Source organism: Tyto alba, unplaced genomic scaffold, assembly GCF_018691265.1.
Source record: "Tyto alba isolate M040663 unplaced genomic scaffold, T.alba_DEE_v4.0 Super-Scaffold_22, whole genome shotgun sequence".
In the NCBI taxonomy this organism is placed as follows: domain Eukaryota; kingdom Metazoa; phylum Chordata; class Aves; order Strigiformes; family Tytonidae; genus Tyto; species Tyto alba.
This window is the reverse complement of record NW_024881296.1, coordinates 33,245,241-33,389,419: the sequence shown is the minus strand read 5'-3', so window position 1 is coordinate 33,389,419 and position 144,179 is coordinate 33,245,241. Positions and strand designations below refer to the sequence as shown.

The following is a 144,179-nucleotide window of genomic DNA, read 5'->3' as shown; positions in this document are numbered from 1 at the left end:
GCTATAACAGGAATATAATTTGTCAGTTTGGACACCACTTCCACCAAAATGGGGACACTGATGACTTCCAGAGAGGAAAGACTTCCAACCGTTCTCAAGGCCTGAGACATTCTCTGCCTGTGCCTGTAGGAATTATATCTAGTCAAAACCTTACCTTCAAGGCTATCATACAGGTTTTAAAATCACATTGTCATTCCCTTTCCTTTTCCTCTATATTACAAAACCGCTATCAGAATAATTGTCACCAACAGAGGAAATCCTCACAGAAATCCCCACATTTACAAGGAAAAACATTTCCACACGAGCTTTACATATTGAACATGTAAAAGCTGAATTACAGCTTTAGATGATTGTGAATTGTCTCACATTGGGAAAAACTAATCTTTTTCCTTCATAAATTATTACTTGCCCAGAGTTTGTTGGGAGCGTGAAAGGTCTGTGAATTGCAAAACCAGATCAGGTTATTTCAAGGGAAGACATCCTATAGTAAGAGCAGAAAGGAGAGATGGAATATGGAGAACGGGAAGAAAGACACATCATTTTTAGAAAGAAGAGGACATTTTAGAAGGTGAATTCAGATGTGGGAAAGCAGTAAGAGATTGTGTGGGGGAAAGGATCTAAAAGATTTTAGGTATGAGTTTTCCTGTTACACAAGTTTCCAAATTTCTCAATTTCCCTTTTTTCCTCTGGACCTGCCAAATCCAAAACAAGACAACCATAACCCTGTCCTTTCCTGACATTTTGACACTGCGGTGGAGGCAGTCTTAGCTACAGGTTGTGAACAGGGAAATCTGGGCTTTTGATGACCTGGGAGGAAAACTAACCTGAATACCCAAACTGAAATATGGGGACAGAAGAAATCTGTTCTGTGACTGCTTAGTCATTCTGGCTCAGGGTAACAGCACTCTCACGCTCTTCATTTGGGTTCCTGGGTTAGTGGTCTCTGCACAGAACCGAAAACCTCCAAATTTTACTCCCAACTATAACTTTTTTTTTTTTTTTTAATTTCGTTCCATTAATTTTACCTCTATTTCTCCATACATGAAACTTTACTTAGATTAATTCCCTACCTCCCAATTATGTTTCACTGACATTTTTCTCATCAACATCTCCTGTCAGAAATATTTTTCTTTAACTATATGAGAGGGTTTGGGGTTTTTTTAAATAACTGACCTCACACTAATTTTCTATTCATTATTTCTTTAACACATGACAACGTATAGTACCCAAAATTAAGGTGTGCACTATTTTAAGTGGTTACCAAAATATATTTTGTTACTGAGTTTTCAATAATAAATGAAAATTTCTAATGGAACATTTTACCAAACAAAAAAACACCCTCCAACATTTCTAGCACATTTTGAAATGTTTCTTCTCCAAACACTGTTAACAAGGGTGCAGACTGATTAAACATCTCTAAACACTTTAAAGGTAAAAAAGAATTTTTAGAAGTTGAAACATAGCAGCTACCCATGACGTTTATGATAAATGTATACCTTTACTTCATGTATAATCATATAAAATAACTTGCAATTGTGTTAACGTGCTGGCATTCCCTTCTTTTCGCAGGACAAATTAGTATGCATTTATTTAACCTGTCATTACATCATACTGTACATCAGTCACTATGCAATTACAAAGGTAATGGTTACCATGTAATACTGACAAAGCCACTGTTTGGCTCTTGTAATTGGTAGTCAGTAAAATGCATTTTCCACATGATGAATGAAGTAGCCAGCAAAGCAGTCAATGCTGTATGAGATTTTCCAGAACAAAGATTGGTTTTAGAGTCCTGTATGAGCTTGAACATACAATAGCGTGTCTGTTTCTTATTTTTTCAGCTCTGTTACAAAACTCTATGGAGTGAGTTCAGCAGGAGAGAGCAGTGAAGGCAAAAGGAGCCTATTTTGGGGCGGGGAGGGGAGAAAAGAAACTCAAAGGATTAAATTTGCCATGTGTAAAGGTCAGTCCAAGACCCATGTCAGTCTTAAACCATGTTATTTTAATTTAACCTCCTTCTCCTTCTGTGGCAGCTCTGCTATTGGCTGTGGTTCCTTGACAGAGCCAGAGATGCTAGGACCAAAGTGAGCCGTTTAGTAGCTGGAGCTAATGCAACATGCAGTCAGGATATCTTCCTGCAGGTACATTTATCTCTCTCCCAGACAGATGAGGGCAGTTAAACTTGGCTGTTTTCCTCCCGTTGCCTCTTATGAATTTGCTCCTGCAAACAGATAAACCCTCTTGGAATCAGTTCCTTTAAGCACTTGCGAGGGCCATATTAATACCTTTCGCACATGCAAGTTGTTTCATTGGGGAAATACTGTCATGCTGTAAAATCTATTGGGAGAACCAGGTGCAGGGAGGGATTTGGTCGTTTGTCTCGAATTACGTTAACGAATAAAAGCTATTGACACTGCAGTGACTTCCATGTTTCAAACAGTAATCCTTGTCAAATTTTAAAAGTATATAGAAACCTGATTCCTAAAACAAAGTATACATTGCAAACCTACATAGCTGGATAAGTCTGTTTTTCTGATTTTAACTTAAAATCCATGGGAGTGGGGCACTTTGTGAAATACCTCTTGCTGCGCTGTGACCCATTGAGCCCAGCACCTGTGTCACCTGGTGTGCCGTTCCCAGAAAGGCTCGTGGAGACCTTCCGTGGGGTTCCCCTCAAATGCCCAACACAGCAGCTTCACCAAGGGATCAGGATGTTGAAGGCTATAAAATAGGTGCATGCTGGAGGCGTGGAAGCTGGCAAGCTAACAAGAGAGCTTTCTGCTCCTGTGCTGCAGTGCTGTAAAAGGCTTCACGCTCATCCCAAAGAGAAAAAAGCTGGGAAATGTATTACACCATTGTCTGATAGCATCGGTCACTTCTCACAGAGCCACACCATAAGCCATGGAGGCTACTTTTCTAATCCTCAGACTTTCTATAGTATAAAACAGATGACTAGTTCTAGTCCTAAAAAGACCAAACAGACAGAACTCAACTTTCCCCTTGCAGCAGGTTAAGCCTCCAGGGGCTCTGTCAAACTGTAACCTGAGCTCTGCCTTTTGGGGCCCCGGCCACCCATAGCATTAGCCCAATTAGGACAGAAATAAGCAGCTAGGAAAAGAGAAACACCTCCCATATATCCCCCCCTTCACAGGTCCTGTGGAAGTGCATTTCTTCCAGACAACTTGTGGGTCCCCCTGGAATCTCAAGAGCCAGCTGAGATTAATGCACAATAACCACAAATTTTCTCGTGAGGGCCTGACTTTGGTGTAGCTAGGATTTTATCTGGTACATTATTCTTAGATATATAACCGAGACTTGATATTTGAGCTAAGAGCTATTCTGTCACGTATTTCTCTCAGAATCCTCTTATGTGGCTTTTCTATGTGTTCCCGAAATCTATCCATGTACAACCGATTTAATTACTGCATAAATCCCAACAACACTTCTAGTCACTTCTAGCCAACTATTGCATCTGTGACAGACATCAGAGCTCACTGGTGAAAGACAATTTATAAGAAACAACTGCTTACAGAAAAAAATATTTTCTCTCAGCTTTTCTGATAAGCAATGACTTGGGGAATTGCAGGTGTTTGCAGTCACCTCTTGATTTACATCTGAGGCTTAAAGTACAGAGTTCTGGATTTCTAGGAAAAATACATCTTGGGGAAATGACTTGTCTATGCATCTTCTATAAGTTGTGCATTTAGCTTTTCAAAATATCTGAAGGCAACCGTGGTACAAAGAAGCATAAAGAAAGAGCAAAAAAGAGATTTTCTGATAAATTGTGTGACAGCTTCCCAACTTAAAAGACATATACTTAGATTCATGGGACATCTTAGAACAAGAGCAGTAAAATCACTGAAAATGTTCTATAGGGTAATGTACTAGAAAGGGGATGGCCTGCATATGCTATTTTGGTTCTTCTGACTCTTATTTATCTGACTCTATGAATTCTTTGTAACTGGCCTTTGCTTTCATTTCTCACACTTTGTAGAAAAGCAAAGGATATGAACTGCTTTGGGGAAAGAGGGAGCTTGGAAGATTAAAATTCAGTGTTTGGATTTTGTCTAAGATTAGTCCATAAGTATACATTTTTGAATACATATTCAGTGTCATTCCAGTATTATGCATTAAGAATCCATACCTAAATATGCACACTGTTTTCTATGTCTTTTAACAATACCAAACTTAAACTGTAAGCTGTTGGCAGTACCTCTTCTGAGCTATTTGCCTGAATTATTTCTGCAGTAAATCTCTAGAAATGTCCACTTAAGCAGTAAGGGTCATAAATATCTCATGGAAGCCATAAAATACAACAGAATTTTGGAAGTCATAATTTTAATGGATAAAACTGTGCTATAAAAGAAGGGCCTCTGGGACTGAGGCTAAAGTAAATTTTATCTAAGTGAGCTGTGATGCTAATCCATCTGCAAGCGATAAATTATCTTATGTCCCAGGTGTGACATATTATCCAAAAGGTGCCCAGTGATTAAGGACACAAAGGTATAGATGTGGCTGAGGTCCAAGAAAGCCCCAAGCATTAGTGGTGACTGGAAATTGTCAACAATTACTCTGAATGTTTGATAGTTTCCTCTGCACTCAGGTTTGCCAAGGCACACACTCCTGAGTGTCTGTGGTTGGTTTCCAAAGTGTGCACGGGGCACAGTGTCAGGGCTCAGCTGGGGACCCATGCAGGTCCAGGCAGGATGCTTACAGTCTTTTCAACAAGGTACTAACACACCCCTCCCCAGATCCTGCTGAAGTCAGGGGGTCAGGCCAACAATTAGGAAAAAAAAAAAAAAAAAAAAACAAAACAAACAAACTGAGAATGCTTTTTTTAAAGTACATAAATAGAAATATTTCTGTTTGGCCAGGAAAAAAAAAAAAAACAAAATAAAAAAAAGTCCTTTCTATTGTAGAGGAAACAAAAGTAATTCTTGGAAATGCTGAATTGCATTGTGGTATCATTATAAACTACTGCAATTCTGAAAAGTCTTTCAAAGGGGCCAGCACAGTCCCCATAAATTAATGACAATAAAATGTTTAGCCAGCAGGCAGGGTGTGTTGGACTGGGTACCCAAATTAGTCCATATCATTATACAAACTGATTATGTTTCAAACAGTAAAAATGGAGAGCTGTTAACGGCAGCAAGCGTGTTTACATAACTTGGTGTCACTGGAGAAATGAGAGGCAAACTCCTCGTATTCCCTTATATGCAGGGAAGATGAACGGGGTCCAGATGAACGGCTCCCCCAGCGAAACCCTGAGCCCCTGCGCTGGAGGAGCCATGCTGCTCCCCAGACAGGCTGCTGCTCTGCCAGACAGCCCGGGTGAAAGCCTCATCTGACTGATAAAACACTTGTTTCTGGAAGAGGCTGACCGGGTTATCAGCATTATTCGGGGGCTGGAGTGGGAGAGAGAGAGCAGCGACATTTGGGTTCGCACTTGCCAGCCAGGAGCATCTGGTATAAAGAAGGACGACATTCACTCAGTGGATTAGATGAAGCTTTTGGGTTTGAAACCTGTGCTCCATTTCACACCCAAACCCACCCTGCCGCACACAGCCGGGTCACACAACAGCCCTTTAAAACCCTCCTCGTGCACCAAGCCCAAGGCGAGCCCGCCCCGTGGCACATGGGGCTGGCGTGGTGCCTGGTGTGAGCGTCACCCCGGCGCTCCCCGCTGCTTTCCCTGGCTGCTGTCACCCGGTTCCCCCACTAACCTGCAGCACACGGGCACGGCAGCTGCAGCATTGCGTGTGGGCGTTGGCCCTTGCCAGGAGTATTGCAGAGGGCACTGTCTTAAACTGGTACTCACCACTTATATTTCCAAATCTCCAGCTAACCGGGATCTGTAAGATCTACCATCTGCTTCTGGAACCCATGAGAAGGGAAAGCTTCAAGAGCAGCTCACAGGCAAGACATAACATATGATATTATGAACATACAAAGAGATAACACAGCTTTACTCTACGAGTAGGTTGGGCTAGATGGAGAGCTGGGTTCCAAACACAGCTGAAGTGCCAGTTTCAGCCCCGTGACAAGGCATTTTCCACCCTTGCTGGAGGAATCAGGATACCCAGCAGACCCAGGATAACATAGTCACACTGCAAGTCACATTTGACATTTGGGAGTTTCCCTCAAACTGCCCATGAGCCTGTCGTAGCCTACAGTCTGACAGCCCAGTCAATATCTTAACTGCCAACAGTCTGACTGCTGCTATTCATCAGATGCTTCTCTACCTTTTCACATTTTACATTAAATAAGTTGGTCCCTATTTACACAACGGTATGCTGTATGTCCAATTAGAAAGGTTTGGGGTTGTTTTTCTGCCTTACTGCAGCTTCCCAAACCCCTGCTAACACCACAGCTCTCATTTCCATACAGTCACATACAAGACCTGTGCTCCTTCCCCAAGGAAAATGCTACCTATTGTATTGTTCTGCTCTTACACAAACAAAATCACCGTCCATCTAAAGACCTTCTCCTTTTTCTCACAAAATGAACGTAGCTGACTGTGCTCTGTCCTCCTGGGCTTTGACATACTTGTTGATACTGATTTCCAGTAACTTAATGTGGATTAGTTCACCTCTAGAAAAATTACCAGCATTTGAAAAGATGCCCTCATTAAATACTAATCAATATGAGGCTGTTTCTGCAGACATTTTCCATTGAACTCTCTTTTTCTCCCAATTAGTCTTGTTCCCTCTTTGCCACAAGCTCAGGGTTTTGATTAAAGGCTTCATTATCTTCTGACCTGTCATGGAGACAAAACCAGAAGCTTCTTCCCTATCCGGTGAGAGTAATCTAGCAGAGGTCGAGCTCCCTCCTGGGTGCCAAGGAGCCTGCTGTATGCCCCGAGGGGCTTAGTCAGCCAGAGAATGTCAGATATCGTGCAGCAATACAGAGAGGCTGAGGATGAGATGCTCTGGGGGAGAGCAGGGTCCGTGGGTACAGCCCTTCTCTGCATTGCAGAACAATTCACTGAGTTTTAGTCAGACTTTGCTTTTACCACCATGCCAAGTATGGGTGCCTGCTCTCACCTTTAGGCATCAGGGTGAAGAGGAGTCTCTTGATGCGGATTTTAAATGATGTTTTTTATAAGCCACTAGAAAATCAGCTTCGGTGAAAATCAAAAGATCAAGACCTCGTAATTTCACCCTCCAGTCACCTTACTAGACCTATTTTTAGAAAAGTGAGACAGGCTGTGGTGGGGAGGAGAAGAACACAGGGAGAAGGCGGGGGCACTCTGTGTCCTGCCAGAGTGCACTGGATTGCCACTTACATCCTGCTACGGTTCAGTTTATGCAACGCAAAGGGATCCTTCAGAGGGCTCCATCTGAGCCCAGCTTATCAGTATCCTTCCCATGTCGCGTTGTGACCCAAGGAAAACGGGTGGGGGTCAGGTTACTGCAAAGGGCTAAGCAATCCTCTGGTGCCACTAGTGACCTGCTCACCACGCAGCAGCCTCCACCGAGCAGGGGAGAGGCGAGGCAAGAAGATGAAGCCCCCACCTGAGCTACACACAGCCATCGATGCTCATCAGTGCCTTTGACCAGCGTGAGAGACCCTTCCCACCTCGCCCACATTTACCGCAGCTGTGGATGTCGTTTGTGCTCTGATATGGGACAACAGGGTTGCTAAAAGAAAAATAACCAGGCTGGATATCAGATCCTCGTTGACAGAAGCAAGGAAGATGGGCTGTAAGATTGTTTGTTAGGGAGGCTTCTTTGGGGTGCCTGCATAACAAATGAGCTGTACTGGATATTTCGACTTGCATACACCACATAGTTTAAAAAGTTAAACATAATGTTTCGTTTCGTTGATTTAACTCCAGAAACTGGAAGGCTATGTGTAGACCTGAGTGAATGCATTTGGGGCAAATATATATTAAAAAAAAAAAAAATATTTACTTTGTAATGCAGCTATGAACTGAAATGCTTCAGTCAAAAAGATGAGGGGAAGACGCAGGCATTTCTAAAGTCGAAATGTTTTGTTTCATTGGCCTTCACGCAGACTCTAATTTGTCACTTTAGAATACCAATTTTATTTTCATGTTGGGCTACAATTTTAAGTAAAAGAGATAAGAGTTCAATTGCTTGAAATAAAAGTGTTTTATTTTGGGCTCCCGCAAAAAAATTTCATTGAGTTATTTAGTGACTGATTGGCTTTGGCCAGTGACAGTAGACCCTTGCTGTGACTCAGGATCTGGGGAACTGGACTTGTCTTCCACAGATCCTGGCTCTCCCAGTGACCCGCACAGGGACTTTTCTTGTGTCTCTCTTCCATTTTCTGCTCGCCTGGCTGGGCTGACTGCTCCCTGGGGACAGGCACTGGTGCCAGACACCTACCCATGCAGCTCCTGGCATGCTGGGGTTTCTGTTTACATAGGTGCTGCTGCAGTGGGAGCACTTTAATGAATGTCTCGCCTCTCATATAAATGTTATTATAACTGCTGAGCAATGCAGAAAGTCCCACACCTGTCCTCTCCCAAGACTTTGAGAAAGAGAAGGGAACACAAACCAGCTGCAACTGGGAACCACAAAAAGTCTGATCAGAGTTCATATCTGAGGTAGCAATACCAATCATGCTATTATAACCAACATTTGAACCTGCATTTGTAAGCAAAGCTGACATTTGTTCCCAGGAGGAGCTGCTGATATGGCATGCACACATGAAGCACATGGGTGTTTCTTCTGATTCTCACATGCTGGTAACAAAAGGCAAGTAGCAAATCCAGACTGATACCACCTCCCTGCTTCTGTCATGTAGATGTAGCAGGTGGCTGGAGCGGTTGGGTACGTAATGTTTGGATGTCTTCAGTCCTCCAGAATTAGCCATGAGGCTTCACTAAAAGACTCCCTGAACCGTAATATAAAAATAAAATGTCAAACATATGCTATACAAAAAAGGAAACAAAAGAAAGGCTGCAGTTAAAAAGGTAATATGAGCTTACTGAGGTCCAGGCTGCCAGGGACATCACTGCTGTAGGTTTTAATGTGCTTTGAAATAGAAGCCATTAGAATCTCATGTATAACAATTCTAAATATACAATAATTTACAGTCTTACCCTAGAGTCCATTGTGTAAATCATTAATGTATTTTACTACTTTTTGGAGACAGTGGAAAAAGAAATGGGAAGCTCCTGCTCTCTGCCACATTACCCATTGCTACCACAACCCCCATGAACACCATGTGACAGAAGAGGACATAAATGGGGAAGAGGAATCCAATCTAAGCAGCTTTCATTCTTTTGGCATTTTTATTTTCACAGCCTGTGACCCTTCTGCTCCTCCCAGAGCACAAGCACTGACAATGGGATCACTAAGCAGGGTGCAAGCTGTTGAGGGGGCCTTTTCTCCTTGAGACCTCTGCAACTTCTTTTAGTATTTCAGCAAGCTGGAAAGCATGCAGTCACAGGGCTGTGTTTCAGTGCAGATGCAGGAGGTTTGATCACTGTGGTCCCCTCTGCTGATTTTGACAAAAGAGAGGAACAGAACAATCTGCCAACCAGATCCAAATATGTCCCAGGTCTGGTCCAAACCTGGAAACTCACAATTTAGGGTCAGACTTTAAATCTGGTCCAGAACTGCAGACTGTGAAAAATATGATGTGATGGTTGGGAGGAATGTCTGTGCAACCCCTGGTAGGACTCTCCTGAAACCACAAATCCCACTTAAATCCCACCTAGATGATAAGGTCTCCAGGTCATCAAGGCTATATTTTATTTTACTGCAAGAATCCAGGCAAAATCATGGAAAAAAAATAATCAGCTGTGGGCTCTGCCATACCTATTTATTGAAGCTTGAAATTGGAACCTCTGTCAGGGAAAGCCAGGCTAGTGTGTACCATTACATATCTTACATACTGAAAAACTGAAATGAGGAAACTTCAGTGGCTTAGCAAGGGACAGCTGTCAAAAGAAAGAGGTTCTTCCATATTTTTCCTGTGACAGACCTAAGAAACCTTCCTCTCATGGTGACACTACACAATGAGGTCCATCTGCAAAAGTTCATTGAGTTTTCAGATTCAGCTTTTTCCAGAAACTTTTCCTATTTACTACATGTAAGATCCTCATCCCTCAGTCCACCACTGCCATCACCCCTCCCCATGGCTCATCACCATGCTACCATCAGGCTATTCTCCACCAAATCTCCCTCCTTCTCCCCAGCACAATTACAGACCTCATTTCAGGGGCTCCTTTGTCACCTCCTCCAAACACAGCTGCCATTTCCTTTCTCTTCTGCCCTGTCACACCTATCCTGGTGCTTTGCCTCTCCTGCTCTTCTCTGAATTTGGATTCCTCCCTTCAGCTGCTATCTGCAATTCCTACATCCTCTCCAAAACGATTTCAGAGAACCAGGATGACTTTATGCTGCCCTCTCCCTAGATCATGTCCCTTGGTTACCTGCATCCCCCGCTTCTGTCTATCTGTATCCCTTTCCCCACTTCTCATCAGGGCAGCCACAGTGGGCATATCCACTCCTATGTGGGATGTGTCCCCATGTTTTATCCTCTGCACAGCACTGCCTTGGCCTCCTCCCCAGCTGCAGCATCCTCCCACCTGCCCTTCTTCCAGGTACCTACTTCCCTCCCACCTTCCGGCTTCTGGTTCTCTTTCATCCTCTCCAGCCATCCCATTAAAGATCCAAACTGGATCCTAGAGGGTAATTTCCTTCTTTATTTTCCCAAAAATAAAGTGCTCTAAAATTCAGTGCTGTTTGTTTTGGTATGTGGTAGCTAAAGACTATTTTATACTAGCCCATTACAACTGACTTTTATTTTGTTTTATGATGATGCAGTCAGTGTAGTCATGTGGCCACATAGAGAGAAACAGCATGGGACAAAGTGAATTTAACATTCACTCAGCTTAGTGGGCCAGACTGCTATGCATTGCATTAACTCTGCTTGTCTGACAACTCTGACTGAGGCATAAGTCAAAAATATACTCTGACTCTTCAAGGATAAATTATTTCTGTAATTTGTTAAACTGCAAATGCACTTAAGTTTGGAGAAGTAAGAATTTCTGAATTTAAAGACTTAAAGAGAAGACCTCAGGGCAAAAAAGTAAAGTTGTCATGTGTAATGAAGATAAAGTACCTTTGAAATAAATTTAATTATGCAATAAAGTGTCAGTATGGTGTGCAAGAAACTTTCTCGAGGTTCCAAAGATAGGCTTTCATTCTTTTTATCTTCCATTCTTGAGCACTAGCAGTCAGACTTCAGAGAGAATAGATTGAAGTACGTATGTTACCTCCTTCATTATTTGTCTTTTAATAGTGTATCAGAAACAATGTGTACAAGTTGTTTAATGCAAACTCTTCAGTTTAAGAATGAAGAAGCCAAGAAGTATTCATGTAAAGGTAATTATTTATTTGGTTTCTGCATAACATATACAAATACAACATCTCATTTTCTTTGAATAAATGTATCAGTGGTTTATGTCACTGTTTATGCACTTTTCCACAAGTACATTGCCCCACGTCTTGGGCACTCTGGTTCAGTAATGCAGATGTAGATCTCACAGTTTATCTGCATGATAAATATAATTGTAAACTCAGTGATAATTCTTCTGTTTCTTGTGTATTCAGTCATGTTATGAATACAGGACTTAGGGAGTGGCCGTGCAGCTTCTACAGAAACAAGTTCATAACTGAAATGGATGTGATTTTCCCTATCTGTGTAATTTTAACCACAAGACAACAATAGGCTTGTATACATTTTTGTGTACAGTGACCCACATTTTGTGCTGATATATCCTGGCAGAGCCTTACTGACTTCAGTAGAGCTCAAATTAATTTGAATACCCAGGACGTTCAGCCCTCTTTTCCTTAGTAACATTTGTAAATATTCCCCTGAAGAGGCAGAAGTAGTCTCAGCATTTTGCTTGAACACAGTCTCATGTGCTGCAGCCCCTTCTGTTGCCTGTCATGTTGGTCATTCCAGAAGGTAATCAGGTGGTCTATGGACATTCCACATTTTGTTCTGCGTTTGGTCTGTACATTGGTGGTGTTCTGCTGTACAATCTTGTGGCTTGCTATATACGGATTTGGGCTTGGCTTTTACTCACTGTGGTCTAAAGTCATGTAGGACGGATTGGAGCCAGAGTCTCAAGTAAGAAGATGGTTTAGACTCCTATGGAGGTTTTCTCATGGAAGGGGAAAAAACACACCCACATAATCACCTCTGAAGAAGGGATTACCTGCTTTCATTTACCACTGAAACAAGCCCAAGCATCTCTCAGATGTTTTTGTGGCTAATGCACAGCTGGTATTGTGAAAAATACGGTAGATTGCGGCTGAATACTCTTCTCAGTGATGCCTATGTAAGGCTGAAATTACCACTTTTTGCTGAAGGAGTAACCCAGTTTTACACCATCATACCTGAGGGCATAATTTACCCCAATGGTTAAATGTCTGTCCCAATGAAGAGACTAAACATAGTAAAATCATAGCAGCAAATGAGTTCTCCTCAGAGGCACATTGATTTATATCAGTTAAAACTCTCCTTCATATTAGTCCATCGGTCTGGAAAGCATTTGGGCATGTCCTTATCCTACACCAGCTGAAGGCAGTAAAGCAGGTAAAACACATGCTGAATTTCAAGCTGATGCTGCTGAGATTGGAATGCTGGTAGTGAAGACTTTTGATGAGCTTCTACCTGTTCTGCAAAGCAATAGAAATTAGGTAAATGTGTTGGGTCACTGCCTCCCCTCCACTCCTGCAAAGCAACCTCTGGACCGAGCAACAGGGGCCAAAGGGACTGCATGCCAGTGGAGCCAGCCAAGTCTGCTGACCTGGGTCTGAGTGAGGGGGTTTTTTGGTAGCAGGGGAGGGAGCTACAGCAGTGGGAGGATCAGTGGAAGACCTTGAAGGCTGTGAGCAGGGCAATGGCATAGACCAATTCTGCCTCACATCTGTAACTGGGAGTGAATTGGTTGGGTTCAAGGTATGTTCAGCATGGCATTGCTCTCCCCCCTAGAAAGTCTCTGTATGCATTGCATTCTCTCCAGGACCTCATTTTCTGGGCATCTGGAAAATTGGTTACTGCAAAAATATGGAGAAAGCCATGTCCTTTTTGTTTTTGTATAGGACATGGTATTTGGCTGTGCAATATGGAAAACTCTGTGTCACACAGGCTATTTGGCAGCTTTTGCACTGGTGTGTGGGAACTGGGAGCTGTATTTAACTGAATGGCCAGGCTCCCTGCACCCATGTTTTGATGCACACCCAGGACAGGGTTCTCCCAAGCCCATATAAAAAGGAGTTACTCCTCTACACTTTAGTTGCATGCAGTAAATATCTTTCCCTTGAGGTATCCTGCTGAGTGAGTTCAGAAAGGAGCTGCATCTAGAACTAGCACCAGAGTAGGATTTTGTCAATGTTATGTTCCTCCAGAGAATAACTCACAGCATGAGGATCATTCATGTTTTGGTATCCAGACTCTGAAACTCATTGACAAAGGTCTGTGAACCATGGATGTCTGTTTAGTTTGGAAGATGTGACTCTTCACGGAGTCATAGACTGAACCCTTGGATGGCTGTGTATCAATAACTGAAAAAGAGTTTGCAGTCAGTAATATCACAGTACCTGTCTTCCCCCATCGCTAGAAATCATTAGTGGAAGTTATAATCCAGGAGTTATAGCTTCCATAGTGGAAGATAATGAAGGTACTATGGAGGCTAAAGATTGGAGGGGGGGGCGGGTTATACAACTTTTAAGAGTCCTTAAAAATAACTGAAGACTTACCTATACTTTATATTTGAAAAAAAAAAAAAAACATATAATAAATGTCTCCACTCCTCCGTGTTAAGATCTTCCTGTTCCAGATCTCATATACCTCTCTCTCTTCAGCTGACAACATACAGAGATTTTTAGACAAATGTATTAGTCTTTTTGCATCCCTGCCTCTTTCCAAAAGGTGGACTTGACCCTTGTATACATGAGAAGCACAGCACTGTACTGCTTGCTGTGTCAGCAACGTATTTACTGGAGACCATGTACGCTTTGAGTTTCATGACAAGACTGCTAAGGTCAGAGATAAAGCTTGCACACCATGCTGTTTGCAAAACATCTCAGGGTGACTAGAAATGTGCGTAACATCCATGTTATACCCTATGGAGCCACAAAGTTTTGCTTCTAGGGATTTAGTCCTGCTTGGAACAAGAGCTTGCACCGACCATTGTGTAGTAAATTACACATTTTTTCCAGTGTCAACCTCATACTTTGGTTTTCCCTTGACACCTCTGATATTTTCACAGTCCGTGACCTGTTTGTGTATCTCATGCAGAGGACTAGTTTTATTACAGATGTTAAAATGGCATCATACTGACTAGGAAGTTTTGACACGTGCTCTGAAATCAACCTTTGTATAATATCACCATACCTTCTTTTTTCATCATCCATGTTGCAGCAGCATATGGCCATACGTACCAGGGACACTCCTGGGACAGCACAGCACAACACACAGCAACCAGCCCAAGACAGTCCCTGTTGGGGTACTGTGGCTGTGCTGAAATCCTACCACTTTGCTAGAGAATCATTTCAAAAACCTTCATGGCATGACCCAAAGTCTGCTGGGAATCTTCTCAGGATTTTGCATCCTGGTCTGGTTGTGACTTAAATGTAATTAGGTGAATGTGCAGTATGGGACCTTTGAGAAAAGTCAAGGTACCACAAAAGAACACCTGTATCTATTAGGCAGTAGGCAGGATTGGTGAACTAAGTGAACTTTAAGGAGTTGCAGTAAACCATGATTATTTTCACATGCACATTTCAAGGTAAAAAACTGGGCCTGTGTTTCCATGCTAGGTTAAAAGAGAAAAAAATATTATAGATGAATCCAAACATTTATAAATTGGAGACATCTTTTTTTCAAAATTGTCTGTCAGAAAATTAACAAAATTCTGCCTGTATGGATTTTTGTATATAACAATGTACAATAAGATTAAGTGCAGTCTTAAGAACAGAGATTGGTTCCATGAAATGTCTCTGCAGAAATATATGCATTTGCTTAGAAATCTATAGAATAGATCACTTTGGAGCTTTTGTGTGTTTCTTTTTGTCCTGCTTGGCTTTAGCACATACTCCCAGCTGCTCAGATAGTGTTACCATATTGCTTTTTCACTAGGTTACATCATGAAAAATGGGAAGGTAGTGTTGATGAATCCAGAACACGTTTTGTACAGAAAATTCCTCTCCTTCCCCTTCATGATGAGGAAGCATGTTGGATTTTAAGGGTATTTGAATGGCCTTAATGGAGCTGGTGTGAAGGCAGAAGTAGAGTTTATATATAGCAACTTAGAGCAGGGAGGGAAAGCGGCACATGTGCACTGGAAGGACAAGGACAGAGCTACCCAGAAACATCATAAATTAACATAGTGTGATGACATATGAAAAAAAAGAGACTTTGTTAAGGAACCAAATTGTTATTGCAATGAATGTTTATTTTTAGAGTTACAGGAGGTATGTTTTAGAGGCTATTAGTCAAAAAAAAAAAAAAAAAAAAAGAAAGGGGGAAGGATTTTGTTCGACATCTAACCACATGCTTCTGCCCTGCAATGCAGGGAAACAAGGACAGCATTGGATTTCAGAGATAGCACCACAGACAGCTATTAAGGCCTAATCCAGTGTCACATTTCTGCCTAGTGCTGGCTAACTACCAGCCCAATTTGCTTGCTTCTCTCTCCCTGTGTTTCTTCATTGTTTCAAGCCATGCAGAGACTTACTCTAATAATGGGTCAACCCTCAGCCAAATGTGTTCAATTGAAGGCCACCATGGGAGAATGGCAGGATATTGTCTTTCCAACAGCAAGTGAATTTCAGGCAGCTTAAGGCGGTATCCATTTCACTATAATGCTGGTTTATGTTACAGCCCTTTTCAAACTTCTAATTGCCCTGTACTGCTGACATTTATAGACATCCCCGACTTTAAATGAAAACACAACACTGAGGTCAGGAGGAGGTTCTGGGACAGCAGAGATCCCAGGTGAGGCCAAGGAAGGAAATTACTTCAAAACTTTCAAATGCCAAACATGTTGGGGTGGGGGGAGGAGAATAGAGAAAAAAATAAAATGCAGAGGTGAGAGAGAGTCTATTCACAGCCCCAAAGGTATGGATGCTTAATAGCGACTCTTAATTATCCACACATTCGAGATCTGGAGAACAACTAGTCCTCTCTTTCCTCAGTTTCTCTCCCCTAGGTATAAACATTTTAAAATATTTATTCATCTGGATGTGTGACTCTGTTCTGACACAGCTCTTCAGCTGTGTAACACTGGTGGAGCTCCAGCAAAGTCAATGACTTTATGCCAGCCAGGAACATCGTCTCAGTGGAGTGAGAAAGTGCTCTACCTATTACAGCGGAGAAAACTCCTGGATTTTCTTTTTTCTGTCCAGGCATTCTCATCTGAGGGAAACTGATTTAACAATGGCTGATGGTAGGAGATATCATTACATAGGCTGGCCCTTCCTTTCCAACACACTGCACCACCTGTCAGCCACAACATGAGGTGAAATCTGAATTAAATGACCAAAGTGAAGAAACAAGACATGTCTCTCATTCATCAAGACATGTCTCCCATTCATGCAGGGATCTGTTAGAGTGGTAGGCTTTGTCTGCTCGCTTCACATTATCCTTGTGATGTAAATGGCTCCATTATTCCAGGGGGAAAATATCTTGCAAGGACAAAAGTGAAGGGATGCTACCATGTTTTTGTGGAGTGCTATTTGTTCCCTTGTATCTACAACTATTACACATTTCCACAAGGTGCTGAAGCCTGGCCTGTGCTCCCTGGCTGCTCGGCATCCCTGGAGCTGAGCTGGGCAGGGCAGGGCAGGGTGGCAGAAAGCACGGGCTATACTGGGGAACACATTTTCTTCATTCAGCCAGTTCAAAAGATACCTGTACGTTCAAGGCGTCATCCCATACTATGTAAGGAAAACTTTCATCTCTGAGAAATGGTGGGGAAGAAACTGTGCAGAGCCATAGACTCAGTACCCAGTGAGAAAGGCTGCAGCTCCTCGGTGGGGCACAGAAGTGGTGCATGGTACCAGGAAAGCTCACAGATCTGTGGAGCACATGCAAGGGGAGAAGACACGGCTCTCTGTCATGAGTACCACAGTTCCTCAAGCAGTCTTAACAGGTCATCATTTTGTTCCTGCTGAAGAATCTCCTACTGCATCAACAAGGGATGATCTCTTACTGTTACTGAACGGAGAGAAATGCAAGGGGAAAAAGAAGAGGGAAGTCACCGCAGGGACGATGACTTTGCTAACGCCACTATGTGATGATACCCTGGGAATTTATTCTTTCTCTGCCTTTCATTTAACAAACACAGGCAGGCAAGTAATAAGACTGCAATCTACAGTTAGACTGGGAGGAAAGATTATTCCAAGCTGGATTTGAGCAGCCTGATCTAGTGGAAGGTGTCACTGCCCATAGCAGAGGGGTTGGAACTACATGATCTTTAAGATCTCTTCCAACACAAACCAGTCTGTGATTCTGTGATTTTATGGTTGGGATGTGAAAAAATCCTATGCTGTTTGATCTGCTGCTTGGTGCTGTGCTTTTTTTCCCTTGTGTCACTATCACCTTTTGAAAGACAGGATTATGAACTATGAAACTGTGATGGAAGATACATAATACTGGATTAGGACTTGGACAATAAACCCAGATTACTATTCTAGAACTGAACAAAATTAAGATAATTGTGCATCAGTTATGTGAAAAAGATGCTAAATGTCATTACAAACAGATGAAAAATGGAATAAATATGGCTTGTCTTTCAAAAATTGTTAAAAATATGTTTAAAACTTTCAAGTACATAATATTTTTTACTTGCAATACAGCCAAATTTATATAATTCTATATTTCTGTGATTACAGCTTGATATTACTAATGAATATTCATTGTGCTTTTATATACTAATAAAAAAAATCTTCTAAACACCGTTAACTGTCTGCTGATTTTAAAGTCCTGTGTTTCATCCTGCCCATAGATAGACTTCCACACCATTCCTTGCAAATTACCTAGTTAGACATGCACTGGCTATTATGCAAGATATTCAGTAGCTGCATGGTGACAGGTTAGAGTATTTCAGGCCAGTTATTTACGTTACTAATAATGATAATGATTCAAATGCACCTCCAGTGTCTTTAAGTGAAAGACAAGTGACAAAACATTTTTGAAAATCCTGTGACAAATGTCTTAATGGGTTTGATTCAGTTGCTCATACACAGATACTTAGTGTCACTCCAGAGAGCTTACAATATCTGACAGAGGGTGTTTGCCACACAGGACTGGCAGATATAAATAGGACCTCCAAGAGAATCATGCATTTCTGGACCAACAGCTTGAATATCTTTATGATAAGGAGAGGAATACTCTCTGATGTTTAGGAGAACTGAGTCCTTGGTGTCTGACAGTGTTTATAGATCTGACATCTCCTGATTGTAGCAAGTTTAAATCTGAAATTATCAAAGGTAACTTCTGATAAAGAAATGGGGCCTTTGTTGTGCATGAAGAGGTTCACTTCCTTTTCTTCCTCATGGAGAAGAAGCATGGGTGCACAGCCAGCCAGTAAAATTCAGAGGAGATCCACTCAGTTAATCTGCCACACTTAAGGAAAGGGTCTAGCAAGATTCCTCTTCCTGGGATTTTTGCAGATATATAGAATCATAGAATGGAAAATCACTCGACCTGTCATCAATGGGGAGACAATGAAAAGAAACTCAAATTTCTTTGACTTGGTGTTTGCCTCGATCTTGAAAATACAGTTTGTGTTAAATAACATCCTATTCATACAGTGAATTTTAAGACCTCATTGAAGTTTAGGACCCTGTAAAGCAAACCTGGACCTAAAGTAGCTGTTTCTCCCTATGTTTTGTATCTGTTCCTATCTCCAGGCATTAGCTGAAGATACTGAATTTCCTCTTTATAGAGAGGACAGTGAAGTCCCCTGGGACTGGTGTAGTACTTTCCAAGCTGGGACATAAGTGTGGAAGTGACTACTGAGCAGAATGCACAGGACAGTCCTCCTTCTCCTCCACTCCTGCAACTGCTCATCATGCTTCTGCTCCTCACTTACAGAACCAAGACTTAAAAACCTTGTCTTTCTTTTAACATCCCACTGTTGTGTCAAGTAACATTTGTGCTGTGTTAAGCTTTCAGTGGCTTTTCTTCTGATACCTTGGAAGGCTTGGGCCACTGCAGTCTTGTCTAGCTTCACTTTCTGCTTGATCCATCCTTGTCCCGCACTGTGCGGGAAACTCCAGAGCTGGAGAGAGGGAAAAGAGAGAGAGATCTCTTACAAGTGCATTCATGCAATATCCCATCTTTGATTTTTTTTCCAGAGTGCTGACAACCTGAGTCTGTGTTATTAATAGATCCAGTGACTGCAAACAAACTCACCCGTTATTTTATTTTATTTTTGTGAGAGCCAATATTTCCGTTAAAAATTCTCTAACTCAAATTTATTGCTGGAGTATAAATTACATTTTCTATTTCCTCTCTCTCCTCTTAATTTCTGCCAAGTGACAATACTGTCTCAGGAGGAAAAATGTCATTCTCCTAATGAGATGTGTCAGTTCCCTTAAGCCCTGGTAGGTTTTTATTTGATGCTTTTGTTCCTTTCTGAGTCTAGATGTTCATGAATAAAAGGTCTCTTCAAAACAATGCTTAACATAAAGATATTTATGAACGAGAAAACTATTTCTAATACAGCTCCTTGTTCTTACACTATCATTTCTGAGCAGAAACTCTGACCTATGTTTCCACTGTTTTCAGATTTCAGCTTGTTAAAGGGAGTATTCGGTATGCAGCACAATGTTCAGCCAACATTTCATTACATTTTGGGATCCAATTACTCATGCAGAGGGTTTTTTTGTAACTTAGTGTAAGTTTCCTTTTCCTGGGGAGGTTTTATTTTAATTCCCTTCAGTCTGCAATCTCCTACAAGTATTTAGTGATATTTTTTAAATTGTGGCAGAGCTACAAAATACATATTTTTTTCTTCCTTTTTTTTTTTTTTTTTTTTTTTTTTAACAAATCTGGAAAAGAACCAAATCCAGTTGAAATGCATCTCCAAGATTTTTGAGTGAAAGCAACATTAAAGGATATCTAATTAGACCTACAGTAATAACATCACCATCCTTGTTATGGGACATACATATATCTAAAGGTTTCTGATCTGCTGAGTTAGGAAGTTAGCAAGCTGGAGGGTCTACCACAATTTCTGAGCAGCCAATCAGCTACACCACATATTACACACACCATGGAAATTATAACCTACTCTATAGCTTTTGTGTAATCAATTCGGAATGACCAGATTTGCTCTCAAAACAAGACTTCCAGGATGCAAAAACCACAGATCTGAACAAAACCACAACTCCCTATATGCAAACTATCACATTTTTATATAGTACAGTGAATCTAAAGAATTTAAAACAAGATGCAGAAAATCTGAAATGCCAGCAAACTAGTTGTGCTGTTTGACTATGACCACAGAAAATGACTCTGGATGTCCTATACAGACTGTAACTTTTTAAAGAACATTAAATGAGTACATAGGAATTGCCATCTATGAATCCAGGCATATAGCCTCACCAAATCCTAATATAGAGTCTCTTCTGCTTGCTGTTGCCTGGCTCCTGAATTCAAACACAATTTTTAAATGATAAACTTCCTTACTCTCTGAAATGTTGATCTGTGCTTGTGAATTTTAAGTAACATCTGTTCTTAAGAATTTCAATTACTTTGCTCAGCATTGATGTAAATTGTTGGGTTTGGGGTTTTTTTTTAGTTTTCCCCTTCTACTGCATCTATTTTCCACTTTATGCAACACTGAGTTTTGATGCTTTTATTAATCTTGGCAAAAGACAGGAAATTGAATAGCATAAATAAGGATGTCTGGCCAACTTGGCTGCCATGCACTGAAGTGGGCACTATGGACCAGTTCTGCTCAAACAAAGGTACAAGACAACATCTTACCTGGTAAAAGCCCCGTGTGTTTTGCCACATTTCTGTTGCCTCATCCCATATGTTGTGAATGTGGTGAAGTTATTGAAGTGAAAAAGAACACTAGAGGATAAATTTATTCCAGGCATTGCAGAGTCTGCATTCAACCTATATTCTGGACTCAATCTTCTTCTGTTTAATACTCTTTCCTTGCTGAGGTTTTAATAGGGAATGTTACTTGTTTTCACATCCAACAAAGCATTTTTACTCATTATTTTCTCCATAAATCATCTTCTTTCTTTTCCTTTATTTTTCACTTGAGGGGTCTAGATTTGAAGTTACCAACTTTAAGCTCAGAAGACTGGACCTAGCTCCCAGAATCTTAAATAGACCACTTGTATAGCCTGGGGAAAATCCCTCTGTCTTTATGGACATGGGCAGAGACAAGGGGGCAACGAAGAGTGTTGCCCTTCTCTCTTGCATCCAACTGTCCTCCCCCTGGCATTACGTGAGCTGAACTCATCTGGCTTCTCTTTTTTAAAGATGCAGCCACTGCTGCTGCCTCAGAGGGTAGACAGACGTGGCTTTGCAGCACTTGTGAGTGTGGTTTGAAAACTGCAAATAAGGTCTGAGCAGGCTGTGAGACAAACTAAGAGAGCTCATATGGATGGTAATGTCATCCCAGCAAGGGATGTGGCAATCAGCTCTGGTGGGCTTGTGGTAACAAATTGACAGGGGAGAGAACTGATAAACTACTCTGGCTAGTTAAGTAAAAATACATCTGCCCACATCCTTGGTTCTTCAAGCATAAATAGGAGTTATGTCATTTTCCCCTTTAACACACATTAAGGATAGAAATATTAATGCCTGTGTTGGTCCTATACTACAGGGATAGGGACCATAGTCACTTCTAAAGAGGTACATTTCTTAATAGCAACTGGCTCCCACATATCTGAGGCCAAATCTTCAGTATTCTAAATTCAGTCAATTCATATCACACTAATAGTACCCTCACTTTCAGGCCAGTTTATGCTGTCATAAATATAAGAAATTCTTAAGGTTGTGAAACTCTAGTCATTTGACTGTAAATAGCTACACGGTAGGTATCAGTTCCTGAGCTGCTCATTCCTGCTTCCCTTTTCAACCATTTGAGAGAAAAAAAAAAAAAAAATGTTTAGAATGGATTTTTTTTTATGACACACTTTAAAATTTCCCAAATCCCTTCTGTAGGAACAGATAAGAGAGTGTACAGAAACTAGCTGGCAACTGTCTTTATTATTCAAATCTTACCTACAAAGACATCTGGGGTGAGGCTCTTGAAGGGGCAATGCTTTTGATACAGAGGTAGCTGAAGCCCTGATTTGAATTGAGGGGCTGCACAGCCATGTGGCCACGACTGCCTCATGTAATACAGGAACACATACTGCCCTGGCTGATGGCTCAGGGAACTAAAGCTCTCTCCTCTCACCTCTGTGATAAATCCATGTTTGCAAGTTACGGCTGCTTTAGATCAGAGACACAAAAGATAGGGAGCAATTGGTGTCTGGTTAGAGAAATAGTCAAGTAACCTGAATCAACTTGCAACACGGAGGTGTCTATTTTGACACATAATAGCACAGTATTTATAGGTCTTTTCTGGGCCCCAGGAAAATGTTCTGTTTTCTGTTGTGCTCAGTGAAATAGATCTGGATGCTCTGCAGCCCTTTTGTTATCACTGAAGTATTTAAACACCTAACCATCATGCTGTGGATCAAAATGACTGAATGTTCTGAAACTTCAAGCCATTAGTCTGGAGTTATTGCAAAATAATATCTGCAGATAGAGCCAACAAGGAAACAGATTTACCACTTTTTAGGAAAATATGATGGGAAAAAGAGGGGTACTATGTTTAGTCCATAGTGGGCCAAATAGTGGTTAAGCCTCAATCATCTCTTCCTCTATCCTGCAGCTATTTAGAGAAATTAACACTTTTCCTGAGCACTAACAAGAGGTTCTGATGGTTCACTGTTCTCAAACAAAACCAACTGCTCAAGGCTGGGGACCCAATGGTCCTGTCCTTGGGGCAGAGCTGTCAAGAATGAAGAGAATTTGCATAACACTTCTTTGTTTTGCTGAAAATGTCTCAAATTCACTACATTTCCAAGAAAACAAATGCACACATTACACAGAGAGGTTCTGCCACCAGGACAATGTTAACCGGATGCATTCATAGTAGAGAACAAAGGCATAAAGATAAACAAGATTCTGACAAAGAAAAGTATTTAAACATTTTGAAGTATGTGTTCAGAGTTAAACATCTCCATAATCACTTTGTTGAAGTCTATCCAAAATACAAAACTAACTTATTTTTCTAGAAGTAAAGTTGGACAATGTGGTCCCAGTTTTCTTGCATGTCCTGTTGTATCAACCACATAGCCCGAGAGAGTACAAAACCTCTGTCAGATGAGAACAGTTGCATTTATCATGCAATTTCAACCCAGAGAAATATATCAAGCCCAGCAACCAGTTTTTGCAAGCATATATGTACAAACTTATCTACACATATACAGTCTAAATGTGATTGCATTACTACCTGAGCTGTTGCAAGGCATAAGAAGACAACACAGTCAAGCAGCCTAGCATAGTACATCCCCCTATCAAACAGAATGTGACACAAGTAAAAACCACAGTGTAGCTTCACACATCTCAATCAAATGCATTATTTAGTGCTGTATTTCCTGGGAGATCTAGTGGAGCCCAAAGGAGGTCCTAAAGGTTCTCTTGCACCAGCACCCTGATTGGTGTTTCCCAGGGTAGAAGCCATGCCAAAGATCAATTTATTTTCCTCCAGCACTGTCATGTCTCTATGTCCAGACACTTCCTTTTACCGTGTTATAATGTATGAAGAACATTCTAGTATGATTTTCAGCCTACAAAAGCAAGTACTTTAAGGAGATGGTGCTCATGTAACCCATAAACTCTGAGGTTTTCCTACCACGGGTAGCAGCTACTCATTGTGGCAGGGTGGGGTGGAGGAGGCTGGATTGCAGCAGCCGCAGCTCAGTTACACCTTATGTAAACTACACTTCTACAGGAATATGCATGGAAAGATGTGAAGGTAATACGTGCCACCTTCCCTATGCTTGCAAACAATGGTGCTTTCACACATCCCACCTAACCTCAGATATGTGCCTCTGGCAGTGTTCCTCTCTCTCTCCACTGACAGAAAAAAAAATGTAGCAAATCTCTGCCCATAATTTAAAAAACACTGTCAAGGACCTGAAATTAGGTGGGTTGATTCCAGGTTTCTGTGATGAACTACCATGATCCATCTCCACTTAAATTCTGGGTGCAGCTTCAGTAATGAGATATTTTAATAGTTGAAATTGTCCTTGCCCTGGCCCGGATTACACACTGCTATATACCTATTTGTTCTCAACGATCAGCGCTGCAAATGAGCCTAGCAGGTAGTCTTGCATGGCACTTCATGATCATGTACCTTGGACATGCATCCTAAGACTTTTTCCTAGCTTTCACAATGACACAGTAGCTAATTATAAAAGCAAACTGTAAGCCTATCTGTTTGCCCTTGGCTGTTGCCAAGTAATGTTTGATTTGACGTGTGACAGTAGTAGCAAGATGCTTGAACCAAGGTTGATATATAATAAGAGAATGATGTTAAGAGGAAACAATTGCAATAAGTAACTCTCCTCATAAGGAAAAAAATCAGAAAACTATACACAATCTTAAGATTTTAAATTCTTTTTCACTTTGGCAATAGCTAGTATGTTAGAGGATAAATTTCACTTAGTGTATTAAAATTACAGCTATCGTTTCACCTTCTTTGATATTTATAACAAATAAAGAAATATGTAGCTCTCTTTATAGACTTACAAAAACCCAACAATGTCTTGAGGACTAGACATCCAGCCCTGAAAGATCAGGTGAAACTGGTTTTTTAATAAAAGAGAAGAAAAAGAAGAAGATAATATACTTATAAACTATCCAAGTAAAGTTTTGTATCTATGATTCCAGAGCTGTCTGGTTATTTCGTCTGTGACTTTGATCCAGCCGATGTCTATTGCTATGCATGATTTTATATATTCTGACTTTCATTCAGCCATTGACAAAGAAGACGCAGCTAATGCATAACGAATTGCAGATTCACATCCTATCCAGTATCACACTGCAGCAGAGATTGACCTTTTCACCTTCAAATATCTTTTAAAGTTGTGATAACCTGACTAAAATTAACATACTTTCTAAAGCATCAGAAAGCAAACAAAAATGAAATCTTGTTCAGAATATGTATTATTTTTTTGTGTTCAGGATTTCTGCAGAAAAGCTGAATCTACCAATTCAAAAATTTATGAAACCTTTTCCTAATTTACCTATTTATTTTTATATGTGTTATGTCCAGTTTTATATCCTACACCCACAAGTTTTAAAGTTGAGCCACTTAGAAACGTATGGGAGAGTTGAGCTTGCATTCCTATTAAAGCTACTTCAGTACTGACAAGTTCCTAACATGCAATCTTTTGCTTTTTCAAATTCTACTTGGTTGTCAATCCCAGGCATAGATTGGAATAGTCTGTCCATATGTAAACTTCCTAAATTCCCATTCAGTTAATAACATCATATTCTTTTGGAAATCCTAAGAATTGAGAATAGTTATTATTTTCCTTGCTCAGCAGTCAAAGGAAATCCCTGTGGCTTCTACTCAAGTCACTGAAACATATAGGAGAAAAAAAAGTGCCACTGTCCAATATTCATGTACCTTTAATGTTAGGGAATACAAGTGGATCTGGTTTCATGAAAGAGTGGTACCAACATCAAGGTGCTGACTGCCTATTAATTTCTAACATAGATGCACTGTGGCTACAAAAATAAAGAGCAGGAAAGCATATTTTTCCTTAATTCTCTCCAATTCATAACTGTTCCAGCTATTTATGGCTTGCTTTTTCCACCCAACCTTCTGGAGGCATTTTTGTTCCTCATGACCCTTCAGCACTCCCTCTGGATGCCTCTGCCTATAAAGAAAGGTAGAATTGACTTTTGATTTATCAGCTAAGTCCCTGATGAGAATGAAAATACTTTTGCTGTTGTTGGTGGAGAAGGAGTGCTTGCAATGGCTTGACCTGTCCTAACAGCTCTCTCTGCTTAGTAACTTGTCTGAAACATTTGTTTTCAGATGTCAGCCATTTATCTCTATCAGTGTTGAAATTTTTAATAGGAGACTACTGGAAAACAACTTTCTGTTAGAACTGTTCTACCTTTACATAACAAGCAACAAAAATACTTAACTCTCATATGGAAAAATCTGAAGCAGAATGGATGATATATTTTAATATTTTACTAACATTATTTGGCATTGTGTAATCACAGTTCTAATTTAAATGAAAGTCTAGCTCCTTGCTGCATCCAGAAGAAAAAAATATATTCACCTCCACCATTTTGTGTACAGAGACACAATAGCAGGTTCAAGAGACAGTACAGTCTATTTCTGGATGGCAGATGCTCAGTAGTGTAATCATTATTCATTGGCTGCAGCAATTTTCAGGCAGGCTGCCAAACAGCCCATGTGCCTCTGCTTATTTCTTAAAGGTAGGCTTTTTAATTGGAAAAGGGAGAGATCATGTGTGATTTGCTATGCAGTTCTTGGCAAGTAGTTTTTAAAATTAAATGTTATGCTATTTTTTCACATTCAGGAAACGTTGGAGAATGTGATCTGCTTCTTCAACAATCACACATGAAAGTATAAAGCTCCATAGAACACAACTGTTGATAAGAAGAGAGGAAAACTGGGAAATTATTTACACTGGGCTGCAGTTCAGGCCCTTAAATAAGTGCATACAGAATGTAATGCATATATCCACCATAAAAAGAAAGCTATATATTCAGTAATGTATTCCTTCTCCAATGCAAAGTGCTCTTACCAGGTACTCTTCAACTCTACCTAGACTTGTATCTTCAGCTATACTTTTAAAATATACCCCTCCCATATGGTAGTGGATAAAACACAGATCTACAGATGAGTCTAATTCCAGGATTTGATGGGCATGACAAACATGTGGTTTGTATCTTCTAGACCCTAAGTAAGATTTTACAGATGTCCAGATCACCAGATCCTTAGGTCTTGATCTGTAGATAGAGGATGTAGCCCTGTAGGGATAAAACTACAGGATTTTGTCTTAGAGGAACTAGAATATGGTGAAAAGATTAATACATTTCTTCACTGCAAACTTGAAAGGCCCAATTTTCACATTTGAATGTCTAGAACCCATAAATCCATTTCTATCTTTTAGCTTATTTCAGGTTTGTAAGACTTAATTTCAGCACCTCCAAATGAAAATGTCATCCAGATACATAGATGTCTTAATAGGTACCTAGCTGAGCTTCCTCCTACTTCATGTGTGTGTCAGCAGTGTAAATGTGTGCATCTGAGCTTGTTATCTAAACTCTTATTTCAGACAATTAGAAGAAGAGGCTCCTGTAAACCACTGCTCATCTCTTCCTGAAGTAGATTTCTAAAGTAGATCTCTTAACCACACTCTAAAAATGCCTTTTTTTTTTTTTTACACTGACAAAATAGAGAAGCCAGGGAACTAGGCCCCATGTAGACAACTGCATTGTAAATATTGCACACACCTTGCCTACTAACCTAAAGGGTTAATGAAACACAACCAAGTTTAAAAACTGGAAGTGAGAGATACAACCTATGAGGAAAGAGTAAAACTGCTAACACATTAATACAGCCTGGTTAAACAGTCACACAAGCCCTCCTTCATGTTTTTCAGCATCACAAATACCAAAAAAGAAAAATAAATTTTCCTGATGTGATGGAGTTGCCCAGCTTTATCTACATCAGCTGATTGGCAATAAGACTGGACCTGCCTCCTGACTGCTGGGACAACCCAGTCTCTGAATGTGGGAGGAAGGAGACCAGAGGGTACCAGCATCCCACCTGCATTGTAATGCAGCCATGGGGGCCTTCAGGAGCCACTTCCATCTCCTGTGCTTGCACCCACTCCTGGAAGCCCCCTTTCACCATCCCTCCTGCATCTATCTTGTGTTTCAGCACCTTATAAAGATTTTGTGATACATCACCAGGGGTCAAGAAGAGTGTGTTAAGACATATAGCTAGAAATAACAAAGTAGAAATAGGAACAAACAGAATAAGTACAAGGAAAAAGAAAGTTTCCTAAACCTTCCAAACAGTGAACTCGCAATAGACATAAAAGAGTAGCAGCTCATTACTTACAGATATTTTCTTCAGTGTCTTCAAGCCAGATCATCAAAAGCATTATGCAGCAGACAGACACACAGCACACTCACAGATTCCCAGACCTGGTTGTGATCAAAAGGTGTGAGATCCCCTGACACTTCTGAAAATATGCCTGGAGGTAATCTGCTGCTTTAGCTACTTTAATAACTTTAGGTATCTGGCACTTTGCTCCACCTTCTTTAAGTGTACTAGTGCACCTGCTCAACTCTCTTCACAAAATCTGCTGTGAAGCTCCATTAGATTACTGCCTTCCTCAAAGTTACCAAGATATGAATGAAGATGTCTTGACTCTCATGCTCTCACTCTCTCTGACTTCTCCTTTTAGGAAATGTTGCTTGACTGAAGATATAGGTTTAATTTATGTAGACCGAAACTGCTAAGCTTTCAAACAGTATTTTATGAGTAGGCACAATCTTCCTCCCATTTGGAGAACACCATCTTGGTTTTCCTCTTGCTTTTGCACCATGATTCTTAAGGTTAGGGTATGCCTTAACAGAGATTTTTTCAGACTATGTAAAAAATTAGGCGTGTAAAGCCTCCAAAGGATGGAGAAGCTCCATTGTAGGGTATGATGCTGAACTGGCACAGGACAGATTAAAGTCATAGCAGCCAAAGCTGGGGTCCTAGGGGCTACCGTGGGTTATTCAGTTGACACAGATTTTCACGCGTACCTTACAGCAGGAAGGCATCCTACAGGTGAAGCTCTTTCCCATCCTTCTGGGAGCATGAGAGGGTATTGGGACTGGCGATGTATGGAAGGGAGAAGGGGGGATGGACCCACTGGTCAGGAACATCAGGCTCCAAGCTGTTGGCCCTGATCCTCAGCGCCCCAGTTAAATAAGGGGTCTAAGATGTTTACAAAGGAAGGAAAGGAACATCTTAGAACAAAAGAGTCTGCAAAATGTTCTCAGATGTCAAAGAAATCTTTGAGAAAAAAAGTAAAAATTAAAAAAAAATAAAAGGTTTTGGGTCTGGTCTGAATGATTAAGCAGCTTTTTCCATCTCTAATTTCTATGACTTCATACTTGTGTGTTGAAATCCAGACTCCACTGAAACTGATGATGAAACTCCCACTGAATTCCAGGAGCCAGGCTTTTATCTGCAGTGTCTAAGGAGGACTTCTGCTAATTCTAAAAGTCCTAAGTGCTATTTGAGGAATTTCCAGCTGCCATAAAATCTATTGTTGTCTTCCTAGTACTGCAAGCACAATTCCATTTGAAAAGATAGCTGTACAAATATGAGTATTTGTGCAAGTATAAGGCTCCATTTCTGTTTCTTATTGTCTTTAACAAGAGATATTTCCACTGATCAGTCTGAGAGTTAAAAAACAGTTATATTACAGATGGGAAACTAAACCTTAATGAGATCAAAGATTGTCTCTCCAAGTCTATTTGGTCTGTATGCTGCCTATCAGCTTTTTTTATGCTGACAGTTCTTGCTACTCACCGCTGACAGCCTGAAGTGAAGCTCCCAGGCTTCAGCATTCTATAGCTACAGATGGAATAAGGGAGATCTACAGAGAATTTGGAGAAGCCAGATTGTTTCACACAGGCATGCCCGTTGAAACTACTATGAAATGTGGAAAGCAGAATACTTTAAATGCTCCTTCTCTCTTCATGCTAGACTCTCTCCTCAGCACCACTGTGGCACAGGTGTCTTTCCAGGTTTGATTTCTTTCCCTGAAAGAAGGTCACACCATATCTCCCATGTTCTTGCCATTCTTTCCTTTTGGGGAACAAATGAGGGGAATGCAACATATCATTTCCCTTTAGCTGCAGTGGTTTAACTTTTCATTTTAGGAATTAAATATTCATGAACATGGTACGAAGGGACCAGTGCGAGTGCATCTCTGCGGTTTAGTGCCTCTCCCTCAATGATGGAAAGGAGAGTGAGAACATTCTCAGGGGCAGGAGGGTATTCAATAATGATCTCACTTCTTGAATGTTGTCACGCACAGCATGTTCTCTGAAAAGGGTGAGAGAGACTGTTACCTCTTCCAGCTGTCTTTAGGGGGAATGGCTAATGACACTGCCTTGCACAGACCTGGTTTGTGTAGGTATTTTCTCACCTTTGGGTGAGGAAGACAAAGCAATGTCTAGCCTGTGGATTCTGGGATCACTCAGATCATCAGTCACTTGAGCTTTCTGGGCTTTCTGATTTTTTTAGGACACATATCCTTCTCATAGTGTTTCCCTTTTCACAATGGCAGCAGGCACTGGAGTATTTCCAGTCCATCCTCTGACACTGGAAATGATCAATCTTCCAGTTCTGGAAGGACCCAGCTGTTGTGTGGACCAACATCAGTCTCAAAAGGGAGGGTAGGCCTCTGTTTCCTCTTCTGTACCCGGGTTTCCACTTTCTCACCTGGGTAGCCTCGGACATATAGTCAGTCTCAGCTCCCAAAAAGCAGAAAATGCCTAACACAAGTCAAAAATGTTAGGTGTTCTGAGTCATCCTAGTCTGTAATTAAAGAGAACAAAAACCAGATGTGTAACAAGGGTGACAGGTTGCCACAGTACAGCCCGGCACCACACGGTTGTGTTTGCTGTTGGCTTTATCCATGAACCGTCATTTGGCTGGACTCCTTTCCTCATCATCTGTATGGCAATGTCACTTACTATCCTTTCTCACTGTGGAGGTTTGGGTAATATCTGCACAGACTCATTCCTACGAAACACTAGCGGCTCTTGACATTGATTCTTTGCAAGACACTTTTCCATGTTCTTTCATTTTTAATTCATTCTCTTTCTTGCCTGCCTTGAATGTTCCCATGTGGCTATAATTGCTTTCACTGAATCTATGCTCCTTAAAAGAAGCATACAAGTCAGTACGCTGGCACAGCCCACAACAGACAGATTGCAAAGTTGTGTTCAAGTTTGTTGAGGTTTCTTTCTTTACTGACAAAACTGGAAAAGGATATATGAAAAGAGCAAAGCTAACTTCAGAAAATCCTGGTGACAATTGTTCCATCCTGCAAATGCCAATTTAATGTGCCATTTTGTTCATCTGATGTGTGAAAAGGCAAAAAAAAATGGATTTGATCAGAACCATGTGCACAACAATATGAATAACAGATTATATGAATATCATTAATAATCCTTCTATCAAAGGGTTGGGAGCTTTTTTTCTTTAGTTTTCCATTTTATATAAATTACCATTGTTGCCTATTTTTTTCAGACATCAAGGCCTCCTAAAAAACCTTTAGATAAGTATTGAATTTAGCAACAATAAAGAAAAGCAGATACTTGTCGATGCTGAGGTAGAAGAAATACTGTTGTGCAGAAAAGAATCTTGTATGGCAACCAGCCTTCCATCTACATTTCCCCAGATAAATAACTATAAGATTACAGTTTTTGACACTGCTAAATTTATTTCTGGTTCCCTCTTGCTTAGGTATTTAACATGAGACATATGACTTAATCAAAATGACACATACACACCAACCTTCCACATATTATAAAGTAAATAAAATGCATTGGATTATCACCATATAAATTATTAATATGTCATTGTCTCAAATTAATTTATATCAATTTGGATGTGCTACAAGTCCGAACAAACAAGTAAAAATTCCCTGCTCTGGGGAAATTCCTTGGCATCAGCTCTATCCATATTCTAAGAATAAGCAATTAGTTGCTTGTGTTTAAAACATCAAAGAAAGAATTCATGGAAGCAAAAAGCTCTTCCCAACAAATGCTTACAGACTGAATATTCTGAGAGAGCATCTTTGAGATGCTAACAGTAAAATAGCATATGACAGAAGAAATATTTTTGACCATAAAAATCATCAAGAAAACAACAGACCGGTTTCTAGCAAGAAGCAAGAGCTGAAGAATTATAGTTTATGTAAATAAGTCAAGAAAATAGAGAATAATAAATTAAATTGCATTAACACAAAGTATAAATAAATCTCATGTTTATATTTGGATGCTGAAAAACATACTGACACTTAAATTAAAAAGTAAGAGTTTTATCATTGCTATCAATACTACTGTACCTTAGCAGATAGCCTAGAAAATCATCCAAACAAGACAGAAAAACCTGCCTATGCTTACTGGAATTGTATTTGTTGGAGAGAACTAGGGTCACACTACTAAACAGAATTAAAGCTACTGTGGCGGGTTTAGTAGCCAAACAACAGAGAATACATTGGAAACATCAGCTAGACTGTGGCTTTCTGAATACTTCCAAACTATAGACATGGAAAAAGCTTCCAGGAAATAAGATCTCACTACACTTCCCCAAAAAACCCCAGACAAAATATGGAAAGATATTTATGAAAGGCTTAGATTTCCTTCTTCTATATATTAGTGTTTGGACTCCATACCCATGAGAAGCCCCAAAGAATGTATAGCTTACAAGCTAATATGCCATCTTCATAAGCAATGAATTATGATATGGGTAAATTCTGCAAATCTCTGTACAGGAAAGTGTGCTGTGATGGAATCAAAGTTTTCTGGGAGAGCACTTGGCTTCCTTTTCCTGTGAGATTGTCCCTTCCTTGCAATACCCTGCCTTGTTCACTACAAACTTGCCATATACTGCAGCAAATGAGCTAGGGACCCCAGTGGATAAAAACTGTTCATACCATATGATCCTGTTTCAGTCTCAGCATTTATATGAGGGCCTGTTGAAGCTCTTGATCCGATTTAGCAAAAAGAGGAGGAAAGGAAAGAGGAAAAATGAAACAATGAAATAATGAAATTAAATTAAATGAAATATAAAATGAAATGAAATGAAATGAAATTGAAATAAAAGAGAAAGGCAAAAATTGGAACTTTAACTAGAATTCCCAGTGTCTTCTTTAACAAGTACCTTATGGAAGAAAACAGACTGTGAGAATTTTGGTTTTTTCTTTCCTGGTTAAGCTTTTTTTTTTTTTTTTTTTTTTTAAATTGGGATAATTTCACAGTAGCTTGGTTTATAGTGTGGACCCACAAACAGTTTTCCCTGGCCTCCCTGAAAGAGTCATGAGCTGCAGTGCAGGATGAGAAGGTGTAGTGAGGTAACAAGTGTGGGGAAAGGTAGTAAAGGGTATGTGCACACTGGTTTGCCATCAAAGTTGTCATTCATGTAACTGTCCTGAGGAAATATGATATTCTAACTATACGCCCCAGAGATCCTTAAAAATTTTTTGAGGAAGCTGTTGTTTGTGTTGTTATTTTCAGTTCCATTATCTTGGGGATTTCCAGAGCTACAAGTAAATCCACACAAAACCTTCTGGAAAACTTGGAATCACCTATTCTAAATTACTCCCATTCTTGCTCTAATGAATAAAGCCGAGAAAAAAAAATGTTATTTCTACTTCATAAGAAATGTAGAAGTTCTGTTATTAGCTTTAATCTAGAATTGTAACAAATATATTTTTCAATTTCCTATGAAATAAAATTTTAAACAAATGTGATACATAGTGTGCCAGCATGGCAAAATGTCATATCAAAAGTGCAAGAATTTCTGAAATCTTTATTAAAACTTGGGTTTAGGTAATACATTACAAACCTCAGTGGCATCTATAATTTCTGTAAGTCTAACAAATCAGTTGTGCCATACACAACAAATAAATACTTCATTAGCTTCAATGAGACTTCCTAGAAGAGTGGGAGCTACTTCACTGATTAAAAGAAAGATAAATACTGAGTTCTGTTCTCAGGTATATTAACACAAATCTGGAATTATTCCAGTTACAGTCAATCAAATTACTTGGTTTCCCAAAGAGGTTGCACTGTGATGCTATTGATATCATCGTTCAGTCCTCACTCATGCAGAACATAAGAATACTGTCCAAAATCTGCAAGTCTATTCTAAAAAATCTATTCATACAAATCTACACACAAGTGGAAAAGATTCTTGAGGCTTGCATTTAATCATTTTGTTCTCTGAATTGTAAAGTTTTCCTGCATTGTATCATGGTCATGCTTTGCATACCTGGAGCTACTAGTAATGGCTGTTAAAGTATCCTGTCCTTTGAAAAAAGCAAAATTAAAAAACCATCATGACATTTGACAGGATTACCATTTTCAGTAAGAGAATTACACAAACGCAAGAAGCTGAAAGGATGATTCCTTCTTTTTTTTCTTCGTATTAACTTAATTGGATATTAATCTTCCTACAGTGTTTCTAACACAGGGAATTATGTGGGGGACACTGTCAAAAGTGTTTTCTGTCTGCTCTTAATTGGCTTCTGTTTATGCCCACAAATTTAGATATACACTCTAATAGAAGGCTTTGTTAAGATGTTTGAAAATTGCTTCTGCAAGTTACTAGTGACTGGGAAAAAAAGTTTTCCTCAGGCTGAGCCCTTCTTTGGTTAAGTATTGTCTCAAAATAGATCCCACAGTGGGACAAATGTGTTTGTTGCTTAGATATGGTCTGCCAGATTTTCATGTGGAATATTTCAAGCCGAGGAAGGAGAATGACCTGTACCGTGCAAGTTCTTCATGGGCGTTTAACACCCACAGATTGAAACACTAGCTCTGTTTATTTTCTCAAATAAAAACCAAGCGAATGTTTCTGGGTCCTAGGTTTGGACCAGACCTCCCTGCCAGTGAGGCCTGGCAGGAATGACTGAATAAGCAACCGCTTTGGGTCATGCTAAAGTAACCCTGGGTTATTGGCTGGAGAGAGCAGCCAGAACTTGCAGTTGCTCCTGGGCTGGCTGACAACTGACGCCTGTTGTTGCTAGCCCTTCCCCTGACCTTCAGCTTGGCTTTTTGCTACTGACTTTGTTTTGGTCCCTGAATCCAGATCCTCATCCTAAACACTGACTTGGACCATGTGTGTCCTATTGCTTAAACAAAGGTCATGTGATATATTATTCAAGTGTGGAGAGTAAACCTTAAGAGTCTCGTGTCTTCACGGAGTGTTTTAGAATATGCCACCCCTGGTGAATTTAATTCAGGTGCTCCCTGGCATCTGGGCTAGCCGACTGTGGATGTGAACAGCTACAGCAGAAAGCCATCCTCTCGTTACTGCATCCAGATGTGCACACCTCTAATATGAGGTGCTAGGACTCATAAGGACATATCCTATGACTCACAACACTGTATGAAGTGGCACTACTCCGAATTGTTTTCATTATGTGTTAGGAGAGACCCTGTTTCTTTCCAGATGCCTATGCTGAAGTGCTCACAGCCCACCAACTCAGTAACATTTCCTTCCTATTTGTTATGCTCCATATTTCTGTCTAGGATTTTTGTTCTAACAGATGGAAAGACACAGACTCTACAGACCTATTCTAGCTGTTGACATTAATCCAGCTTTCATTTTGTAGCCCCAGAGCAGATTTCGTTACGTAAGGTGTACAGTAGAGCAACCTGGCATCTGAGGAAGGCAGCTTGGCTTTGTTAAGATCACACAGATTACAAGTGGATACAGCAGGTTTTAATAACTACAGCATTTCCTCGTGCTGATTGTCAATATTTGAACAGAGGGTCAGGACTGTACCACCATGCTTTCTGGGGTAGTCTTTAAGGGGGGACACATGCTCCAACCCAGATAAGGACGTGCAAATCAGAAAGAGCCTATCAAGCCAGAAAATGGTTGTTATTAAACATCTCCCTATAAACTGTCCTTTAAATGACCAAAAGTTTGTGGTTTACAACAGTTTAATGCTGCCAATTGCAGGGATTGTAATGAAAGGTGAGCTATTGCTGTGGTATTGGTACTGTTGAAGACTTCTACAATTCCTGAAATACTCAAACAAATCAAATATCAGGGCTTCTATCTAGTTTGTTGAGCTGGACATTGTGAGGGAAGATAAAAGAGACACTGAAGACTAATAATCTCTTATTAGCCTTTAGTGCTAACATATTTTGAGGCTAAAGAGGCACTGGAAGAGTTGAACTTAGCTAAGGAGTAGGGCTTTTGTAGGAGTATATCTGCCTCTCTTTGTGGACCTCTTTTAAGCTTTGGTGACACAGTACATTGAAAACTGAGGAAATTTGTGTGTTATGAGAAAACACTAGAAGTTCATTCTCCAACAAACTGCTTTGAAATTTCTGCTACAAAGGAAAATGTCCTGCACCACTGTGCAGGCAGGGATTGAAGTATGGACTAATAGGAACAGGATGCTAAGTGAGGTTGCAGGAGCCCTGTTCATTGCAAGCTGCTGTGGGATCTGTGCACTTTGCAAGTGCTTGAGGCTTAAAATTATCTCAGGTCAGCCAGTAGATGGAAGTTACACACTGGGTTCCAACCCAAATTTCCTCTGAAAACTCAAGTGAGGTAAAAAAAACTTCATATGAATCAATATACTTATGTTTGTGCATCCTGCAATTGCACTTGCAAGAGTTGCTGTATTTCTATCACTAATGTTTGCATTGTGTTCCATTTGATACTGTAAACCACTTTTTACATATTTGAAAATGTAATTTCTCTACTTAGAAACTGTACTGCATCATGTCTGCTAGGGACCAAGAGTGAAATAAAGAAAATTGAGGTCTTGCCCTTAACTAAAGCTTTATTTGAAAAATCTCACTTTACCTCGGAGTATATTTTACACTTAAATAAGTGATTTGTGAGAACTAGGCAAAAGCAGGACCAGGTAATGGACCCACATTAAGAGTAAAGACAGCGGTCTCTGAGTTGCTGTGTGGCTGGCTTTTCTCTGTTGCCCTCTCCAGTCTGGTCTTCCTTCTTACCCTTACAGACATCAAAGAATCCCAGTTTGGGGTTGTCTTACCTGAAAGCTGCTTACTTCCCTCTGAAGCTAAAGCTGCTCATGACCAGTCTAGATCTTCTTGTGTTTCTGCTCCTAGTTGAGTTTTAGTAGCTCCCATTTTTCAGAATGAAAACGGACTTTCTTCTTGGGGAAATGGTCAGCAATTGGTCCGGCTCATCACAGTATGGACAGGCTCTGAGTGAGCTACCAGATGAAAACACTGGTCAGGCTTATGGACACCAAGAATGTCAGGTGCAACAGATTTGCAGGCACATACTGGGGCAACTCCAAGTGCAAGACAGTGCAGACAGATTATTAGGAACAGTTCTGAGAAAGTTTTGGATGAAGTTCAAATCACTGAAATGACTAATGTGTTTCAGATTTGGCCAAGAAGCAGCAATAAGCCTTCATTTTCAACAGAAGGGCACCTACCATTAAACAATGTGTTCTCTCTGACACATCACTTTTTTTTTACCAACTTCACTGTTGCAGCAACTTAATCACTGGTTACTTTTACTACCAAGGCAAACTGTTATGTGAGTTTTGTGTGCAGATAGGATGATTCGTTTCGTATGTCCAAAATATGTTTGCTGCAGGCTGGGATTGCTGCTAAGTAGATAAACCACATCTGAAGCACTAATGCTCTCATAAACTGGCTTGTGCTTTCTGATCATTTCTTTTAAACACAGCTTCTACTCAGCATCAAAAAACATTAGCACTTTTCAGAGAAACCAGATCCTTCAGCTTTGACACATGATTTAGCACCCTGATCATTACACAACACATGGTTTCAAAGTGTCTGTTGCAATTTTAAACATGTGTGATGCTACTTGAACTACACTGTCTTTTTCACAAACTGCCCTAGGGAGTTTATTGAACATATTTTCAATCAGGTTTCCTGGCACTTTAAGTATAGTTTTCTGAAATAACAGGGAGCATTGAAGCACTACATGAAACAAAATAATGCAGCATGGTCTAAGCAGGTGCAACTTTCATAGCCTGTACTCAGAGGTGTTGTGAATTCGCAAGTGTTTTGAGTTATTCCAAGTTAGTTTTGATCTGTCTTATCCCATTTTGGCATTTGGAGAGAGACTAAAAACGAGTATAACACAAATGCCACAACTTCTGGAATGCAAGAAGAAGTTGCTTCCTGCCACTTTAATTTCCTCCTTTGGTATCCTGAGCCGTTTATGGGAGGCAAACTCCTAGCAGAGACAGACCCAGCTCTTCCAAGGTAGCACTTGCTTATATCAGCATGGAGTTTTTCTTGGTCAAAGGAGTGGGTGAGAGAGTTTAGTTTGCAGTGGGATGCCCTCTTTGATCCAGCTCACCACAGGCCCACATAAGTGGTAGTAACAGCACTAGGGAGGGCTGTGGGAGTGAAAGACTGAGCCCACAAGACAGGATGAGACCACTGCTTTCAGCAGCAGATTAGATTTATACCAGATTCAAATGATCCTGGAGGTACGGCATGAGTAATACCCATTGCTGACAGCCACTGAAAAACCAAATCAGCACAGGCTACGTTTATTGCTGAATCAACTGCTTTCTTAAACAAAACAGAAACAAATCTGTGCTGCCTGCCAGCGATAGGAAAGAGCAAAATGTGGATCACAACTCCAGCCCGCGAGAGGATGAAGGAACTGAAGCTCTCTGCTCTCCCTCGAGTATCACTGGCTGTGGCACACCAAGAAGAGGAGGCAGAATATGAGAGCTGATGGGAGCAGAGCCGCTTTGTTGATGGGCAGGTGCTGGCAAGGATTTCTCCTTGACAGCAGGTTTCTGTGCTGGCCAGCTTGACTGCTCATCCCTCCCAGTGACAGGTTTTGTGGATCCACAGCACTGTGCCACAACTCCCGTGCTGCAGGCAGCTGAGGCGACAGCCTCGCATCCCTGCTTCAGCCGGGGTGGCACTGCCTCGCAGCACACACCTACCCCAGAGCAGTGGCCTGGCTGGGGCTGTCTGAAAGCCAGCTGCTACCTCACAGATGTAAATTGAGCTTTTCCAGCAAAACCTGTGTTCTGCAAAGCCCCTCGATCGTGTCAGTCTTGCTAGCTTCAGCCAGACAAAGGAAATGATGGAGCTTCTGCAAAAAAAAAAAAAACTTTTTCCTGGAAGTTCATTCAGTTCCCACCAACTTCAGTAACAAAGTCTGTGGTAAATAAGCGTCCTACCTGTAGTCATTTGGGCAGGTACTATTTCCAGGGCTATTCCAAAGTAAGTGGAGTACCTGCCAAAATATCAACCCTTTTCACCCTGTGATTGCTCCCTGGTGTGCCCCTGTTTCAGGAGGAGTAGGTTAATAAGGAAAGAGCCCTCTTCGTTACTTTAACCAGCTGAAAGGGGGATATGGTGCCTTGGGGGATAGCTCCAGTCATCCAAGTTTTCCTGCAGACACTAATTGGCCATGAAAACGAAAGACATACCTATTCTGAAATATAGCTTAGAGAGACAAGCAAGCCACCACGGGCTGTTTCAAACCCACTGTCCCAGATCTATAGGCTGACAAAAAAACCCTCTCCCCCCTTAAGAACAAAAGCAAATCTCACCTCATGGGAGAAAGAATGTAACAATATCATTGGCAATGGTATTTTACTAGACTGAGAGCTCTGTGTTGTGAGGGCTCGGCTGGAAGACATACACTTGTCTTTTTGCAGACTAAAACGATCTGGTTTAAAGTCACACAAAAAAACAAAAGTTGCATGATTAGTGAAGGATAGAAGGAAGCTGCATGATTAATTAAATCAAAAATTCTCAAATACAGAAAAGAGAATTATTAGCTTGCATACACAGGTATAATATGAAGGTCTAATCTCAACTGATTTTACCTTTTCTTAAGGAAGACATGTAGACCAGGGATCTGCCACTGTGAAACTTTGACAAAAATTCTGGCTTGAGTCATGACAGTAAAGGCTACTGATCAAGATAAACTGGCACTTTTGAAACATGGTTGCCTGACCCTTGGAAACACTCCTAGTCACTCTAAAATTTGTTATCTCTATCACACTTTTTTATACCTCTTCTTCTATTTGTCAATAAGGCACATATCACTATCACCAGTATGCATACAAGTTGACCTGGCGCTTTGTTTCTCATGTGGGAGAGCTGTTTCATTGTAGGCGCTCATAGTGATATAAGCTGATATGGGGTTCATAAGATAGTAATCAAATCAATGAAATCATCATCTGGTTAAAGCAGAAAGCAAAACATATGTGAAATAAATTTTAAACCAGCAGAAAGAAAATCCAGTGCTGTCATCACCTCAGTATTCTATCACCTGTACAGAAACAGTGCATGTGTGCTGGGTGTTCTTGCCACCCACCTCCTAAAATCGTGTACATGATGACCAGCCCTATCGTGCTATTGTAAAGCAGAATTAGTGCATGCTGCAGCAACTGTGGCAAGAGTGCAAAACATCCTTGTCCAATATGCTTTCAGAGAATGTGCAGAGAAAACAATCAAAGGCTTTGGAAGTTTTTGTATTGGATTTCTGAGACAGCAAGAAGCCTCTGCTCATGAAGGAAGTGTTCTTTGAAGTAAATAGCTTTATATCTCTGGAGTCTTCTTCCCACTGTCATAACCACTTTCTCTGCTGTTGAGGACTGTTACTGTTCTATGGGGAATCCAACATCTGGGTAGTGGGTTTTAGTTATGGGAGAACTACTATGTAATACAGAAGTAGCTATTTTTATTATGCTTTGGTGTCAGGTTTTGGGTTTGGTTTGGTTTTGTTTTTGTTTTTTTTTTTTTTTTCGCAAGGGGTGTTGCAGGGTGATGGAGAATTTGGCATTTCCCCAGTTAATGTGAAACCCTGACTGAGTGAGGTGTGGGGCCAGCAGAGTAAGCAGCACTGAGACACTGACCACAGTATCTGCCTGGAACTGGAGCCAGCTCCTGCTCCTCCACTCCCTTCCAATCCCCTGCTGTGCCTGACCATGGTCCACAATGGTAACAACAGATCTGAACCCTTCCAGATGATCCTGATGTAAATGTTTGATCTGGATACAATGCGGACATGCAACCCTTATTCCAACACATGAACTAGAGCACATCATTTAAAATGTGTTAATTGTATGCTTCCAAGGTAGCAACCACAGGATGGACAATGACTGAGCCACATAAACCTAACTGATGGAAAGATAAGCCAGTGCAATTGACTCAACAAATTCCTACTAGCAAAATGAGTATATTCACTAGACAGGTTGATCAGTACTTTGCATCATGTTTTTGTGGTACCTATTGATCTGGTAGGAAGAGCCCTTAAGATGGAGTTGCTGTATTGGTGAACCCCAGCCTCAAGCAAAGTACTGCAGTGTCCAAGCAATAATAAATCCTCTGGACCCCCTTATGCCCAGAGTGCAGAGCAGAGGCTTTCATTTTGCCTCTGCATGGAATCAGCATAAGCTTGTCAGGCTTTATTAGCCTGGACAACATTGGAAAGTGACTGACTGGCCTTGGAAGTATCATAGCTGACTTACATATTGCAAAGCCTGACTTAATAAATCCTGCTAAATTGGAATTAGTGATACATGGGTCTGCTCTGGGGCTTTTGCACCCATGTCATGGTTAATTAACAGTCTCGATAAACCTTCCATAGATAAAGACTGACAAGGTCAGGAGTACCCAGTTCAAACATCTGCTATCTCTACCTTCCCATTCATTGGTTTCTTAATATTTCATCTCCCTTCTGCAGTCTCCTGCATTTCTAGTGCAGCCATGTGCAACAGGCAGTGCAGTGTCTTTGGCATACTAGAGAAAGAGGTTGAGTGGGAAAAAACAGACAGGCAGCACATGCTTCCTCTCCAGCCACACGTCTTCCCTGAGAAAAAGGAAAGGATTACTTTGGTACATGCTGTGTTGGCTCTGTCTACACGTTTCTGGGAGGTGAGCTCAAACCTACAGGCCAGATTCTGCCTGCAAGCCTCTAGCTGACCATCTCTGCTCTACATGTTAGAGTAGTGATGAAAAGAAAATCTTACTAATTAAAGATTTGGGGGTTGTCTAAAGAAAAAGAATACAAGAGAAAGGAAATAAATCGCTCTGCATCCTATGGCAAAGATTGTTTAAAGTCCCCCATTGATTTTGCACTGGCAGCACTGAAGGCTGTTTCCTTTCCAGTTCTGCCCTGGGAATGGCAACGTCCAGCCAGACCTTATGTCCTTACATTACCTCAGAGCACAGCCTCATTGCTACATGGCACCATGCAGCATCATGCAAACAGATGAGCAACCACACCAGAAACAAGATAACCAGAGCAGTGCAGCACTGCACTGAGCACCTTCCCCCAGTGCAGCTCATTTTCTTGGTTCCTGTGCCATACCCGTGTGGTGACACTGCTTCTGTTCCTGCAGCAGCCTCCCCCAGTGCCAGCCCAGGCACCGAGTCATCCACAGACTTGTGTTAACTGTGAAATTTATGAATAGTAATTACCAGTCCATATTTCTAATTCCCTTTACTACTTATATGTCCACTAAAAACAAGGGAGGGTTAACCATAGGCCCCCATGGAAAGGCTGAATCTGGACTCATGACTCTGAACCTGGATTTTGATGCACTCAGTGAAGGTTCTTGCCTGTTAATGCCTCATATTTCTTCTTCACTGCTTCTTCCTCCTCCCATCACATGCTGACCAGATCTCCTCTAGGCACAAAGCCACCTGCAAGAGGCATCAATGCCATTTGTGTATGGAGTTTGCAAGGCTGACTGTTTGGTCTGCTTCTAGACACAGCAGCACCAGCAACCAAAATGGTCCCTGAAAACTGTACCAGCGTGGTCCCTCTCAGCAGCTCCTGTTTCTTACCTCTGGGGTTTTAATAGCACACATTCATTTCACCAAGACAGAGTCTTTTCTCCGCAACATCCACTGAAAATCTGTCTGTGCCCAGCGGGATGCTCAGCACTGCTATGCCACAAAACACATCCCTAGGGGGCTTTGGCAGCAGTATAGGACTGAAAATTGAAGGAATATACTTACATCGCCTGTGTGAGCCTCGCTGGTTTACTGTCTCTCTGAGGAACACAGCAACCACACAACAAGCCCAGCTGAAGCAGCAGTCCTGAGGGGGACTGTCACCAAAGCTTGCCTTCCTCTGTTGATAGTGACTCATGTGTCCTTGAACCTGAGGGAAAGCAAGCTGTGAGAACCTCTGAGAAATTCGGAAGCGGTGTCAGTGTTTTGTGGCACTGAATTCCAGTGAAACAAACACATCTCTGTAAAACGTTCCAACTTAACAATATTTCATCTACACACTACTAGAAAGCATCTAATATTAAGCCATACATCACCAGGGGCAGGCTTCTCATTCCGTTGCTACAAAGGCAAAAGTAGGTAACTTGCATGTGATTTATAGGGAAAACTCTAACTAGATGAGTGCAACACATACCCTGTGCCAGCAGCAGTAAATCCAAGCCCTCTGTGCTCTCAAGGGAATGTTTCATGCAGTAGCTTGAAAAATATGTGCAATGGCTTTGAAAATCCTGAGGTTGAGGGTTGGTAGAAAATTTCTCACCACCATCCTATATGGCTACTTACCTCTGTTGAGAGATTATGACAACAGCAGCAACTGCAAAAATTTCCTGGTATCAGGCTTTATATCAGACTCTGCAAATCACTATTGATTGTAGACAGAAGGTTAAAAACTTTATCTATGTTTATAAAGTCTGTCTTACCAAGAAAAAAAAAAAAAAAAAAAAAAAAAAAAAGAAGTATGATTATATATCTAGCCTTGAAAAAGATGCTTTAATTGCATCACAGTGTTGAGCATCTGATGCAGGATGTACCTCCACCATCTCCAGCAGCCAGGCTGCAGTGGGGCAGGTCATCCTCAGGATGGATGACCCTCCTGAAAGGAAAGGTCTGGCCTTGTTGGGTTCAGAGACTGCTGCCTCCGTTTCTGCTGCAACAACGAGGGTTTATTTCTCCCTCTGCTCAGAACAGACTGTTCCAGGTACTGTCTTCCTGGGAAGATAAAATAGACATTAGTCCTTAAAGCAATGGCATTTGCCCCCACCCGGAGCAATATAACCACCACTGCAGAAAGGAAGGAAAAATTAAACCACTCTCAGAAATGTGGGAGATGGCAGGTGTTAGCCTCTTTAATAGAAGTAGTAAAAATAATGACTTCTGTTAATATTGGGTATCTGATTTCCAGTGTTGAACAAGAAAAGTGCAATACCTGCCATTTTAAATTACTCTGTCATGTTTTCATTCCTTTGTTTCCCCCTGGGATTTCAAAAATCTTGATGAAATGTGTGTGCACTCTTCAAATATTTCCTGAGGCCAGTGGGGTCCATATGTTCTTAGGAACAAGTTTTTCACTCTGCGGGTCATTTCTGATGACATTTAGATTTTCTGATTGGTATATATTGTCAGCACAGAGCTAGAAGATGATGCAGATTTCCCCTTGCAAATATAATGCAGTATTTTATATAGTTTAAGAGCAGTGCAAAAGTAATACAGCATTTTACAAAAATTAAGCAGAACACGTTAGTGTTTGCATTTTGATTACAGTCATGACTCCTAAATTAGAGTGTCATTGTCAAGATAAGAATGATATTTCATTTAAACTGCTGCTGAGCATATGGTGTTATTTATGCCTCAGACATCCACAGCAGAAAGAATTTTCTAAGTCTAATTTATGCTGTTAGCAAGTAGCCAGCAAAAAGATGAGACCTCGCTGTTTTTACTAGCTAAGAGAGTGCTGGTTTAGATTAAAATAGTTAAGGAATGTATTTTTCTGAAGGAAAAAAGAATTCTACATGGATTTGTACAGAAACCATGACTAATGTAAGTGTAGATCTGTATCCTTCCTCTGCTGTCAGATCTTGCCCATGACATCATCTCTGGTTCTCCTCAGCTACTCATTGCACATCATATCCTGTGACCTTCCTCTCCATCAGTAGTTTTTGCTGAAAGTATTATTTAAAAAGGTTGGAGCGGGTGATGGGATGTGTGATGGGATGGACATGTCTGTATTCATCCGTGCACATGCTGAGATTCATTCCTTCTTTTGTTTATAGGGAAGATGAAACTGAAGTGAAGTCAAATTTCAGGTCAGATTTACTCCTAAATAGTGGCAAATGGTGCAGGAGGTTTTGTGAGTCAGTACACTCAGGGGAATTTTTTTTTTTTTTTTTTTTTTTAGAAAGCAGGAAATGAGAGAGTACTTCAGAAAAAGGCTTATTTTTTTATAAACTATTTAAATATATTTCAGTTCTGAGTCCTCTTTCCCTTCCTCACCTTCTCAGTACCAAGGGAAGACTTGAGTCTCTATACTTCACCTTAATGCACTTCTTATCTCAGCTTTGCAGTTGGCCTTTAAAGCTACAAAAGCTCACTTCATTCAAAGCTTAATCCACCTAATCACTTCCACCAGAAAATAGATTTATTTTGTTTAAATGTTAGCACTTGCTCATATTAGAGAGCTAGATAGGGAGCTGTAATACAACAGACTATGCTAAAGACAAGCCTGATGCATCAATCATTCAAAGGGAGCTGCTAAGTATGTGAAAAGTTGGGAATGGACATAAGAATTTTACTTTTCTGCCGGAACTTCTAAGGTTTATCTAATTTACATTTTTTTGTACTGTCGTTATGTAGAAAAACTTATATATGCATATATTGAAAACAAAGCTTTCACCTAGGTTGTCCACCATGCCGCTCATTTGCATGATGCAGTGGCCACCCCCCGCAGCAGGTACAGGTGCGGTGCCGAGGGGTCTCCACAAAACACCAAGCCCGATGGGCTGGCGGGAGGGACGGGGTGGGGGGAGAGGCAGCGAGACAGAGCTCCCGGAGCTGGCCCTGCCGTGAAGGGAGTCCATGAACCCGCACCTCCCGTGGGGCACGTACCAGGTCAAGGGCTGGGTCTGGTGCTGCCCCATGCTCCCAGGCCCCCAGGTGCTGCGGCCGTGCCCCTGCCCAGGGGGGCAGGCAGCCTCAGGCTTGCCGCAGGGCACGGCCGCCTCCATCCCTGGCCAGCACCGAGCAGGGTCAGCGGGGACCAGCCACAATGACCAGCGGGACAGCCTAGCTCAAGGTTTCTAAAGCGTGTTTTGTCAAGAGAGCCTGCTCATCAAGAACAGGCATAGCGTTTCTGCCTGTTGTTTAAAAGAAAACGCATGTTATTGCCACTTATTTCTCCTAGTCTTTGTAAAGTGCTTAAGTTTCACATTCAAAGACATTAAGCACATGTTTATATCCAGTTCAGCACCGTTATTAAGAATTTTCAACAGGATACAAGCAAAGTCTGGAAATACAAGCAATCTGGAAAGCAGCCGTTTGACAAGTCCTACGACTTGCAGTAAGGACATCCAGTAATAACATAAAAAGGGACTGTGATGCTTTCAAAGGCAGCGTGCAGTAACACCAGACTGCGTCAGTAGGTAGTGTTATTACTCCAACACCCACGTGGGCCAGCACGCTGCCTCTTTCTCACAGTATCCAGAGATAAGGCCTTTATTTCTCAAATGACACTGTTGAATGAAGTGACTTTGGGCTAAATTCTCCACTGTTCCTTAGCAGGCTCCCAGCTCTATCAGAGGTGGTTTTGCTCAGCTATCAGAACCAAGAGGAGAGGGACCTGACATCCCATCAGTTCTGAGAATGAATCCAGACCCCACTCTCTGCTGCTTTTTTACATTCATTTTTTTTTCCTGTTTGTTCCCATATCCTCATAATTCTTATTTGAAGCCTTCTAAAAGGGTCTTTTTATTTCTTTAGAAATAATTTGTTCAGAATTCTAATGCACGGGATATGCTTTTAAAATAATTTATCCTCAAACTCTGTGTGTACAGAGCAAGTGTGAGACTCAGATATGTGCCTGTGCTCAAAGCAGATGTACGCCTGCAGACTCAGACAGGAGGAGGCTCCAAACTGGTATTTCACACACTGTGGTACATATGAAATGGCCAAATTTCATCAGAATCTGCAGTTTTATTTATGCCAAGGCCACACTCTTTTAAAATACTTGATTATTTTAAATTATAGCATGCGGTTATATTTTTGCATTTCATTCAGACTGATGTAAACCCCAAATAACTTCACCAAATGAGAAATTTATGTCAATCTAGGATAGGTCAGATCTGTCTCTGACAAACCTTCTTGGCTCTAGAGGTGAATAATGGTTTAATTCTGTCATAAAATGACAGTTCCTCTATTTGTTTCCCTTGCTTTGAAGAGTAAGGATGAATCTGAGGCTTTGTTCTGACAGCGAAGGCCTGATAGTGCTAAAGCCGTTTGCAAACAGCCCCTGACTTCCAGCCTACAAAACCTGAGCTATTCCCATCCTAAATTTCTCCCTGGCAGATTCTGCCAATCATGACAAACTGTGTGAAATTTGTGGTGAATTTGTGATGTGGAGGAAAGTCCACTAGGGGCTAATTTGACACCATCAGATGCAATTTTCCTTTATTACCCTAAGGCAAGATTTAAACTAGTTTCCAGGGGTGAGAGGTTACTCCATTAACCCAGGGCACTTGCCCCAGCAGGCTGCCACCTAGACAGTCTGGAGCATCATTAAGTGGCTGTATTTCTCCTGTTTCCTCTGTCTTTTCTGGGGTTTCCATTTTAGGGTGGCACTTTTATTCTTAGTCTTCAGATGGACACCTCTTTTCATAGTAAGACCAATCTCTACCAAAGCCTTTTCTGCAGCCTTTTTTTTTTTTTTTTTTTTTTTTTTTTTCAGGAGAAAATGAAGATTTAGACTCAGTCATTCCGACAGATCCAGTTAACCCTGTGTTGTCTGGAGTGGGGAGTGCAGGCTGAGGAGGGCAGGGACACCGGGGGAAGCTCAGATAATACAGGAAGGCAGAGATGAGCGGGGGGATGTGGAGCACAGAGCCAGCCCAGGTCCTGCCGGGCAGTGCCAGCCATCACGAACCGGAGCCGCCTCCGCACACACCTACCCCGTGACTATACGGGCACCTGGGAGGCGATGAGAGATTTTGCACTGGGCCAGGCTTCAGCTGAGCATCTGCCTTCGTGCGAGTTTTTGCCCGAGGCACCACATCCCCTGGTGCCCTGGGTCAACAGAGGGTCTCCAAGCAGGGTCCCCGCCGCACCCGCCCAGGCCCACCAGGGCCTCCCAGCTTGGGGCTCATCCTCAGCCAAAGCAGATAGTTTGCTTCTGGATCCCAGCAGGTGCTGGAAGCGGTACAGCCCTAGTCTTGTGAAATTATCCCCGAGTTCCACGTCTTCAGCACAGTGTTTGCCCGTGTCACTCTTCAACCGTGGCGCAGTTACCCTGCTGTCCACATAAGCTGCAAGCCACTAACAAATAACTGAGCGGATGTTAATGCTGACCGACGTCAGGTGAGATTGCAGATTCATGTCTGGTCTAATACCCATCTCGTACTCATTCAGGACCCAGTTCCAACATAAATTCAATGCCACAAGTAAGAATGGCATTTGTAAAACAGCTCAGATTGCATATGCTTTTTTTTTTTTTTTTTTGCCTTCTGTTTCTTTAGGGGTTTTTCCTTCTTCCTTCAACTTCAAGAAAGTTGAGTTGAGTTTAGTTCCATGTCCTTGTGCTTCTCCCTTTCACACAGGCACTGGCTGCCAGGGACATGTTCCGTATGTGAGATTTAACAAAGGACAGAAGGAGAGTGTTTTCACTCAGTGTTTTCAATGATGAGTCAGAACAGCAAGGACAAAAAATGAGAACTTTCCTCTTTAAGGCTGGGCATGAGACAGTCTCTTCTTAGGGTGCTGTGTATAAGTGGTTTAGCTGAACCAAGGACTTCTGGTATAGCAGAGGCATAGCCACCCTGAAAACGAAAATATTGCAGTGTTTGGCAATAATTTGGAAAAGGCACTGCAGAGGCAGGAACAAGAATCCCCAGCAGGGCAGATGCAACATAATCTGTCCCAGTGCAACATTCTCCATGGTTTTAATAGCTGGCATAAATCCTGAACAGTGACATAGTTCCGTCTCTTTTAGGATGTCTTTTTAGTTGTCAGGAAGAGCTGTTAAGTAAATTAAAATGAGCTAGTTATAAGAAATTAAATAAAAATATTTATATAAGGGCTTGGATGGGTTTTGCTTCACCTCTTTAACTAAAATAGGTGAAGCCAAATTGTTGGGAACTGATGATTATTACAAAATAATCTGGATGAAGACTGGTTATAAATTTTAAGCCAATTAGCTATCCTTAAATGGGTTTATATATACGTGGACATTCTTGTCCTAAGGCAGACAACTGGAAGGACTCTGCAGGCTGGATCACCTGAGAGTACAAATCTGGGCCACAGTACTGCTGCTAACAGCATTTCATTTCTATCATTAACTAGCATCTCATGGGGGCTAATGCTACTCACTGTCCTTTGAGAACTGCCGAACATCCACGATTTTTGTCGCACGCCCTCTGCCTTTTACCCCTCTGAGGCCCTGTGGGAGGCAGGCCCCATTGCCATGTAAAATTGTTTGCAACACACTCCTCCAGGAGGGAGAAGACAGGCTTGGAGGCATCTGCTTTCCAGATCAACAATTGCCTTGGGATAAAAAGCTAAAAAAAAAAAAAAAAAAAAAAAAAAAAAATAAAGAAAAAGAAAACCAAACAGGAAAAGCCATTTAAACTGAATTACTGGCACTGCTATTTTCACCTCTCCACAACCTAGCCATACTTACAGAGCATCCTGAGTTAAGAGTTCATAATTCCAGCTGAACTTAATGGGATTATTTACACAAGAATTATGTTGCAATAGCTAATAGGCTTGGTTGTGGGCAAGTCTGTTTTCCTGTGTCTGTACTGATTTTGGTCCAAAGATCGTTCCCACTGCTGCAGTTCCATCAATAGGTAGAAATAATTGTAACATTCTTATGACTGATCACTGTTAATTCAACAACCATATCGTCTAATCGTGGCCCAAGGCAGACTGCAGTGTTTGCAATCCATGCTGGTGGCTGCTGCTGTCTTGTCCACACCAGATCTCCCATCATCAGTACCACAACAGAAGTTCTGCTAGTGGGCAACTAGTAAAGAAAATATGATTTTTGTCAGGCTCTCTCTGTCTTCACTTTTTTCATGGACACAATAACAGTAATGATATTTCCCAAAGTTACTGTGAAGACTAATGAGTAAATGCTTATAAAGTGCTTTGAAGATGAAGCGTGTGAAATATTCTATTTAGTTATAAAAGCATAGACGGAGCAAAGGCAGCAGCTAAACATCTAATTTAAGTCAATTGTCCTATTATAATGTTCTAGTGATTCTGGGTTTTGAATGTGACAGAGGGCAATCTTTATACATAAACAATGACACCAAGAGATGCACTTCCTCTCCATGAACTTTGGAAAACCTGATCCATCTCATTTAATAATGAAAAGAAAAATAAGGAAAGGAGAGAAAGAAATAGAAAGACAGAAAAAGAAAATATGTTCTTTGAGCCAGTGTGAGGTGTAGGGCTATGTTTCATATTAACCCCGGCTTCCTCTTCATCCAGCTGATTTCTTTGAAAAACACAGCAATAGTTTATCCACTGGTCCTATAGCACATGTTGTTCCTCAGGGAGGCTCAATGCTGTGGTTAGAAAGAGCTAAAGGAAAAATATTGCTGAAGAATTAAACTAGATTTTTCAATCTAGCAGCTTTGTAAGAAATGGGAATGCATAGAAGCTAAAGTTTCTCATGGAAATCATGTGGGTTTTTATTGATACTATCAGGAAAGTTTGGAGAATTTCCAGCCAGGACCAGACAGAAACCATCTGATTACATTGGGTTGGGTTTGACTGGATTGTGTTGGGTAGGGTAAGGCACCTTCTGAGGATGTGGAGAGCTGGAAATCAAACACCTGTCCCGCCTGGCTCCAAACAGGAGGACCAAGGTGGTTGTCCCCTGCCATAACCAGTGATTTCTGGTCAATTGTACCTTTTTTCCCAAATCAGGTAGGACTTCTCCAGCATGGACACTGTCACAGAAGAAGGGAGATCTCCAGCCTGCAGTGACAGGGATGCTCAGCTACTGTGCGAAGACCCAGTCACCCATGCCTGGTGCTGGTCAGACAGGCAGTGAGAGCAACCTGAGCAACATGCTACTCTGGAGCTCAAAAACTGGGAAGAACATTGATGCCAAGCTGCAGATGATGGTCTGGAAAAGCCTGTGTCCACATGTTGAAAACTGTTAGGTAAGATGTCCCATTTAACTGTTTCCTGCAGAGTCCATAGCAAATGTAATGGCAAAGAGGGACACAAGCATGGTTTTCCCACAGAACAGACAAACACCCTCATCACCCGAGGAGGCACAGGCATAAAAGGGGAAGGGGGCAGTGCTTTCCAGGGGTTTCTTCAAAATGCCTCAGGCCTGTGTAAAAAAAAAAGTCAACAAGACTAATTTTGGAAATTAGAAATATCAGTGAGCTACACAACAGTGCAGAAAGGAAGTTACTTCACCTAGCTTCAGACATTTACATATTTTAGGACACAATTCAACTCGGCTCTCTTAGGCATCTATCACAAGTCTAATAAATCAGTTAAAAAATTCCTCTGTTTTCCACTGACTATAAAAGCAGCCTAGCTGATATGTTCATATGCAGATATATGGTCAGATCAATTCTAGCCCCATGACTATTCCCCCCACATCTTTCTCATCCCCCATGAAAAAATACATATGCGCTCACAGCACAAGGCTCAGCACAAGCAAGGCTCTGACTGCAGAGTCACATCAGGTTGTGTTCACTGATGAGTGAAACCAGGTTGAAATTCAACTGCTAGCTATGGCCTCCCACTCATTATCTCTGCTGGGTGTTTAGATCTCAGGGAATTTGTAGAGCTTCTGGGTTTCCAGATACCAGATAGTCTTTTCCATGAAGCAGTGGGTGTAATTCCTTCAATGATTGTGGAAGAATCTCTAGAAGGGAGCCTCATGAGCATTGCTCTAAGCATGAGGCTCATAAGCATTCCTCCAAGGGAAGAAACTGAATTCATGGTTTTCTGACAAATGCTTGTTTTCTGTTGTTGTCAGAAAGCCAGGAGACATTTAGCAGCTGTAACAGTGGAAGCTGAATAAAAGCAGAAAATTTCCAGTCCGCTGCTACACCAGATACATACGCCAAGTGAGGTTAAAGAGAGGTAGCTCTGCCCCGGGAGAGACTGTCACCCAGAATAATTCTTGAAGTGGCACAGCCCTCCCTCCCCTCCCACCCTGATATAGGTTTAATTCTTAATAACACAGTCCAGTGACCACTGCAAAGCAAGGATATTTGCATATTCAAACCACAAAATAATGTTAAAAGTGGACTCACTTTTTAAAATAGAATATGTCCACAACCTTTAGCCAAGATAGTAGCATGTAATTGATGGGATTTTATATCTGATTCATCCTTACATTTCTAACGTGAAGTTATCATGTAATAGTGTGTCACCAAACACTGAAGTCATACTAAGCACTGTAGAAAATGATCTTCAACAGAAGCAATACCTCCATTTCCTTGGGATGTGAAACTCTTTCGCTTTCTTTTCTGCTTTTGTTTCCCAGGGCTCTGTTTCCTTCAAAGCTAAAACTGGTATTTGCTAGTTTCAAGGGCTGTTTATTGCTGTGACAGTGACACATCACTCCAAGTAATGCCTCTTAAGTACTATTAGCACATATCTGATCTGAAAATGTACAAACACATTCAAACAAAAACGCTGCTTTAATAGACAGGCCTAAAATAAATAAACAGGAAACAAACAGAACTTTTCAAAAGAAGGAACTGCAGTTGAAATACTTTAAAGATAAATAAACTTTTAGATTTGACTCCCTCTAGAGTATTTTTAAGGAAAAGCTTGATATAGGAGATGCCTTTTTTGTTGCTGAGACTCTCTCAAGGCAGTCCCACCGAGATGTACTTCTCCCCAGATGTGACAGTCCCTCTGTGCCCAGCAGACTCTCCTCAGCAGAGCTTTGCCCGGTGCAGGTCACAGCCAGGCCCCTGCAGAGCTCGCACCAGAGTGCCTCAATGCCCCACTGGGAATGGAAAACAAAGGGAGATCTTCTTTCTTAACAAGAGGTGAAAGAGCCATAAAAGTGCATGCCTACATTTTCCAGAAAAGGGACCGAATTCTGCCTGTCTCCATCAACCAAAGGCAGTAGGAGGGCTTTCATTCGATCTGTAGTGACGAGTCAGAAGAGAGTGGACCCATGTCTGTAGGGTCCTGGTGTAGCACAGCACCTTCATTCACTTTTACCCTTGGGGATTCAAACTCAACACAGTGTTGCAATATCTGCAGATCCCAAATGTCTTACTTTTTCTAGAAGGAGGATCAGTTACCTATTTCAAAACAAGCAATGCCAATGTAGCTGCCGAGGTCTTCACAGCCCTTTCAGTTAAACTGACTCAGTCCCGGCTATGCACAACACAACGAGAACCAGCAATGTTCAGCCATGCTCTGTATCCACTAATGCTCCCACTATCGCTCACTCTGGGGGAGCCACAAAGAGCAGTGAGATATTGAGCAGAAAAAAAGGTAGCACAGAAAAAGCAACTAAATTTTAAAGAAAGAGCCCGGTGGAAACAAGGCACAGAGTCTTCCAAAGCATTTATATCTATGTTTCTAATGAGAAACAAACACAACATCAAATAAGTTCCATAAGTTTCATATGTAATAGCAAAGAGAGAATAAAGGACATGCAGAATTTTCCTTCTCTCTCTTTTTCAGACAGTAAGATGGAAGTACCTGGAGAAAAAAAAAAAAAAAAAAAAAGAGTGTAAATATGCTGTAGCTGCCAGGATCTGAAAATAGATAAATTGGATTTCTTACTACCTACCTTCATCACTTCCCAGCATGTGATGGATTCTCAGCCACTAGTTTTCTAAAGACACTAAAGACAGGGAAAAAAACTCAAAACCTAGCACCTTTTTAGCTGCAGAAATGTGTAAATAAATTCAATCTGACTACAACACATGTACTGCACTGCAGTCCCTACAGGAACAAATTTGGATCACTATGCCATAGACTCCAAAGGGTCAACATGACATGTTGCATCATATCCCTCAACACAAAAAAGAATTCACTAACAAACATCATTTCTAAAAGTGCTCCTTTATTCCCCTTTCACATTATAGTTTCTTATGAAATATCTTAGTGGATGACTTTGGTGCTTTGCCACATTTCTCTCAATCTATTTATAAATGTTTGGTTGGAAAGAAAGTAAACATTACAGGACAAATGCTTTATAAACCTTTGCTATTTTCATATAATACTTAAACTGGGATTGGTTTTGCTTAAAAAAAAAAATAATCCTGGAGTCCTGTGCAGAATAACACAAAATCTCCCATGCTTGATAAGATGAAAAAAGGAAAAAAACCAAAAAGCATAAACTAAAAGATTATTCTGAGAAGACAAATATCATGTCTTTAAAGAGGAAAAAAAAAAAAAAAAAAAAAGGCCTGCCAGGTAGACAGCATCTTGCATAGTGTGTAGCTGGTAACAGACTTCAGGGGAATCAGTGCTGTTTGGTTATAAACCGAATTGACTAATATGCCACCAGCAAAGCAGCAGCAATGATGAATGTGGGATTCTCCCCTCCCCAATAATGCCACAAGCAAAGGTTTCACTCCTTAAGGCTCTGGCTGCATTTGGGAAAGCACAATTGGTTTCTCACAGGCAGAAAAGTGCTGGCTAACCATGCTACTGCAGCTTCCCGCCCCACAAACCCAGTGACTTGCTGCTTGTTTATTTAAATGACACTGTTGTTTGAAATGATGGGGGCTTCTTATCCTCTTGAGTCATGCATTCTCTGTCTGGGATCCTCTGTTTAGGCACTTTTAGCACCTCATTAATTACTAACTGCAACAAAGTCATGCTGTTTTGCAACTCTATTGCCTTTGTTAAGAAATCTCAATCCTGTGTTAGAATGTGAAAGGGGACTGTTATCTACCATATGCCCTGCTTGACTCCATATTACAAAATTAGCTTTCTAGTTCCTGAAATACATTTACATGTGCTCTTTATATCCATACCCCATGGTTAAACAGCCCGGCTTCCGTTAAATTGCCTGCCAGCAACAATTTTAGAAGCTACCGTTGCAGATAAAAAACACTCTTAACTCCACATGTTATAAATCCATGTTTTATCCAGGAAAATACAATTTCTTAACAATGATCATTAAGTCCTGCTACAAAATGCTACTCTAGATGTCTTTCTATGAGTCTGTGTGTACTAAAACCCTCTCAGTTAACTATTAAAGATAAGTTACTGTCAGATTAAGCAGTTGGAGATTTTATTTCACTTTTAGATGGCAGGTTGGTGGGAACAAGATCATGTAAGGAACCGTGAAACTCTTCCCTGCAATGTCCCGAATATTATTACTGTATGTAGCTCTGCAGGCACCTTAAAGCAAGTTGGTACAAGGGATTTGATCCAAACAGGGTCTTTGATGACTGTGCAGAAAACCACCATCTAAGAATTATCTTCAGCAGCAGCTTAGCCTGGAAGCAGCTAGTTAAATTCACAGCCTTCTTCCTCGTTTGGGGTGAATGCTCCTCGGAGTTCAGCCCCTGCACAGACCCAGGGCCAGCCCAGACAGGAGTCCTGCATGAGCAGCTTGTGGGCCAAAGCTGAGAGTAACTGGGCTAAATTCACTGAGGAGCTAGACCCAGCCACCAGCAGGACCTGACCCCTCTCAGCAAGCACTGTGCAATAGCTTCTTTATAAAACAGGGACACAAAAAAAGAAAGGGTCATGATAATGCCTTTGCTTAGTGGTTAGGATATATGCAGCCAGAAGATACCAGTTTCTGCTCATAAATTTCTGTCTAATGTGAAATGTGCAAGCAATCTTTAAAAAAAAAAAAAAAAAAAAAAAAAAAAAGAGAGAGAGACAGAAATTAACACTTCCCTCCATGTGCCTTACAATTTTTAGCACCTTTTAGCACCTCACAAACCTGAGGTTTCTTCTTATGGCCTGGAACCAAGAATTTGGTCTCCTTTGCTATCTGGTGGCACAGACACAGCAAGCAGCCTGCGGAGTGATCCCAACTGAAGAATCCCATAACTGAGAGCTTAGGCTGCGGGGTACGATTGCATCCTGAATCCCACTCACGTGGAAGGTACACATGGAGCATGGGTCTACACGCTGGCCAAGTTTTATTGTCATTGGGCTGTTATACTAAAGGGGACTCTGAAAAATAAGAGAAAGCTGACTCTTTTTGTTGAAAGAAATATCCAAGTTTCTCCCCTGATGGAGGAGGCTGGCTGGATCGGGCATGGACAGACATCCAACCGGGCAGAAAACCCCAGCTGGGCTGGGAGTTTCCTTATTGCCAGCTCCTGCTGGCTCAGTTCAGGATGAGTGTTGGTTCTGATAGCAGTTTGGTGGGGTGCACCTACTCCTACACTTTATTTGGGGAGTTTAGATACCTGTTGAGTGTTGGATGTCACTTGCAAAGCCATATATGCCTACAAGGTAAGATTTGTTACTCCTAAATGGAAGATGTCTCCTTATTGCATTAAATCTTGGCTTTCAAGTTGTAGCTGTTTGATGCCTGGTTTGTAACTTGCTCAATGTAACAGATGTTGATATTAGCTTGTTAGAAGCTCCACATCACTAAATCATTGTCATTCCACTGCAAGCCATCATAAAAAAGAACTAAATCCAAAATTAAAATACATTGTTGTTCTTTCTAGTCATGAACAGTGATCAGAAATATGCTGGAAGGTACACAAAAATGGTACGGCTCTGACTGAGGAAAATGTGTCTCTTCGGACAAGTGTGAGGGCTTATTTCAGTTCCGATTATGTCAGTGCAACACATGCATCTGCTTTGAGCTCTTCAGGCAGAGGGACTAACATCAGCTTGTGCTCAAAAGTTCTTCTCAAGAGTACCATGTTGCTGGCGCACCAGAGTCAAGCAGAGCACATCCTTCTTCACGACGACCACTTTGTGGTTTTTTGGGACATTCAATTTACACCTTGAAATAAGCAACAAGAGCATTTGAGTACAGAACTGTTTCTTGATTGCTCAGCATTATCTGCCAAATACAGTCTCGTGTTACTGTAATGTCTCATAGAATAAATATCAGTGGTACATTTACCAACGTTTAGTGAAGGAGCATCTCTTGTAACATAGCATAATAGTTGTCTTATCTGATAAAATTCTAATTAAGTGCTGCAAAGTATGGCCAGTGGAACAACTTTTCCTCCTGTGCCAACTCTGACATGCTTGTTTAGGAGGGACAATGCTGCTGTTTCACTATATTTATTGACACGGGACCCAAGACCCATTTTGTGTGGCTCAGCCAGGTTCCTGTTGTCCTTCCTTGCTAGCACAGTTCGAGGTATCCCATGTTTGTGCATTCTGTGCCTCGTGTTGTGACAATGGCTGCCCAGTTCCTCATCAACAGCTACTACCAGCCCTGTAGTACTTCTTATGCCTTCAGGTCACCGGAGCCAAACTCCTTCAGGATTTCCTGGCAATGGAACGGGGTTGTTGAGGACAGCTGGAACTGCAGCACAGGAACTCCATCCACACTGTGCACCGTCGTCCTGCCGCATGCCCTCCTGCTCCTCTGTATGCACACTAGGCAACATGCCCATCACCCATGTTGGGGTGTGAGCATAAACATTGAGAAACAGGCTTCTTCTCTACTCCCTGCCTTTCCAAAGGACTCTACATCTGTAATTTCACCTTCAGTAGTGACATTGCTTCACTGACCCCTTTGAGACACTCCCTGACCTTACTGTTTTACATGTCAAGCTTTTCATTCACTTTTCCTCATAGTGAACTAGATCAGGGAACCAGATCTGCTGGAAAGAAACTTGGTGGTGGTTATTTTTTTTTTTTTTTCCTCAGGATTTCATTTTTTCAGCATGATATTTCTGTAATCAACTGCTAATGCTTGGACCAGCACAGCCCAGGAAGTGGGAATGAGCAAGTTGCTTGGGCAAGTGCAGGACCTACTTAGTCTGACATTACCACCAAAGAAATTCACAGGAAACACTGCCAAAGTGAGAAAACAGTTCCTAATTTAAGTGTTGTGAATCACCCTCTCAAATACTCAAATCATAGAGAAGTCAATGCCTAGACAAACGGATGTGTCAGAGTCCTGTGAAACCTTTGTTGTTAGTTACTCACATCATCCAGCTTTACCCAGTTATAGTTCCACCTCATGGGCTGTCACCACAGGAGAAGTATACTTAGGCAAACTGGTGCATGTATTTAAACCAGTGCAGTTATTCTGGTCCTGCCTTCTGGCTGGTCAAAGCTAGTCTAGACAAAAAGCTTTTCTCTTTTCAACTTAGTATACATTACAGAAACATTTATGTTAATCACTTCTGTTCTAGGTTGAGTACATACACCCAAAATACGCAGATACTTTCATGACAATGCTGGGTTTTTTTTCTTGTAGATACAGTTGCTCTAGACACAGATTCTGCAAACACAGAACAAAAAGTTGGTCTGCATCCCAAAGGTTTTACAATCTGATCACAAGTCCAAGAGATGACCAACTGACAGATGAATACGGAGAAACAATGACTTAGCATGGTTTGATCATCCTCTTATTAACTGCTAAAACCTTCTCTGTGCCAAGTAGTTCTCATTTTGAGGCCTTCCTGTTGGACTTTCTTAATTGAACTTCATCTGGAAGGTTTGTGCTGCAGAATTTGCCCATGTGTTTTTCCCACAAATATGCCTTTTTCTTTTTTTTCCTACGTACAATAAAACAATAATACAGCTCTCTTCCAGTGTGATCCAGAAGATCAGATCCAAACCTCTCTCAAACTGACGAAGGGTCAAGCTGACAGCAGCGGGCTTTGGACCTGGCCCAGGCTGAGGGATAGTCCAGACCGACATGCTAATTTAGGGCCTGATCCTGCAGACTTTGATTACACTGGGATTTTATTACAATGACAGAATTGCACAAGTCGGAGATGGGAAAAATCAGTTAGGTCATCTAGTCTATTTGTTGCCAGTGCAGGATTGTTCCCTATTGCACATTTTGTTAATGTTCTGCCATTATATCTTTTAAATATCTGAAGCATAAAGACATTATTAAAGATATTGGGACTGGATCTTTAGGAAACAGTTTTGTTTTGTTTTGTTTTGTTTTTTTAAGGTACACCTACACTCATAAATTCAACTTATTATGAGTAAAGCATTTCTCATCACTCACTTCTTTTGGTTTATTTAGACTATGCAATTATCATCTTCTGTTTGTGATATTAACAGCTTTTGAGAATGCTCATGATGTTATAGAAGATTAACCTCCTAAATTGAATATGGCTAAAGAGCACATGGGTTCTGTTAGGAAAATGTAAAAACTGTCAGACTGAGAAGTATGGAAAAGAATAGTAATACAGACAGACACATACTTATCTATATGTATGTGTGTGTGTATTTGGGGTAATTTCTTATATATTTGTGCCTCTCTGCATGCTTTGCCCACTCTGTGCTTGACTCATAGTTTGTACAGGAAAAGAAAAATCTGGGGCAAAGACTGTCATGAGTTGGGGTCCTGTGAAGTGCCAAAAATATTGTTGGTGTTTAACAAATAGTAGATGTGTCAGATTGTGCAACCTTTACTCAGGATGCCTGCTCCAGTCCTCTAACCCTTCTCCCTTCAGTGGACATTACTGACCCAGGGCTGTGGGGATGCTACTGTGGTTACATCCTTGGTGGTGAAGTCTGACCTGTGCCATCTACACCCTGAGCAGCACCTGAAAAGTAAGGCTGTTCTATTGGACACAGCATGCCTCATTTTCAAGTTGTGTATCAGAAGGAATCCAAGGCCGTTATTTCTTTACTGTGTTTCCCAAGTTGAAAAGGCAAATTAGTGACCCTTTTGTTCACTTACACAAACTATTTCCAGTCTAGAGAAGAATGACAAAGGGTTAGCATTCAGCTGTCCTGTTCACATGGTTAGTTTTTATGACTAGAATGCGATTTTAAGCAAGCACAGTATCAGCTATTAATTGAATATTATTATCTTATTTTGGATATCTGAGCATCTTGAGGCTACCTTCTTCTCCCCTCCAAATGATTGGCTATTTGGAAAACTGAAATTAACATTTTCTAGCTATGGAAAGTTGCACAGAGAAACCTCTGGGCAGGAATTGCAGTAGTGAAACCACCACACACTATTCCTCTTTGACTGAAGGATTTTTGTTGGTTTGGTTTTGTTGGGCTTTTGTTTTGTTTTGTTTTAAACAAACAAACAAACAAATAAACCAAAAAAAAAAAAAAATCCCCACAAACAATACCTAGCTGATTTTACAGTTTCCTGCTGCTGGTTTTAATGCAGTTCAGTAAACCAGAGGGCTCTGACATCTTTGACTTTCCAGCTACAACGCAGACTGTCAGCCATTCGCCCCCTCCCCACCCTCTTTAATAACCCCCAACATAGAGAGGCACACAAAACCGCCTCGGGAGCTGTTTCTGATTCATCCATTTCAGTTGCAAGGCACTACGGCATCCTCTGCTCCCCAGGTCCCCGGGCCTGGCTGAGAGGAGGCTGTTTTGGAAGCCGGATCCCCCCGGTGCCGGCAGCCCCCCGGCCGCAGGCCAGCCCGCAGCTGTGCGGCCCCGCGCAGCCCGGCCCGCTGGCTCGGCCTCCCCAGGGCTGATGTCAGCCTGAACTTTGCCACCGATATCTCATCGGGATGAGCGACATAAACAGAGAATTGCATGCCAGAGTTTTGCTCTGGAACAAGCTCCTTCCACACATTTCAGCAATATAAATCTTCTCCTTTTATCACAGAAGAGCAGTTACTGTTTATGGGTTCGGTTTGTTATTGTTGTTGGGTGTTTTCTTTCCCCCCTAATGGAGCTGGTTTTGGGGGGGGGGTGGGGGGGTGGCAATCTGGCTCCCCAGCGTCCTCTCGCCCTGCCTCTTTTCAGATCCCATCTCGAGTCAAGGCTCAGCTTTTGTTTTCTCCCCAGTCCGTGTCCCTGCCCCTCTTCCACAGCGCATAAGCGACCTCTCCCCCCCCCCTCCGCCGCTGGTCACTCATGCATGCTCTGCCCCTCTGCTTGGCCCTCCATCGGCACACACCCCACAAGTCGGTTTGGCTGACCCACGCGGTCCCCAGGACTGTCCCCACACACATCTGCCCCGCACGTCCCCGCTGTAGCAGGGACACATGGGAGGCAAGAGGCTGGAGAGGCAGCGAGCAGAGTTTCTCAGCCGTGCTTTGTCAGGGCAAGGAGAGGGAGCGCACTCCCCGTTTGTTTAATGTTTTCCTTATGTTTCTCGCGGAGCGTTTATTTTTTGACATGCTTTCTCTGCCCACTGGTGCTAATGCTGCTTGAGCAAGCTGGCTGGCTGGCTGCAGGTTGGCTCACACGCGTGTCCCATCCTTTCTCCTCAGCCTTGTTTATTTATGCCACTCACCCAGCTTGGTCAGAAATTTCCACACACACAACTAGCACACGAGAAGTCTCAGTCTCCAACAAAACAAAACACCAAGGCGAACGCGCTTTCTTCATGTCAGCATAGCCCCTCGGCTTGTCTGCTGAATGACTTTTATTTTATGCCTCTCTGGCAATCCCACCCCATCCGGCTCAAGTATCCTGGATTAGAAAGACTTTCCCCAGAGTCCTTTTCAAAGGGAGCCTCCCACAGACCTTTAAATCCCCCACATTTTATGGTACAGATATTTAACAGCTCTGAGAGGGGCAGCGGGGGGAGAGACTGAGGAAAACAGTTACAAATAGAGTGGCTGCTCCTCACACCACTGAGGTTCCTGATGCGATCAGCGCCGTTTTATCCAGCTTTCTCTCTCATCCCAGTGATAGCCACCGAGATAAGAAGCGAAGCAAGAAAGGGTTCAGTGAAGTCGCCGTTTCTCCTCTGAATCAGCCTCACCTCCCCCTTTCTAGCCCTCCCCTTCCCCCAAAAAAAGAAACCCTTGCCGGGGAAAGGAAATGCGATACCCTTCTGTCAAACAGGCGGCCGTGCCTCGCCTAGGTGCAGCTGAGCTGCGCCTTTGGGGCCGGGGCTCTGGTGGGGGTCCCGGCGGCGGCGGGGAGGCGGCTGCGAGCACCCCGGGGCGCTGCGGTTCGGCTAGGCTCGGCTTGGCTAAGCTCGGCTCGGCCGGGCTCGGCCCCAGCCCCGCGCTTCGCCTGCTGTCAGCCGGCCTGGGGACGGCCCCCGGCCCCGACGGGACACACGGCTTTGCTCTGCCCCGTCCCGCCGGAGAGGCCACCCCGGAAAATCCCTCTCCCGGGGTGGGGGGAAAGGCAACAACGGAGAAAATCCCGAGGAAAGGGAGAGGCTGGAGACCCTTCACCCCTCTCCCATCTCCATTCTGAGCAGGGATGGGGGGCGTTGGAGGGGGGGCAGATTCGGCCAAGAGGAGGGGTGCCGCGCTGTGTCCCCCCCCGCGGGGAAGGGGCCGAGCACACAGCATCGTCCCCCCGGCAAGTGGTGCCCACGGAGCTGCCGGGGCGCGGGGGGCAGCGGCAGCTCCGTGGGGGCCCCGGGCAGGTCGGCGGCGGAGGGGAGGCGAGCGGAGGACCTGCGGGCGGGGGCTGCTATGGGAGGCTGCGGAGCCCCGGCCCCGGCCCGCCCCGCCCCGCCGCGGGGGACAGCGCAGCCGCGGGGCCGGCGCGGAGAGGAGCGGAGCCCCCCGCCCTGCCCCGCTGCTGGAGGATGCTCGGGCGTCGATGCCCCGAGGGGGCTCGGCCGGGAGCGGGGAGCCTCCCCCCGCCGTGCCGGGGCGCTGGGGCTCGCCTCCTCCCGCCCCGCCCCGCCCCGGGGCCTCTCCCCCGGGGCCCCGCTCCGGAGCTGCTCCCGCATGAAGCCCGGGGGCTCCCGTTCGGCGGGCGGGAGAGCCGGGGGAGGCGGGGGAGGGAGGGAGGGGGGGGGGGGGGGGGGGGGGCCGGCCCACCTGCGCCCGGCGGCTGGCGGTGCCCGCGGCGCAGAGCGCGGCTGCTCCGGAGCGGCGGCGGCGGGGCTGGGTCCTCCTCCTGCCCCCCCGCCGCTCCCGCCCTCGCACACTCCTCTCCCACCGCCATCCATCCATCCTTCCGTCCTGTCGGCACCTCGCCCGCCCGGCTCTCGCAGGGGCGCGCACAGCCGCACGCACCCCGGCACCCCCCCAACATGCTGCCGGCCACCGGCCCGGCATGGACCCCGGCGGCGGCTGCTCGGCTCCTCTCCGCTGCTGACTCCCCTCTGAGGTTTGCGGCAGGTAGCGGGGCGGACGGTTGGAAAGCGCAATAGGAAAAGCGGAGGGGAAGGAGGAAGAAAAAAAAAAAAAAAAAAAAAAAAAAAAAAAAGCAAGGAAAAAAAAAAAAAAGGCACAAAAAAAAAAAAGGCAAAAGCCATCAAGCCGGCCAAGCCCAGCTTTGGATCTCAGTGCAGGTATTTCTGCTGCTGTGTTCATCCCTTGCCGCCTGCCACCCCGGTTTACTTTTTTTTTTTTTTTAAAGGAAAGACAAAAAGAACGAAAAGGAGAAGTCGAACTCTCAAAGGGTTACTATGCAATTGCGACTGATTTCTTGGTTTTTTATCACTTTGAACTTTATGGAATACATTGGCAGCCAGCACGCCTCCAGGGTACGGCGACAGGGAAGAAGTAAGTGCGAAGAGCTTTATACTTTGGTAACTTCTGCATCCTCTCGTTGTGCTGTTCACCTGTCCGGGGGGGGGTCCCGTGCCCCCGGTGCCTGTGCGAGCGCGCTGGGAAGAGCAAATCCCGCGTCCTCGGCGCGGCCGAGCGGATTTGCAGGCAGCAGTTTCATTGAGTTGGAGGGATGAAGGCAATTTTTGATCTCTTTCTGCTTTTCTCTCTCACCTCACCGGGATGAGCAGAGCCGGCTCCGGGAGAACCTGCGCCTGCTCCTTTATATTTTAATGTCTGGCAAAGGGGAACGTCCTTTCCTAGCTCTTTCCACTTCCTAAAGGGAAAGCGCGATGACACGACAGGTAACTTGTTGCCGTGATGCCCTAGGCGTCTTTCTCCACCCCGGTCACCGTTTAGCGACCTGGGGGGAGGACGGAGGGAGAAGCCTCCACCCCGAGAACCAGCAGTACAGGTTATCGTTGTAGGTTAAGTCTGGCGCCCGGCGATGCGGAGTGGGGGGCTTGGGGTGTCGCGGCGCTGCCCGGCCCGCTGGCTGCCAACCTCCACTCGCCACTAGTCACTTCGATGGCACCGTCTGGGAAGCCCCTGGGTCTTGCATCGGCACCGCCCCGGGGCTGTGGCCCCTGCTTTTTTCTGGGGTTTGGGTGTTGGTTGTTTTTTTGTTTTGTTTTTTTTTTTTTTTTTTAATCCCATGGGATGAGGGGAGTTCGTCCCTTCTGATTTAGCCAGCCCCAGCCCAAAGCCGCCTGGGTCCGAGGTGGTGGCAGGAGGGAGCCAGGAGGGCCGGGGGGCGAGGGGCAGTCCCCGGGGGGGGCTGGCAGCAGCTCCTTGGGCGCTGAGGTCTGGAGGAAGCGATGTGGGAGACCAGAGGCGAGGAGATCCCCTCCGGCATCGGGGCGGGAAGAAAAGAGAGGCAGCGCCGAGTCGCCCCCTCGGGAAGGCGCTGTCCAGGTCGCGGGGCGCTGCCACGGGCGTGGGGCTCCGCCGCCGGCGTGGGGCTCCGGCGGGGCCGGCAGCTCCGGCCACGCGGGTCCGCGGTGGCACACACCCCGCACCCCACGCACCCCGCACCCCCCCGCCGGGCAGCTGCCGGCGGCGGCGGGACGCGGCAGCGGGACGTGCCCCAGGTCCCGCCTTGCCACCCCGCCTTGCATCGGACCCGTCGCTGTTTCTGGGGCGGGGAGGCATTTTTTGGCGCACCTCCCGCGGAGGGGCTGCTCGTGCCTGTCCTCTTCCCCTGACAGCTGCCGATACCCAGGGGATGTCACAGAACAGGGCAGCCTGCACTTAATCGGCGAGAAGTAACTGAGTTACTTCCTCAGGGAGAGGACGGAGGGGTTACTATTTTTTTTTGTTGTTTGTTTTGTTGTGTTTTGTTTTGTTGTTTTTTGGTTTTTGTTTTTTTTTTTTTTTTTTTTTGCTCAGCCCTCGCTCCCTTCCCCTGCTTGGCACGGCTAGCCCTTGAAAGCCTCCTTTGTATGGTTTACCTCCTGCACACAAGGTTTGATTCACCTAAAGTGCCCCTAAAGCGTAGCCGAGGCCGAGAGAGAGCGGGGCTCCAGCCCGCCCATCCCCACGGCCACGCAGCGAGGGAGCACTGAGGGCTAAGTAAAACATGTCAGGGCATCCGATTTATTATCCTTGGCAAGGGAGGGCTCCGCAGCCTCCATCACTTCCCACCCACTCCTTTAACCCCTGGCAGCCGCGGGCCCACAAGCCGCGGCTGCCCCCTTCCCCCTTCCCAGCCTCCGCGGGGGCACTCCGACGGGCGCGGTGGAGGGGTTCAGGGGGCACAGGGGTGGGTGTTTGGGGGGGTGGGAGGGGGGCAGGACCCACCCTCCCTACACTGTGGGGCGAGGGTCGTGGAGAGGGCCCCCCCCCCCCCGCTTCCACCCGTCCTTGCTCCGACACCTGGTGCGCGCCGCGCCGGGCCAGAGCCGGGCCGGCGGCGACCTCTGCTGTCCTGTGCCGCGGCGGGCAGCGCCCGCCGGCAGGTGCTCCGCTCGGCTCCGCTCGGCTCCGCTCGGTCCGGCTCGGCTCCACTCGGCTTAGTTCGGCTCCAACTCGGCTCGGTTCGGTTCGGCTCGGCTCCAACTCGGCTCGGTTCGGTTCGGCTCGGCTCCACTCGGCTCGGTTCGGTTCGGCTCGGCTCCGCTCGGCCCCTGCTCCCCCCTTGGGGGCCGCCCTTTTTTTTTTTGGGGGGGGGGTGGTGGGGGGGGGAAGGTAGGTCGCCCTCCTGCCCCGCTGCCGGCCTGGGGGCTGGGCGCAGGGCTGCCGCGGTGTCCCGGTGCTCCTCATGCGAGCGCCGGCCCGCCTGGGTCCTTCCCGGGCACCAGCGCGGTTTTCGGGAGGTGAGAGGTGGAAGCGTGGGCTGCAAATAATTAGCTGATTGGTACAGCGCGGAGAAGGTACTGAGTACTTGCTCAGAGTTTGCTGCTTACAATGCAAGAGTTAGGTTAAATTCGCAGAAGAGCAAGTGGCTGAAAAATCACAGCTAGAAAGAGTCAGAATGGAAACCTGGCTCGTTATTTTGGCAGTGAAGACAAATAACCGTCAGGACACCTCACCTGGACACCATGTGCGTCGTCCACTGGCCGAGGTCTTCAAATCGGGCTGGTTGTAAAACATGCTTTGGTATAACTAGTGGTTGTTTGGTGTGAAGCAAAAATTAGAGCATGAGCGTTCATGAAAGTTATTATAAAAGAGGTTACGGTCACCAGTTGCACTGATCATTTTGTCTTTAAAAATCTATGAATCACTGTTAGTGAATACTGGAACCTGAGAACAATGATAGTGTGCAGATAAAGAAAACACCTGTCAAATTCATCTGCTACATGTAAGACTTCCTCTGGGTTTCTGTTTCTTTTGCCCAGATAGTCTCATTTAAGCCTAAATCCTAAACTCATCACTAGGGAGGCGTTTTCAAATTTCCATTTAACCTATATATTTTTAAATACAGTACAAACCACTTGCCATCAAGCAGTCAGCGAGCCCATGTTACATTATTTGTTTAATATCCAAGTCCCCCATTCTACGGACTATATTGTGGACTCCACATTTTATGATAAAGGAATAACAAAGCCTGAACTGACTAATTCAGAATATGCTGGGCCAGACTTTCAGCAGTGTAAAATGAAGTTTCTGTGTTAATTTACCCCACCAGAAGGACGTGGTCCTGAAGCATTACTTATTTTGTACATATTGCCAAAGTAATCTTTACTAGGAGAAAAGTCTGGTCTGCAGTCCTTTCACTAGCCAAACTCCTTACTGAAGTTTCTAGTTTGAGCACACTAAATTTCTGTCTCATGATCGGTAATAAATGCATGGTTGGCTGTGCAGAGGCAAAAATCCTCTGAAGTCCACTAAGGAATGCAGAGGATTGGGTCCATAATTAGACATAGCAAGCGAGATCAATAAAAGTTCAAAAGCAAACATATTAGCAGAGAGATTTGTTTTTATCCTGATAAGAGCAATTAATAAATTAAGTTGCGTTTTCAGGTCCTAAAAGAGAGATTAATAAGCAGCCGAGTATAGACTAGCACACCTATAAATAAGAAGTTCTATGTATCTGCCAGTGATTACAGTTTGCTTAGGAAAAAAGTAGGTTTAAGTCAATAGTTCCAAAATATTTTGGCTCTGCAGGCCACCACCAGCCCTCAAAACTTAGTACTGACAGTTGTGCACCTTTCTCATTGACCTTTTAACTGACGGAAATGAATTATTATTTGCTCTGGGTCTGTGGGTCTGTGAATGACCAGCAGACCATTTGCCATGACCCTGTGGACTACCAGTGATCCACAGACTAAATTTGGACATGACTAAAGTAAGCAAAGCGATAGAAAATTCTGCATTTGTACCGCAACTCCTACATCTGGGAGTAAAACTATCAGTATGACTTAGTGGAACGGCAATTTGGATGTAGCGGTACCATGATGTACATAATTGGTAGCCCATCAGTATCTGATGTTGGCAACTGCCTCCTGCCTTTTGCTGTGGCGGCACGTTCGCAGTACCCGGCGGTCAGTCGGTTGCTCCTTCTTTGACGTGGGACTGCAGGTCTTCCAGCATCTGCCTCTGGTCACGGTCAGGAGTGGAGGGCTCCACTCTGCAAACGTTCTGCCTCTCTGGCCTGGTTTGCATGCAACTACTTAGGAATTAAAAATCAAGCAGATGCGTAACAGCCTGTTTGGAAGCATAGCTATACAAAAGAAAATAAAACGGGAGAGAACTGACAAAACACAAACCGGTAAAGTTATGTCTTCAGGTTCTTTTATACCCTTGTGGAGGGTGTCATTCATATGGACGTAAAATGTCAACAAGGAGAGAGGAATTGCGTTATTAGTTAAAATAATACTGCATTTTGGAAGCAATCTTTTTAATAGTTCACCGTCAATATATGTATTACTGATATCAACATGTATGTTTAGGGTTGGCATGGCACAGATGGTAATGCTACACGTTCTATATATAACATAGGTGTTGTTACCAATTTTTTTAAAAAATAAACAGTTTAGTATCTGAGTGCAGTAATTTAAAGCAGAAGTTAGCCAAGCAAGCAGCCATCAAGTAAGCTGAATCTGACCTTGGGCGGGATTAAATTATTCAGTGTTAGTTCTCTTTCAGAGTACTTGTATGCCATTAATATTTTTTTTTTCTGTGATATTTTCATATTAGTATTGTCAGGGTCAATAATTGCTGGTGACAAGTGCATCTTTTTTGCAATGAAACTATATTTCTCATTTTTGGATGAGATCCTGTTTGTTTCGAAATAGACTGTAAAATTCCTATTGCACTCATTAAAACCAAAAGCAGACAGAGAACTATGTCATTGTATTTCATAAACTGCGAATGTATTTCATTGTAGCGATATCTGAAATAATTAAATATTAGAAAATCACTACCCATTGCTGAAAGCGTTAGAAGTACTATAGGGATAGCCTGCTTGAGTTGTTTTTTCACAACTCTATGTGCATGTAGATATGTGCTTGAAGTTTACCAGCTGCATGTGGAACGATATGTGTTATTATCCCAAGAGGCTAAAGGACGTTACAGGCCAGTTTCCATTTCATACCTGACATCTGAAGGTGTGATAATTTCAGATTTTGCTTCTTTCAGCTGCTGAAGACATTTCTTATGCTATATAAAATTCATGTTAACTGTAAATACATATATTACCACAACTTCCCAAAGACATTGATGTAGGATGGTATATCAAGGAAATATATAAAAAGTCCTATTTATCTTTGCAGGCAGAATAAAATATTGCTATTATTAATGAGCTGGTTTTAGAGCTTGAACCAGCCTCCTTTGCTTTCAGTGAAGAAAGTCCCATGGACTTGGATGGAGCTGGAGAGAGCTTTTTTTCTGTGGGACCTCAGGAAACATTTTGTGTTTGGAAGAATTCCTATGCTAGAGTACTTGCAAATTTGCGTGATCCAAATATGTACGACCCCTGTGTAGGAAAAACCAATGCTCTGTACCTTTCAAAACTATGATATGTAGCCTGCTTGGGAGGCGATCTCTTCCTTAAGCAGATGAAAAGAACAGCCTTTTTACTACTTTCACCTATTGAGACAACTGAAATCAATAAAGTTAACTCTGAGATTAATTTCTTCTTTTAAGCTTTGTTATTAGTGTATTAAGCCTTTACAAATTCCCGGTCTGCTGTTTCTTCATGCTGTAAATTTTTCACTGAAGATAATGGAAGTTACGCCTAATAAAATCTGAGCTAGGACTTAAAAATCAGACTTAATCATTATCTCTTGCTTAGCGTGCTCATTTTGCTTTCTGGTTAATAAAGCTAGTGTACTGACTTGACCACTGCTATTTATTGCTAGCATTTATAAGCTGTCTACCATTTCATATTCAATCATTTATAGACAGTGACTACTAGGAAAACTCATCTGTTAAAACTATGTAGGTTCTTAAGAAATTTTTTCCCCAACAGTAAATTGTTCCTTTTGCTCTTGAAATTAAATGAAAAGTTGCGAAAGGCTGGTGGAGGAGATATAAAAGCTAATAAAAAAAATAATATTTTAGTCTCATTTCTAATTTTGGAGTCTGAACTACTCAAAATCACTTTGCCAATTTTTTACCAAAGTAATGCAGAACAAAGCAATCTTATCAGATGACAAAAGGCAGCTGAAACCATGTACGTTTTTACACAAAAGTCTGTCTGTCTGCTATTACCACAAACAATGCCGCAGATAGATAAAAATACTCAGAAAATATTTATTCATGCAAAACATGTTATGGCTCTCAACAAAAAAAAAAAAAAAAGAAAGAAAAAAGAGAAGAACTACATTTTTTTATAAATAATTGAATAACTGAGCTTCTGGCGATGGCAGAACAATTACTTATCAGGCGCTTTGTCATAATAAAATAGAACCGAATTTATTAACAATTACTTTAACCCAATTTTTGTTGTTAGCAGTGAGCAGTGCGATGAGCAACAGAACTTAAAAAGAAGGAACAATTGTACTACAGTTATATGATAGCTGACTACTAAACATTTTTGTGTTTCAATTTCTAGATTATGACCTATAGACTATGCATTTTGAAATGTTAGTGTTATTTCCTCGTGTGTTCAAAAATAGCACCCAGTGAAGCAAGGGAGCCACAAAACTCATCTCCCTCCAGTACTGCTAGGCAAGAACTCAGCCGTGGGGACTGGAGCTGAACTGGGAGAGCCGTGAAGGGGCACCTCGCCTTTGGCTGCGGCCACAGCACCGAGCTCCCGCCTGCTCCGAGCAGCACCCTGGCCTTGCACCGATACGTTGGCTCCACAAAGCAGAGTAATTAGGAGGAAGAACATAAAGAACTGTATATAGTGGTACTTCTAAATGAAAGTAAAACCCTGAACCACAGGCCTACAACAAGTTCTGGTAGTGCGCTGCTATAAACTTTATCCTTTCAAGCTTCTTATTGTGTGTCAGTTTTATGTCCTGACATGTTTCATGTTTAAACTTGAAGGGTCCTAGATGGGATTTCAGACATTCTATATTTCCTGCAGGGTAAAGCAGATTTTGGGGCACTGTAAAATAAAACAGGAGCTCATTGATGGGTGTTGGAATGGCAACGATGTGCGATTCCTGCAGCTTCCTGGAAAGTGCGAGTGCAGACAGAGCACGGCTCAGATCCAAGAACAGGACTTAGGTGCCTAAGGTGTGTCTGGGGCAGGATTTAAACACCTGAGTCCCTTACCTTCATAAGCCCTGCTTAACTGCCACCTCACCCTTGACGCACAGGCATTTCTCAGACGTTCTGTTGTTTCTGACATGAGACTTCAGCTTACTGACATGAAACATCCACCTGGTATGGGAGGCTTCCGAGTTCGGGTCTCTTCTGCAGAGACTTTTGAGATTTTCTCGTAAAGAAACCCTGGGTTAAAAAGGCAATAAATCTATCATAATTAATAATAAAAATAACAATACAAAGTTCTTCCACAGGAGGCACAAGACTCTGCAGGCAATCGCTTACTGAAACTAGAATATAGTCACACACACGCCAGCTCCCGTACACAGGCCCCCTGAGCCCTTTCCCCTTCTGTGCTAACTAAAATGAGTACAACCAAATGACCTGAGATTAGATGTAAATTCAGGTGATAAAAAGCAAGTTTATTAGAGCAGATCAATACAAGCTAGAGTCATGCTAGATATAAGAACTAATTTAACTTAGATTTTCAACTCCTGGCTGAATATTTTGGCTGCTAAGGTTTTGGATACATTAAGGGCAGCAAGATTGCTGCTCACCACTTGGTGTGTTTCGGAAGAAAAGAGTGAGGTATCCTTTCTTTTGCTAAAGAATAGATTGGCTTGCAGGGCTGGGTAGCAGTGGCAGGGCACCTAAGTCCCCTGGACAACCAGGATTTGAGACAGTTTCTGACCCCAGCATTTCCCTGTGACTAGGATTAGAATCCTTGCTCAGTGTGCCGTTTTTTTTCAATCCCTTTTGGAAGCACCCAGCTCTTTCCACCTACTGAAAGGCAACTTAGATGCCTTGCTCAGGGCTGCCAGCTGTACTTTGATGGAGGCGTCGATGGAGGGCATTGCTACACAAAGTAGGGATGTTCAGAATAGCATAAATCCTTTATCAAGCACCAGCTCATCCACCCTACTTCTCTCCAAATAACTCACCAGGTGTGCAGCTTCTCTGGTGATGGTGTTTTAGTGGGAAGCTACAGCAGAGTTACAGCTTGAGCCCTTTTTCCTCATCTGCCTTACAAAGTGAGGTTCTGTTTCAAGGGGAAGGAAGAGAAGGGTCTCATGCGAACCAGAAATGTAGGAGCAACCAGCTGGTAGCAGAATATTTCCATTGCATTTCTTGACTAACATTTACAAACATCCACATGAACCAGAGCTACTAAAACCTGACACTTTAATATGTTTACAAAGTTTATGTATGTTATCAGCACATGTAATACTCCCAACAGGATTTATTACAGATTTCTTTAGCAACAACATTTTTTATTCATAACAGCTCAACTGGTCAAAGAGAGGAAAGGAGCCAGTTTCTTCAGAGCATGCCTCCCCCGCACACTTGCCCAATGTTATTGCATTGTTTATTCATGAAGATTACAAACACCAGCGTCGGCAAGTGTTTCATAACCTTGTTTCCTTTTCCTAGAATGTTCATAATTGATTTCACTTTCTTCTATGCCACTGAATAAGGACTGGTTGGTTTTATTTTACTTTATGTTACACTGCTGAGTGAAGAATTACCCCTCCAAAATAGAACCAAGTGGGATGAAAGGATATCTATTTACCAAGCGAGTCAGAAGATGTGAAATGCATGTATTCAGCAAATAGATGGAGATGGATGAAGATTCTATAAAGTTTTGGTATAACAGCTGAAAATAATCAACTGAGATGAGACCTCCTTGTGCTGGGCATGATGGCCACAGATATCAAAAAATCTAATAGATGAGATCTTGAAGGCAGGAAAGGTAAATAAATTACACCATTTGGTATTTTGCAAAGAAACAGTTTCTGTTTTGCAGTCCAAAATGAAGTCACACATTCGTCTTTTGTGTTTATGTTTTATGAAGAGTTGAGCAATTAAAGAGTTTCAGAGTTAAGGGTGTATTAAAAGCAAAAGTAGAGTTCTGTACAAGAGTGTAGAATTTATAACTCGTGCTATGTCCTGGACAAGCATTTTTAAGCCCAAGGCCCTGGCTTTAGAAATGAAACAACTTAAAAATGCTCTTCAAGCTACCCATTGAGGGGAAGCTTCAGTGGTGTAAGAATTTTTCAGTAGGATTCAGTTGTGAGAATGTCAGCAAGAGGACATCCACATGACTGCTTATGTCATATATTATTTCCTAAGAAAAGAGCAAAGTCATTTTGAGGAATAGGTGAATATAAAAACAAGTTCCTCTGGACAGACTGTAGACAAAAATATTTTCCCTTTCTCTGTTGGCATAATTTATTTCAGCTAACAGCCTACAAAATCGGTATGGTTTGAGAATGCTTATTCTTTTACATGGCTGGGTATCACGTACTTTCATCTGAGTAATTCACTGAGATCATGCTTTAAACCTCCAGCTTTTTTCAAATGTATGCCTTAGAACAAGTAAGCTGTTACATTACTAACTCTGAGTTCAGGATATTTCAGGAAATAATGTAACAAGTGGTGAAATATCTTATGGTTGTGTGGTCTCTCGGAGGTCAGAGTGGGCTTGATCAGTCCATGGATGTGAAAATTATGGAGGAGGTTACAAATAGGCTTTATTTTACAATTTATCTACGTACTGTGGCTGGGTACTCTAATGAACAGAAGTCTTCCCAAGCTTTGTGGAGGTTACGAGTGCTGGGTGGGGAGCAGCTGGAGTGGGGGGGTCTTATTCCTATTTGCCAGGATCTGGCTGGCCACAAAGGAGGCTGTACCCTTTTGAGCTGAGGACAGGCTGCTATTCACCTCTTCCTGAAATCACATAATTTCCCAGCTACCCAGTGAGTGGAGAAATTAATTTCTTCCTCAGTATAAATCACTCCTGAGTCCAGATGAAAACAGATAAATCAAAAGAGTAGTCTTCTTTTGCATTTCTATGCTTCATTGATTATGTAAAAAAGGAGGATTCTAACCATAGCTACCACTAAAAGACCACCAAGCATTATGAAAGTCAATCCATAATCCTTTCTGAAGCCTTGCATATTTTGTTGAAAAATAAGTTATTCGTCTATGGAACTTGCTGATCGAGCCTTCTACCCTGGTTCCATGACTGACTGTGGTTACCGTTGTGTGCACCAAAAAGAGCCTGTGTTTTTCACCTGGAAGTATGCAGAGACCTTGGACACATCTTGTCCAAAAGAGATCAGCCACAGAAATTGCAGTACTGCATATAAGAGAGCTTATTCAGAAGCTTCCTTCTCATGCTCCCTGACTCCTACTTCATCCCCTGGAGCCCCTTAAGCCTACAGCTGTAGTCCTAGAGTTGGAAAAACAGCTTTACACAGTCTGTGCCCATGATCTGTTAAAAATACCTTTTTGACCGTCAGCATATATAACACTTGACAAAGGTGTCAGAAAACCATAAACCTACAAAAAACTGCAGGGTGTTGTTTAAAACCAGTCACAAAATAGTGAAAAAAATAATCATTTTGATGTAAAATATAGTAATAATATTTTAGAAAAATATAAAAATATAAAATGAAACATATAAATAATAAATAAAAATAATATAAATGCTCATAGTTTTAGTTATGTCTCCCTTCTCCCCTACATATTCATATCTGTATATACACATTCACATACATACAAACAAATTCACATAGACACAAGCAAGAATGAAAGGTCTTGATGTGTTCTTAAAGTATTTTCACTTTATAATTGTCGTAAAATGTACCAGTGTCTTAAAAAAGTAACTGATGACCCTAGACAGAAGTTTTCTTTCAAACCATGCAAAGCTCTTTGGTTTGTCTCCATCTCTTCTCCCACTGTTCTTATGGTCTCTTTGGTCATGGAAAATAAGATCATTAGTTTTACATTGGTTAAACCAAACACTAAATTAAAAAAAAATGTACAGGAAGCTTGGTAGAGGAACCCTCTTCTCTTTCTGTTGAGCCTGGCATGCTTAAAACTATACCAGAAAGTTATATGGGCCCTTCCTTTTTTGGCTGTGTACAGGTGAAACCTTTCTTCCTTTTCATATGACATGTATCACTAGGCTGGAAATTTTACTCAGGCAAGGAGAAGGAAAATGTTGTTCCTTAGGCTGGTCTCTGGGCAGGGAAAATTGGTGCTGCTAGAGAAAAAGAGTCTTTCCTTGCCCCCATGACAACCCCACAGCGCTATTGGTGAGATTCCTGGGGGACGTCCCGTGTGTGGGTGCATGTGGGTACCTGCATCTGTGCATGTGCTGAGGGAACAGCAAGGAGAGATAATATTCCTCCTTTTTATCAGTGAACAGAAATGTCATGTTCATAAGGCACATGCCAGACTAACACGAGGTTTTCAATTAGGGCCTCTGCAATGTTTTTAATGCGAGTTGGTTTAGTCAGAATAAGCATCTCTTAAACGTTAAGGGATTGATTCTGCTTCTAGTTACAGCTCGTGTCAGGAAGCAAATAACTCACAGAGCTCTGCCAGCATAAAATCTGCATGTGCTCAGAATCCAGCCTAAATGTTTATACGGGCTATTAAAAGACTTGATGGTTGATGGGGGATTTTTGTTGTCACCCACCAAGAAAAGGAGCAGCAATGCAATCTGCGCTTCTCTTTGCAAGGTGCTGGTAAAGGGAGCGAGGGTATTCCACCATCTTTTGTCAGACAATAGCTGTAAATAGACACTTAAAAGTGTGGGAGGAATACTTTTACTGCTTTCCCCATGCTGTACTTATTCACCTTGCCCAGCACTGTGTACTCTGGAGCTTTGTCCTACTTTGCCACGTGCTCAGTTACTGCTGTCAAGCTTCCATCTCTTCCTACAGGTATTGAACTTCGGCACTATTTCTCTAAGTAGTGATGAAGTAATTCGCAGAGTGAGAACATACACCAAACCAGATTAGCTAAATAAGCACACAGGCTTAGACCAAAATGCTGTGGTTTCTGAAGTGACAAGCGGCAGAGGAACTCTAGGTCAGCTCCACTAGTCTTCCTGATTTAATACAGGTGTGGTCCCTGTCCTCACTACCCATAACATGCCTGGATCCAAACCAAGCCCACTGGAAACAAGAACTAGCAGGTGAATGTAGTGAACCAGAGCAGACACACCAGCATTCACATGTGACAGTGTTATGTATGGTATAGGATAATGTGCCCTTTGTCAGATGAATTTTTAAAATATTTTTTTCTCATCGGCCTACCAATTCCTATTCTTCCTTAGTGTCACCCCAGAGAAACACTCCCTTTGTATTCCCTCTCCCTCACTCCCTTATTCGTACCTATAAGAAAGTTTTCTCCTTGGCGTACTTTTCCCTTTTGATGCCAAGCTACAAGTTATTGCATCTTACAGGTTTGAGCTCAGGGTTTTGAGGAGAAATCATGGAAAGAGAATGGGTGCCCTTGAGCTGTGGTGTGATGACTTGATGATAGCAGTAGGTTTCTTGGTGAGAGAGAAGAAGCAGTGAGCAGCTCCTTTGATTTACAAAGTCAGATTGTAAAAACAAGCTATGAATCCTTGCATATACAAAAAGATGTGAATTCTTGGAGCCTTTGTCAGACGTGGCCTGGTAGAAGTAAGGAAGGAGCTGGAAAAGTTTGCGTACTGTAATAGAGTATGTATCCCTGAGGTCTATCAAATACAAGAATATGAAGGGTGAAGTTTGGAAAGTGGTGAATATATCAGCTGACATCAAGCATGGCTATGGCTGTTTGTCCAAGCACAAATAGCAAAATATTTACCCAGTTTGTCCACTGCTCTCCAAGCAGTAGGGCAGGACCCTTCAGGGACCAGTGGACAAACTTCACTGTTTGCAAAAATATTGGGGAGGGGAGGAAAGTCCCCTCCATAATGCTTTGCATTTCGCCACAACTTTGCCAGGGAGTGCCATGATGGATGGCGGGGCAACTGGCCTCAATTTAGTGCAACTTACAAAATCCTCCTCCTCAGCTGCAGAGCGATGCAGTGTCACAGAAGGGATGGGCAGTGGAATTCATCAGCCGAACTGCAATTCTCAGCACTGCTTGCTGCATTCTATTCCTAGCTTTCGTAATGCTTAATGGTCCTAACTTTCCCTATGCCAAGCCCTTTCTCTGACACATTTAATTCCTCAAAGCTCTGCACATCTCTATTCTCTCTTGTGACAGCAGTTGAATAATGTCTACAAATGGAAATATCTACTTCTCCTCTTGGCTTGCTGTGGAGCCATATCCCCCTCCCCCCAATATATTTAGTCTAAGTGGATTTACAGAGTTAGTCTGACAGTTTCTGAAATAGAAAACCTCTGGATAGCAGCAGACCCCAAGAACTGCTTTCCCTATAGGCAGGCCAGTGCTTGCTTCTCTTTAAGATGGACTCTTTCCGATGATGTGGGGACAGAGGAGATACCACACCCTGTCCAGCCGTCGGCCTCTTGCTGAGACAGCTATCATGACTGCCAGTTCTTCTTGAAGATTTTACAATGCATACAGTTTCAAACAAACATCAGATGAAAGCAATTTTGAGGATAAACCAAGCACGGCCGGGTTTGCAATGGTGATTTATTGGTGAAAGTCATCAGCTCCTATTACCTATTTCTTGAGCCATCCAGTTCTTTGGCTTCCAGCCATTTCTAGGGCCTGATTCTGTTCCTCTTGAAGTTAATGGAAGGTTTTGTCACTGATTTCAATAGGAGGACTTTAACTTTCCAACTTTCTGTCTATAGAGGCTTGAAGTGCTTCCAGGTTTCCATCATAGTCTGCGGTTCTCCTCTTTAAGTCAATTGGACATTAACGGATTGCCTGGGCCCACACCTTTGGATATAGGAAAGCTCTACATCTGATTCAGCTCTCACTCACACAACAGCTTTATATCTCAGTGGAGTTCCTCCTGATTTATACTGGCAGGAGAGCGAGGTCCAATGTTACTTATGCCTGGGTCATTGCCAGCAGAACGCGGAGAGAATTCAAGTCACTTGTTATCCCCTTCCCTGCACCTCTCAATCACAGCATATACATACGTATATATAGGCGGATATATTAGAATCATCTGGACTCTTTTAAGTTATTCACCATCGAAACTGACTTCAAATTCAAGTTTTAAAGTTGAAATAACAAAGAAGGAAAAGAGAGCCAGAAGGGAGCCAGCTGCAAGGGTACTCGCAATTTTCATCAGTCTACAGGACACTCCTAATAACATATTTTACTACTTTGTAGTGAACTTTCTTTGCTTCTGCCATAAATATATTCCCTATGCTGTAAATGAATAGCTTGCAAGCTCAGTAAAGTTAATATAGAAGAATAAATCTTAACTACCTAATGTCAGGTCAGAAATATAAATCTTATCGAATATGCCAGGTCAGAAGGAAAGAATACTTTTAGCTGAAAATAGCAAATACTTTCCAGTGCAGAGTAGGAACTTATTTTTCTCTTTAAAAAAATATGCTGCTTCTAATAAGATGAGTTGAACAGTCTCCTTTTAGAATCTCCAAAAGAAAAATAAACACATAGAGCAGAGTTAATTTATAAAATGCTCCAAAGTTTATCTTGGCAGAACAGTTTTAGGCAGTAAGATTTCTCTCCCTCTTGCACATGCATTCATACACATATACATTCACACACACGCGCGCGCACGCACACACGCACGTCTCAAAATTAGGATAGGCCCTTACAATAGCAAATACTACCGAAAACTTCTATATCTGGATAAATTCACAGATTCTTATTCAGGCAAAGCTCTCATTTTCAAATCTATGGAAATTTCTCAAAATCAAGACAAAAATGCTTGAAGTCTTCCTCTGTAAGTACAGACCTGCTGTGTCACAGTGGGAGACAGTGAGCCACACAAGTGCCTCCTGTCTCAGGTCCCCCTCCCATGTGCCGGCACTTCTGCCAGATGCAAAGCAGCGATGCGGCCGCTGCCCCCTCCTCCTGCCTGCCCGGGGCCCCACTTGGGCACAGCTAGACAGCCGGCTGGGTGATCTGCCAGCCAGCTGCTGCTGGCACACGGGTCCCTCCCAGGAGCTACAGGCTCCCACTGCTGCCCATCCTCTTGTTCCTCGTCCACACACATCTTGCACATCAGGGCCAAGGCAACTTCAGAGGCTGTGGAGATGAAGCCCACCAAAGGCTTTCTTTCAGCCTCATGGGCTTCACTTTTTTTTTTTTTTCTTAATATATATATAGTCCATATGTCTTCAATCAGCCTGTGCCAGAGAGCTACAACAACAGGGGGATACTGCAGGGTCCAGATCCAACAGCTGAGAGACTGACCAAGTGCAGGGTGCAGTGCAACCAATGACAAACTGCACCCTGCCCTATGCTGACACCCCCAAAGAGTTTGGAGCTCCTCCACCTCTTGCAGCAGTCACTGACCTTTCAGACAGTTTATTTACTTCACGGTCTGCAAAGCAAAAGGTCACTTCCCTCAAGATTAGCAAGAATAGAGACAGTTTTACGTGGCTGAAGCACAGCTCGAGGCTGGTGCGTGCACAATTCTCTGGACTGTCCTTGCTCAGTGCCACCAAGTTACAGAATGCAGGCTCTGGCTTACTAAAACCCCACAGAGGAATGCAATGAGTGGGATATTCCTCTTCTCTTCTCTTCTCTTCTCTTCTCTTCTCTTCTCTTCTCTTCTCTTCTCTTCTCTTCTCTTCTCTTCTCTTCTCTTCTCTTCTCTTCTCTTCTCTTCTCTTCTCTTCTCTTCTCTTCTCTTCTCTTCTCTTCTCTTCTCTTCTCTTCTCTTCTCTTCTCTTCTCTTCTCTTCTCTTCTCTTCTCTTCTCTTCTCTTCTCTTCTCTTCTCTTCTCTTCTCTTCTCTTCTCTTCTCTTCTCTTCTCTTCTCTTCTCTTCTCTTCTCTTCTCTTCTCTTCTCTTCTCTTCTCTTCTCTTCTCTTCTCTTCTCTTCTCTTCTCTTCTCTTCTCTTCTCTTCTCTTCTCTTCTCTTCTCTTCTCTTCTCTTCTCTTCTCTTCTCTTCTCTTCTCTTCTCTTCTCTTCTCTTCTCTTCTCTTCTCTTCTCTTCTCTTCTCTTCTCTTCTCTTCTCTTCTCTTCTCTTCTCTTCTCTTCTCTTCTCTTCTCTTCTCTTCTCTTCTCTTCTCTTCTCTTCTCTTCTCTTCTCTTCTCTTCTCTTCTCTTCTCTTCTCTTCTCTTCTCTTCTCTTCTCTTCTCTTCTCTTCTCTTCTCTTCTCTTCTCTCTTCTCTCCTCCTCTCTCTCCCTTTTGGCTGCTGGGAAGTTGCCAGTGATTTCCAGCATTTGGTCTGACAACTGTTCTACTGTAAATATTTAGAAGAATCCATTAGAGATTAAACAAAGTGTAAGTAACTGCTCCTAAGTGATAGCTCTTATTAATGTCTGCAGCAATATGCGCTTTACAAATGCATATGAAAGTCCTACCTCTAGGCTGCTTGTAGGAAAGAGCAAGATAGACAGCAGCAGCCAGAACACAGTGTAATTTGAGTGTCAGTGTGTTATCATTATAAATAATCAGTGCAGAGACAGAATTCTGTAATGTGTGCACCATGCTTGCAAATCTTGTAGACAGCAATGGGTAGAATGTGTTATTCTGACCAAAGTATTTTAAATGATCTCCATGGGGCTGCAAAAGTACTCAGAGCCCCAGTTTGGATGTCCTTACTTTTCTTTGGTCTGACCCAAAAATATAAAAAAAAAACACAACCAAAAACCCCAAGTCCTCTCCTACCCCAAAATGTATCAAGAATCATCATGTGTTACAGGGGAAAAGACAAGCACTGGTCTGGTGGAATTTGTAACTTTTATTGTTCTGACTATATAGTATCTTAAACATTCACTGTGCAGTGTGATGTCAGTAGCAGAAAAGGGATGAACACTAACAGTGTTCTGGGGCTGGCAATGAGATATTTAAGAAGTAATACTGACAGAAGCTACTTTCCAATGGATTCAATTCTGAGTATAAAAATGGCCACATTTACAACAGAGATGAATGAAGATGTATAAATGCATCTACATGCTAACCAATATCTTTGCTGAAAACATACACAATATACACAGTGAACAGCAGATACATGTCTACACATATACATACTATAGCAGAATTCTCTATCCCAACAAAGGTTGGAGATACTGATTCTTTTTTTTAATGACATTGTTTATTGTCAGTTTGCAGTGAGTAGAGTGTTCTGGTTCCAATACAGAAGGGGTAAAAAAAGGATCACCAGACTTGGCTCTACAGTCCACCTTGCACAGGTTAGGTTCTGCAAACAAAAAGACCTGGGGCTCATCCAGGCCACTCATGATGCTTTTCTAGGGTTGCAATGTCTGGTACTCAGAAATACTGCATGTAAGACAGACCTCTTAGTATCATGTCTAATTTTTGAAGCTGGCAGCCTCCTTGTCCTTTCCTGTCCCCCTACCTTAAAGAAAATGTCTGGATAGTGTCTGGGAGTTATCTGTGTTCATTCTTTCATTTCAGTCTCATAACCACATCTGACTTTTCAAAATTTGAGTCACCATTTTCTGTATGTGAGTTTAGATCTTTACTGAAGAAATAAATAAAAGCAAGCTGGGCAACTGGGAGAGTTGGGTATGAGCTGCTGAGCAGGAAGATGCTGACTTGTTGGGTACTCCCATCACTGATCGCAGTGGCTTATGGAATTGGTGGCTTCAGTGTCACAGCAGGGAAGAAGGATGAAATTTGTTAAGGTAAAGTTTGGTGCTGCAGGTTTCCCAGAAAAAGAAAAAGGGAAGATACAGTGCTTGTGATCACTTGAGGCAGGCCTCAGCAAGTTAAATAGAAAGGGAGGTGGCAAAAGAAGTTATTAGGTGCCTCCTCAGTAGTTCAGATACTGGGCTTGTGTCAAGATTGAAGAGGAGGGTAACATCTGTTCCAGCTTCCACTCTGGATGGTCAACTGGTACCCAGCACAAATAATGTAAACATGGTGTTACCACTGGTTCCCAAGCATGAGATGGACTCGAAGCACAGGCAGGGATGTGCCTGACTCCAGTGGTTGCAGGACATTTTTCAAGCTGCTGCTGAGGCAGGGCCATTTCTGATATTTGACTGAAGTCAGTACCTGTCTGCCAGAGAATGCTACAGACTGGGTCTGGCCTTGCACCACACATTGTGTCCAAAAGCAGGAGACAGAAAGCCATGAAGTCTTCTTTAGGCCTTGGTCTTTCTGAATGTGTTTATAGGCTTCCAGGTGCCAACACTCTTCCACCTCTAAAGCCAGTAGCCAGCAGGAGAGGGTAAGGGAGCCATCCTGAGCTTCTTGACAGGGGCAAGGATGATGAATGTTATGTAGGATGTAAAGCGTTTTATCTTCTTCTGTACCTCCATGTGTGCATATGTGGGAGATTCAGGAGGTCAGGCAGAAGAGATGCTCATGCTCTAGAAAAGCTACAGAGGGGCAGACTTGATGGTTTATTCAAGCAAGGGGAACATTAGTAAGGAGTACTTCTAAGCTAATGGGCATGGATAGCTGAGAGCAACTGGCGTTGTTCTGCACAAAACTCCCCTAAGTGACTGTATTCACCTCAAAACAATAACAAGAAGCAGCAGCAAGAATGCACCTTTCAAAACCTGTACAAATATCAGTTAATTTTTCATATTAATTCTCGACAGGATTGCAAGAAGGCGTTGCCATAATTTTTCAGAAAGTGAAAAGGAGGCAGATAAGTTATCTTTTAAGAGCAGCCAGCAGCAGTGATCTTATTTTAAGACACACAGATCACTTATTTGCAAATATTGCTGAATTCCAGGTGGTCAGACCTCTTAGGTACCTCAAGGAACAGATCTTCCACTGGATAATTTGGCAGGTCTCTGCTGATTTTTACAGGACAGTGACACTTGACACAAATAAATAATTTTACCACGTCCCTTGACTCCAGTCATTGAGAGCACAAACACAAGAACTGAGCTAGTCATTGGACATTACATGGTAATTCCCAGGCCATCTCATCCTTAGGCAGAGGTTTAAGATAGTTCAGATGGACTGAGCCCTAGAAGTGCCTGTTTGCCTCCAATGACTACAAAGTCTGGTGTCCCCGAGCCCTGAGGATCTCCCCCTCTCTGTCCATAGAAGAGTTAAACCCAACAAGACCCGTGTTGACGCTTGAGGAGCCTGGACAGCTGGGTCAATCATGGATGTGCAAATCTTCAGAGCCTACAACCAGGGGAGATGAATCCCAGCATGGGTGCCAAGTGCAGGCACCTTAATTTTAAAAATTAGATAAAAATCTTTCAGAGGTGTTAAAATGTAGTTGAAAGGGAACTGAACCTCCAGAGTTCTTAATTCCTACTCTGGAGACATGCTTGAATATTCAAGGACAGCAGACATTTTAATTATACATCATTTCAGGGGGGCTTCTTGGATGTAATTTCCCCTTAAGTTTGTGATGCTGTGGGTCATTCCCACTTATCTTACGATGTAATGATCGTGATGAAAACAACTGTTTCTCAAAATTTGCTATTCCATTGCCATATGGTCGATTACAGCACAAGCACATTCAACTTGAAATGTTGATTGAGAATGGAAACATTTTACAGCCACTTAGCCCAGTTGTGAAGTCATACCTTAGGGTCAGCAGGAGGGAGGATCCAGCCCTACACTTCCAGAACAGGAGCCACAGTGCAATGAGGATGAAAGAAAAGTGTAAAAAGAGAGGCTATCATAATACTTTTTCTTCTTTTGCTCACAGCCATGCTGGCTGAGGGAATATTCTGTATAAGGTAATGATGTCTCCAAGTTCCATAGAGACAACACCTTAAACACTCCTCCTAGATGCTAGTTTGAAGAAATAAAGTGGAAAGTATGATGAACAGTGAATAACTTGTCTTGTTATTCCTTCTACTTTTTGAAAGAGAAGGATTCCATCATTTCACTCCATTTTTACAATAAACAACATTCCATCTTTACATCCTCTTTAAAATATTAATTTATTATGTTTTCTTAATTTCTTCTGATATAAAGAATAAACAAACTGAGGAAGAGACCACATTGACGAATTTTAGATGCATGCTTAGGTTTTTAAAAATGAGAAGGTACTGTTAGTTTTATTTTGTTTTGCCAGTAATTTCATATGAATATTAAACTGTATTAGATAAGTGGCTAAGACATAGCAAGAGAAAATTATGTGAAATCTAAAGGACACTTTCTTGAGATTCTCCATTTTTCTATCCTGCACAAATATATTGTGGTAAAATCAGCAAGTCTCCTACCATCTGTTTGCTTACACTGATGCCTCATCCAGCAGATATGCTACATTGAAACCTTATGAGACATAAAAACCCAATTTTGTTCATAAGGCAACAATGTGGAGTTTGTTTAAAGGAAACTGAAGTTTATTTTATTTCTGAAAACTCCTGTGAAGCAAGTAGTTCTCAAATCACAAAGAAAATATTGGATCATCACCCTATATTAAAAAATGGCATTTTTATTTGCTTTTATCCACAATTATTTAATTCTCTTTTTTTATGTCATCAGAATCAGATTGATGAGCATAATACAACTCACTGTGAGTAAGAAAATTATGATATTGCTGATGCTATCTTAAAGCAAAATGCTAACAAACAGCTGGCTTGCTGATATGTGCAGCCCCTAGCCAGGGGTGCAGCGGCAAGGGATGTCTGAAGGTGCCTAGCAAAAACTGTAAGACCCACTCAATGGTTGCTTTCTCAGGCACAATAAGTTATGGTTAAACTACAGCATGATTTTAGAAAGATGTCTGACCTCTTTTTTGAATCATCCATGCAACTGAAATGGTACTGCCTTCCTGAGACTATTGCAATGCTTCAACTACCAAGGCTTTCTGAAATCTTTCTTGGATAATGCAGCTGAGACTCACTGAGGCTCATTTCCAACCTCTGATCCATTGTATCTTTACTTCTAGTAGCAGATAGCCTTATAGCATCTGATATTTTAGGAGGAACGCTTAATGACAGACTGACTTTTTTTCCACCTAGAGAAAGAGTTGCTGTTGTAGAGTGTGACTCAGGCAAGGCTGGCTTTGGAGAAAACAATCCACAAAACTAGATGTAGTTTTACTATGTTTCTTTTATCTCTAAGAACAGGCATGACTGTTCCATGCCAGTGTAACTCTTTTGGTGCTAAGCTTTCGTGAAGCAGTTCTTTGTTTATAAAGTCATAACAGAAGAAATAGAGCAGGGTCTACCACAGTGCTGTTCCTACGTTGTGACCAAGCGACTGTGTTCCTGATGGAATTGAAGACCATGAAGACATCCCAGTGCCACTTTCCCCTTGCCTATGCCCCACTGGCCACCAGCAGCTCTCAGGCATTATGTAGCACCAAGACACTTCAAAGCTTAGAGATCTTCAGAGGAAGAAAACAGCAGTGAGGTGCCGCACTGGCCCTTCTGAATCCCTAGTACTGAGCTATTGTTTCAGCATGGGCATCAGGATGGCTGCGCCTCCTCCTTGCAATATAAAGCACAATAAGGCCAGTAGCAGTCAGGCTGGGTTTGCTGGTAAGAGCTGCAATTTCAGCCCTAAAGATTCCCCAAATGTCTCGGTTCAGACTGCTTATAGCAACTATCAAACAGGAGGTGTGTTCCGTTTCTTCTCCAAGCATGTGTTTGTTAAAGAGCTGCCGTGGTCGGCTAAGAGAAAAGTAATGTGACCCCTGAAGCATTTACTTACATCATGAAGCTGCTTCTTACGTGATTGCTACAAAGAGCCTTGAGGACCACAGGGTGAAAGGTCCTACAGAACTGCACATGTATTTGGAGTCTTACTGCTGCTGTTGCTATGTGATTATATCATGTTCTCAGGGGTTTTTAAGGATGGTTGAAATCACAATACAGTTTGCAATAATTATATTTACTCTCTTTTTCACATGTCCGTGAAAAGCTTTGTAATCATTTTCCCTGATCATTTGGCCTCCTTTTCACTTGGCTTCCCTTTGAACACCTCTTTCTAATTTTCTGTGAGAACACCTTTGTTGTACTGGCTTTTTTCCATATGGAGTGTTACATATAACGTTGGTATGGAAAGTATTACATAGTAAACAGCAGATTTAAACTGAAAAAGATACTTTAGAGATTAATGAACAGGCTATGAGTCTCTCCTTTTACAGAGCATCAGTTTGATTCTTACTGAAATCAAAGCAATATGTTTTTTTTCCTATTAGGATATACTTTAGTAGCCCCTTATAAAATTATTTAATAATCTCAAAGGTGAAAATCTTTATGTTAAAAAAGCAATGAAATTATCATCTGTGTTGGGTCTCCTGCTGAGACACAAAGAAACAGGGCTGCTAACTCCAAGCACTGTAGGGATCTTACTCCCAGATATAATGGTAGTGATTTAAAATGCATGAACATTAATTTTAAAAAGTTTATAAAGTAAAGTAGTACCATAAGCCTTTCATAAGCCTTTTGAATTCACATAGTTATACTTTTCCATGCAGAATTCAGGAGGATAATTTATTTTTTTAATTCTTTTAAAAAAGGAGAAAAGAATAAAGGTTTTGCCTTCTGGAACACCATGAAAATGTAGTGATTATGTTAGAAATATTTGATATTTTATTTTCTCTACTACAGAATTACCTAAAAGTATTGAAAAGTTAAAAAATAAAAAAATAGTTTAAACTTTGAATTAGTTAATGGCTGAGATATTCAAGGCATTTGTTTCAAAGTTAGTATGTTAAAATTTAGGCTTTTGCCTATTTCAAGAAGATATGTGTCTGCTCCAAGCACAAGAGCCTCTATTCAAGAATGTGTCCTTAATTTTAATCAGGTATTTAAGTCTAATTGAAGTCAAGGGTCTGTAGCACATGTGTGAAGGTAACCATATGCCAATGTGCTTTTTTGAATGGGGAGGAATTTAAACATGGGTTTACATGGTAGTTGTTTGATTTGTTGTTTTTTTTTTTCAGTTGGGTCTGGGTATGCAGAAAGTAGCATAAAAGGGATCAACAAACATTAAAGCTTGTTAACTTGGTGCTGAGTATAGAGGAGAAAAAAGGCCTTTTATTTCCCTGAAATTTCTGACCTTTTTTGTTATTTTTCTTCTCCCTGTTGCTCTTTGCTTACCAACCACAGCTCTCATTTGCTGTGGACAATTCCCAAAGGGAACATTCCTCGCTGGAGTAACTTACCCAGCTCTTTTCCTTAATTTACAGCGAGTACAGCACCCCTTGCAGAATGCATAGCAGAACCTTTGGCCGCAAGCCAGTGCTAATAGCATGTTTTCCAATAATCTAATCTCTTCAGCCAGAGCAGAAATCAGAAAGTTAAAAGAACTGGCTTCTCAATTTGTCTTAGTCTGCCTTTGAAATCTGTGCACGGAAAGGTTGTGCAAGTGACTACAACAAATTGCTACCACACTTGCACCCATGACTTGGTAGTTGTGTTCATAACAATCTGATGTATACGAGAGAATCCCGTATAAAGCAAGGTTTCATGTGGTGCTAGGAAGAGAATTGCACATGAAGGCTTGCATATGCAAAGAAGCCAGGAATTTCAGCCAAAACTGAGGACATATTGTAAACATCCATGAATTAAACACCTCAACACTCCTAAGAGATAGGTATCATTTCTCCTTTGCAGATGAAGAAATTGAAGCCCAAAGATGACGAGGCCAAAACTTTTAAATTTGGCTCTAGAAGTGAAGCAGCAATCCTTTGATTGGCCTCCTAAATAAATAGCTGCATTTTCAGATCTCTGACCACCTGCACCTTCCACAGGCACTCTGAAAATCAGGTTATGTACTCAGGAATGAAGTAGAAGACTAGTTGTCTCACTGGAGGCCCTGGGTTTGAAAATGCAGATGCTAATACTTCCAACTTTCCAATGCTAGAAAGGAACCAGAAGCAGGCAACTTCATCAACCTTCAAATCCAAGAACCCCTATCTTTCTCCAAAAGCACATAACTCAGTGGTGCTATTAGGGGAGTTTCAAATATAGAAAAAGACCAAGTAACTAGACGTTGGAAGTTCACCTATTGCCTTTTTTTTTTTTTTTTTTTCATGTTATTTGTTTCTTTTTTATCTATATTGGACTGTGTACATGTTTGCTTTGAGGATGGGGAACTGATAACATCACAACCATTTTTCCTCATTTCTAACATTATGCAGACCTCTGGTGGTCTACAGATTACAGGTTGATAACTGGGTCCATCACTCTACCCCAGGACAGAATCCCCCATACATACAATTTTGTTTGCTGTCACTGGGGGCATGTAACCTGTGGGGAACTGCTACCTTTCTGTGAGATCAAATTGTTTGACTTGCTTCATGCAATTCCATGGGGTCAAGGAGTCAGTTAAGAAGGATGTTTTCGTACTAGGGCACAGTTCACTCTTCCCTTTCACTTATTGCATTTTGGCATCTGCTTGTGTCATTTTTTATCACAATTTTTGCTGCAGCAGCCCAGCATTTGGAGTGGTGTTGTTGCGGTCATCTCATATCCGAGTCCTGTCTCATGGCAGCCCAACGTGGTGCCGCAAGCCACTAGCCACCAGTCAAGCTGCCAAATATTCATCACATTGGATGCTTTAAAAATAACTGCTGTGATTTCATGTTTTTCTAATATCTAGGGGATGTTTGGTTTTCACCGAAGCCTAACTAATTGTTGGTATAACTTATATTTGACAGCTCTATTTGCAGTAATGGGTTCTATTTCTATCATTTATTCTGCATCGGCTTAACTTAATTATTTTACAGCATGACAAAACAGAACTTAACAGTCTTCTCTTCCTCATTAATGCAGTTATTAGAAAAATGTTCTTCAACGGAGCACTGTTGCAAAGTGCCAAGGATATTTTGCAAGCTGGCTAAGGCATCCAACACCTGAAAAAGCAGCTCTCAGGCCACAAAACAGCAAATGGATCGTTTCATTGTGCAGTAGGTTGGGTAGGAAGAGTTGTCTCACAAATCTGTACTTGCACGTGCAGTGTAAGGTTAAATATGCACCCTCAGGATGCTGCTGTGATCAAGTCTAAATTATGTGACTCTTATACCATTGTTACTGGTGAAATACTTTAGCAAAAGTATATTTTTGAGACTTCTTGTTCAAATGTGCATAAAAAGTGTCAGATATCACTTCAGATATGCATCACCAATAATAAATAATGTATCAGACAAATAAAAACCAGTCATCCCTAAAAGTTATAATTCATAGATTAGCCCTTAATCTTTCTAAATGTTTTTATCTTCAGTTTAGGTTAAACTGGTTTAAAAGACACATAAGATTTTTTTTTTCATATTTTTTTTGCTGTTGTAGAAAAACATCAAAGTGGCTTCAAAACCTTTGACTTTACAGTTCTTACTATAAAATGTTTAATAACACTCATAACAATAACCCTAAATTTCCTGTATATTTAATTATTGGTTTTATATATAATCATATAAATTTGTTTGCTTGTTTTTCTTTACCTAGTATTGTCAATAGGTGGCCTCAGTTTATTTATTGTTTTACTTTAGAATTTCCTTTTTCTTTTGAATTGAAATTCTGTATCTTACCACTCCTTATCACCTTTATATTATTATTATTGCTATTTCAAATTAAAGCCACTTGGAAAAGCATTGACAAAACAAAATCCTATTAGAACTAATCACCTTTAAAAAGAGAAATATTTTGTAAAAAAAATTGACATAATTTTGTCAATATTTTTTTCAAATAACTGAAACCAAGTATTCCCAACAAAGTGAAACAAATTATCTTCAAATCTTTTGTGGACTATTTAATAAACTTTTGCATTTTATGGCAATTTTGCATGAATCACACTTTTGAAAATCCTTGTGAAATAGCATTCCTGTCATCCCCTATAGGTGTGATCCTTACAGGCAGGCATCGGAGCAGAGCAAAACATTCACAGAGACCTTTAATCAATTAAACTGATTTTCTGGTTGCTGCACATCCTCTCCAGGGCATCCTCAAGAGGCCAGAGCACCCTGGCAGCTTTCAGCCTTAGGATGCAAGGGAGGTGGTGGCCATAGGTCTTCTCGTAGTGGGAGGAGTGCGGGTGAAGGTGGGAATGAGGGATCCTGGCTTCATCTTGCATTGACCCAGCAGCCATGGGGAAGCGGCAGCAAGGGGACAAGAGGGCATTTTGGCCTCTGCCCTGACCTCTTCCTGATGCTAACGCACACAGTAGGAATGCTGCAGTCAGACTAGCTTTAGAGGCAAAGCTGTGATCACTTGGCTTGCTGACCGCTGGGGCCACGATGGTGCTGCCTGCCATTTACCTGTGTGGCAGCTTGGAGCTCACCCCGTCTGTGGCACCGCTGGCTGCAGCAGTCACTAACAACCCCGCACAGTCTGCAGCTTCTGTTTTCAAATACAGCCTGTGCATAAGCTTTCAATTAATTTAACTACCTGGAAAGGCTGGTATGTTAGCGTTTTACTGGTAATTGGTTTGGGGGTAAAGAACATACTCTTATAGATGTTACATTAAAAAAAAAAAAAAAACAAACCACACACACACACACAAAAACCCCAAACAAACAACAAAACAAAACAAAAGCCCCCCAAAAACCCCAAAACAATCAAACAAAAAAAAAAACCACACCAAAACAACAACAAGAAAAAAATCAGTCTTGATTCATTTAAATTCATTTTCTCTTGCAATCAACTGAGCTGATTGGTGTGCAAAGCCTCAGAGAGGTGGTGGTACACCACCATACGAAAAATGAACTGTATCCCTGCTTAGGCACAAAATGAACGATTGCCTTGATTTCATCACCAGCACCCCAATTATTCAGCTCAAATACTTCCTAGCATGACTTCAGCTTGACTGTAAACGGCCTGCTGTGTATCACTGCAATGATGTTAGATGTATTACGGTTTTGGGGAAGTGAATGATGCTTGGTGTGAGTGCTAAATTTCTTTCATGTGGGTCAGTGTGTGAGGCAGCAAAGCTGGTTGGGAGGGGAAGGCTCAGACTTCAAAGGGAGGGCAGCGTGCAGAAGGGGTGATGAAACAAGCCCTAAGTACGTGCCATTCATAGTTACTTCACAAGAAGAGCCAGGCACGAGGAGCTGTTGAACTGAGTCAGTTTCTCAGAAATCAGATGCCTAAAATCTCACCCGTTCCATTACTTAATCCCAATCAAAACAGGCCATCCAATCACATTGCCCTCTAAAAAACAGATAACTGTACTCCAAACCATGGACTACCCTAACTTCGATTAACAAATTAGTGAAATCCTCACCCTCATCTGTTTGCAGGAGTTTTGCCGTTGACTTTGGTGGGCCAGGACTTCCATCAGTGAGTCCGAGCTGACTAGTGATAAAGTCTCTTGTCTGTTTTCCATCAGAGTTTAATTTAGTTTCATATAATACTGTTCATACCTTGCACTCAAAAAACTTTAACTTCTCTTTTTTAGACTGGCGTGGATCCCACTGGCATGACAGAAAGGTGAAAACACTTGGGTCAGCATTTGCTAAGTGTTGATAGAAGATGCATCACTACACAGCACTACAGAGAAGCAGTCACTAGAGCTAGTATTTTAATCATTAATTTAAATTTGGAATTTTAGACAGTAATTTGTGTCTCAGACAGATGGATGGTCTGGTCAGTCCAAAGAATTTACCATTATTCCTTTATGAAAATTTGAGATTAGAGTTTCCTCTTGTCACAAATGGTAGAAAACAGTTTGAAGAGACCTTCCAGCACTGTGATACTCCTTAGTATCTATACTCTGGGTTCAAATTTTGATGTGAGACTTGAATGTAAAGAGACAGGTTCCACTTCAATGTTTGCAGGCATCAGTCCAGAACAGTTCCACTGCAAACAACATACTTTGGGGCTTTTAGTTAGCTTCAGTATGGTATGAATTTAATCGTTACACAGAAAAGATTATTTCATTCAGTACAAATTTTTGATCAGTTCCACTTAGGAAAATATACAAAATTGAGAGTATATTAAGTAATTGACCAAAGGCACATCTGAGCAATGCCAAGGCAGTGGGCTGGCTTGCTGTCTGGCTTATTAATTTTTTAATGCTGTAAACATGGTAGTAGAAAATCATAGCTGCAACATGGGATTACAGGATTTTACTGTCTAAACCCTTCTCCCTAGTCCCCAGCATGGAAAGTAAAATCTGTTACATCCTGCTGTTCTTTCTGTGGTTTCTGAAACAAAACTTTGAGAGAAAAGCTCTGGTCTCAAAAGACCCTGTGGGAAACAAGAAACTTGCAAATGCTACTGTAGTTGTGTAATGTTGACAGTATGAGCTGAGTGATCCTTATACAGCTTGGAAGTACATGAGCATCTGTGTAATACGCAACAATAACAGTCTCTAGTATGCTAAAGTGACAAAAGGGGAGAAGCAAACTGGGGGGACAGGCTCTGCTGCCACCAGGACAACATGGGCACCTTGGAGCTTTGCTAGAAACATGTGAATGATAAATGGAACTCTAGTATCAAGCAGAAAAAGACTGAATATTTCAAAGAATGAGGAAGTGCAATATACAGCTGTGCTTTTTTACTTGATAGAAGCACACGTCTTTTACAGGGAAGAGATTTGGGAATCATGGGAGTCACAATGATGTTGACAACTTTGTTTTTAGAGTTCTGTGTGCATACAGTGTATAATCAACTGGGAATCTTCATGATGGTATCTTGCAGGATTAGAATATTAAAATACTGTCTAAATATATGTACATCAAATATAACCTCTTTCCAAAACTCACGCCTCCTTTTTTCCTCTTGGCACAGATGCTTTACTTGCAAGTAGCTAAGACTGACAAGTATCATGACATGTTGGTTATACAACTATTAGGTTACTACACATTATAGATCACATACTTTCCCTTCTATTACAGGTCATCTTATCTAGACAGTAAGGAGGAGATAATGTAATTCAGTTTTCCAGTTTTAGGGAAGATTCATAATGTATAGTCTCAAAGGCTGGGTATTTGGAAACAACTACTGCTGACTCTAAAAGTAAGACCTGTAGTTGCTTATAGGATTTAGAACTTGATGTGAGAAGCTATTGCGTGACCTGGTGCTGCCTTTACCATCACTACTAACTTGCCTCAGGGATCCTCTTTGGTTCCTATGCTGGTTAAACTTCCTGGATCCCTGAATTTTGGTGGTGCTCCATAGTACGTGGGAAAAAAAAAGTCAATTTCCTTTCTCTCTCCATGAAAAGAATTTTTCAGTTTATTTACAAAACTCTCTGGAATGAGAAGGAGCCATTTGTGGTTGCTGTGGCTGATTTCTGTTGTGCTGAAGATGCTAGGAGACTGCATAAAACTCTGCACCCCTGGTGAGATTTTTCAGCCTATTGATGCTCTTTCTAACCAAATTCAGGGGAAATGTGTTCTGGCAGCCAGTATACTTAATTTTCAGGATCACTTTGCCAGACATGTGTTTAATAATGATGAGGCGTTCCCCAGTGAAATCTTGGCCATTTGGGCTGAGGGCTGCCTTGCTTGTAGACACCACTACAAAACGGTTATGGATACTCCCTGAGACTGTGGGACAGTCCCACACTCATGACTCTGTTGCTCTTTTGAACTGTTAACACTTGGTAAACAAAATAGGTTGGTTTCTTTTCCTTTGGATGGAAGGTGCCTCTTGAGTAGGAAAATATTCTGCCAGGCCAGGTAGATGTTTGAGGAAATTTTTTTTCAGGCCTTATGGGATCTTTTTCCTTCAAAACACAGGAGGACACTTGAGGATCTTTTTTGTAATGTGTTGTGTACCATAGAAGGCAGCAATGCTCTGAAGTAAAATTGAAGTAAAACCCTGGAGGAGTTACCATCATCTTAGAAAGAAATCTTAAAGTATCTGTGAAGCACAAATCACAAAGAGAAATAGAAGACATTAAGCCTTTAACAGTTGACTTTTAGACTGACTTTTCCTCTTTGCTCCCTTTGTGGCTGCCTCTCCCTTCAAGGATGTCTCAGACTCCTGTAGATCCAGGGGCATCTGGATGGAGAGTCCACATTCCTCAGCTATCACCAGTGGTTTGGTTGTATCCTACAAAACTTATGGCCAATCCAATGTAGCAATTGCCGTCTATGGGTCTTCTCCCCCACAGAGCCCAGCTGCTGCTCCATCATGACAAATCAATTCCCTTGCATCCCTGTGGATGACTTAAGGCCAAGCGATCAAGGAGAGCTTAGCCTGCAAGACTGAGTTCAGGTTTCATCTTGGCCCAGGCCGGCAATCTATTTAGCAGTGATAATTGAAACTTATCAAACCCAGCTCTCCAGGGCTGTCCCACCACTCCTGGGCTTTCTCCTTGCTCTGCACTGCATGTTACCTACACGTTGTTTCAGTGTTTTTGCCCCGCCATTATCTGTTCTGCTTCTAACGCATTTCCACACAGAGAAACACCGTCCAAGAAAGAGTCTGAGGAAATACGCTGTGGTTTGCAAACTGAATTCCTTAATGACTTTCTCATTAGAAGAGCTCACTGCCAAATGCTGTTTGCCTAAAGGATGGTCCGCATGATTAAAAGTAGCTCTGCTTTACATGAAGTATTGTTGTCAGGCCACTGCCACAGGCAGCTGCTTTGCGCTAGGCGAGAGAGTGAGAAATGAACAGCAGTAAGCGCAGAGAGCAATTAAGCAACACGAGAACCCATGGGATATCCCATCCCAAATCCCCTCCCCAAAAAGAAGGGCTGGTGCCAGCGCGGGTGCTGCAGGGTGGGTAAAGCCAAGGCAGGACCTGGGTCTCACGGCGAGGGGCAGCCCCACTGGGGAGGCTGAATTCCAGAGCAGCTCTGCTGTGAAAATATTTCCTGTGAGAACGCACAAGCCCGAGAAACCAGGAGTAGCAGCAGCTCTCTTAGCAGGGATAGATTTCAACTATCTAGCACATCCATTTCAAGAGCAAGCCTCTAAATGGACATCTTGTCGTTGAAAATTGGTGATGAGAGTGCACTTCAGCTGCAGCAAATGGGTGAAAAATATTCTTCTACCCTGAGCTTTTCAGAAACTTTTCAGACTGTCGGATAATACACCCACCTGGATTCCTCCTGCATTTTCTTATTTTCTTTTTTTAATCCCATAAATTTTAATCTATATATAAAGTAAAACTGATAGAAAAAATCAATTGCAAAGGTTTTAGAATTTATTTGCTGCATCCTGTCAAAATCTCCTATCGTCTCATTGTTGAAAGTTCAGATTCAAATTTAGCTCCTTTTCCCTAACTTTCTATTTTTAACAGAGAGACCACAACTCATTGTTTCCAGAGCAGGGATTTGGAAAATATTCTGAGAAAAGAAAATCCCCAGTGATTTCATTTGTTAATGAGGTTTAAAACTAATATCTGGACAAACAGCTTGCTCAAAAAAAGGCCTCCAAGCCAAAAAGGGCTTAAAGCCAGGCAGGGGAAGAGAATACTTCAAGATGAACTTAAGAGTCTTCTCTGATCACCGCTATTTAGGTTTTATAAAAAGAAAAATGGAAGGATGGATTCTGGATGTAAAGCCAGTCATGAGCCTGCACGTACATACTTTGCACCTGCTGAGTCAGCAGGCCTGGCTGACACTTGTGCAAGAGATGGGGAAGAACTTGTCTGTGAGTCTCTGTGCTCCCACTACTTGCTTTGGCCATTGCTGTGCTGTATTTTCCATCCTTGAGAGTCTAGGATTTCACTGTGCTCAAAGAGTGTTTGAATACAAGAAGACAGACTGCTCGATGTCTGGTAGGGTCATCTCTAATGGCAGACACTGCTCCTAACAGCCCATTCATAGAACAGTTCATCCTCATCCAAGTCAGTTCTGAGGGTTGTGAAGAATTTTTTATATTTCATTGTATTTGTCCTTATAATGGAGCAGGTTACACCAAAGACCAAGTGTTTACAAGCAAGAGCATTTCTTGAGCCTACTTGCAATTCTAAAGCCCAGACCTCCTGGTTCTGCAACAAGTGCTCTAACCTATGAGGCCACAGCGCCTGCCTCTCTGCCAAGAGACTGCACCTCTCTCTGCCCCACTCACCACATCTAAAACTTGCGTCTAACAGGAGTGGTCTGTGCTTTCCTAGTGCTTTTTCACCTGTAAACTTCAAAGCATTTCTTAAAGTGGATACACATTACTTACCCATTTCTACTGTTGACCCAAGTATAGGAGAAGCAATGCTTACACCAGGTATACCATGGCTGGATTTCATCAGATGGGTTTTATGTTCCCAGCTTGTTGCAGCACATCACTTAAATTCTGAGCTCACAGTGTCTGATATGGGGAAAAAAAAAAAAAAAAAAAAAAGGTTAAACTTCTGGTTGCTTCCTTGTGGTTATAGTATGCAGTTGCTAAAGTGCTTGAGATCTGCAGGCACTAACATCCTGCTGCAGAGAGGAATAGTACAGGCTAGGTCTGTACCCAGCAGTGATAAGTCCCCTCCCGGTGGCAGAAAGATTTTTCAGAGCCTGAGATTGCCCTGTTTCCTTCTGGAATCCCTGCTATCCTACTTGGCAGCCACAGGAGGGGAGGGACTGGGCCCTACATTGCAGGGCTCAGTCAAGCACCTGGGCCTGAACCAGAGAAGGAGGAGGCTGAGAGGTAACAAGAATGAGATCTCCAGCTGGAGCTTGGAGATGCTTTATTTCAAACATGCTATCTCATTTTCTAGACACAAATATTTCTCCTCCACCACTTATTTTCTTCCAGGTTCAATGACAAAGCCCAGTCCTGTGCTTTCAAACAGTACCAATTTCTGGAGCACTCAGGTGTCCCTGATTTGCTTCTTGCCCAAGCCAGAATAAGGGTCTACCTAGCATTCAGAGCAAGCGCAATGAAAGACAGTTTCATTACACAGATACAGGGCTCAAAGAATTGTCAGGCACAATAGGAAACAATCAAAAAAAGGATCCCTTTAATAACTTATAAGAGAAAAAATGTTTTTCTTCATTTAAAATGTAAATTCTGAATTTTCAATGAGAATTTTGCTCAATGCATATCCAAGAACAGGAGCTTGTTTTGCTTCACATGTTGAGTTATAGCATGGCATGAAATCAACCTTTAAACAGAGTTTGACTTATGTATTTTAACTTATTCCTTGCTCTGGAATACTAACAATATGATTCTCCATTTGGAACTACAGGCTTTCTTTTTTTTGCCATGTTATTTGCATGAGATGTATCTGGGATGCATGAAAGGAGGCAGAAAATGGCTAGGAGTACATTTTATTTTATACTTAATATTTATGGAGTTAAAGGGGAGATGGAAATTGGCCATGTAATGGATCTTTGCTATAGAGAATTATCATCTTTTGGTAATAAAGTATTGCCTGTCTCAAGGGCTCACACACACAGCTTGACCTCAGAGCAGTTGCACATAATGTTTTCTGTGTCAAGAGAATCTATTCATAATGATGTGTCACAGGTGCTCACACATAATATGTTTCTCATCAAAAGTGATCATCCATATTTTATATAGCAGCTTTGATGACAAATATTTTGTATTTCAGCTGCTTTTTCTTCTCTCTGTCAGACTTAATGAAGGAAAGTCACGGATAGTTTTTAAATAATGTCAGCTTCTTAGATCACGTTACTGTGTCTGCCTTTGAAAGTAGCTTCATACAAGAGCCACAAGACAGGGGAGAGAGAGACAAGGACATTTTCATTTACTTAACTTCAAAAAGAAAGCAAATTTTTCAGGCTCTTAATTTCAAAATCAATATACTCTGTATCTTTGTAATCTTCTCAGAAAAAAATATGCTATACTTATTGAGCACTCGGTACTTCAACAGTCTAGTGAAAGCAAGACTGATCACTGAATTGGGGTTGCAGCTTCTCACTATGTAGGATGCAATTTATTCTCATAGTAGTGGTGCGTCCTGGTGGTAAAAACACTTTCCTCCAAGTTGTTCTACAAAGTGCGTGCCTCAGGGGGCACAGAGAATTAGGTTCTTATATTCTCATTGAAATTGTTTGTCCACAGCAGGGCCAAAGTTTGCTCTTCTCCTACGTGTCCAGCCCTACTGAGAGAAATAACCCTCATTCCTCATTCTATTAATGAAAGAGGAGAAGTGAACTTGAACTCCCTCTGAGGTTTCTCAGATTGCGGGATTGGTCATTGAAACCTCAGAGCATAGAGGAGTGCTTTTCCCATTCATGGGCTGTGTCTTTTCTGCCAGAACTGTAAGTGAACAAAGTACAGAGGTATTCCTGAACTTTCCTGCCACCAGGCAAACTCCCCTGAGCTATAGCAGCGAGTGGTGGCTTTCAGCCTGTAAGCCATGGGTCCATATGGGCTTCTGGTCTGTCCCCAAGGGGTCCACGGAAGGGAGCTGACGAAAGCAAGTTCATTGTGTATGCAAGCTATTTATCAGTGTCTGCAGATAAAAATAAAATCAAAACACTAAAATAGACAATCAAATTATGGCATGTGCTTATTTATAAAATTACCACTGGTCTGGGGAGAAGGTGCAACAGGAAGTCAGTAGTATTTACAAATAGGATTTACAAATGTAAATGAGGGCTGAACTGCTCTTACATATGAAATATAATCAGATGTGTCAGGTTGAGAGATGAAAGCTAACAGAAAAATGCCTACGTTTTTCATATAAGATGAGGCCAAAAAAGAGGGGACACAGGGTCTAGAGCTGTGTGACACTTAATTATTTTTCAGATTCAATTCCTATTTAAGAACACAACCAAGAAGGAATTAAAAGTAGGTAAAAACTTCTAAGGTACAGGAAGATGCAAAACATTATTCTCTATGACTAAGAAGTAATACACTCATCAATGTCAGCTACTGAAAATATAGTCTGCAATAGCACCCTCTCTTCTGCTACCCTGAAGGCCCTAAAGAAGAACAGAATAGACTTAAGCAGTGAGTGCAGTAAGTTTTCCTTTCCTTGTCTGAAGAATCAGAACAATTCAATTGAAAGGCAAATATAATCCTACCTATGCTCCATGCTGGGACTGGAGCAGGGTAAATGCCACAGTTAAGTCTGAACATCAGGTTGTAATTGTTAGAGATTAAAAACATGCCAGAGAGAACATTCCAGGGAAAGAAGGAGGGTGAGAAGGATGGATCTCCCGTGTCTTTTTATTAAGGCAAATTAGCATCAGATCTTACAAGGCCATATTCCTGCACAGCAGAACTTAATCAAATGGCATTTAGTCAATGAAGGAAATTATACACTAGGTTGATTTTTAATCATCCAGCTAGGAAAAGCAAAGATAAGTGAACTTGTATTTATCTGCTGAGACAAGTGCATACAAAGCAGAAAAGCCGCTGAAAATAACTAAAAGAAAAATAACTGTTCTCTAGGATGCCGCTGTTCCATAGAATCCATTTCAAATATAATTTGTTGTTAGCTATTTCTGCAAGATGTGAGCACATCAGCTGAGACTCTCATTTTTATGCAGATGAAATAATCTCTGAAATGAAATGTCAAGTCTTAAGAGACACAGGAAAAATGAAGCAATCTTTAAGAGCTGTCAGAGAGGTCGATGGTCCACACTACCAAGTACAGAGGAACCATTATTTCATGGTCTTGTCTAATATTTTGTTCTCTGTTTTGTTTTTTTGGTTTCTTTTTTTTTTTTAATGCTTGTCTTCTCAGTGCATCCTAACGTGAGCCAGGGTTGCCAAGGAGGGTGTGCTACATGTTCTGACTACAACGGATGCCTGTCGTGTAAGCCCAGGCTCTTTTTTGTTCTGGAGAGGATTGGCATGAAACAGATCGGAGTATGTCTTTCCTCGTGTCCAAGCGGATACTATGGGACACGGTATCCTGACATTAATAAGTGTGCAAGTAAGTGCTGGGGAACGGGGAAGCACATGGATTTGTTTGTTCTCTCTTGAATGCTGTGTCCCCTTAGGAATCAAGTCAACAGAGAAGCAGACAGAGAGGCCGTGTCTTTATTTGTTCAGTTCTTGTACAGTACTGCCGCAAATATTAACCCGAGCGGGAAGTTAAGGCGAAAGATCACAAAACGGCCTAAAGCTCAAGGATCGCGGCTCTGCGGGATCGACCTGCCTAGGACCCGGGTGGTGGTGTCCCCTCCACACCTCCACGCGGAAGGGCAGCACCGGTGGGTGCCAGGCACGGCTCTCCAGCAGCGGGAGGGAGCGGCGGCAGCTCCGCAGAGCGGGGGCCGAGGGTCGCCCAACCTCGGCGGCTGGAGGCATTGAACCCGCTGCCCTGGCCCGCCTGAGCCCTGCGACAGCGAGAGGAGATGGCGGGTGGCATTCTTCGGAGATGCGGCTTGCCCTGGTCTCTTTATAGCTTCTCTCACTCTCAGTGTAGTCCTCTAAATGCCTGTAGCAGCTGGCCAGGTGAGTTGGGGAAAATTACCGATTTGTGTTGCTTCTGGGCTGGGAGACAGAGAACCCAACTCTAATCCTTACTGCGCAGGCAACATTTTGACCTCACTATGTATTTTGAACCATAAATGAACTGGAAGAGATCACAATGTCCTCCCCACTCCTCTTTTTGTTGTTGAATTCATTGTTTTTAATCCCACAGGTGATATAAAATCATAAGAGCGACAGCCAAGCAACTCTCCCAGTTTTTACCTGGTAATAAAAGTTATTTAATGAATGGACCCCAGAGTAAAGTTTTACACAGTAACTTGACACTGTAAAGCATTTGCTCACTTTTTAGTAGTGTGTGGCCTTGCATATCAGACATGAGCTGTGCCATACACAAGTTTTTATGTATTTCTTTTAAAAAAATATTTGAGAACTGGGAAATACACCACTAATGCCAATTTGGGTAGTCATATAGAGAATACATGAAATACTACAGGACATCTGATTGAATATCAGAGTCATTTAAAAAAATAAAAATATGTTGATCCAAAACAGTCTTAAGCAGATTCTGAATTCTGGCACATTTTTATTTCTCCTGGATGAATGGAGATAGATAGTGTGGAACCATCCCAGTACCTGTATCCTGTGGGGTTAATTAGTACCTATGCTGTGTCAGTGTAGGGCAGAAGCAGTATGTTGTTATTCTGATGTGCTGTGCTCTGTCTCCCATTTGCATAGGTCTGCAAGAAGACAAGCAGTGGGAGGCCATTCAGCACCAGGCCATCCTTATTAAATCCTCATTCATGCCAAGGTCACTGGCGGCTGGCCCCACTGTGTGTGCAGGCCATGAAGACCTAAATATAATTTGCTTCCTTTGAAGATTGCTTGACATTGCTAGAATTGTGTGATTCTGGTATATGTGACAGAGCCCATGGCAATTCGTGACAAAGAGCAACAACATTATTGTTTACTGTTTGCATTTCAGAATGTAAAGCTGACTGTGATACCTGCTTCACCAGAAACTTCTGCACAAAGTGTAAAAGTGGGTTTTACTTATACAGTGGAAAGTGCCTTGAAAAGTGCCCTGATGGGCTGGAAGCCAACAATCACACAATGGAGTGCACTAGCATCGGTAAGTCTGGTCCTCCCATGTCCTGCCTGGTTTTCTCACAGGGGATGGGAGATCTAAAGAGGGTATCAGTTACACCATCAGGAAAGTGCAACCTAAATGGAAAGATTCCGCATCACAAGATGTATTCCCCAGCACGACAAACTCAAGGTATTTCCCCAAGCCTGCCATTTCACAAGAGACATAAGCTCGTTTGTGCTCCACAAGCACAGCCTTGACACTGAGGGCAATTCTGCCTCAGGAAATGCAGCCTGGTTCGTCTGCCCTGAGGTAGAATGACATCCATCTCTTACTTGCTCTGTTACGGTGTTATGCAGCACCGCTCATGTGAAAGGTTCAAAAATCCTGAGCCAGATCCCACATGTAGTTGAAAGATTAAAATACTAACTGCTTTGCTTTCGCTCCCTTGTACTACCTGAGCCTTCAAAGCATGCATGCATCAACATTTTGAAGCTTAGCTTCACAAAGGTGAAGGCTAGAAACTACAACATTAAGAAAAAAACTCCCCCCCAAAAAGCCCAACCCCCAAAATAGTATATGTGCATAATCACCTGACTGCAGAAACTGAGGGTTAAAATAAAACACCACATAGTGTGGCACTGTCACTGAAGGAATGAGATTGGTGACACTGGTCCTGTGACTCACTGGCTGCGGAGAAGAGACCTGCTTCTGTATGTCTCCAACCTCTGAGTCACAAGCTCTGATTATGTATGCTGGGGTAATTTTGGAGGTCACCACACCTACCTGTCTGCTCCATCCCTCTGCCACCCCTCTGGCTGAAAGCAGGATGAGCGCTATATTTGCCTCTGGGCTGCTGCAGTCGACATCCCCTGCCATGGGCATGCTGAAGCTGCGGCAAGGTTCAGCTTATTTTCGTACGCTGGCTGTGAATTGTGGCGGCTGAGGGCTGCAAACTGCGGTGGAAGCGGTAACCTCTTCAGCCACCAGCAACCAGGGAGCACTTAGGCATAGTCTGGCCATGATGGAAATCTCCTCCCCCACAGTATCATGCACATAGTTCTCCCTGGCATCGCATGTTTTGGAGGGGAAGTAATGCAGGAATAAAAATCATGTACAGTAGTTTGGCATTTTCCTTCTCAAAGATATATTAGTTCAGGTGGTAGTGATAGTTTTTATGGTTTTATTTTCAAGCAAAGACTTTAATCTTTGAAAGAAATTCAGGGGATCATTTTTGTTTCTTGATGGCTGTTTCCAAGGGCTGTAAGCTTAGCTGCTTTAACAATGAGTCAGTCTCAACTAGGAAAAGCCATTTAAAGCTACGGAGGAAAAACAGAACCTTTTTGTGCACGTGAAGGCCAATTATTTTAACAGGAGAGCTCCAGTGTAATATGAAAACCAAAATGACCCACATGACAATTCACTGGAGGAAGGTTCAGAGATTGCCTGAGGTCAGTTATATATTTAGGTTTTGAAGAATTTGGAGGTAAATTCTGGAGCTGGAAAAATGTTGACTTATATATTCCCCCTTATAGAGGGGGGAGAAGTCTTTTCATCTTCAGCAGTGGTTTATAGTCTTAATCACGCATGTGAACATAGAGTAAATATAAATGTTTACTATCTTTTATCAAGAGAAGGATACTGAGGAGATGGCACAAAAGGATAGTTATTAAGAGCATGTTGTTAAGCTTCTAAGGTTACTCCCATTTTTGTCTACACTGTTTGGACAAGTGTCCAGCTGCACACCTTTTGAATTCCCAATAGTATGGAATGCGCATTCAGATCGCTGTTTATAAACTGTAACCCACACTTTTCTGAAAAGATTGCACTCCTCCCTAGACCCAAATTCTCCTCTGCTTTGCCTACTTACAGCTTGTATATGCTACAGATAATCACTCTTTCACTATTCAAGATGAATACCAAACAGCAGGTCACCGAAGATACTTGATTCTTAATGTAATGCCTTTTGATATCAGTTGGTCCTTTATAACTCTCTTGATCTCTAAATTCAATAATTTTGAGACCAGCTGCAGCAGCTTGACACAATGAATTCAGTCTCCTTTCACATAGGCATGACCAAAGTTTAATTCCACTGAAGCTACAAGGATTTATACCTCCACAAAACCAAAGCAATCCCAGAACAAGCCCCAGTAACTGATTTCATTGAGACCAATCATGTTGTTGTTGCCCCATTTCAGGAATGGAGTTACAAAACAGCGAGTACAAAATAGTAACTGACATAATTATTTGACATTATTTTGTGCAGTGTATCTTCAGCAGTCCAATTTCTGTCAATTCACTACTGCAAATATTGATTAATTCCATTAATTTTTGCCACCTTTAGGCTGATGCAGAATAACATTAATGTACCGTATGCATTGTGTATACAAAAAGATATGGGCCAAGCTCAGCCTGTCCTATGTTTATTGCAGTGCACTGTGAAGCTAGTGAGTGGAGTCCATGGAGCCCTTGCACAAAGAAAGGAAAAACATGTGGTTTCAAAAGAGGAAACGAAGTAAGGGTCAGAGAGATCGTACAGCATCCGTCAGCAAGGGGCAATCCTTGCCCAGCTACAAGCGAGAGCAGAAAATGTATTGTACAAAGAAAGAGATGTCAGAAGGAAGGAAAAGGTACCACGTTATCATCATCATAATATCAGATTGGTATTGTTCTTGTTTAATAACTCACATCTGAATTCCTGGGCCTCAATTGCAGGCTTCACCAAAGCTCCCATTGATGTGGTGTTCTTTGGGCTGGAGAGAACTGTGCCCTTGCCTGGAGTAAATAAAGTCCTAACGCTGTTCAATAAATGATCTTTGTGTCATCTAGAGAGGACAGGGTGGGCTGGATGGGAAGGCACATTCTCTCGGTTCTGCTGAAAGAGCTGCTACGGTGAAGGGTTGCACGTGGAGCTCAGAACAAAAAGATCCATTGTAAAACATGTCATGGTGGGAGATGTCTGTTGGGTGTCAGGCAGACAAGTTTCACACTTCAACCATGGGATTCTCCCAAACCGATTCCTATTTCATGCTTCCCTATAGGTAAGACCATAACTCTTGCAATTGCAGTGCTGTGGCCTCTCTCCCACCCTCAACTCTTTCCACTAGCTGTGGCTGAACAATGTGGCCTGATCCTGCCATTGCATCTGGCTCACGGAGTCCCAGCATGGGAGAAGGACCACAACACTGCGTGGCAGCCAAGGGAAACTCCACTTGGTTTCATCCAATAAGCAAGAATGCCAGCAGAACCGCCCCTCCATGCGATCTGGCTTGTTGGACTTATTCCCCATCATGGCACCTACTGAATGGCATCCCACATGTTAAGACTGGGAGATGCTTAAGAAGTCTATCAAATAATAATTTATACAAATTCCACCCAGTAGAGATTGTTGTTCCATTGTTCACTTTTCTCCCCTTGTTGCAGAAGGGAAGTTACTTGCTCTGTCCCTGGTGCAATTATTCTGTTTAGCACAGAAGTGTCAATGGAATGTTTCTTTTTCCCCATCCCTCCCATTTTCCCCATCCTTCCCATTTCCCCACCACTTCTATTTCCCCCTTTCCTCGCAGCTCAAAAGCAAGGTTTTACCCCTTTTGGGGATGCATGGAACAGGTGGAGCAACTGCCCCCCGTGTGAACATCCATGACCCACCATGAGCTGCCGGTACCAAGCAGTAACTTACTGTCTCATTGTTAAGTGCTGTAGATTACTTACAGAAATGTTAAAGGTGTTTGGAGCTTGTAAGACTTTTGAAGGTTGGCTTGTTCCCAACGGATATACCTCATGAGAAGGGAAATAACGGTAGAAGGAGGATCTTCTGAACTGGATAGCTACAGGTGCCTCCCCCTCACCCAAGAACTGGTGAGATCTACTAATTTATGGGAACATACGAGGTAGATGTCACCTCCTCCTCTTTGTGTCAGGCAGTGCCTTGAAGAGGTAGAGAGGTGTATCTGCCTCAGGGGAGCAGCCAAAGCAAGCTATTTACGTATTCCATTATGCTTAGAAACTATGTCCAAAATGTTCATGATTGCTTCTGCTTCTGTACAGTGGCACAACTTGAAACACAGACTCTCATTAGCCCACTGGGTTTTTTTCTACCAAAGCTAATTTTTGCCAGAGCTGAAAATACAGGACTGAATTGTAATTTTGGAACTGTGAAACTTTGGTGTTTTTTTTTTTTTTTTTTTTTTCAGGTGATAATGACATTGTGTATTTGCTTATGGCAATTTGGCAATCTCTTCAGATTGGACAAGTCATTTCTCTTTGAGAAATGCTTGCTGCTCTTGTGTAGTCAGTTATTTAGAAGAAACTAGTCATGTATTTTACTGTCAATTCTTATTTTATGGGATCTGAGCCAAACCATACTTGAAAAATACTGCGCACCACAAGAATTCATTCACAATCATGAATCATTTTAATATTTTTTTTCTGCATTATGCATAAAGGTGGGGTTTTTCTTCCTTTTGAGCAATCCACAGACTATATTCTAGCCTGTTTTATACTCAGTAGACAATTCCTTCAAAACAAATGCAGGAAGATGGAACCTATGTTCCAACTATCCATGCCCTTGGGATTTGTATGTCTGAGAACCATTTTTTTTTTTTTCATGTTTTGAAATCCACCACTATATACTCCTCAATATTCACAAAAGTCTACCCTATTCAATTTCATGCACCTTCACAAGAAGATGAATTCACATTTTTTGAAAATAAGATAATTCTTAGGAAAACTGAGGAAATTCACACATAAAACATTAGGTTAAAATAACTTAAAGGGCTGGATTATGGTGACAAGCCAGGAAACTGAGAATTAAGCTAAAAGTTTTCCTTCTGTTCCTACTGGAATGGGGAAATGAAGCTTTCCAACTTAACGTCCAGGCAATTTATCTTCCCTACTGCCACTGTCCCTTATTGCACAGAGAGAAACTTCTGCTCCCCTTTGAACAACAGAATAATTGCATGAGAAACCAAGCCAGGCTCAGTTCTTCTGGCTAGCTGTGTCCAGTCAGTGAGTGCAGAAGGAGGTAACAACAGAAACAGTTTGGGAAAGGGAAGGGAAAGCAAGTATGTTTGTATTTACTGTTAAGAAACAACGGAAAAGTTCTTTTGTATTGTATGACTCTCCACTGCCACTCAGGCCTTGCTCTGGAGCTTAGCTTTCATGGCATCAGCTTCTGAAGTCTAGCAGCAGACCCAGAAGTTACCAACAGTGCTGTTAACCTCCTTTCTGCAACCATGAACAGAGAGTTAGCTCTGTCAGCCTCTGCCATTTCCATGTTGAGTAGATGTCTGTGGCCGAGGAAGTTAGGGCAAAGACCACATGATGATGGGGTATGCTCATCATAGATGCCTCAACAACTTTGCTCAAGAAGTTGAGGTCAGAGACAGAATGTTAGTCAGTTAAGTCGCTGCTATCACACAGAAGCAAGGACATGTTTCTAGAATGGCTATGCAAAACATGATAAAATGGATGAAGAGGGTTTTTTCTGTTTTGATCTGCTGGTGTGTCATTAAAGCTGGTGAGATCTATTACAACTCTTTTTTTTTTTTTTTTCCCTCACTGGCTATAAAATGAAGTTTTACTGAAAGATGGTGCTAGTATTTTCATAATGAATGCAAAGAAATGGGACTAACGAGGATACAAATAGCCTGATTAGCCTAAAAGGTTATTTTTACTCATTTTAGCACTAAAGTAGTTGATCCCAGTGTGTTCTGGTGGAGTAATTCCCATGTGTTTCACATACAGGCTCCTTTTATAGTTCAGTCCTGTCCAAACCTCACTATAATTTATTTCGTAATTCTTCTCTTTTAAACCCATGATGGTGAGTTCTTTTTAGTCTGTGTGACTATATGATTGTAAGTTCCAGTTTCTTCTTCTTCCTTTCTTACCCTCACACTTTTTTTTTTTGTTCCCCCAGTGCAGTGCACTGCTACTTTTAACATCTTCTTGGCTCCTACCTTTCACTGATAGACATACACTGAGAGTCACGTTGCTCCCTGTAGCCATGTCCATTAATGTCAAATAGATGTACTGGAAAAGCACAGCTTGCAGAGCTCTTCAAACACTGCAAATTGTCCATCAATATTATTTCTTTGCCTTAATAAATGTGCTCTGACCAAATCAAGTCCCTTTCAAGGACATCCAAGTCTCTTTGGACAGCTGTCTGCAAATGTGTGAGATTGACTTGTACTGGCCAAAAGATAAATATCAGAATTGCATACAAAAGTATTTGTGGGGAAGGAATTGCATGTTTTCATGCACAAGCAATTCTGCCAAGAACATTCACCATATGACTTTATGTCAAGTCCCAACTAAACCCACCAGACAGCAGACAGTTTTAAGTGCTTTCAGAGAACATATTCTGATCAGTTTGAAGAGACTAAAAACACTCACCAAAAGGCTAACTACACAGCTACAAATGAGGAAGACATCTTAGAAAGCCAAGTATTATGCAAGCCGGTAGATAGGCTACATTGGTTACACAGTTGTATTGTTGTAAACAAATAAATAATACATTTCAATTGTTGCTTGTTCATATATTGATTCATTTGCATGCTGGTGGCATTTAGATGTTCAAAGGACAGAACTAATGTTAACTGCATCCAGTTCCGTGTAAACACAGGCCAAAGAAAGTTCTTGTTTCTGACAGGCAAAAATTAAAGCATTAGACATGAAGACATGGTGGGACTAATGTAGAATAGAATGTTTATTTTTTACTGTGGAGTGCAGGAATTCACCTTGTAGAGCCTGAAAGCAGGATACTGTTATGAAAGGAAGAGGGGCAGTTTTAGTCAAAATTCACAAGACTGCAACCCTGTGGAGGCAAGGTAGCTTGTCAGTTAATGGTTTGTGCTGTAAGGAGAATATAGATATTATGCTGTGATTTTTTTTTTTTTTTTTTTTGTGTACAGCAAAAATAAGAGATGAAGCTGCATCTCTGAGATAAGTAGCTGAATTCTAGATACAGACTGGCAAACAGAATGGAACTAAGGGACCAGGGTTTGTTGTTGAGCAGTTTGAATGAGGAAGCGTATATATTTTGGGGGTATAATGTAAAACATATGCTTCTATCCTGCACTGCATACATGTGAATATAAAAATCCGGGTTTGATTGGAATAGCTTAGAGAACTGAGACGCAGATCATCTCTGTTGTTTCTTTGAACTAGTTCCTCCACCCCTTATTGCTATATGTCCACACAATCCTTCAAACATATTAATCAGATCATGTCTGAAAATGTCTTCAGCTGGATATGGTGTGACGAAGGAATCCTATCAGGCATCCACCAGATTTCCACAACCACCACTCAGCTAAAAATCCCAAGCCATTCATCAAGCATTTACTTTAGTTGAAAACAGTGTAACTTAATATTAACAAACCTAAAATATTAGGCAATAAACTAATTTCAGTCACTTAACTTAAACTCATTGAATTACCCACTCTAATGTACATTCTCTGATGACATATGGATCCATGTAACAACGAAGCACAGAAGGCTCTGGAGTCTAAACCAAGTTGCCCCTTTAGTACTTCTCACAAATGGAAGTTTCTGCAGTTGTTCTCCTGTTGAGGTGCACTAATTTAATTAACAGACCTTTAAGCTGTACAGGGACAAAACAGAGAAAGAGTGATCTTACTAAAACAAAAGATGCATAAGTTGCACTACATTTTAAAATGTACATGAAAGTACAGTAGTGAAGGAAGACATTTGAAATCAGTGGGAGTTTCACCACTTCTTTGTACAGGTTTTGAATTGTAGCACTTAAAGTCAGGGTTGAATGATCTTCACAACCCATAGAAACTCCTGTGTAGCCACTTAAGGCTTGCATAAGTATGTGCCACATCAGTACGTTTATTCATGTGGTAATGCCCATTTTTCCCAAAAGTTCTGGACTGCCAGACCTTTGGAACAGTTGCTTGTGCATTTTGTTAAGCTCTGTTGTCACACTGGACAATCTGAATTTGACATGGATGCAATTTTCACAGAGAGGATTTTGCTATCTGAGAATTCAGACAAGGAATGGCAATTTGGGACTTCACTGAGCCTCCGTAGGCTGATGGGATTTACTTCACTTAAGCTGGACAGATAAAAATTAGTTGGTTTTGCCAAAGCAAGGGTCATGTTAACGGTGAGGTTAATACTGCACCTGGGGAAGGGGATCCATGACACTGTAAGATGGATTTTAAGAAGGGCAAAATAATTTGCCTCCATAGAAGTGTCTGTTTCTTTCCAGTGATTGCTAAGGACAGCCTAGTATGAGTGATCTGGACTTTTTTCCAGTAACTTTTAAATTAAAGGTCACATTTTCTCCATCTGCACAGTAACAACTTCACAACACTGCAAAATCTAAACAAAGTTTCAGCCAGGATGACTGTCAGCAAGATGAGAGTATTGTAGGGGATCCATGGGTCAGACACAGTAAGACAAAAAGTAGAGTTGAAAAACAGACATTCCCGATACTAATTTCATTCAGCACTGGCAAAATTGGGGTTAGAGCAGTGTTTTGTTGTGTTTGTTGATAAACTGTACACCTGCTTATTCAAAGGTGAACTACCCTTTATGGAACAAGTTATGAGTAGTCTGTCCCTACACACAACACACACCAAATATAAAAGACTCTTCCCAGGGCAATGGAGGCCCACACCAGTACAATAATTCTTAAGTGTACTATTTAATTTAAAAAAAAAAAAAAAAAAAAAAAAAAAAGGAATTGGAGGAAATTCTGTATATTTTTGATCCTGAGTATTTTTACTTAATCACATTTAAGTCCTAAGCATTGCCATGTGGGAAAGTAAAATATTCCAATCACAGTTCATCCCAAAAGTCACATCCTCTCCCTCATGTATAGCTCAGTGGCATTTAGCATGTGAGCCGGGGAGACATCACAGTGCACAGTTCTCTCATGTAACTGTGAGAGACGGGGTGTCCTGTGTGAAGGTCACTAGTATGGTTATGGTTAATGACCTTACTCTATGGCAGGTCACAGGACTTCTGAAGCCTCAAAACGAACACAAAGCTAATTACTGCTACCCTGTGTTTACATACTGCATACGCCAATGGGTCATAACTCTGGCCTTTGTGAGCCTGAGTTACTATAATTGAGGAATCTGTCTTGTGAAGAGTTTGGTTGTTTATTTTCTGTTTGTTGCTGCCAAGAGGACCTCTCATTTCCTTTCCTTGCAGGGGTTTTGACTCTTTAACTTTAACACATTTCCAGCCTCCAAGAGTAAGGCTGTTGGTACTGGGATTCCTCTAGTTGCAGCACAAAGTGAAATGGCACCCTGGGGATACCTTGAGCAAGGCAGGGCACGGAAAGCACAGGGCTGACCACGGCTGCGGGCTGGCAGGCAGGGGCATGATCCAGAAAAGCGTTTTGGGTGAGAAGGGTTAGAGGGGAAAAAATAGGACCAATATGACTCTGAGTGATCAGCGAATCCAAAATAGCTGATAGTAGAGGATGTACTGGCTCTACAATTCAAGGGATGAAAAGATTGGAAAAAGGCATTTTTAAACTTTAATCACAGTGTTTTCAAAATTTAACCACAGGGAGTTTTGGAAATCTTATTAGATTAATGCCTGCAAAAAGAGACCTTAAAATCTGAACTAATTAATAGTAATATTACATTTTGCTACAAGTATGTTTATTTTGTTTGTGCTAGTGTGAAAATTAAGTGCTCCTCATACCTCCCAGTTCCAACAGACAACTGTGCAAGCAGGTAATATATACAGACTGTGTGGCTCTGCACGTATGGTACCATACACGTATGCACACACTGTGTACACGTGTACCGTGCCAAGGCTGTATTCTCTGAATAATATGCATCTCAATGAACAGTCAGGATGAAATGGCTGTGGCTGTACACCAACCTGTCATGCCCTCAGGTATCAAAATTGGTTCTAGACTCGCAGAGTTCTGGGCTGATGATGTCTCTGTGCTCCTCAGGTGATGTTCTCCTCTCCTGCTGCCAGATCCTCTCTTGCCACCTTCCGTCTCCTCTTTATCCTGGAGGCCTGGGAGCAGAGGGGAGGTCGCTCAGCTGCCCTGAGGTCCTCTGGAGCATGCTATAAAAAATGTTCAAGACACACTGCTGGTAAACAGCATCAACCTCGTATTAACAGGAATGGTGTCAAAGCTGAGAAAGAAGCATGTGGTCAGTTGCTCCCGTAAGCAAAGTGAATCAGAAAAAAGCTGATTACATTCTTCTGTTAAAATATGATGTGAGAGCTGTTCTCCTCAGATCACTAAACCAAATAAGGGATAGAAATCACCTCTTTTTCTCTTTCTGATCTTCCCTTCTGATGCCTCCTTGTGCTCCAGATCTGGCTGGCTGACTATCTTTTAGATGCCTGGGCTGTGTAGGAAAACCAGGAGGGAACACAAATCTCTCATTAGCCCCTCTTCCTTCCCCTTCCAAAGTGCCCATCAGGTATTCATTCAGCACCAAATTTCTAGCACCTGCCTAAAATCTTCCCTCTGGAATAAAATTGTTTGGGATTGAGAGGAGCAGCTCCAGCTTCAGAAGGTGAATTCTGCAGCTATGTCTATGCTGCTAAGGAAAATCAGGCAAAGGTCTGCTCCTCGGCCACCAGGCCATCGGCCACCTTCTGGCTTCCATCCAAACTAGCCAGGGCTATTCCCTCCATTGCAGATTTGACCAGAGAAGAGGGACGGCTGTTGCAGGTCAAAAAGAGTCCTAAAACAAACTACATGTTATGCTCTGCAGACACACAGGGGTCTGCCTGGTCTGCAGCCTTCTTCCCTGGTACAGCTGTACTTTACTTATCCATGGCACCTTCACCTTCAGCGACTTCACACTGTTGAGTTTCAGGGAGAAGCAAATAGGAAACTGTGGCTACTCTCTCCTCTCAGTGTCAGGCAGAGACCATGTGTTGAAAAAGCAGAGCATCGTTCTCTCTTAATCCACTTCACTTCCTTGCTCTGCCTGCACATCCTCGCACACCCATCTTTCTCTTCACAGTGGTCTTTCTATCAGTTCTCGCAGTCGATGCTTGCAAAGCCCTTGCCCTAACTTTCAGTGCTTTAAGGAGCTCTTTCTGAGGGAGGGACGTTTATCACAGATGGAAGAGGAAATGAGCCTCTTTCAGGCTGTGTGCCATTGAAAGATATCTTGACAACTTCTTTCTCTTGACACTCCAGAAGACCACAGCAAGCTGTTTTCTCACTTTTGGCTAATATTACCATAAAGTAAAGGTGAAGGGAAGTTGCTGCTGACAGTAGGGCTCACCCGGCCCTCGCCACCCAGAGATCTAAACCCCCCACTATTTTGGCCTGTGTGTCCTGGAAAGAAGACTAAATAAATGCAAGAGAGAAGTTTGCTAGCACATCTATCAAATTTAGTCCAAGAATGCAAAACATTTGGGGTATGTGAGCTACAGAGTAAATCAGGCAGTGGATGTTTCAAGTCTAATGGTGACACATGCAGCACTGTTTAATCAGCTAAATCCTGGGCTGTGGAACACTTCCATGTATAGCAATGCTGTTATAACACTGCCAGTCGTGGACAGCAGTGGCACTCATTCATTATTGTGCTACAGCTGCCCTTCTTTTAAGGGGCCTGATCCAAGACCCACTGAAATCCCATTGACTTCTGAGTACCTTGGATCTAGCCATGAAGAAGGGATTTTCAGCATTCTTGTGTAACAAAGTGAAAACAAAGGAGCACTTTTTGGCTGCTGTTTCTCCTCATCATACTGGATATTTGCCTGTTCTTCCCCACCCAGGCAGCTCTGTTTGATTTTCCCCACCCAGGTCTCTGCATCTCGTCTCATCGTCTCTTCTCAGCTCACGCTCCCTGCCAGCTCTGACACCTGATGTAGCCTTTGGTCTGCTTAGGCTGCCACCTCCCAGCTCTCTTCCAACCTCATAACTTTGAAACAGAAAACACTAGCTACCATAATTTTTCTTTGTAAAGGTCCAAAAGAGCTTCAGAGTGTTCCCAGTGTGATGATAATATCCAGTGTTATTATCAGAGATCATAAAGATCAGGTGAGAGGTTGTGGGAATCCCCATCATGGAAGATTTTTAAGGAGGTTACACAAACATCCATCAGAGACAGTCTAAGTATAGCAGTTCAGCTTTATAGCCTAGTAAGGGACTAGGTAACGCTTTGATAAACATTTCTAAAATTGCTATAAAATTTCCACATCTTTTTTCTTGCCTGTTGCCTTCTGTAGGACTTTGACAGAGACACAAGCTACTGCACATTTACAGAACACAAATCCAAGTATGTCTGTCCATTGACATCAATACAAGGCCTCCTGCTGTCTTTGCCAAGCTCAGACTTTTATTTGGGCCTGAGTCAAAGAACTGAAACCCTTTCCTTTCATTTTGTCCAGTTTAGTCATTTGCACTGCTAAGATATCTGTTCATGTTCCTCTTTGCATTCATCAGCTTCAAACCATTGTTATAGGAAGAGTATAGGGCTGGATTTTCTTACAGAAAATTTCAGTGAACTTATTACACTAAATCACCAGAGATACAAGCTAGCACCTCTCTGCCAATGAAGCTATGTATATTTTAAAAGTAGATGAAGATATAGCCCATGAGGGTAAAACTCATGTATGTTTAGGCCTGGGAAAAAAAAAAAAAAAAAAAAAAGAGCTAATTCTAAGGACTGACGCAATCAAATATTATTTTTCATTAATTTTTGTTGAAGCAATTTTGCATAAATTAAAGGAGAGGAAAAAAAAATCATTTAAAGATGCTGTGGGCACACAAAATTCAGAAAAAGCATTTCTTAAAGTTTCTATTTTTAGTTCCATGAAGTCCAAAATGGCAGCAAAAGAATTAACCAGTAGTCCATGAGTGAAACATACACAGGTGATATTAAGGCTAGAATTTAACGATTAACTATGGGGATTTTTCTATTTTTTTTATTGGTTTACTAGTAAAATGTCCCAGTAATTAGACTTCTCAATTCTAATCTAATCCTCCCCAATATCTACAGAAAACAGTAGCTCTAGTATAAAGATTTACCACTACAGTTATGTCTCTTCTTTGTTCTTAAGCATGTATTCACTTCTGCTCATTTGCTTTCTGAAATTCTCTCTCTCATTTGTCATCTGAAGAACTCCATTTAAAAGGAAAACAGGCTTCAGACATGAAACACAACTACATTCCTGAAACATGAGATGAACTACCTTTAATTCATGCAACCTTTCATTTACAGTAATGTTTAATGGATGGGCCAGTTTCATTATGGACAATGCCTCTCCCTGTCATTAGCCTGCAGAAGGGTCTAAAACTCTAAAGTGTTTAAAGGAACGCTGTTTCAGGCTCTGTACTCCTTCCCTCCCTCCCCCGCTCCCCATCACCCTTTCTGACTGCCCTTGTTTTAAGTGCATAATCTAAACGCTGCACTCTGCAAATTGCACTTATTGTTGGCTTCGAGCTTCGAAGGACCCTTCTGAACACTTTTTATACAAATCCTAACAAGGTCAAAGTTGGAAAAATCTCAGCTGGTGGACTTGGATCCCATGAGCTAGTGACCATTTATAATTAATATTAATGAATGGCAGACGACAGATGTTTATTGCTTAAGTAGAAATGTGCATTGCTAAACCAGAAGGATTTAGTTTAAACCCAGAGGAACTGACTTTATTTCTTGTACGAGTGTGGGTGGTAGTAGAGAATGCCAATGGGTGATCCAGCCCTTGCTACCTTTAAGCATGAGCAAGGAAGCAATACTCTGTAAAGAAGGATCCTGAGCTCTCTGATTGAATCATGATGTTTGGTCATTCAAAACATTATTTGAAGTAAGGAAGACTCTGTCCACTTCAGTGGCTCTGATTTGCAGCAGTAGGAGGTTTTATTCATAGATCCCAAAGCACTTAACAAAATTAAGACACTCCTATCTCTATTTTACAGTTGTGGAACTATCAGAAGTCATATGAAGACTGTTTTATAATGGGAAAAAAAAAGGTTCGTCACTAAGATGAAGGATCATGTTCCCAGCCACAGTATATTTTCTGTTGCTGTATTATTGTCCCCAGTGGTCTTAAATCAAACTAAAGCTATGATGGATAAATCCCTTAAGTTCAAATATGACACAGTGGAAAATGCAATATGGAGATGAAGAGTCTCTGTGAATCCCTCTGAATACTACAGGCTTAAGGTTGATGGAACCTCTGTTTTCTAACTGAAAGCAACCCACTCTTCCAGAGCACATAAATTAACTTCTCGGACATAGGTACATCTTGGGTAACATTTTCAAAAATACATGAACAAATATTAAGTAACTTCTTAGAGTTTCTGGGTGAGGTCTATTTGCTCTGTATTCTTTGGACAAAGTATCCTGCTCCTTTTGGTATCTGACTATAGTGTGTGTGCACCGTTTGCTGATTTCTTGCCCCTGAGATTTCTACACTTCTGCATGACAGTCTATAAAATGTTTCTGAGCATGTCATACCAGACCCTTGCAAAATATTATTGGTTTTAGTGGCTACAGGGTTGCCTCAGATGTTATAGAAGAGTGCCTAAGGAGTTGCTAGCAAAAGCAGGTGGCACTCAGATCTGTAGAAATAGTGAGCAGTTTGACCTTTTGACTAATGTAAAAGTTCTTGGAGCCGGCAGGAAAGTGATTAGTTACTCATTTCTAAAAAGAAGCATGAACATATTAGTTGAATCGTGTACAGTAGGCTTCATCTGGAAGCACAAGGCAGCTGGAAAGAGAAACTGCTGATCCACACAGTCCCAGTTTTCAGAGGCTAGAGGAGGTCCTGCCTTCTTGCACTACACCATAGTACAGAAAATATCACTCAATGAACTTTTGCTTTGGGTTCCCTAGATCCTTTTTGCAGCCCTACAATTTGGCTCCTGTAACGAGCCTCGCCACATGGGCTGTGGAGACCCCACAGGCACACCTGGAAGTCTAGGATCGTCGCCAATTTACCAGCACCGCTGTAGCACTCTTAAGACAGCAGCCAAGCACCAAGCAGAAAAATAAAACATGCCTACAGCAAGTTCTACTGATCTGCCATTATATAGTGCTGGTGGGAACTGTGCTAGACAGGATGCAGGGCAGATCTCCCAGTGGGGTGGCTAAGGGGGTCATAGACTCTCAACACTTGTTGGTGCCCTCTGTCATGGGGGGCTGCTTTCTCGTTTCAGTGGGGGCTGCATCTCCTCTAATCTTTGGGCCATGAGACCTCATTCGTATCCAATCTAAATGGCATGGCGGTCAGTTTATAAAGTATACTAAGTGAAGTGGACTCCAGTGATGCACTGTCACATGGCATACTCATTCTTCACATTCCACTTTAAGCTACTCATAAAGCCGGCTGCTCACTTCAGTGTGCAAAGCCTGTGTTACTACAAACAGCTCTAAACGCACAGTTCATTCCCAGAGGGATTTAAAAAGAATAAACTTATCACATTCTTGGAAAAAAAAAAAAAAAAAAAAAAAAGAAGACAAGACAGCAAGACAGCCTGGATAAAACTTACATGGACAAATTCTATCTGTGATTCATTTTAAATTGAAGACTTACGGGCAATGTTAAAATATTTGTATTCAAGTTTTTTCATGCATGTCCTCCATGACCCCTGCTTAGAAAGCTTTTTTTAATATTTTATAGGGCTGCATTTTCCAAAGGAATGGAAAATACCAGATTATCAAAGTCATCACATTTCCCAGAAACTTGCTGATTTCAGTGAAGTCCCAGTGGAAAGTAGGCAGGTTTTGAAACAACTTTGTCTTTGTGTTGGGCTTCTGTGTATTATCCTGCTAGCTTGTCCATTGAGTTGGCCTTTGGCAACCCACCTGGCAGGCTGACAAGGACTCAAGAGCCTGAAAACCTGAGACCCCTTGGACAGCATCTTGTTCATCTGAGCTCCCTGAGCTTCCTAGGGCTAAGCTCTGAATCACTTTGGCATAAAAATTTCTTGAGCCTTTTTCAGTGGCAGCCCAAGAGTCTTGGTGAGTCCAATCCCCTTCTCCACAAGCTGCTCTCTACCTGGTGAACTGCCAGGTATCTCTCAGTAGGTGGAAAAAACTCCTCAGAAACATATGGAGATGGCCAAAGTGAAATATCATGTTACTCTTTTTGAAAGGGGACCTCTGGAGTCCCTGATCAGTGAGAAACTTAGAAACCTGACCTGTCACTTTAATCAGCATGAAAATGCATTTGGAAATATTGGCACTACCTAAAGAGGGGAGGATCAATGCTTTGGCCAGCTGGAATAGTACACACACATTGGAGACATGAAACAAAGAAACAGTCATTTTTCAACACCTTGTTTTGAAAAGTACCCTTGAAAGCAAATTCTCCCCTCATTTACACCAGAGACCAACCTTGGTGACCTCTGCGTGTTTGAGCAAGTAGAACAGAGGGCAGGATCAGGCCTCGGGCGAAATTAAGTAATAGCACCCTGGCTGTGGGCTAATGGTTTTGCTGAGTGGATCCGTCAGGGGCTGCTGTCACCCTGCGTGTTAGCTACTGCCAACCAACCCATCCATCCATCCATCCATCCATCCATCCATCCATCCATCCATCCATCCATCCATCCATCCGGCTGGCCTGGCTTACCTGTGGGACGTGCAGGGGCTCCTGCCCACCTGTCAGCAGAGGTGTCACCCTAGGCAGGAACGCAAACAAACTGCACTGAGGGTGGAGAGGACAAGTGAACCGTGCAGAGCAGGGCCAGAGGTGCATCCTGTTGACTCCTTGTCTTCCTTTACCTTCCTGGCATGTCAGGAAACTTAAGGAGATGTAAGGAGGGGGCTCCAGGGGGAGTGTATAGCTGCACCTATATGAGCAAATTAAATGGTGCAAGATGCCCAGGTACCCTGGCCCTGGCCTCTAGTACTGGGCCGGGGCCTGGCTCAAGTGTTAAAGTCAGCACTTGCAAATCCCCTCTAGGATCCATACTCAATCATCAGTATAGCCTGGGTTTCACACCATGGTCACTTAGGGGAAAAAAGACATTCTTACAGATGCATCCGAACATCGGGGTCGTATAAGCATCTTCTGAATTGGCAGGTTACATTAATGCAATCGGTTTAAGTAAAGCCAAAGAAAACGTCTTTTCTCGTTTATCCCTCCCTTCAGAGCTCTCCAAGTACAAATTTGAGTACTAAAGAAACAAGTTTCTTTGGGTGTTTTCTTGTTACTATTGTACTAGAAGAGTTCAAATGTCTGCTGAAGCACTAGCATCTGTCTCTTATCATGTATAACTTTTCTTGATTATTTCTAGAGAGGCAGACTAAACATGCGGCTCTGACATAATGCAGCATCACATTTTTATTTCTGGTTTGCTCAAAAGCCTGCACCAGCTGAACTAAGTCTCTAAAAAGGACTATATTTATGACCTCAATCTGGGCTAATGGGAGGGCTTGGATTATTGGTGCCTAAAAGGAAAACAAGATAATACAGATTTCTGCCAATACTTTGATCTCTAACAACAGGGTAAAGGGTTTTGGTACCGATCACTACTATCGCCAGTCTTTGTACTAGAATCTGATTCTGTTAGTCTTAAAAGAGGGTTATAGGGTGGCTTTGGACGCTCATCTACCTTTTTGCCACTTTTAGGAGAGATGTAAAAACCAAATCTCATTCAGAAGCCACCGTTAAAAATCTCAAAGCAAGATCAGTGAGAAAACACCACTTCCCTAAATACCAGCATGGTGTATGTCACTCCCCATCCTAAGCAATGAGGAGTGGTTTTCTGCACTGCTAAATAGCCATTACTTTCCTGTCTCTGGAAGCTGTGTTCAAAGTTTATAAGCTGCGGGTTCTTATAAGATGAAAACTGTTATGTAATTATAAAATCGCTGTTGTTAGCACATTAGTCCTGATTAAAACAAGGCTGCTAACAAATTCCCTTAGTCCCAACAGACAAGTGCAAAAGAAATAAATCCCCTCAGGCTCTGGTTTGAAGAGACAGCAGTAAATGTCTCCACAAACAGCAAACAGAACTCACAGAAATCCTCCTTCTCTGGCTGCTTCTTTGACTGGAGGATATTCTTGTATTTTCAGGCACTGTCAATGTCTTTTCTGTGGCACAGGAAAGGCAGATCCAACCCATTCCTATTGCAAAGAGGTCATCACAGGACCGTTAAGCCAAGGACTTTCCCTAAGCCTTGCTTATGAGCTCCTGAGTGCAGCAGTGTCATTTCCCAAGCAGCCCACAGAAGAAATGATCCCTTCCTACTTCCCATACACCTAATGGGATACAACTTGCTCTTTATCTGCTACAGCAGCAAAGCCTGATACCTATTTTGGCACAGCTGATCTGCTCAGTCTCCTCTCTTTCCTCTCTGCCTGCTTTATACAAATGGCTGTTGCACAGGCCTGATCTATTCCTGTATTTAGACATAACATTCTCATTCCCCCTAACATGCCTGCCTCAGGATTGTCCTCTTCTTGCAAGGACAGGCTAGCACACACAACATAAATAAGAACATTTTTCAAGTGAATGCAATCCTGTATTCAGAGGCAAACGAAGCTCAAGGATCCTAAATCTCATAGAAAGACTTCTGTAGGTCTCAGGCTCCACCATCACCTAGAGTCTACATCTAAAGAAGTATTTCCATTTTCAAGAGGAGATAGGGCACGTAAGTACAAGTTAGTCACTAAGCCCCCTACTGCAGTTGCTCAACCATAAGTGTTGATAACATTTGAGGTATCTTGGGTTATCTAAAATCACCACATAGTGCTGTGGATATGACACAAGCCTTAACACCTGTATCTATCTGGACTGGTATGCGGAAGTCAGGAAGGCTCTCTTCATGCATCTCAACAACAGGAGAAACTATGTTTGGCCAAATTAATTGCTCCTTGAATGCCTCTGGACCTTAGCACCTTTAAAATTTTTACGTATATTAACTTCAGTAGTTGGTGCACCTTCAAGATTAAGTAAGGCCAGGAAATGCACTGAGCCGTGTAGCACCTAGGTAATTCTGAAGCTGTTAACCCTCTCCACCCGGGTCACCTGAAAATCTAGTGATTATAAAATAGGGCCATTCTACCTAGGAAGACAATGATTGCTGCTCAGAAAGTTATGTTGTTTAAACTTCAAAAAGACATACCAGATGAATCAGCTGCTAGCAGCTTCTGAATGAAAGGAGCTTGTCCTTTGCATCACTGGGCACTCGGGGGTTTGGAGGCTTCTTGTCTTGGCAAGTACTGCAAGTACATGTTACAGCGTGTGTTCCAGAAAAAAAAAGTGTCAATTTTCTTGAAAATGAGAATGATCTGCTCTTTTGCATAATATGACATGACTGTATTGTAGACGGAGCTGTAGTAAGTGGTTTTAGAGCCTGGGGCATGCTCTTCTTACTGGTATCTTTTCTCGGCACTTGTTATGCTGTTCTTGTCCGGGTTGTGTCATGAGGAAAGGGTGGTAGACTTGTAGTCTAAGAGGACTAAAAAAAGTCTGAGAGGAGTGTGGATAGATGGGAAGGAGGGCGACATAGAGTGGTGGCACTTGGCCCACAAGTTTTGTCCCCATACCTCGTGGGGAGTGGAGGTATTGGGGCACTGGTACTGCAGCACCGGTGCTGACATTGCTCCGGTAGCCGGGAAAGTGTTGAGAGTTCAGCTGAGGCTGTGAGGGGTGTGAAAGAACACTGTGGCATGTTACAGCTGTGGCTTGTGGTCTTTTATTATAGCTCTTCAGCTCATTACAGTGTAGTGGGGAGGATTTTGTGGTCCGTGGTGACACGCACAGTAGGAGAGCCAGCACCCTTCCAGATAGGGGCCAATTACGTCGGTGCCTGCAACCCCAACAGGCATAGTTCAGTGACTCTTCTTGCTCCTTCTGCTCTCCCAGGGTAAATACCTTAATGGGATTGATCTCTCCAAAAGAAATACAATCATCCCAAATGCTTGACACCAGATTTTCATCCCTCTGGGGTTTCATTGAGACCTAGCCAGTGACACCCCCCCACCAAAGTGAAGCAGTTTGCACAATCAGATTTTATGCATTTCTATGGTGGTTTGGGGTTTCAGTGCCCACAGAAGGCAGAAGGGAACAAATATGCTGTTCTGAGTTCCCTGTAGTAGTTACAGCTGAATATAATAGGGTGGGACTAAGTGACAATGCCTAAAATAGATAAAATCTGTAACCTGCAGTAGTTAACCCACATTGATTTTTTCAGTATGTAATTCTCTCTCACATGGTGCTCTTAAGTACCAAGTTCCCCCAAGTTGTGACCAACCCTTCCTCCCTTTACTCCATAAAATACGGCTACAGGTCTAGTGGAAACACCACAGCTGATGTGATAATGCAAAGACTTCTCTGAAGTGCTCTGGCTTGCATACTTAAAGATATATTCAGACATGGATTGCATAAACACAGATGCAGGGATTTCTTCGACCAGGGGCTATAAATTAGATTAACGAGAACTCAGCACCTTTAAATTTATTTGACATGTAATTATATTGTTGTCTGAGTTAATCTCATGTCTGAATTTAATTTGAACTACTGCACTTCTCAAAATCATAGCATGGCTGTAGATTTTCTTCAATATACAAAGTTACTACTATCAGAAGTAGTAAAGTATCCCTTACGTACAAGAAAAATTCACTGGACAGTGCTTACAGACTAACTCTTCCAGTACAGTTGGCTGTGTGAAATTTTAGTTCTGGAATAGAAGCTATCTTAATGCCAAATAATTACTTCACAGGACTATTAGAATCTCATGAATCAACATCTTCATGAGCAAATAATTTTCCCGAAAATGTTTGATTATCTCCTATGTAAAAAAAAAAAAAAATATTTTTTGAAAGGTTTTATTGAATCCATAAAAAGACATAAACGTTAGTAGCGTTAGTTATAAGAGAATTCTGTAGCCCATCAGGAAACAATATTCCCATGTTTGTGGCACAATACACTACCTTTTTTTATATCCTCTTGCTGGCGTACTAAAAAAAGTTCATCGCGTACCCAATATAAAGCACAGACAGAAGATGTAACAGCAGACAAAACGCGGAGGAAGGGAATTGGACAGGAAACACTCGTTGCTAACTCCTGAAAAAATAACTCGAGGGTAGACAGGAGGGAACCTCTCCGCATGCGGAGCCCCGCGCTTCACCCCCGGCTTGCGGGAGCCGGCCCCGAGGGGAGCGGGAGCAAAGCGGGGGGAGCGGTGGGGGGGCGGGGGGGGGGGGGGGGCGTGGGGGGGAGCAGGGGGCGGCGTGGGGGGGTCGTGAGGGGGAGCAGGGGGCGGCGTGGGGGGAGCGTGGGGGGGAGCAGGGGGCAGCGGGGGGGGGGTCGTGAGGGGGAGCAGGGGGCGGCGTGGGGGGAGCGTGGGGGGGAGCAGGGGGCAGCGGGGGGCGGGGGGGTCGGCGCGGCCGTGCCCCCACCCCGGGGCTCTCCCGCCGCCGCCCGCGCGCGCACCCGCCTCGCGCGGCACCGCGGCGCCCCCTTGCGGCCGGCCCCGGCCCCGCCCCCTGCCGCGATCTGCCTCCTAAGTGCCGCGTAGCCGCGCGGAAAGGCACCGGTATATAGAAATATATATATATATATATATATATATCTGTATAAAGTGTTAGATGTTCAGACGCAGAGGGCTCTTCTAACACCAACGTTCTTTACAAGGGAAACTGAAATTTCGGGAGAGTATTTTCTTCTAAGTTATGTTACTGCATCATTTACTTCTTTGATGAGCTTCAGTTTTAATGCCGTCCTTCCCTTTCCTCCTTCTTCAAACGCAAAGTAGTTAAGAGATGAACTTGTAAACGTAACGGCCCATGGCATTTTTGCGCTTTTCATTTCACAGATAGCCAAAATTTCCAATGAATTTCCACAACTTCTGGTGTCCGGATCAGTGAACTGTGATGAAGTGGGCTTCAGCAAGTAGTAGAAAGAAGGAAAAATATTCAGGAACAAACCTCTGGGAAGAAAAGATCGGGGATATGAACAGGGAGGGAGATGGAGGCAGGAATCTGGCTCCAGCTGCACCCCAACGCTAGCAGTTAACTGCTGGTTGAATCTTCCCTTGGGTCTAAACTGAACCAAGTACTGACTGGAAGTAACATTATACTGTCATATAAAAACTCCCATTTTTAAAAATAGTGGTGAAAGAAGCTAAACAACCAGCAAAGATGACCCTTCTATGCTTAATTGCATTACCAGAACAGCACAGGTCTAGAGGGCAGATCTTCTCACAAATGGCAGCAGCATGGAGGTGATGGCATTAAATCATGCATAAAATAGCACAAAGTACTCCAAACTAGTAATCCTCAGAACAGAAGAGAATTAGGACTGAGTTTCAAGTATTTTCCAGAGATAATTTTGCTTGTTCTTTATAATGACACCAGTCTGATTAAAACAGGAACAGTGAAGCCATGCTTAGATAAGTCTCTAGCTAGACAGAGATAGCATATTCTTAGCATATTCACACACATACATATAAACACATACATCCTGATCCATGACTGAAAGGGAAACCATTACATGTCCTTCCAACATACTTAAAGAATTGTGGCTAGGAAGTCACAGCTGAAGGATTTTGGCTAATCACCGAACGAACAATGTCAAACACTGAATGTCTGGACAGTTTCCATTCAAATAACATTTCATCTTGGGCCAACTGTATTTACAAACCACTGGAGCGAAATTCCATACTGTCATTTATCCATTAGTAAGAGACAGTGTTGCAGCTGGGTAAGAGGCAGGCTCACTCCTGCGTGGAGCTCGCCCAGCTCTCCCAGCGGTGGTAGCTCTCGCTGAGCCTCGCTTGCCCGTTCTGCAGGTCTCCCCTGCTCACCTCTGTGCAGAGGGATTCTGCAGGTATGCGGGAGTACATGGGGGTAATCTCTGACTGGTTACCTAAAATCTGAGGTGCCGCTTTACATTTAAAGTTTTGCTGCGTGTTTCAGAAACAAAAGAAGATAAAGGCAGATGTTTGTCCCTACTTGACTTAACACGTGTATCTTACCATCACTTCCCTTGCTCTCCGATCTCAGAAAGTGATGGTAAGGAATGGAGAAACAGAAAAATAAGCCCACAGACCTGCTACACAACAAAAAGAGGATACAGAATACCCTCACATCTTAATCTTACTCCTTGCTTTCTGCCTTCACTTCCTCTGAATCTCTCTCCCTTTATCTGACCTACTCCTCCTTGGATGGTCATCTGCTCTCAGAACAAAACCACTGCTCCTGCACCTACTCCTCCACTGTGACCTACTGCCACAGAGCCCAACGAAGCACCAAAAAGTCCCAGCTGCGGTTTCAAGTCTGGAATGGGCACAATTCCCTGCATTCAGCATCCTCAACAGCAAGAGCTACTGCCAGATTTGCGTAACTCCCCCAACATTAGTGTAGGAAAGCCTCAGTTATCTCTGTTAATAGTATTTTTGATGTAACAAAGAGGGATATATTATTTTTAGTAGTATCATTACCAGGATATCATAAAAGAGAGTTTGGCCAGATCCTTTTCAATACTTGTCCAGAAATTTCTCCATGTAAGGAGGCATAGAGGTCAGTATGACACTGTATCATGAAACTCTCAAGCAAGGTTGCTTTTGAAGACATCATTGGGATTCATATAACCACAAGTGAATTTCAGCTGCATGGATCAGTAGTTGAACCAGTTCCACACAGAAAAAATCTAATCTGTTTTAGGCTTGTGTGTACACATGAGTTCGATTCAATGTCACACCTGCGTTGGTTTGTAAAGCAAATAGAAGGAATAGAATCATAACATCTTTCACTAGACCAGGTTGCTCAAAGCTCCATCCAGCCTGACTTTGAACACTTCCAATGAGGAAGCATCCACAACTTCTTTGGGCAACCTGTTCCAGTGTCTCACCACACTAAGCACAAATAATTTTTCTTATGTCCAAGCATAAACGCACTATACGATGTCTTCTTCACAACCAATACACAAAGTTTTAATGTTCCTATGAGGATGGGAAGCTTTATTGGAGAGGTCTGTTGCAGTAGCAAAATCCTCAATATCTTACCTTTGTAAGTATTTAAATAAATAAAGTACTTGAATACCTAATTTTGAAACAACGGTCTAAAGCTTGACTTGAGACTTGGAACACCACTTTTTAGTCTGAAGAGGGTGACATACCTGTGCCGGAGCTGCCACTTTGTCGTGGGATTCATGTTGCAATACCAAGAATCCCCCAGGACGTGGGTGTGGTAGGGGTTAAGGGAGGGGAGAGGGATTTTTAAAATATATAGACGCTGAACATTGGCAGTGAAAGGGAGTAACATGGTGGCTAATTTTCTCTCACCATATGCTCTGGGCCCCAGACCAAGATAAATTTAGACCAGTAAGTAGTTAATGCTACCTGGCTTCAGCCATAGATATCCCCAAACCAGGGGACATCTGTGTTTTGGTGGTGTACCTGGAGCTGTGCCCCTGGCTGTGGGAGACAGGCTATGAGTATGTGATCTCTAAAGCACTGGGAGTCCCCAGGGAGTTCTCGGCTCTTTGCTCAGAGTCAGACCGATGGGATGTGCTCGTCCAGTGGACAAATTTAGTAGTTTGGTGAAGAGTTGGACATTTCTAAACACTAGTACTAGTGTCCAGATTCTAACAGGAGGTGCTAATCCAGGGCTGGTTTTACAGGGTATGGCAAAGCAAGTGAGTCAGAAATTGCAACAGCCTGAGCAAATCTTCTAATGTGCCATCATTTTTTATTTCAGGCAAAAAAAATAGGGAGGAGAAAAGAAAAAAGTCCAACAAAGATGAAAGCAAGGAGACAAGACAGGAAAGCAAAGGGCGAGCAGCCCGAAGACAAAACCGAGAACAGAGGGAAAACAACAACAAAATGCAGCCGAAGAAAAGAAAAGCCCCAAATAAAGAACAAAACCTGGCACCCATCGACACTGCACATTAACAGCCCTCCACGATTGTTTAAGTCTTATGATGCTGCTATCTCTACCAGATCGCCCTGACAGGTGCTCCAACCGTTCAGGCCGCAAATGGACAATGCTACCAGTTATTAAACTTTAAACAACATTCCAAATACTTCCTATATTCTCCAAGCAACCATAGTTTATTAAAGAGATTGACATGAGCCAAGGGAAAAAAAAAATCTAAAAATGGGATACTTTAAAACTGTTATATTATATGCTTCCATGCATCTGTAAAAGGCAATTAAGAAACTTTGTATATATTAATAATAGGGTATAAAATATAGCAATATAATAATGAACGACATTCAGATGAACAATGTTCTTTTTCTTTGTAAAATATTTTTCAAGTTATTGTTTAAGTATGAGGCAAGAGATATGTCTAAATCAAAGGCACAAATCGTATCCCTTCATATATTGTACATAAATATTAAGAGAAGGAAGAAAACGTTTCTGAAGAGCCAGTAGGAACCCAAGGTTTTATAACCTCTGGTGGAGCAGGATGGGATTGCCCTGTGGTTCCCCCGTCCGCGCTCCAGACACAGGTGAGAAACACCAGGGGAAATCCGGCAGGGCTTCACAAGCTGAGGGAAAAGAAGCAGAAGCATCTGCAGCTTTGAAGACTGAATCCCTGAGGCAGAAGGTGATGGAGCTGAGCTTGAACAGTGCTCTTATCTGTGGGACAACACAATGTTTTCTGGTCTAAACAGTGGTACCGTGTGTGCTGTTTTATGCTTTTTATACCTATGTGTAACTTAAGTCTACATTTCAAATCTTCTGGTGAATGACAAATCGTATTTGTAGGAGACAATGTTGAGTTAATAAAAAACAGAAAAATAGATCATGTAAGTATGTGTTTTTCAGAGTGGTGGTGTCGTCTGTTCTACCGGGGGAGGGAATCATTTCATAGCTTCACAGACAGAAAAGGACACAACTTACATCCACAATGTGCATCTAGTACAAGAGTATCCACAACGATAAATCTAATGACGGACAGAATTTGCAAACTTTTCTCCAATTTTATGTAAATTCTTGTTCTAGTTCTCTCTAACACAGCAGAGGTCAAAATTTCCACTGTTCGGGGGACAAGCCAAACCCCTTGGTACCATCCTGACTATATTAGTGGCAAGAGTGACCCGTGAGTGAAGCACAGGCTATGCCATACACTGCATCTCTGCTCAGAAACAGATTTACCCTTTACAGAAATATGTTGAAGGACCAACATGCTTCATAGCATGTTTCGTTGACATGCTTTCCCCAAGGGAAGCTGTCATAGGGGTAACAGCCTGCCCAGTGTGATGCAAGGACTAGAAAATGTGGCAGGTGAGCCTTCCCAGACAGTTCACATCCCTATTCACGATTTCTTTTTCTCACAGTGAGTTTGACCTTAAAAAAGACTCTGACTAACTTTTGGAGGAATATCCTAATCATCCAAACAGCAATGCAAGGATAGGTTCCTTCATTTTGCTTTGCAAGAGCTTTGTCTCTTAATGACACGTGTGTAGATGCAGTAGTCTAATAACACGAGTGTTTAAAGCTCCCATAGCTTGCCTCCAACTTCCATGAGAATTAGTCAAAACTTTCTGTAACCAGTCCCCAATTACATGCACATACTGTATTTTTGCTGGAGAGAAGACCTAAGTGCTAAAGGCTGAATTTTACAGAGATGAGTATCCTATGCATGTAACACTCATTGCATACAATGAAGTCTGGATGCGTAAGAAAAGCCGGGTGCGCTGGATGTCTGTGAGAGACACCTAAGAGTGGGAAACTGTCTGGCTCTCTGTGGGCTCCCAGATCCAACACATAACTTGTCTGCACCCTCCTCCAGAGTGAGCTGGTCCCAGTCTCCCAGTACCAGTCCTGGCAGCAGTAGTCATTTTCCTCCACCAAAATCTTCCCATTTTCTTGGCAGCAGCAGCTGAGGAGAAGCTGGTCTCAGAGACGTGCAGGGCACAGGATCTGGGCTCAGCACTGAGGCTCTGGGTGATGCTGCAGGGAGGCAGAAAGGAGAAATCCTGCTGCTGCCAGACTCAGAGGTTGGCACCAAAAGCTGAGGTGCAAGCAGCAGTTCTGGACCGAGAGGGGTTGGCATCATGACAGAAAGCATCACTCTGTGCTTCAAACCCTGTCCTGCAGCTGCAGTCACCCATCTGCCTGGGGTGCTGGTGGGCAGATGGGGATGTTCAGCTGCTCAGAAAGAATTTACTGCTCAATTTACTTCCTCTAGGGACAGGTTGTTGGCCAGATGAAGTATCCCTAGTTGGATTCAGCAAACTAGACCACCAGCTGGACCACACAGATAGCTGAACCCAGGAGAGCTTTGTCTACAACTCTTAAAACTAACCAGTAGGGTTATGTCTTTTCCCTGCCTTAAGTAAGTATAGGAGTCAAATGGCAAGGGGGTTTCAGATGAAAGACAGCTCTTGATAAATCCACAAGCAAAAACTGTAAAAATGAACAAGAGTGTTCAGAAGGGAATTAAAAAGAGGAAAAAAGCAAAACAAGGAGCTAATCCCAGAATGTCCATGAGATCAGTTATTCTCTACTACAACATTTGGAGGAGTCAAAGGAATGCCATTTATCTGGCAAAGATAGACGGAAGACTGGAAAAGCAGTATCACGTAGTTCAAGAGCTACAGACTGAAGGAAAAAAAAAAAGAGGGTGGAAGGAAAATAAAGTAATTTAGGATATAGATGTAAGCTTTGTTATATACTGACACATAGACCTTTATTACAAACTCCAGCACACCTCTCCCTGCTTACGCAAGTGGCAGTGACAAGAGAGACGGTTTGTCTTACCAAGAGCAGGACTTGGAATACTATCACCTTTCAGAAAGAAATAAAAAAGTAAAAGGAATTTGGGTCATGGCAGTAATAGTTCACAGCAATAGTACCTGCAAAACAATGATACAAGTTTTCCTGGAAATGATCAAGGAAGCTGTTGTCATGTTGTTCCCTCCCACACAGGATAATGTTTGATAATATTTCCTGTAGCCATGGAAAAGCACTAAAAAGTACATCCAGCTCATCTGTGCAACTGAAAGTTTCTCCAAACGTGGCACTGAATGTAGACTACCCTGATGGTAGGTGAACTACTCCATTGGGACTCTCTCAAGAAATTGAAGAAGAATATGGACCTTTGTAGGTCAAATATATATTGCAATGACACTTTTTGCCCACCCAGTAATAAATATGTAAAATTGGGAGTCAGTGATCTTACATGCTGAGCAAGAGCTAATGGGGACTCCTATGACCTTAATGGAGAAGACCTGATTAAGTACTGCAAGTAGCTGCAACTAAATTTATGTGAAACCTCTTTCCTAACAATTGCTTCCCAGTTACAAAATACCTCAAAACATTAAGAGTCAATTTTAAGTAATTTTCAGAGGAGTATTATGAACTGAGTAGGATTATAAACAACATTTCTTAAAATGGGAGCTAAATTGATTGGGTATTGTCAGCCAAAATCAGAGTGTTAGTTTTTAAAGAACAGTTCTGGAATAAAATACTAAGGATCAGTTATGGTCAGTAGATATACACAAATGAGGTGCTATTTCTGACAGTTAAGCTGCTCAGGGAATTATAAGCAGTAACAAAGAGGCAGAAAAACGCAAAAAAGCAACTGTTAAGGCCCAGGCTTCTGATCTGTCTGACCAAGCTGTAGCTTGTTCTCTCACCTGGCCCCATGTTAGTGAAGATCTAAATAAGGCAATCTAGTGTTAAGGTATTATCAACAATTTAAATTCTGAACTGCTGAACCCTTCATTGAAGTTGTCCCAGCAGCTTTATTCTAAGGCACCAGAGCAGATTTGTCAGGCTGATTGATGCACTAAATAAATGACAGGTTTCGCTGTACCCTGTAGTAAAGGATTCATTGGCAGAATGGGACCATCACCAGTCACCCCACACAATGAAGGTCTTGTGTCATACCCTCTACCAACTGCCCCTGGATACTTGTGGTTGACACACCGATGGGAAAGCAGCACACGGATATTGTTATTAATTCAGAAGTATTCCCCTATAGCCCTCATGAGTCACTGTCATTCACTTTTTGTTTTTGTAGTTTTAGGTTCTGAACCTTACTGAAGGCCTAACTTTATGATGCAGCATGAATGACCAATGATTCTTGTACTTAATTGATCTGCATTGTTATTTTCAGAGACATCACTGGGTTTCTTTCGCATGGTTCATGTGAAGTTGTAAAAATTCAAACAAAAATCTGCACAGCATGACGCAACAGCTGATTGTGGGAGCCACTCTTCACAGTGACCTTCTGCAAGCATCAGCTGAAGCTGCAGTTTCAGGCTTTCCCAAGTCCAACTTGGGCTTGGGCAGTGCTATCACATTTTCAGGCTCAGATCAGCTACTTCATTGCCGTTACTTAGCACAAAGCTCACACAATAAAGATCTTACACTCTTATGCGGCAAGCATACTCTGCAGTTACACATCCTCAAATAATTCTCCCATATGGCCTCTTATTAACACGGGATTAGATTTTTCCTACCATTTTGTAATAAATTGGCATAATTTAAAGAGAAGTTAAGTCAGCATGTTTGTTCACCATTATAATAACCCGTCTGTCCTTTACATCTTCCTCTCCCAACTTAGCTGTGATATTCGTAGTGAATTTAGGCCTGCTCTTTCAAATCTGGAATGATAATTGCGTTTGCCTTTGAGAAACAAGAGTATCCATTGATTGGTGTGGCACAGAAATTTCTGATTTTTCATGGGTAGATAAATTCTTGTTGATACTGTTCTCTAGAGCATTGCAAAATACTAATAATATCCTTATCAATCCCTCATACACAAGACAGTAATTCACTTCCTCAAAAATCAACCCTCTACACGCCTGCAGAAGGCTGGTTGGAAGCACATCATGCCTGAGGAACATTTGTTAAATATCTTTTTAGTTATAAAGCTGTCTTAGAATGATCATGCATATGTCAGCAAGAAAAAGGACCTTTAAGGATCTCTGAAATTGGCCATCTGGTGCTTCTTTTTAGAATTTACTAAATATTTCCTAGGAGTAGTCTTAAGACATTTCAGCATCTTGTGGCTCTGTTTCCATCTCAGCCTTACGTCATCCAATCTGGGCTGCTCATGGAAAATTTAGTAACAGGTACAGTAATCTCCACCTTCCTCTCTCAGTGCACACCCATGTCTGCACTTACACTGTGCATACATCTAAATTACTCTGCCCTGCTTAGCTCACATAGATGCTGTAGATGTATTCAGTTTGTCTTTTCCGACTGGCTTTTCTTCAGTTAGGTACACATATCTTCTGAATCTCCTGTCTCCAGGTGAACTTCCGAAGCTCTGCTCATTGAGGTCACACATAGAAGGAAAGTGATCTCACATTCACCTCTACTCTTGCTTCTCCCTCCTGTCCTTGCCACTTTCCACCTAAGTGTCCTTTGCTCCCCCTTTCTTCTGCACTACCACCATTCCTCTCCTGATCCACCTTGGGTATCCTCACTGCCAAATCTAACTGCTACCTGAGTAACGAGCTGAGTTCATTTGACTTACGAGTCTCCTCTTTTACCTTCCCTTCACACTTCTCCCTTGTTTATATTACTTCAGTTGTTCCTTTTTATGAAGGCTATGAAGTAAAGCGGAACCAAACTGTCTTAATACCATACTTACTTGCAATCACAGAGCCTCAGCCTGGGGAAAAGAGCGTAGGGTAAGCAGCCTCTCTTGGATAAAATTGCCAGCACAACTTTTTCTGTAATTAGTACTTTGGAGGCAGAAGAAATTCTGCAGGTACCATAAAAATAGGACACAGTATAACAGGGACAGGAGGGAACATCTCTTGTCAGTTGGTCTGCCACCTTTAAAAGAGTGATGTGAACAGAATTAAACTAGCCATAGCAACCTCTTTTTCTTGTATAAAGGAAATAAAGCACTAGGATAAATGATCCCAGAATGAAACCAATAGGCTTCAATTTATTTAGCTCTTGATATACCTATAAGAGGAAAACAGAGATGAGACAAATGCAGAGATGGTAACAGAGAGACGGCTGACTGCAGACAAGCAAGAAGCTGAAAAACATACTGTCACTATTATTTAACCTATGCATGAAATAATCTCTACTCTTTCATAGTCTACTCCAGTGCACCTATGGCTAAAGAGGTTAATAAAGTTCTACAGATGTTCAGACAGCCATTATCCAGGGGGAGCCAGTAAAGCAACCAATACCTTGCACTAGTGAAACAGGTATTTCCCAGAGCATGAGATTAAGGAACTGGTTTTTTGATTTTGTTTTTTTTTTTTTTTTTGTGACTGAAAAAGTCACAAAAGGCAGTTCCCTTTTCTACTTGATGCTACAGCACAAAAATACCTGGTTTCACAATTGGTTTGATCCTCACTATATTATCAATGCACTGTATAAATACACATCAGTCCATAAAATAGACTTCTATGAAAAAGGAAGATGTGGATAAAATTTCTTAGGCAAATAGTCTGCTTCAGGGTATGCTCTTTTTTTATAAGAAATTACACATTGTTTTATTCCGCTGTCAAAGTTGAACAATGGTAGAAACTTCAAAAAAACATGTTACAGCAAAAACATAATTCAAAATTATGAAGGACGTTATTTTTCATGGTGATGCTTTGTTCATAAAAGAAACCTCCAGTGAGTAAATGACAACAAAATCTGTCATATAGCTACTCCAATAATTCTGTTCTGTGGAAACAGGATTTACAGTTTCAGACAGCAGGAAGGGACTAAAAATGGGTAAAAAATGTCCACGTGACACTGACAGATATCAGTGTACCCCTGCTAGCTATTGGAAAAGTAATATCCAAAATAAATAATAAACCCAAGGTCATCCTTTTACCATCTGTGTCTCCCCACTGTTAATCCTCAACTAGCTAATAGAAGAGCATCTGGTTTTTCAAGCCAGAGGCCAAATAGCTGGGCAAGGAGCTGTCACTCACTGTTTTTAAACCAGAAGGTTTCTTGAACATTGGACAAAGTGCACAAATCTGTCACTTTTGGTGATATTGCCTCCATGTCAAATGCTTATATCTTACTGTCATGCTATTCACTGGCAGTATCTGAGATATTACTGCTCTTCCAGTGTCGTCCTTCCATTGAAGAGTGACTTTGACTATTCCCAGAGTGTGATGAGCTTCTATTTTTTTCCAGATTCTAGTTACTTCTTTCTGAAACACATTTTTACCCACCCACCCCTGACTTCTGTTCAGTAGATGGGCCATATGTAGGATAACTAACCCAGTTCTGCTAAGAACAAGATCGTGTGATTTGGACATCCCATGTAAATGTGTATGTGCATTGGGGTCAGGGACTGAAGGACTAGTAGAGGCTGGATTTTGGATCAAACTCCTCTAAAAGAGGAGGAACTTTAGATAAGCCATTATAGTTTTAAACACCTTGAAAGCCTGGGAGGGAACATTCACACATCTTAGACTCTTGCAGTCATCCCTGGAATGAATCCCAAGAGCACAGCCTGACCTCTTAGGCTACAGGTTTGGCCCATTTCTATATGTTTGCAATATATCCTGTTATTTCTGTATCATACTCCTCCCCACAGATGTTCAGCTCACTTCCTAATAGGAGTTGTAACAAATGAACAGTCTTCCTGAATGTTAATTGTTTACATTATTGTTAATGAATAGTAAGGGCTGAACCACTCGCTGTTCTCCAACCTGACAAATCCTCTTTGGAAAATCTTTTGGTGATAGCTCTCCAGATCACCTTAAGTACAAGTACATATTCTGCTCTTTATGAATCCTTTTACCTTACTGGCATTATCTGAGCTCCAGTAGTGCACCAAATGATGCAATTAGCATCTCTCATCTGTGGTTTCTTTTCACATCCCATTTCCTACAACCTTACATTTGCTGTGCCTTATGCATTACTGAAGTCTAGACATATTGTGCTTGCTGCTTTGCGAGAAGAAGAAAAGAGAACTAAGTATTCTCATGGTAGTGGAAATCTTGCTTGAGAGATCAATTTCTTGTTTTCATTTGTTTTAGTTCTTTATACAAGGGAGAAATGTCAACATAAGACAATTTCTTAAGCACATGCACCCTGAGACTTACATTTTCAAAATTAATCCCAAGAGAAAGAAAAGAACGATAATTAAAAGTGAGTATTTGAAAGTCAGCTGGGCACCTTAAGCTGAGATTCTGGTACACCACTGGGGGCCATCTCAATATAAGATCTCAAGAATGAAGCTTTTAAAAAGACTTAGAAGTTTTATTCAGCTGAGACACACTTGCTCAGGGATAAGTAAGAATTCTTTGCAATTTTCTCATGGGTCCTGCAGAATCCTAGGAGCAATTTCCATACATTAGGAAATGCAGGTCCACTGCACTTTAGTGACTGTCAGTGGGTGGTTAAAAAGCACAATGTCCACATTGTACCTAAGCTGTAATTAAAGAGGTATCAACTATTTTTCAATATAGAAAGCTTTGTCTTCTGACTACGAGAACAAGTCATCGCTCAGGAATGCTGGATACTCATAATTTCAGGACTATAAATCATACTTAGTGTGTTTTGTAACCAGTTTTTACTGAAATGTTACTTCATAAAAAATCACACTAGCAGCACCATGCATTGTATTACTTATTAGTATGAGTGTGAGCTGCAGGAGCATCATCATCCTCCAGCTATCTCCCCCTGGGGGAGAGCAATAACTGTCGTGTTTTGAAAAACAGTTGACAGTATCATAAGGAACTTCAATACTAATTTGAAAAGTGGACATTCTTGGCTTGCTATAAGGCAACAGGCAATGCAAAGCACCTAGATAAAGTGGCTTAGAGGATGCATTGACACCACTGCGTATTTTCTTAAACATCTTTTAACTTGATTTTTTAATACAGTGACAGATCTGTAGTCAAGGTGTCTTTGCATATAATTTTTTGTGTAAGCAATAACAGTGACTTATAATTCCATGTAAAGCTGTTGGCACAAACATGTGTCCCCTTGCACAAGCTCTGCTGGTGCTGGTCTGAAGCCCACGCAGTCTCTTTTCTCAGCTAAGCACAAGCAGGAGTCTCTCGGAAGGCTGCAGCCAAAGGCTGAGAAGGTGCCCATGGGCTTCTGTGAAGCAACAAGATGAAATTCAAAGGGGAGAATGCAGAGCGCTGCACAAAGGGAGGAATATACAAATTCACAGAGTAATAAGAAAAGGCCCCTTAGGCAACAGTGGTAACTCACAGCTGAATACAAACAGTGTCATGATATCACAAAGAAAGCAAACATCATAGTGGGACACACACGCAGGAATATAGCCTGTAATATACATGAAGCAATTCCTCTGTTCTACTCAATGCTACTAGAACTCTCGGCTGAAGTACACTGTCCCCTTAAGGTACCACAGTTCAAGAAAGATGTGGTCTAACTAGAAAGAGTTCAGGCAAATGCACTGAGAATGGTCAAAGCTCCAGAGAAAGGAGCTCCAGAAAAATGTTCCCACACCTAATTGTATCTATGAAGCAGATAACAGACATACAGCAACACTGACAGGGATGAGAGGGATATGGCCACAAATGGGAATCAGCTGAAGCAAACAGAACTAAGGAATTCTTTATATTTATAAATTTCCCCTTTTCTGGATATAATAAATAATAATACTCACTGAGGGCAGGTAGCAAAAATAAAACAAAAAACAAACAAACCAAAAATCAGAACATGGCAAACACACTGAGATTTCTAGGTAGGTAAAACTAAAATATCCCTTCAGTTTGTAATTTTACCCTTTCTCAGGCTACGCAGTGCTTGCATTCCTAGCTCCCATATTCATACATTTAGACAAGAATAACACCTTTCCTATTCTTTTCCAAACAAAATTTAGCCTCATTGTTTCCCATGGACTCAGGCGAACACTTGAGCCTCCAAATTCAGAAGACAAATACAAAACATAAACTTTATCATCTCCTTTCTTAGAGGAATAAAACTTGTGCTGTCCTGCTGGCCATCTAGCATATAGCTGTCCCAGAAACCTCTCAGCTTGCTGGCCAGTTTCACCCTGATTTGGGAAAAAAAAAAAAAAAATCCAAGAAAAATTCAGTTTGTAAAAGGTAGGCATTCAACAGACAGATCCTGGGCTGTCAATCAGCAGGTACAGATTTCTGGACCTGTCTGCAGGGGTGTTATGGGAGCACGCAGCAGAGGCAGGGTCACTGGGGGAAGAAGGGAAGGGCTGGGGCCCGAAGACATAAATCCAAAGGAGAACTTCTTTTACTTTGTAAACTTAATATTTTTAGTTCATCTTCATGATTTTGGGGGAAGGAATGGTGCAGAAAAAAACCTTATGATTTCTTAAATCCGTGGTAGGACAGTACTATTTCCATACAGAAGACGTACCTCCAGATCAGTGGTACCCGTTAGCAGCCAGGATTACGGCTTTACATCGCACCTGCCTACGTCCACCCAAGCAGGTGTGCCATTTCATGCATATGTTTTGGTCTGAAACTCAAAGAAACATATGCAAAGGGGCAGAGAGAGACCTCTACTCCAAATACCAAGATCCAGGACAGTGACATATCCCTGGACTAGTAGACAGCTGGGTTCACAGCTGAGTGTCCCAGTTTGGAGCAGAGATGGGTGCAGAGCAACACTCCTACTGTGTCACTGTCCCACTTTAGGCCATGCACACTAAAGCCGTGAGGATCACATGGCCAGGAAGTAAAGGAACATCTACTATAAAAAAACATGTTTCAAGATCTCTTGGACACGTGGGTGGCATCAGCTCCTGAGCAGTGTTACACTTGCTCACCAGCAAAACATGTGTGTGCAGGGCAGAAAGTGATGTGGCTGGAGAACTGATCTAGGCACAAGTAAGGGGCCATTTTGAGGAAGGCAATGGTTAAAGAAGCCACTTCAAAGGCAACGGGGGAGGCAAAAAAAAAAAAAAAGAGACTGATTACTGGTTTCAAGGCTGTGTTCTTCACAACTAGCTGCAAAGGCTTATTGATGTTGGCAATGTACAGTGTTCACCTGAGGCAGTGGAGCTGAGGGATGGACGTGTTTATGCACTTGATCAGTCACTGACTGTTCACAGCACTCTTGAAAACATTACAACTTCTCTAGCACAACAAAATTCCCAGTAATACACCCTCTGCCAAAAGCCACTTCCTTACATGATAACTGCAGGATATGAATGACAGGAGAGAGCCAGTGTCCCAATTCAATACTTATCAGCTCTTTGACTGTAGGAAGTTTCAAGGAGGAATGAAGCTACAGGAATAACAGACAGGTCATGATAATAGTCTGGTAAAACATATTTTACCTGGAACTTCTTTACTACTTGCTCTGGGTCATGTTTCCCCCTCAAGTTTCTATTGCAAAAACACAAAAACCCCTAGTCATCTTGCTTTTGTTTTGGTCATACTGATGCAGGGTATTCCAGACTCTTTGCTCAATCAGTTCCAGCCTTAAACCAGGAGACAGGATGTGAGTCATGTTAACATTGTTCTCTATATTTTTTGACTCACTGCAGTTTTGTATTTCAAAATTTGAAGTTGTTTTTGCACCATCAGCCTTCTTAGATAATGTAGCAAATTTCTTAGCTACAGCGTTCTCATTTATTTTCAATAGAAGCTTGGGTGATACTGAAGACCTACCAAGGGACTTCTTACTTTTACTATTTGTCACTGTGTCCAGATGATCTGAACAGTATCTTCTTTTTAAATTCAATGACACATTAATAACACACATGAAGAGTTATTAAGATCTTGGCCTTAACATCTCAAGGTAATAAGGATGTGGACAAATACATACATACACACACATACTCCTGTATATTCTCAGTTGTAATTTAGAGGGCCTGCTTCATGGTAGAAAACTTGAAAGATCACCTTTGACTTTTTTTAGTCTCTTTTCCATGATTCCTTTTAGACACAATGACCAAGACCAAGACTCCCAGCTGCACCCAAAGGAAAGTGAAATGCAACCCTGAAGAAGGGCATGAGAAGTCTATTTTTATTAGCTCAATAAAAATCTGTGACCACTGTTTACCAGTAAGAAGGCTCCTGTATAGTTTTCCGGTTTCCAGTAGCTAACAGAGCCTAAGGGTATTTGAAGTACGTCCCAGGGTATTTGAAGTACATCCCAACCAGACTTTGTCTTTCCTGGCAATGTCCTGCTTGGCAGGTGGGTAGTGAGAGAAGCATTCCCGTGACTCAGCTGGCCCATGGGGTGATGCCTCCATAACCGACAGAGTCAGGCGAAGCAATCCTTATGTGGGAAAAATTTGAACCGCTGATTCAGGGGTTGCTAATTGGGGATCTGAGACTCAGAGTGGCCTAACACTATCATTTTCTTCATTCTTGTGTTGTGGACTCATAATAATAGCTTAATTATGGTTTTAATTTTGGAAATAAGGATTATTGTTCTTCAATGCACAGGCCAGACAGATAATGATTTCTTTGTTGCAAGTCTGGCAGAACACAATGCTTCTTGTTTATAACAGCAACTGGATAATTTATTTGCATGCAGGAGGTATTTTGTTGCACTGGATACCCTTTAGCCTTTGCTTCTCTATTGTTCAGAAATAACACAGTATATTACAATTATATTACAATAAGCCTTTAATTATTGGGTAAACCAATTTAATCAAACAAGAGCATGGCTCATACATAGCTGCAATTACCTGTAAAGTTATGGGTACTGGCAGTTAACAATACTGTCATTCACTGCATCATGAGAAATGGCATCTCCTAATTTAAATATTCTCAACTATCAGCAAGACTTTCATTGTTAAAGAATATGATGGTAATTATTCTATTGTGGTGTCATTCCACCTTACTACCCACAGGTGGACAGCGAAAAGATTAAAACTTTGGTGTTTCTTGTATATGTTATACAGTCCGCTCACTGACTTCATGCAGCAGAAATTTTTATCTGTAGCTGACTGTATACGAGAAAGGTCATAAGTGCAAGCTCACATGCTGCAATTCCTCAGCATCTGCTGTCAGGGCAAAAAAGCCTTGGCAGCCTTGACCAGTGCAGCAGCTATCAGCCCTGTTAGCAACAGCCTCTTTTGCTCAAGGCTGCCCTGAAGACCTTTGGCTTCTACCAGCACACACGTGCTTGGCCACGGGCAAGTGTAATTCCCAGCAAGAAAGGACATTCTCAGGAGCAGGAGTTGGTGACTTACTGAGGCACAACCTGTTGGCCGAGTCAGCCTCTGTGCACGACCTGTTTGTTTTGTCTCTGAGGGAAAGGATGAGGTTCTGCCTGAGATGAGCATGCCTAATTTTCACCATCTCTGTGGAGGCATCTGCACAGGTTATGTGTCTAAAGTCCTGTTATTGTCAATGAAGAATTGGTGAATACAGCCAGTGGAGCCTGGAGGGTGATTCGGTTGTCCAAAGGCAGGTGCCCAGGGCCATTTTACATTCCCTGTCATATCCCACCTGACTTCCAAATAGGATTTCAAAAAGGGCATGGGTCTCCTGTGAGGCCTGTGTCATACCTGCAATGATGCATGGTTCTTACCTACCCTCTGAAACGGCTTTAGATGTTGCAGCAACTGTTTCTCACCCTTGGTGTCTACTTCAGGGTAAACTGAATTGATCCAGAGACATTTCCAACTGTACTCCCCAGGAGCTCGGTGCAGCTGCCTGAATGCCGCATGGCGTGCCATCCGAGATGCCCTGGGACAGCCTGAGTCCTGCTACCACTGCAGATGGACATGGGTATCCCAAAGGCCCTGTGTCAAATGTACCAGCCCCAAGTGGGTGTCTAAGAAGCCCTACAGCATCTCAAGAGGCATAAGACACCTGTACACGGACACCTGAATCCTACTTACACCTCCATAGACTTAAATGGGTGGCAAATCTATAGACACCTACCTATAGAGGTTGAGGTGTGTTTAAGACTCATATTGAATCTCACCCAGTGTGACCTAGCTTTGACCTACTTCCTTCTGGTTTAGAAGTTTATATGAAGACAGTTAAGGGCACACAATTAAGAGCATTAGCCCTTAAGCTGTCATAACTGGACTGTGTGTCTAGTCTAAACCAAGTTAACAATTTGAAATGAGTTTAAAATATGAGTCCTCCCTTCTCTGCTCTTCTCAGAGTATCATCCCAGGCACCTCCCAAAATAAGCTTTCATATTTTCCAGAGAGGTCTTGGCTGCTACTGCATCTTAGCTGGATGGCCAGTTAAAGAATGTTCCTTTATAAATTCTTGCTCTGTGTAAAGCTGCAGGCTTGCTCACACCCTTATTTTAGCTACAAGAGCTTTCTATCCCATTGCTGGAGATAATGAAGAAACAGTATCATAGAATCTGGGCTCCTAAAGAAGATTCAGCAGCTCTTCAGCTAATCAAAGAGGAATGATGATATACTCCACACATCTCACTAAAGAATGAAGCCTGATGACATCAGGTAAAACTATAGAATGAGTAGTCACACCACTGCTAAACTTTTCAGCAGAAATATCCAGCTTCTGCACTCATCCAGCAGTCCCAAACCGTCCACCACATCTATCCAGATACCCTGAGTCCAAAATACTCCTCTGCAGAGCTGGCAAAGCTTTCTTCTCCTCCTGCGGAGTTGTGTAATTTATCCCTCATGATGCCATTTTACAGCAAACTAGAAACTGAAGTAGGAGTAATGAGGGATACTAAGCTAGATAATGCAAAGAATTGCTCCATCAACACAGTTAGTTGACATCATATCAAGCTGAACCAAAACCACCAGTGTTAATTTACCTGAACCTACACAGAATATCTACTTTACTGGGCCTGAGCATCACAGAAATTTTGCCACAGAACACAAAGCATAAAGCATCCACAACTGTATGTGTGAGAATGTATACAGCTGCATGCATTCCTTAAAAACCCATAGACACCTTCCATGCTATGTAAATTAAAATGAAAGCGCAGGCCCATTTATCATCTTCTCTCAAAGCAAGCACAGTATGCCTCCTATAAAATGTACTGCTTAGTCTTTGAAATCTATAGCCTTGTGCAGTCTGTAATATGAATCAGAAGTAAGATAATTCATTCATCCATATCTGATCACCTCTTCTAGACTTACTGCTCACTCTTTAAAACATTACAGTCTGTTTCAACTTTGTTTCACTATCCAACTGTGTTTGAGTCTTGGATGAAACCGTACAAATGAATCTGTGGCAGGTGTAACCCCGAGTCACTTCACTCGAACTCAGGGAGTTATATGTTCTTACAACGGCAATCAACTTAATTCATGATCAAAATGAATAATGGGGGCAGCTTTGAGCCCCTGGGTAAATAGATGTCATAAACTCAGCCCTTGTATAAATCCAGGAATTTATACCAGGGATGGATGCAACCTAGTCATCTACCCGATCACATGCTCTGTATTTTAAAGGCTACACATTATTAATTTCTGATGGGAATAGATGAAAGTCAGATAAACTCCACAGAATGGCCCTGAGCCATGCTGGCTGTATGTACCCAGCACACAGCTAAAGTCAGCAGTGCCCAATGGTGACACAAAATGGAGACAGGCAGGACGAGATTTTTCAAAGCTCGTTTCAAAGTTAATGGGAATTATGTAGCTGTTTCCTTTACTTGAATTTAAAGAAGCCTATCACAAGTCCCTTGGAGAAAGGACAACAGTGGAAGAAGTGATCATCGTATGTCTGAATGAATTAACTGAAATCAGTGAAACTAATTCTAGAATAAAGTGCTATCCAGCAAGAGCAAGGGCCAGAACTGAGCCCAAAGTAACATCATATTCAAAATCATGAAGGGTGGTGAACTGAGACTCCTCATCTGTTTCTAACAGAAACCTCTCATGGATTTTATCAGCACTGCTAGAGGTCAAGAAGCAAGAACACTTTATTCCACTGCTCTTTCCCCCAGCTTTTAAAGTTCCACATAATTAGAACACTTCTAAAAATGCATCTTATGCGAGATCTTAGAATAAAATAACAAAATGCCTGAGCTATTTATCTTAGTCCTTTAAAAGAATACACATTCTTGCAAGATAATGAAGCATTAATACATCAGGAGCTTCTCAGGATTATTAAAACAGACCCAAACCACAAACAAACTCCAAGCTAACATTACAAATGTACCAAGAGACCTAATTCACACAAGAAGAAGCCCTGGAATAGCACTCTATCTCACTTAAATTCCAGTGAGACCAGTAATTATAAACTGATGAACACAAAGGCTAAGGCTCAGGTGTAGCCATCCCCAGGGTAGCATCACCACAAACCAAAGAAATTAATGTCATCTTGAGATCCTATCAACCAAACTAAAGAGGAAAAAAAATGCAGTAACAAAAACCCAAGCAGATATAAATTCAAACATATGTAAAAGACAGTAAGTGGTTAGTAACCACAGTTTGGAAACAACTGCCTTCCTCAGAAGATCCCCTGATGACACTTAGGAACCTGGAGAGGATTATGGTGTCAGCAGAATACTACCACTTTATACTTTTTATCTTCAAAGGACTGTAACTAATGAATCCACTCAAGGGCCCTGTGAAACAGGTAAGTAAATTGACTATTGATTTGGTATACTTTATGCCAGAGCAGAGATTAGAAAGCTGTACTTCCTGAATTTGGGATCCCAAGGGTACTATAATCCCTTTGTGAACTTCCCTTCCCTGCCTTCCACTTTCTTTTGCCTGCTCTCTTCCTTTGGGTCCAGAGAGGGAAAATAGCAGCTAAGTTTTGTCACCCTGTGAAATCCACAGAACTGATGCACACTCAGTCAGAACAATTAGGACCTCTAAAGCTCATGGGATGAGCAGGAAGTGGCTGAAATTAAGGCATTACGCGTACAGAAGGAAAGGGTATTGAGCTCTAGTCTGCAGAAAATGCATTCCTTCTCTCAAGATTACAAGTAATTTATCTTCTACTGGAGCACCTCTTCCTGATAAATGGTGCTAGCAGGACAGCCTGCTCATGCCATCTCTAAACTAGTTTGTCAGCAAACTCAACCAGGATGTAGATTTGTCCCTCTCCTCCCCTTGGAGAAGATCTACACAAGGGTTAATTGCACTCTCCTGTTTTCAAACCCTTCACTGTTCCCTTCTATAGCAGAAGGCATAAAACCCCTCATAAGTGCCCTGTGCCAATCTGAGCAGATTGCAAGGCAGCAATCAGTTAAACACACACAGATACTCATGTGGGCAGTCTATCCTGCTGGATCTAATGAAACTACTTGAAAAATGTAAGGTTGGGTATAAGTACTGGCAGGGGGGCTGTATGGGTAATCAGAATTTTGACTTTATGCTTTTTAAAATTCAAATGGTTATTTTGCAAGCTATTCTGAACATCCCTTTATCAGTGCTTAAGGATATTTCCCTTCACCAAATTTGTTAATTAAACTCTAAGATATAACAAGCAGTGCAGTATTACTGATTAATGCATGCCTCGAATCCTCAATGAACTCCCGTCAGCTCAGAGTTCATGTCACTGAAAAGTGCACTTTTCTGTGCCATGCTGTCACACTGTCTGAGAACACTTTATAAAATAAATGCAAAAGCAAGTGATAGTGTGCTGTTTCCATCTGCAACATCACCTTTGCATTAACCGTTCCACCCTGTGTGGCTCTTAGAGGTGACAGTTGTTAAAATTGCAATTATAATAACTATTTAAGCATTGATTGACATTAATGTCCTACTAAGATTTTGTCATAACAACTTCATCTTCTTTTCATTCTTTATAGAGAAAAGTCTGGTGAAGCCACAGAAAGAAAATCCTTCTCACAGACATTTATTTAGTCTACATTATTGGCATTTAAAAATTCAAATCATATTAAGAAGCATTTCTCCTTGGCAGTACTACTTCAGCTGCATAGCTGAAAAGTAAGTATACAAGTCTGACCTAATCCTGCATTCCCTGTAACATCAGCCATCACAGGCATCTCACTGGGAGCTGAGTGTACAGAGAGAGACTAGACTTCAAACAGGAACATTTATTCCAGTTATTTTCTTTACATCACATTTTTATTCCTCACTCCAGAAACAAAGAGATGCTGCCACACTTACACAGCTAGCTGTTGTAGCCATGATGAATGCTTCTTTGCAGTGGCATAGCTACTCACTCTTACTTTTCTGTATCATAGCTCTATACATCTTCAGAAAACATTTTCTCTTGCTGGTCTTAAATACTACAAAATATTATCTGTTCCCAAGGCTGGAAACTGAGACATGCTCTTGGGGGTCTCCGGTTCTGACATGGAGATTGCAAGGGAGGATGGTGCTGCGTGTCTGAGACTCTCTTCTCCTTGTTCACCACCTTGGTGCAATGCTGGGAGACTACACACCCCACAGCGCGGCTCCACTCCTTGCTCCCTTCCCTCCTGAGATCTGTTTTGTCCCCCTCTTTCTCTTCACGGCTGGGGTAGAAGGGACACACCACCTGAGAGCACTGCCCTGCCCAGCCCTGGGGAGAAGAGCGAGGGGAGCAGAGGCACAGTGGGGTCAGGCTGTGCAGAACAGAGCCCTGTGCACCAACTCCTTCCCCACAACGCTCCAAGCTGCCGTGGAAACTCGTGACACTTGGAGAAACCATTACGAAAGCTTCGGGTGATACTGCCTGCCCTACTGAAAGGGTCTCTCGCCCAGAAAGCCACAGAGGCTAAGCATGGGATTGACCAAGGGAATGCAAAAAGCACAAAGCAAAAAACAGCAAATTAGCCTCTGAAA

At 42.2% G+C, this 144,179-nt stretch overlaps 1 protein-coding gene across 1 annotated transcript; it reads left to right on the top strand.

The window, feature by feature from the left end:
- Positions 1 to 62,690: 62,690 nt before the first annotated feature.
- Positions 62,691 to 126,394, top strand: RSPO3 (R-spondin 3). The gene is made up of 6 exons (XM_032998118.2): positions 62,691 to 62,976; positions 63,229 to 63,374; positions 98,933 to 99,124; positions 100,610 to 100,756; positions 103,144 to 103,341; positions 125,336 to 126,394. Exons 1-6 carry the CDS (start codon positions 62,900 to 62,902, stop codon positions 125,527 to 125,529), a joined length of 954 nt encoding a protein of 317 aa, XP_032854009.2. The 5' UTR covers positions 62,691 to 62,899; the 3' UTR covers positions 125,530 to 126,394.
- The last annotated feature ends 17,785 nt before the right edge of the window (positions 126,395 to 144,179 follow it).

Coding starts and splice junctions, on each gene's coding strand:
- RSPO3 (XM_032998118.2), top strand. CDS start 62,900: ATGCTGCCGGCCACCGGCCCGGCATGGACCCCGGCGGCGGCTGCTCGG. Junction 99,125..100,609: donor TGACATTAATAAGTGTGCAA/GTAAGTGCTGGG, acceptor TTTGCATTTCAG/AATGTAAAGCTGACTGTGAT. Junction 100,757..103,143: donor AATGGAGTGCACTAGCATCG/GTAAGTCTGGTC, acceptor TGTTTATTGCAG/TGCACTGTGAAGCTAGTGAG.